Source organism: Chenopodium album, chromosome 13 (genome assembly GCF_948465745.1).
Source record: "Chenopodium album chromosome 13, dcCheAlbu1.1, whole genome shotgun sequence".
Classification (NCBI taxonomy): Eukaryota; Viridiplantae; Streptophyta; class Magnoliopsida; order Caryophyllales; family Amaranthaceae; genus Chenopodium; species Chenopodium album.
The window spans coordinates 10,407,732-10,551,910 of NC_137846.1; the positions used below are offsets into that span (position 1 = coordinate 10,407,732).

Consider the following 144,179-nt stretch of genomic DNA (forward strand, 5'->3'; position numbering starts at 1 on the left):
GACATGTAAACATGTTGTTTTGAAACAGTGTATGTCAAACATATAAGAAGTAAAGTAGTATAGATGCTTGTATAAATTTTTTGTTTTTAGGTAATTATTTTATTTTATTTTTGGTTGTTAAAATAATATTTTTATATTACTCAACTACTCGTAGTAGTAGCCAAAAAAGGCAGAATGATGGTTAGAAGAATGAGCGGAATCAAATCAAAAGAATCAAATTAAAAGAAGGAACGAGTGAAAGGGTTTATATAATGCCAAAAATTTTGTTATTCATATTCTTAATCGGATAAGATTTAATTTGTTAATTAAGTCAAATTTGGTTGCTACTTTGCTTATTAATGATAATGGAGTGAAATTGATTTGCTTATTAATTTGCTAATTTGATTTGATATTAATCATTTGAAGAACTACCATTAATAAGCAAATTAACAACCAAATTTGACTCAATCATCATATCAAATTATTTTGATTAAGAATATAAATAGCAAAATTTTAACATCAATTATAAATATAACAAAAAATTAATTATATATTGAAAAAATTGTCAAAAATAATACAAACTTTGAGCGATCCGCCAAAAACAAGTCAATCTTTTAATTATTTCTAAATAATACAAACTTTGTGGATTATCCGCTGTAAACGAGATATTTTACCTGGAACCTTAATAATCAGGTAACATTTTTTATTTTTATTTTTTGATAACTTCTTTAATTAACTCCTAATTAAAGCTTTAATTATAGTTTAACTCAAAAAATATTAATTATAGTTCATTAACAATTAAATTATTAAAATCATTAAAAATAAAAAAACACACCTCCCTCCCTCACCACCGACCTCCTCTTCCCCCACCTACAGCTCCCCCCCCCCCCCCAAAACCCCCCCGACGGCGCCAGCCCAGTTACCTCGTCGGCCCGCCGGCCATCCCTACCTCCGTCGCTGTCGCCGTCGCCGTCGCCCCCTCCCTCGAACCACCATCACCGAAACCCCATTCCTCTCCCCTCAAACACCAACGAAATCTGAACGTTGGAGCAATGGTGATTAATGTGTCAACGGAGTTAGGGTTTTCACTCGCCGAAGTATCGGCGATTGGTTACCGTGATTTCATGGGGAAATCATCATCATCGCCGGAGAAATCATCATCATCCTAGCGCTTTTGATTTGAGTTTCGGCAGCGAGTCGTGCGGCGATGACTTGCGCGGTTGATTATTATGTGGTGGGTAGGAGTCGGAAATGGGAGAGGAGCAGTAGGGAGGCTGGATTGGTGTCGCCGGCGCAGGGGAGAGGGTTGAGGTGCTGACAGGGGGTCGCCGGAGGTTCCGGTGCGGGGAAAGGGGATGTTGGGCTGTTGGCAGGGAGGAGAAGGGCTGAAGAGGTGGCTGGTAGGGAAGGGGTTTCTTTTTCTTTTTATTTTTTTAAATAATTATATTAATAACATAATAAAAAAATAAATATTAAAGACATTAAATAAAATAAAAAAAAAATTTAAATTGTCAAACCAACAGAATAATGACACATGTTCCATATACCTACTAATCAAGTCACCAACATGTTATAACCTGTTTATAGTGGATACTCTCAAAAGTTTGTATTATTCAGAAATAATTAAAAGATTGACTTGTTTTGACGGACCGCTCAAATTTTGTATTATTTTTTATAATTTTTCCATATATATTTAACTGTGATCAAACTTTTACATTAATTATATATTTTTTGCAAATGTTTGCAGCGAACTAGCAGAAAATTCTTAACATACTTGAAGAATGATATCAAGTACTATAAAATGTTATGAACTATTAAATCGAGCGTAATATGCAGCAAAATCTAATGTAATTTGTATAAAAATCGACATAAAAATATCGCTTAAATTTGACAAGTTCTACTTGTTAAAGTATTACCTGATTTTGCAATTAATTTGTTTTTTCAAGTGAGGAATTGAACATTGCATAATAATTTGAATAACAGGAGTGGAAAAAAAAACGCATTTTTAAGATAAATTTGGGCATTTATATATTGAAAATACCTGATTTTGCAATTAATTTGTGAATACAAGTGAGGAATTGAGCATTTGCATAATAATTTAAAGAACAAGAGTGGAAAAATGCAACTTTGAGATAAAATTTGGGTAATTATATATATATATATATATATATATATATATATATTGAAAATAATCCAAGGACTATTGAGAGAAAGCATGCTTGCGCTAAGAGAAGAAATTTTATGTTTTGGGGAGGTAGAGAAAGAAAGGAAATGCATTTATTTTCAAGGTTTAATCACAATGCTTTTAGTTATGGATTTTTGGTTGATTTTATGTAACAAAGGGCTCGACTGGGGGACCTTTCATTGGGGTTATTTGGGGCCTGGCCTCCGGTAGATTAATTAGTTTATGAACTTAAAGAGCTAATTTCACTTTTAAAATATTAGAATATGGTGATTAGTTTTAAGTTAGAGGTAAAAGAGATTTAAATTGCGGTCCCTCTAATATTTTTGGTCAAGATCCGCCAATGGGCTCAAGGCCACGCTCGCCACTCGGGGCTTGAATAAACAAATTTAAAGGACACATCACATATCACAATCTAAGGGACTACTTGTCCGATCTTATTTTCACACAACTTTAAGACAGCTAGATACTCACTTAATCTTGTGAAGTAGATTCTCTATCCTGATATAATGACGAGAGTACAGCTACGCTCATGTCCAAGAGTCTTGCTTGATTAAGTCCTAAGGGAAAATAAATTAAAATTAGTTAAGAATTAAGATGCATGCACATGTCCGTTTCTTTTGGGCATAAATATAGCTTAACTCGCTCTTTGAGAAAATTCTAATACTCCCTACTACAAAGTGTCCCACTTTCACATCCTTAAAGTCCCAACTCTAAAGAAATCTTAAAAAAACACCAAGTCGTGCAATTTTTACGTAAAAAATTCACAAAACTACTCTACTTTCGTCCGTTGACACGACCCGGTCTATACTCGTTCTCCTATAAATCATGCAGTATTCGTTCTCCTTCTTATACTTCACTTTCATCTTAAATTTCCTATTCAACACTCCATTCATTTCCTCCACATCTCAGATTAATCTCTTTGTCCCTCTCTAGTAATCTAGTCTCTTCCCTTTTCTTCCACTCGTACGTAGGTGTTATCAAAAATATGCCAGAACCTCAAGTAAGTCTTCTTCAAATACATGATTATAATATTACATACATTGATATAGTACAATGTGATGTAAAGCTATTAGCATAGAGAATATGTTTGGAATTAATCAATTGTCGCGTGTAATAAGTTGATTGTATAATAATTGTTAATGTTGTATTGATATTTTGTGTTCATTTTTATTTATACTTCAGAAGGTGGTGTTGGCATTAGATGTACATGACGATAAGCAATGCAAGAAAAAGGTCTTGAAGATTGTCTCTTCAGTTCATGGTATTGATACTTTGACTTTTAATATTACTTTATAGATTTACGGAGCATTTAGCAAAGTAGCATCATATACACAAGTACATCTTAAGAAAAAAAACAAATTCACATACATACATAATTAGCTTTTAAAATTGTGCTATATAATCTAGTATCTTTCTAATAGTGTAACGATCATTTTAATCCATAGAAAACAATTGATACTTTGATAAGCAATGCAAGAAAAAGGTCTTGAAGATTGTCTCTTCATTTCATGGTATTGATACTTTGACTTTTAATATTACTTTATAGATTTACGAAATATTTAGCAAAGCTTGCTAGATACATCATATACATGAGTACATCTTAAGAAAAAAGAATTTCACAAACTTAAATAATTAGCATTTAAAATTAATTGTGTCATATAATCTAGTATCTTTCTGATAGTGTAACAATCATTTTAATCCATAGAAAACAATTTAGAAAATATTTTTGTTAATTTTAAATGTAATTCAATTTCGATCTCTTTTGGGATGTATTAACAATTGAGGTAACTAACTTTACTATTGCTTGAATTGTAGGAATTGATTCAATCTCATTGGACATGGAAAAGAAGAAGCTAACACTAATAGGAAACATGGATCCATTGGAAGTGGTGAACAAATTAAGGAAGTCGTATTATACAACCATAGACACAATTGGACCTGCAAAAGAACCCAAAGAAGAAAAAAAGGATCCTGAAATTGTCCCTATCGTTTACGATCCATTTTATTACCCTAGGTGTTACTGTATTTACTAGCTATCATACTTGTGTGTTACATGTACTAGCTAGGATATAATGAACGAGGTTATAGTAATTTTGTTATTAATTATGTTTTTTGGTGTTTAGAGAACCACAGGATGGGGTGAGAATCGATCCCAGCATCTCCTGAAATCGAAAAGGAAGCTTTAACCACTTGAACTATCCTTCACTCTCTGTTATTATTTATGTATGTGGCCTTCAAATTTTAGAAAATATAGAGTTATTGTGATACTCATATTATAATACTATAATAATATTGATAGTTTATATGAAGGTTGTGTTATTATTAGAGGATTTAAAGTTTATTAGTACTTCCTCCGTTTTTTTTTAGTTGACACTATTTGACTTTTACACTATTCACACAATATACTTTGACTCGTTTTTGTGGCTTATAGATACGATAAAACATATTCATGGGGGATTTTATTTAAATTGTTTTAATGTATATTTTATTAATATCCACTTTTATTATTTTACAATGTTGATAATTAGAGATATTAGTCAATAAAAACATGTGTTGCCAAGCGTAATAATAAAAAGGGTCAACTAAAAAAACAGAAGAAGTATTAAAGATGGTTGCATTTTGAAAACAAAAATTATTTATGTTTTTTTGTTCTTATTATGATCGAGGGGCAAGACGTGTACGTAGGAGCTACCGAGCTAAGGTCACATGCCCCACATGCCCAAATCCCCAAAACTTACGGATCATAATGTTGATATGAGTTCTGGAAGAGACTATTTCCAAAATGGTAATAATCTTGTTGACTTAATTGACTTTGAATTACTGATGAATTTGCATCAAACCCCCCCCCCCCCCCCCCAAAAAAAAAAAAATAAAAAAAAAAATTCATAATGCAAATGGGAAGAAGTTCAAGAATGAAGGGAGTATGCATCAAATTAGTATAAGCAATATTAAGCATGTGTGTCACATGTTATTTTAAGTATCTGAGTTAAATAATACGGAGTAATGAGTACTTTATATTTTCATAGCAAGCTAAGATAAATGTCACAAAAATTTCAAAATAAAAAATTGTAGCTACAAGAATAGATGTATATCATCCCTATGTTAAATAAATGAGATCAAATAAATCAAATTAAGTTTTGAACTAAATGTCTGTTGAGTTTAACAATTGGGTTATTGTTGTTGATTTTTCTTAATTTTTTGTTGGATCGTTATTACATGATTTAATATTCACATTTTGTAGACTCTAGTAGACTAGTATGAGTCTATGAGGCTATGACCATTTTGATGTGTGGGTAATGTTTGATGTGTCTCAATCTATCTATACAAATCAAGTCGTCATATGCCACTTTTCAAAGCATTTCGAATCAAGTCTACATATATGTCACATGGCACTCTCCCAACTTTCGAATCAAGTCTTTGGCTATTATTCCATGTTATTATACATGAACTAGTGCTTAGTGCGGACGATGCCTCGAGTCATACGCTATATATTATTGTATTATAGTTTTCATGTATTATACTTATATAGATGAATTTAACAGACCTTTTGTCCCCAAGAGGTATGAGTTAATGGTTACCTTGAATATTTATTGAGTTTATTCTTTTCAGTATTTTAATTTTTTGGGAAATTCCTATTAGTACACCCGTAGTTTTGACTTTTCCCATTGATACACTCTTAAATTTTTGCCTTCCCATCGGTACACTCGTGGCTTGGTCTTTTTCCCAACCGTCACTAACACCGTTAAAAAACTATTTCACTAAGTTAAACTAATTAAGGAAAAGACTATAATACCCCTTTGAAACATTTAATGTTTCGATTTGCGTGTCGAAAATTATTTGGTTAAAGTTTTGGGAGTCATGTTAGTCCATAATGATCCAAATTAACCTCAAAGTAGTAAAAAAAAAATAACGCAAATGTCTCATATGCGTGTAAAAAATGTCTCGGTTTGCGTGTCGTTACTTTTTTGTGATATTAATTGTTCGGTTAAGGTTTTAGGGGTCATTTTGACCCTTTATGGGTCTAAATCGAACTCGAAATTGTCAAAATATTAACGAAAATCTCTCATTTTGCATGTCATAATATTTCTTATTTTTTTGTCATGACACGCAAAACGAGACATTTTCGTAATTTTTTGACAATTTCTAGTTCGATTTAGACCCATAAAGAGTCAAAATGACCCGTAAAACCTTACCCGAACAATAATTATCACAAAAAAGTAATGACACGCAAATCAAGACATTTTTTGACACACATATGAGACATTTGTGTTTTTTTTGCTAATTTCGAGGTTAATTTGGTTCCTTAAGGTCTAACATGACTCCCAAAACTTTAACCGAACAATTTTCAACATGCAAATCGAGACATTAGATGTTTAAAAGGGGTATTATAGTCTTTTCCTTAATAATTTTAACTTAATGAAATACTTTTTAATGGTGTTAGTCACGGTTAGGAAAAAGACCAAACCACGAGTATACCGATGGGAAGGTAAAAATTTAGGAGTGTATCAATGGGAAAAGTCAAAACCACGGGTGCACCAATGGGAGTTTCCCTAATTTTTTTACAAAAATTGAACCTTTTGCTTTTCAGTTACATACTTTTTTTTTTTTTTTTTTTTTTTTTTACCATATTAATAATGTGGTTGGTGATTGACTTAGACAGTTAAATAGTCATCATCTTTATTATAAGGGGTTGGGTGTTCGAATCTCCTTAACCTTATATTTTTATAGGGAGCAATGCTGGTTTTTTCGGTAACGTGGCGTAATAGTTAATATTGTTATAGGTGACGTGGCTTCATGAGATGTTGTGAAGCTAACGTAGCGTAATAAAATAAGGATCTACGTGGCACATTGATGTTCTTAGGTACGCCTTTTAATATAATATAACTAGTGAGTAGCCCAGGCGTTGCCCCGGGATACTACTTTTGTAGTTGTGCAAGTGCTAATTTTTAAGAGCATTTAATAGTGTGTATGTAGTATGTATATTCAATACTTTTATGGTATAATACTATTTAGTGTGAAACATTAAAGCATAACCAACAATTTGCCTAGATGGTTAAACAATAACATTTCTTCAAAGAGGTCAAGGGTTCGAACCTTTTCATCCATATATTTTATTTTAATATAGTTGAGGCCACATGAAGTATTTTTGGTAGTGCAGATGATGTTGCACATTGAGGAATTGAGTGGATGACGTGGCGTAATGAGGAGTTGAGTGAGTGACGTGGCGTAGTGAGGGGGTCTACGTGGCATAGAGACGTTTTTAGGAACGCCTTTTAATATATTAATAATATAGATATAATATATAGTATAGATAAAAAAAAAATAAGAAACATGATTTATGTAAAGATTTGAACCCTTGATCTCAATGCCAATTAATAAATACTTAACTCGGGGCATTGCCCAAACCTAAAAACTAGTTGTCCATTAAAAAATCGATTTTTTGTATTTTTTACCTTATTGGAATTAATTATTCGTGGTGGCAAATTAACTAAATTGGTACGATATAAAACTTAACGCTTCTTTCCCAAATTGGTTGGAAAGTTGTTACTATTAAACACAAGTAACTTAAATTCATGTGGTGACAAATGAGCATAAATTTTAAATTCATTAGGATCATGAGTACTCTCTCTTAAAAAAACATCTCAAAAAAAAAAAAAAAAGGATCACGAGTACTCGTATAAAACTTTGATTCATGCAACATTTGGCTGATTATTACAAAGTCTACCACGACAAAATAGAGCTAGTAAAGGTTGACACGATATGAACCAAACACGAAAAAATTGGATTAGTGTAAAGGATTTACATCACATTTAATTAAATGGGTCAACATAATACAATACGTTTAGTTAAACAAATCAAGTTAGTGTTGAAAGTTCCAACACGGAACAGAACACTTAAGAAAAATAACTAATAATTTATGAAATTTATGATTGATATTTTGAATTGGACATATTTACTTACAACATGACAACACGACACAAACCAAATTCGAAAAAAATGAATTAGTGTCAAGGGTTTTCGATATAGTTAGAACAACGGGTCAACACAATACGACACATTTATTATTAAACGGGTCAGAATAGTGTTGAGCTTCTCCAACCCATTTACCAGTAACTTTAAATACAAACATAAGAATGACATGACACATTTGCAAGCTCTACGACCAAGCAAGGACTTGAAACTATTAGAGCCCCAAGGGGTATGGCCCAATACTTAATCACTTATTTAACTTTTATAATAGAGTGGCAAATTGACCCATTTTGCTGAATGACACATTGGGTTATACCTTCATTTTAATTATAAGTCCAACAAAGCCAAGATTTAACTACCTCGTACATAAAATCAATACATGACTAGCCTGGCCTACTAATAACTAAATTCTACCCTGGTGTATTTTGTTTGGCATTGTCAAGGATACAAGGGTTCGTTTGGTTGAATATAGGAATTGCAAATTGCTTGGAAAATTGATTTCTCATGAAATTGAACTTCATAGGAAATTCTAAAAAGTGTTTGGTTAACTAAGAGAAGTGGAAATTACCATGGAAAGTTCCACTTACCTAGGTCCCCCTAGGTAATTAACTTCCCCCATTATGTGGGAAATGGAAATTCATGGGAATTTCTACTTCCCATGAATTTGTTAACCAAACAACTTCAAAGAATTTCAATTCCTAGGATTTTCAACTTTCCATGTTTTTTTTGGCAACCAAATAACCCCTAAGTAAAACAAGACAAACTGACCCAACTCAAAGTCTCAAACAAATCATGACCCAAATGATTTGACCCAAACTCAATTACTACCAATTTACCATAAGCGGATGACCCGATATTTACCCTAATCTGAACTAGTTTGACAAAAAATTAACTCAGCCGTTAAATTTAACATACTTTATGCCTAAACAATCATATATTGTCCAAATTATACTCTAATATTTATTATACAAGTATTCTTGATGATCCAAAACCTATTAGACTCTAAGTAATCCAAATTTGAGCCTAATCAAGTCACGATTGTGAGGAAAACTCTCCCAACTGGTGTTGTTGCATTCCCAATTCTCGACCTCAAAAGCTTGTTTAAGGGTCTGTTCTGATTTACTGAACTGAGCTTAGTTGAATTGAACTGAACCGAATTGTTTATGAGAGAAGGAAATTAGGAACTGAACTAAACTAAATTGAAATTAAGCTGAAGAGAACAGATTAAGTTAGAACAACTCCCTAAATAGTTGATCCAAACATTTATAAATTTCGTACTCTAGTATCACCTGACCTAGTTTATCTACAATCCAAACCAAAAGACTCATCAACGACATACAATTGGAATGGAATGAATCCAAACAACACAACCCATTTACCAAAATTTGACATAAAAGTCATTAATTGTAAGCATATAAAATGATGGTGTAAAGGATTAATTTAAGGAAAGAAGAAAGAGAGAGAAGATTGAATAATATTTTTTTTTGCAAAACCCATAATGTCTCCATACAAAGTTGCTGCTGGATCGGTAGCCTTGGAGGAACCAATTTGTCACGTGGACCGGCCCAAACTCACCATTAACCACCCTACAATTTTGCATGCTTTCATCCCATAAAACACGGCCACTCTGATTTATGCTCTTCTTATTTTACTACTCTATTTATATATTTGGATTGTTAATGCATTTTTTAATATTTGGATGGCAATAGTGTAGTTTATATTCTACCCCATATTCGACTTATTTTGTTTTTTTAAGCTTACAGAAATCCATGAAATGCAGATAGAATATTCTCAAGTCTTAGATATTACTTATTAGAATTAACTAGCTAAATTAGTTGTCATCCATATATTCGACTAATTATGTCAAAATATATCATATTTTATCTTTTTCTTAATTTAATGTGTATTTTATTTAGTAGAATTTCACTTATATATTAACAGTGCATTTTCTATATTGGCTGGTCACACCGTATGGTCAGCTGACACACGAGTAACCCCTGACTGGTCGAATAACTCCTGACCGGCCGAGTAACCCCTTACCGACTTAGTAATTCCTGACCAGGGAACCCCTGATGATGTGGTCAGCTACATATGAAATTTTGTGATATACTAAACTTATTAAGAAATTTGATTTTATATGTTTAATTATTGTATAAATATGAAGATTAGAGAAATAAAGCAAGCCTTACTATACCTAGATTTAGTATAAGCAAGTTATATGATGAATTTGATTCCAAATCAAATAAAATAACTCAAACTAATAATAAGTAATAATAGATCGAGTGTTATGGAGTAGCTGCTATGAGTGCTATCGAGTACATTTAAGTATTTAACAAGTGACATTGTACTGTACTTTTAAATGGTAAAAAATCATACATCTTAAGTGACTAATTATGTGGAATAAAATAAGAGCTAGCTGAACACAGAGAAGTTCATGCTTGATAAGTTCATAATCTCGAAAGATTTAGCAGACTACAAGATTTAAATGCATGCGATATAAATATACGTAGTATAATGATATATGTATGGTTTACGTGTTTCACAATTCAAAAGATAAGTATAAGTCCATGATCATAGTATATATGTTAATGTTGATTGAGAATAATTACAGAGCATAAGTATTTTAGGTGAACATTAAACTTCTCATGAGTTGATTTATACAGCATAACAAAGATAAGAAATGATTACGTAATACTATCTTTAATTAGGATATAAAAGATCGAATGATTGTTAATTACTTTTTAAAGATAAAAAAATGTATGATGAGGTGTGAGAGTAATTAATAATATTTGTAAAGAATACTAGGGGCTTTTGTGTGCTTTCTTTATGCAAGTCACATCAAAAGGTGAGTGTTTTCAGCTAGTGAAACCATATGAATATAAGTATATAACACAACGAATTAAAGATAAGATTTTACGCAAGTTTTTGTTATTGTTTTTGTTGTTTACGCAATTTGGTCGTGCGCCCAAATAATTGTTTGCAAGATTTAAAATACTACTACACGTCTAGGTCAGCGAGAAGACATGTAAATATTCAGTTACCTTCTTAAACAAACCACGTAATATGGAATATAAATGTCATCCCAAAACTAATTCTAGTATATATATCATCATCACTAAGAATTAAGAAATCCGATTGTCCTAGTTTATGACATGTAACCCTAAAATGCGGAATTATATTAGCTTTTGAATGAACGTTAATGAGTCTAGTTGTTTCATAATCTAAAGTTTTTAGCCTAAGTATAATTATACTCAAATTGAATTGAAATATATAAAATTTAAACGTATTAAACTTAAAATATTGCACAATATAAATGTAGGTAAAAAGATATTAACTTGGTTATAATTTTATTAAATCGTGCATAGATTCAATTGAGGTTTAGACTAAATTAAATCATGTATATTCGATTGAAATTTAGACTAAATTATAGCATGCATATTCGATTGAGGTTTAGACTAAATTAAACCTAAAAGATCAACTTGTATTTTCTCTCGTTTTAGTATGCACTTTATTTATGGTACTCTAATAAGAATAATATTTTTTTTTAATTTTTTTTGAAAACAATAAGAATAATAATTTTAGTTTTGAAGAAACACTACATGACAGTTGCGGTTTATAGGTACTATAAACTTGTAAATATCAAACAGTCAAAGTTTGTAAAAAGTTGCCGCAAAAATCAAATCAACAAAGATAAAGAAGAATATATGATTATATGGACTTAGAAGAATCGTGTATTCATGAATATGATCATGATGGATTGATGGTTTGGCATTAGACTTGCCATATATAATGAAGCGTGACCCAAACTTTGAAATTAATTTGAGTATCTGTTTTATTCATCTTATTTTGACTTTTTTCAACAATATTAATTCATACAACTAGTTAATAAAAATAAAGTAAAAATAAAATATTAGTTAAATATGTACAGTTTCAAAAAAATGATTTTTTTTTAGACAACCTCACATGCAAAGTAAACGATTTAATTTTAGACAAAAATCATATACTATCCAATTAAATATTTGCTTAGATAAAATCTATTTGATCAAGACTAGGTTCAAATTGTGAGTTTATAACATTTTTTTTAATAACAGATGACATTATACTAGACTTTAATTAACCAAAAGTGAAAAATGATGCACGAATAATTAAAAAAATCAACAAATAAAAACTCAAAATTTATTAAATATAGTTCACCGGTGATGAATTAATTATGTTTACAGACAGACAAGATTAGTGGATGAGAGATTATTAATTTTGAAAATAGTCCTTTTATTAGCCGATCCAAATAGAATAAACGATTCAAGATATATTCTACCACCATTTAATTCAATAATATCCGACCCTAAACCCGGCCAAACCGAAGTTATCCAATACGACAAGTCGAAGTGAATTAAGGAGACGTCAAAGAGTAATCAACCTTGATCGAATAGTGACCAAGAAAAGGGAATCTAATGTAAGAAATATACAATGATAGCACTGTCACAAGTCAACTACTCGAACATGGTAAAACAGTTCCCTTAAATCAAACGAGTTACCTAAATTAAAGTAGTGATGATTAGCTCAAAAATATTAAAATTTAATATAACATAGCCATCATCATTGTTGCGATAGCGTATTACTAAGCTTATTGGCAATTTTTTTTTTTTCTAAGTAATTTTAAAGGATTGAATTTACATCTTCCAATTATGACACTAGTCAACTTACTTTGCGTAACAAATATTATCTGGTTCTTAATATTTTGGCGTTTTTTTTTTTTTTTTTTTTATAAAAAGAAATATATATAATTTGTTACAACATAATAACAACATCAAAGGTATCTATGATACCTTAGATCATTGATAGAATCCCTTAGTTTCCTTCTTTTTCTTTTGTATAAAATGGGTATTTCATGAGCTTTATTTCCACTATTTTCTTGATTGTGAGTGATGTTCTTTTAAGAATTCCTATTTTTCTTGACACCAATTAAGTTATCTTTAAGAAAAAAGGTAGGGTGGATTCTATTCTAAATAAAAGGTAATATGGTCAAGATTGATTCAATGAGGTGATAACTCATAGGGCAATAAAGCATTGATAATTGAGTATTAAGGGAAATTACCTTTATAGTTTGATTTTCTATGGATGTTTATGGCTATTGACACTAAATATGTAATATAATAAAATAATATAATAGACTGAAAGCTTGACTTGTGTTTTTTTTAGCAGTGTAAAGAACAAGACTATTAAACATTTAGACTGAAACCGGCTTCTCACAAAGACTTTATCCTACGTACATAGGTCAGATGTACTCTAAAAAAACAGACTTTTGTTTGTTGTTATTATTTCTACCTCCTTTAAATATTAATTGCAACTTCGAAATGTTTTATATCTCACAAATAATACCCCAAAGTTGCAATTAATATTTACGAAGGTAGTATTAGTTTTATTTTTTTGCTTATTCACTTATGTCTTATTATGTATATTATTTATAAAATATCATAAACTAATTTTTACTAATTAAAATGAATTTTACGCAATAGGAAAAGTTACTCCATATGTTAAAAGTGAATAGAACCTTACATTACAATGAAGTGTGAACATGCTAACAAATTTAAAGCCAAATTTGCTAACTTAAATTAAAAGCAAAAAAAAAAAAAAAGAATATGTTTCACGTGAGACAAGCAAGAAAGAATGGCGAAGCATAGATAAACAAGATAGGTCTCGCAATACGTACACGAGTGAAACGTCAAAGTGATTGAAACGACGGCACGTTTGATTATGAGCCGCATCCCTTTTTCTTTCTTTCTTTATTCACAAATGCAACAAAAGTCCCAATTTTTGCGGTTGCTTGTAAGATTCGTGCCCTTTCAATTTTATTTATTTATTTATTTTTTTTATTTTTTTTTATTTTTTTTTTGGTTCAAAAATTTGTACTCTTATCACTTCATCTTTTGTATTGATGCCAATTGGCAATGCTTGTGTAAATTTATGATCTATTTGTTTTCAAATAATTAACCTTGTGTTTGGATGATTAAATAACTAAAGTCACATGATTTAAAGTAAGCATTAAGGGTTGAATCACGACTTACTTTGAAACTCAATCGGAAATTTGAACACAATTTAGTTTATAGGATTGAAGAATGCAAGGCAATAAATAAGTTTTAGGTCTCATCTAACTAGTCTAAGACCTTTGACTAAGGCTAAAGGTTTAAAGCTCTTAAGTCGTTCTGTCAAGACATTTATGACTACTATAAATACCAATTAATTTAAGGGAAAATTCTCAAAATATGTTCAATTCACGCACCTATTTGCTCATAATTCATAAGAAATATTGCATCTTATTTCTTTCTCAAAGTATTATTGACTCAAGCATCAAAATGAATATTCTTGAAAATTAAACCTCCCGAGCTCATGTCTTTGTGTTGCAAGTAAAGCATTATCTTGCGCGACTTATAATAAAAAACACTCATAGATGATCATACTATATATCAAGGTAAAATCCTTTTGTTATATAAAACGAACAATTTTCTCTCAAACCGTCTCAGAATAATTGTCACAATTCTTATTTATTTATAACCTACCACCAATATAAATTATAATATTTTATTACCCCACCTACCATGACTCACTTACTTCCTCCACCCTCACATGTCACACTATAAAATGAATCCATTTATATTAATTTATATTAAACAACTCAGGGTTATGATTCCCACTCAACGCTTTCTTAAACTATGTGTCTAAGGAAGCGTGTCAATATATTTGAAACAGACTCAACCTATGCATCTGCGCCCTTTTCACTTGCTGCATATTTAGCATTAGTTTGTTTGTTAAATATCACTTCTTCTATTTTTGAACTTGATCCTCGCCATTAAAATAAAATCAAAACATGTTTAACAATTGAAAAGAATCAACTAATTTATTGCATTGAGGACATGTTCTCTTCAACTTATTTTGGATACTGATTTCAGATTTTTGTTCAGATCAGATCAAAACGATTCAAAAAAGATAAGATTAATTCAGATCAGACCAGAAAAGTTCATACCCAGATCAAAACACATACTTTATTATTATTTTATTATTATTAATATTTGGAGGATTATTATAATTATTATTTGGCGGATTATTATTATTTGGAGGGAAAAAAAGATGGGGTGAAAACATGAAAATATGAATTAATGTACTTGTATGTCATTTTGTATGCCGAAATTAGTGACTTTTGATTTCCTTTTGTATTTTAAACAAGAGTATTTAAATTAGAGAACATTTTTTTTTGTCATAAATATTGTTATTATTATTATTATAATGAAAATAATAAAATAGTATAAAATAAATATATATATTTCAAATAAGTTATAATTATAAAAATAAAAATAAAGTTGTTAAACAATGACAAGAAAATTGACGTCAGAACAGATAGATTTAGATCAGATCAGAAACATTTAATTCAAACCAGAAATATTCAGATTCGAATAGAAAGATTCAGCTCAAATCAGACCTATATTACAAAATTCAGATAAGATCTCTTTATTTCAGGTGAAGAGAACAAGTCCGGACTCTCTCTAATACACTCTCTCTTTTTCTTCATGGCCACAATAACTTTTCCTCTCTTGCTTCTTCCTCCTCTGGTCCTCTACCCACAACGACCACCCACGACTTTCACTTGATATCACCTTTATTCAATTCTATTTACTATAACTCAATTCGTTGCCTCTTCTTATTACCCTTCTATCTCCTTAATATTTATAACTATCACATTAAAATACATAAAAGTCAACTTTATAAGAGTTATGTACTTTGTATTTGAAATTATTAAACATTGTATATGCGTTCTAAGATCTATCCTTTTTTTCCATCTCAAAAGCTAAAAAAGCTATCCTCATTGAATTATTTTCCTTTACAAAAATAACCATAATAACTAGTCTCTTGCGATCTTGAATCATGTACATCCAAAATAATGGTGGATGATATCGTCAATAGTGCATGTGATTAGATGTTATAAAGATGGTCGTTCAGCAAAGGCTGTGTTGCTAAAATAAAGTGTTGTGTACTCAATATTTTTGGTCCAACAAATGAGTGGGAGTGATGTCCATTCTTATGAAATCAACCATTCGCTATTATTATTATTGTTATCTAATTTGGCTCTTTACTTTTTATTAACAATAGTATACTGTACCACGTTCGGGCCAAAAATATTTGTGCATTATCTACAATTCTAAATGGATTATATTTTAAAATTACTATGCATAAACGGAGTACATGATTAGTTACATGATGGGAGTTAATTAATATTGTTATACCTATCAAATATAAAAATGGTTTGTTAATTATATACACTATCATCGGTGTAAGTATATTGTTAAAAAAACATAAACAAAAATCAAATGAATCAATGTGTAATAGCAAGTGTAAACAAAAAAAAAAAAAAAAAAAAAAAAAAATTAAAAAAAAGTAATAATAACGAACTATTTATTATATTCTGTATTTTTTTTTTTTAAAAAAAATATGCTTAATAGACGAAAAATTAAGAATCTCTAATATTACAAACACTACAAATAAAACACCAGTACAATTTCCTTACAATAAACAGTCGGTTTAAAAACATATAATTGAGTCATCTTTAATTGTGGATACCTTTGGTTTTTTATTTATTTTTTTTTTTTATTATTTTTTTTTTTTAAGAAATTGACCATTACCAAATTGAAACACCATATTATTATTATTATTATTATTATTATTATTATTATTATTATTATTATATATTTTGAGAGCCACAAAGGCGGGTGGTGAAATTGATTTCAATATCATCTGAAATTAAAAGAGAAACTCTAATCGCCTAAGTTATCATGTTAAAGTATATCATACCAAATAACACATATAAGCATCCCACATTGATAAAAATTGAGAGAGTCAAACACTTTATAAGGCTAAGAGGCTAAACCTCTTATTGCCAATTGGGTTTGGGATGGAATTTTCTTTGGTCTTTTGAATGGACTCTTTCTCTCTTGGTTTGCGGGTGCGGTCTAGACCCGTATTTAACATGGTATAGAGTCAAACCCACGGTTTGGGACCTCTTTAATGGCATGAAGTATTTTAGGCCAAATTGAATTGGCTTATGTGATCCTTGCATGAGTTAAAGGGACCTTATATGTGAGGGGGGAGTGTTGAAGTATATCATACCAAATAACACATATAAGCGTCTGACATTGATAAAAGTTGAGAGAGTCAAACACTTTATAAGGCTAAGGGACAAGTTCTCCATGACTCTCTCTCTCGGCTTGCAGGTGCGGCCCAGACCCGTATTTAATATGGTATTAGAGTCAGACCCATTGTTTGCGACCTTTAATGGCTTGAGTGTATTGTCAGGCCCATGGTCTGGGACCTTTAATGGCATTAAGTATTCTTGACGGATGGATCGTTAGCGGACGAGCATCGCCCAAACCGCCTCCGATCCGTTGCCACCCCTGGTTAATGTAATAGAGACCATGCATGGAGTCTTAATAAATACAACCAAAGAAGTTTATATTATAATGCTTCCAATTAAGATAAACTTATAGTTATATTTATGAATTTTATAAGCAACAATGTAAAATATGAAACCTCGTATAAGTAGATGATGTTTTTCCCCTCGCCTTATTATTTACTTATTTCAAGTCTAAATTTCCCTGTAATTGACATAGGCCCCTTATGTGCATCCCCAAAAAGGCATGGGACAAGCTAAGTAGGATAAATGGAGTAGCAAGCTAAGGTATATCTTAAGCTACTAGTATATATTTAGTACGAAAAATGAAGATTTAAAAAGAAAAGAATATGCACACTTTATTTGTAATTTATATGTTAAAGAAAAAATATTCGGGTGATATTATAATAAATCACTAAGGGCATGTTCACATTTACTGAACTGAACTGATTGGAGCTGAATTGAACTGAACTGATTGGAGCTGAACTGAACTGAACTGAGCTGAGCTGAAATGAATATTTTATGAGAGAGGGAAATTAGGAGTTGAATTGAACTGAACTGATTGGAGTTGAACTGATCTGAACTGAAATTAAGTAAATGTGAATAGACCCTAAGTACTTAGAATTTTTATTAGTATATAAAAAATATTAATTAATAGTATAAATATACATTGGTAAGCACGAAACTTCAAACATTGCAAATAAAAAAGAATTGATGATGTACATATGTATATTGTTTTTTTTTTTTTAGAGCTAACTAGTTGTTAGAGCCCACGCAACCCTCCGTTGCCCAAGTTTGACAGAAATTAAATGTGATAAATCGTAATTAAATAAAACGAACAATCCTCAACAGTGTGAGTTCTATCCACTTTTTCATCCATTCCTTTTCTTTTCTATTTTTTTTTTGAATTTTACTCTTTCATATTATTCCCCTTCATGATAATACATACCGTACTATATGTTTTGTGCTAAAAAAAAAAATTTAATAATTTCAAAAAAAAAAAAAAAAATCAGAACAATAATGCAAATTACATACAATTACTATCACAGTAAAGCAGGGAACACCAAAAAAAAAAAAAAAATCAATCAAACACAACTTATTAACTTATGCAAATTTAAACATCTAGCACAGACAATAACTTTGCAATAATCCCTAATAATCTCTGTTGCAGAATTCTTCACATTTTGATACCTTCTTTATCTTAAAATTAGATAAGCAATGGTGACAGTCATCTTGAAAAAGCTAACTTTTAGTATTAGAAATTTAGAATGATATTGAGTAATTAGAATTCACAACCCTAAGTCCTAGTCACTAGGTCACTAGGTAATTGTTAAGTTCTTATCCATTGCAGAATACTTGATCAAATAGCAGAAGAGAATTCACATTGAAAGAACAAATGCTTGATGCTTTCAGCCTCTTTCTCGTAAAGAATACACAATTAGTCATGTTGAACACCAATCTTAGGAATAAAGATTATCACAGGCCAAGAATAATAAACCAAATTATAAATTTATAATACTTTAATAAATTAAAAGTACTTGTTGTAATCTAGTTATTCATTGTAGTATAAGAAATAAATAATTGATAATATTTGAATTATGAATCGTGCTACCTTAAATATTATATAAATGGAATTTTAAAAGCCCTAAATTTTTCAAAAAGGTGAAAAATTATTGTCATTCCCACAAAACAAACATAATTGTTTAGTGTACCAAATCTAATCATTTTATGAAAGATAATATACAAATAATCCCCCCATTTATTTTTAGTTGCTACATTTTGGATTTGAATACTATTCACATGAATTACCTTGAGCTCCTTTTGTGATTTATGCTTAAGAAAAATACAAAATCATATGAGTTCATGTTACTATGTTAGGTTTGTTGATATATATTTTCAAAATATAAATTTTTTCATAATTTTTTTTTTTAATTTTTTTTTTATTAATAATGAAAGATATGGAGTTTTGTGATTTTAAATCATAAAATACTCAAGCACACTTAAAAAATGTGTCAACTAATAGAGGTAACAAAGGAATTATAATCACATAATTTTTTTTCTTATGACATTATATTTATGCAATAAAATCATGAACATATCAAATGCATATACACCATCATATTAAAGTTAGTTATTGTAAAAAATTATAAAAAAAAAAAAAAGACCTTCATATTAAAGTTAGGTAGAGAACAAGATATGAGGAGTAGAATACTTCCACAAAGCTATCAACTAATTTGACTTTTAACATAAAACTTTACTACACAATTGTGCATAAATTGAAAACACTATATTTGGCAACAAAAAAGAAACTAACTAAATTATCAAAACTCTAATCATTATTTGACCCCTCTAAACCCCATAAAACCAAATCTCATTCCATAAGCAATAATAATAATCAATACCATAAGATACCAAATCAAAGTGAAAAAAAAAAGGAAAAAGTTGATATTATAATCTAATTGTACTACAACCCCTAAATCATTCATTACATTACATTTCATTACACAAAACCATAAAAAAATAAAAATAAAAAAATTTCTTTTTTTTTTTTCCTTTTTTGTGAGTGGGTGAAGAAAAAAAAAAAAAAAAAGAAAAAATCCACCCAATAAATAGTGAAAAATATTGACCCACTCACTCCTCACCCAATCATCTTTCCCCGTTATCTTCTCTCTCTAAAACTTTCTCTCTCTAAAATTCAACCTCTTTCTCTTCATCTTCTTCTTCCTCCTCCTAATCTTTTGACTCAGATCCCATCTTTCTCTCTCCTCCATTTTCACTCTCGTCTTCTTCAGATCTTCATTCTTCTGCAACTTTTTCTCAGATCTAACAATGGAGCAAGAATCCCCAGCAAAAACCCACCTCAAATCCACCTCAAAAACCACCCCATTTACCACCCTTTGCTCCTCTTCCTTCCCAGAAGAAGTTCTCGAACATGTTCTCTCCTTCATCGAGTCACACTCCGACCTTAACTCAGTCTCACTCGTTTGCAAAGCTTGGTATGAGATCGAACGATGGTGTCGTCGTCGGATCTTCATCGGAAATTGCTACGCTGTTAGCCCTTCGATTGTAATCCGACGGTTCAGAGACATCCGATCTGTTACTATTAAAGGAAAGCCTCATTTTGCTGACTTTAATCTTGTTCCTGATGGATGGGGTGGCCACGCTTTGCCGTGGATCGCTGCGTTTTCCGACGCTTTTCCGGCGTTGGAGGAGCTTAGGATGAAGAGGATGGTTGTTACTGATGAAGCTCTTGAGTTGATTGGGAAAAAATGGCGGAATTTTAAGGTTTTGGTTTTGTGCTCTTGTGAAGGGTTTTCTACTGATGGTTTAGCTTCTATTGCTGCTAATTGCAGGTGGGTTTCTGTTAGATCTTTCTGGGTTTTTCTAATTTTTGCTGATTTGTTTGAAGTTTTCTGCATTTTTAATGGTCATTTCTGGGTTTGACTGTTAATTTTACTTTAATTGGTTGATTAATAGAATTAATTGTGTGATTTTAGTTTGTGGGTTTTGTTTAATTTTATCTGGGTGTTTATTTTGGTGGAATTTTTTGATGATTTAGTTTTAATTTGCAGTACTTTAGTTCAGTTGAGTATACTTTTGGTATTTGTTTACTTTATATTTTTTCATCATTTCAAGTAATTGACTATTGCTGTTGAATTGGGTGCTTTTGTGTATTGTATATGGATTTAAGATTTGACTTTGAGCTTTTTTTAATGTCAACTTTAGCTGCTAGATTTGTTGCTTCTGTTGAAATTCATGGTTGGTTTGGTGATTATCTTCAGACTTCAAATGAGATTATGCTATTTTGTTTATATTTGGACTTTATTGTATTGGATTATTCAGAGGGTAGCTGTTGATGTAATTACATAGCTTCTGTTTCAGACTTTGATTATCGAAATCGCAGTCTCCTTGATTATGCAGGAAATAAATCAGTTTTTGTTCCTTAATTTTCACTTAAGATCTGATTTTGTTGTCGATTGCAATTATAGCTTCCTGGTCCAACCCCTGGCTTTGTTTTTCGGCGAAATTTGTGGAAATGAAGCATTTTTGGATCTTAAATGCTGATTAGGAGACTTGATATTTTGGCTATTGGTATAAATTAAGCTTCTGGGTTCTGTTTAATTAATTGTTAATTATAATTATACTTAATTATTTAAGAGTACATATAACTTGAATTTCACTGCTTTGTCTGCTGAATTTTGTGCGGCTTTCAGAAGCTCTATAATTATCTTTATAAAAGATTTTGTGGTTCTGTACTAGTACCACTGATCTAAGGCTGAAAAAAGAAAAAGGTGAGTCATCATCCGTTGGTATCATTGTCTAATGTGGTACCTTCAATAATGGCGTGAAGAAAGATTTGGATGTTTATGGGGTTGGACCACACAGTATATCTCTTTCTCTATCTCTCTGGGCAAGCATAGTTGCTTTCTATTTTGGATGAGGGTGATTGCTATGTTTGATCAATGCACGATTTCATGCGTGTTAATTACTATGTGTATTATTTCTCTATGCTACAATGCCTACAATACTTGTGTTTGTTAAGAGGAAGTCTCATGCTCCTTTTCAGATTTCCGAAATTGCTACACCTTCTGTCCGATTTAACTGTCACATCAGTTGTTCATGTTATTACATTATTATCACGACTAATAAATTTGTTACATGGTGGGATTATTTTTCTTCTAAATTTTTTGTGGGATCTTTTGGTATCTGATAAACTATTTTTTATTTTGGTTGCTTTCTTATGTCTAAATGCAATAAGAGTATAGAATATCTATGCATGGGTGGTTCTTAAGATTTTGAATTTATATTTAAGCTTTGGGTTATCTGAGTTGGGTCTGCATGGAAAGTCACTATCTGATATTGCCTTTACTTTGGCTTCTTTTTCTTTGTTTTATGGTCCACTATATTATGTGGTTTGTTTTCAGTTTTGGATGGTTGTATTTTGGACACTGCAGGTCCCCTTTGAGATGCTAGGTTTATTTTTATTTATTTGTTTTTGCCTTTGGGTTCCTTTATCTTTTCTATGGATTCTAAAGAATAATATGTAATTGCTTGAACTTTGTGGAGTTGCTTTTCTTGCTGATGTATCACAACATCTGCCCATGAAGTTGATCGGATTCTGCTGTTGATTCCTCGGCTGTGTGAATATCTCCTTTCTTCATTCTTGATGATGATATAATATCCAATAATTATGATACGCTTCTTTTAACTGCAAGCTTAAGCTTGCAGATTGTTTTGTTTCCTCTTATTCTAACTTTATATAAGCAATAAGCTTGAATATTGAGATCTAATGCCTGTTTTTGTGACTTGTCTAATATTTACAGGAATTTGAAAACTCTGGACTTATGCGAAAGTGAAGTTGATGATTCAAGTGGGAATTGGATAAGCCATTTTCCGGATACTTATACCTCATTAGAATCTCTGAATGTCGCCTGCCTCATCTCAGAGCTGCGATTCTCTTCTCTTGAGCGTTTGGTGAGCAGATGCCCGAACCTCAAATCGCTCAGGCTCAATCGTGCAGTGCCTCTGGACAAGCTCTCAATTCTTTTGGAGAAGGCTCCTCAGTTGGTTGACTTTGGCTCTGGTTCATTTTTGACTGAGCTCAACACTGAAGGCCATGATAAAATTACAAGGGCTTTTGCAGGATGTAAAGGGCTCAAGGGGTTATCTGGGCTCTTTGATGTCGTCCCTGCTTATCTTCCCGCCCTATATCCTGTCTGCTCGGGGCTCACTTCTTTGAATCTGAGTTACGCTACTATTCACTCCCCTGATCTGATCAAACTTCTCAGTCACTGTCAGAGTCTTCAACGTCTTTGGGTATATTTTAACTTGATAACATCTTTTATGTATTTTAGAATCATTGTTGTGACTTATTGGCTGATTGCAACTCATGTTTTCAAAGCTGAACTAAAATGGATTTGAATCCGCCCTTCACTTTAGTTTTCTTAAAAATTAAGAGGTAGAATATTGCAAGTGGTTGCAAATATGGGGTGGGTTTAGGCTAGATCGATAGTAATATATAAAGTGAAAGGTGGTTTTGGGTGATAAATTTTTCTTTCGCAAAATACTCCTCTCATTTGTTATTTTCTTTATAAAATAAAAAACTACCTTCATTTATTTTAAAAATAACTACCATCAATAAAAAAAAAACTACCATCCTTTATTAAAAAAATTAAAAGCTTCCTATTTTTTTTTAAAAAAAAGGGAAAAAAAAAAACCTACAATCTCATCTATATCTATAGTACTTTGTAGTACCCTTTTTTTTTTTTTTTTTTTTTTTTTTTTTTTTTTTTTTTTTTTAAAAAAAAAATAAAAAACTACCTTCATTTTTTTTAAAAAATAACTACCATCAATAAAAAGAACTACCATCCTTTATTAAAAAAATTAAAAGGTCCTAATTTTTTTTTAAAAAAAGGAAAAAAAAACCCACAATCTCATCTATATCTATAGTACTTTTTTTTATATATTTTTTTAATTTTAAATAGGGAAGTCATATCCTTCCATTGCCTCTATAATTTCATCAATTTTTAAACATACTAATACTTTTTTAATTAATTTTTTTAAAAGATTTTTTAATTAGAATAAAGTAGATAACATTTCATGAAAAAAAATCGAGCCATATAAATTTTTTATAATGCATCATGATCTTTTTAACATCAGGAACATAAAGGAAATTGTGTGGATACTCTCTAATCTATGATCAATGCAGGTACTTGATTACATTGAAGATAGTGGCCTTGAAGTGCTTGCAGAATCATGCAAGGATCTGCGGGAGCTACGTGTCTTCCCTTCCGAGCCTTATGTTCAAGAACCAAATGTTTGCCTAACAGAGCAAGGCCTGGTATCAGTCGCCATGGGTTGTCCTCAACTGCAATCTGTTCTTTATTTTTGCCGTCAAATGTCCAACGAAGCATTATTCACCATTGCAAAAAATCGCCCCAACCTTACCCGCTTTCGTCTATGCATCATTGAGCCCCAGTGCCCAGACTACTTAACAAATCAACCACTAGACGAGGGTTTTGGGGCCATTGTCGAGCACTGCAAGGACCTCCGTCGCCTTTCATTGTCTGGTCTCCTCACTGATCGTGTTTTTGAGCTCATGGGGACCCATGCCAAGAAACTCGAGATGCTTTCCTTGGCATTTGCCGGAGACAGTGATGTGGGTTTACATCATGTTTTATCAGGGTGCAAGAACCTTAGGAAGCTCGAGATTAGGGATTGCCCATTTGGTGGAAGAGCGCTTGTGGCGAATGCAGCCAAGTTGGAGACAATGCGATCCCTTTGGATGTCTTCGTGCCTAGTGAGCTACGGGGATTGTAAACTGCTTGGCCAGAAGATGCCGAGGTTGAATGTGGAGGTTATGGATGAAAGGGGGCACCCTGAATCAAGGCCTGATGAATCCCCTGTTGAGAAGCTTTACATCTACCGGTCAGTTGTTGGACCCAGATTGGACTCTCCGGAATTTGTTTGGACAATGGGTGAAGAAGAAGACTCAGTGTCAGCAATGAGGGCCTCTTGAGAGCAGCTTCTGTTCGTTATGAATAACAGCAGCCAATGGAGGTCTCGGCCCCTGTTGAATCAGGTTTAGAGTGGTTGCACGCCACTTCAAAGGCTGGCTAATCGGATGTTTTAGTGCCGATTGGAAAGAGATATCTGGGAGGTAGGGATGTATGTTTATTGATTGTTTGTGTACTAGTATGGTGTAGCTAGGATTAGAGGAGGACGCGGTTTCATCTTGTTGATCTGTGAAACCTTTGAAATTTGTATGTATACTAGGGCTCATGGTGATCACATTCATTTCATTTCATTATTATTTAATGTAACTGAATAATTCAATCTTCAATAACTTTTAAGCAATATTTTTGCTAAATCTTGAACAGAAGATGCCATTTTTTTCTTCATATAAGAACAGTATCCGCAAATCGAGCATTAATAATTTTGATCCCAGGATACATGATTAAGCATATCATAAACTTTAGGAAATCGTGTGGGAAACTACCTTATAAAGTTGGTTTTTGTAAAAAAACGTTATACGAAGTAATAAACGATGGGGAAAAATTAGAAAAAAATAATTCCAACTTTCACTAATTTACGTAGAATAATCCCAACTTTCGTTAATACTGGAATAATCCGAACTTTTGGGGGTCTTGAATTTCTTCAATCCCACTTGACTTGGTACTGGCTATGTAGGTAAACATTACCCATTGAACCGAGTAAGACCCTTTTGTTGACTTGAGCGCTTCATTTCCCTCTCAAAGTAAAAGCTGACGTGGAACACTCAACCACCCATCAACTTCAACATTAACCCGCCATTAATTCTCTGTAAAAGAGAGTTCAAAAACCGTACTCTCCACCATAATTGAACACAACCACCCTCAAATTGTCCTTGATTGCGAATCACCATTTCTGGAAAGCTTGGAACTTGACGAGAGGAAGGACCACACGAAGGACGCTTTGATTCACAGTTCAGGTAAACCTATAACCTTGCAAATTTCGATTTTTTGTTTATTTATTTATTTATTTTTTTTGTGATTTGTTCCTGGAAGATACGATTTTGATTGTTTATGTTGAGTATGTTTTCGATTTGTGTGTGTGTGTGGTTGGGATTTGTTCATGATTTACTGGGTTTAGCAATACTCCACTAATTGTGTTGAATTATGTTTGGATTTAATTGAATGTTAGATGTTTAGTAATTTTGTTTGGTTTTTGCTGGATGTTGGATTGTGATGAATTATTAGGTTGGAATGAGTTCGTTTTTCTAGAAAATCACTTTGAAATTCTGGCATGGAGGGTTATTTAAGACCCTTCACAATGGTCAACTGGTATATGAGGGTGGTAGAGGTAGGACAAAGTCAGTGGACCCTGATGAATTATTTTATTTTGACCTTATGGAGTTGGGGACAGAATGTTGTAAGGGTAAGGTTGTTGGGGGTCTGTTTTATTTGATTCCTGGACTTAGTATGAGTGATGGATTGAGGAGAATTAATACTTATGATGATGCAGTTGAGTTGGCAGCATTAGGGAAGAAGTGTAGGGGTGTTGAGTTGTATATCTCTCATGCTGAAGAGGAGCTAGATGATGACCCACAAGAACCAGAAATTGAGCCAACCCATATTGAACCCTTGTAAGTAACACAAACTTCACAAAGTACACCTCAGTCTTCTAAACCTGAGAAATTGAAACCAAAAAGAGGCCCACAAAAAAAAAAGTATTTTGACTAAAGTAAGGTCAAGTCCTAGGAAGATACAAACCACTCAACCACAGTTAATATCAAAATGAGATTCCCCACCAAAAAAGAGAGCATCTTCCACCTCACTCCAAATAAAAGAGCCAGATATTAATGCGACACCCACTTCTTATCTTAGATCTAAAATCATTGCATCCTGCTACTTCACATAAATCCTCACTGAACCCCACTTCTTCCCCTGCTAAAAAGAAACTCTCCCCACACCAAGAACCAGTTGAGGAACCTGCTTTTGAGTGGTATGATGACAGGCCTGATAGTCCAATCCCATTAAATGACCTTATTCCAGATTACACTGATGACAGTGATGAGCAAGACCCATCTTATGATCCTAGGGTAGACAAAGGAAAGGAGTAGCTGTTGGGAGTTCAAAATTAGGTGCAGGAGTATTTGGTGAAGTTTATAGTGATGTTGAAATTGAGAATGATGAGTTTGAAGCTGATGTAGGTGAAGAGGTGGTTTTGGAGAAGTCAGATCTAGAAATAGAGGATGATTTGATGAAGCTTTGTTTTAAGAGGATTTGCAAAGTGATTCTGATGTCAGTGATGAGGAGTTTGCAACAGCTAAGGAGAGAGTGAAGGCTTGTAAAAGTCATTTGGTGGAACTAGCTCAACAAAAGCAAAGAGAAGCTGCTAAGGGGAAGGCTGCAGATGAAGAAGTAGCAGGTCTTGTCAATGATGAAGGGGGTCCAAGTCTGATTGAGTAAAAGGAAGGTGAAGATGAAGCTTTATCACCAAATGTTAGTGAAGATGAGGGTGATGATGTTAGGAGGAAGAGGAGAGCATCTTTGTTAGTGAGTCCAGATTCCGATTTCTCTCAGTTTCAATGGAAAGTTAGACACAAGTTTGCAAAAAGGGAAGATTTCATAGAGTCAGTTGCCAAGTATGTTGTTGTACAGGGGAAAAATTTGACCTTCACTATTAGGAACAAGAATAGGCAGCAAAGGTTGGGAGTGAAGTGCATTAGTGAGTGTCCTTTTTACATATATGCATCATGGCATTCTAGAAAGGCATCATACATAGTGAAGAGGGTTTGTGGATAGCATATGTGTTTAAAATCAGACCCCACTGGCCTGCCAAGGAAATAGTTGATTGCATTAGAAGAGCACACAAGATCTTAGTTCCTAGAGAGTTTGCATATAGGGTGTAATATGCAGCTCACAAGCTATTACATGGCTCAATGTTTGAGCACTACCAGAAAGTAAGGGGGTATTTAGCTGCTTTGGAGAGTTGCATCCCTGATTCCCACTCTGCATTAGTGATTGTCATACCTAAGCAACCCCCCTCCTAGTATTTCAGAGGTTGTTTATTTGCTTTGAGGGGTTGGCTAAAGGGTGGATTGAGGGATGCAGAAGGGTGTTGGCTGTTGATGCTTGTTTCCTTAAAAACTTTTTTTTGGAGGGGGGAGGGGGGGGCAGCTCCTAGTTGCTGTTGGGAGGGACTCTAATGATTAGATGTACCCTGTGGCATGGGCTGTAATTGAAGGGGAGAACCTCTTAAGTTGGGAATGGTTTTTGAAGCATTTGCAATCAGCCCTAGAGCTTGGTGATGGTGATGGACTAGCAATCATTAGTGATGAACATCAGATAAGCATCTTGTAATGCAGTCGCTATTTTTTGTTTGTATGAGTATAAGTTTACGGTTTTGTTGTTGTAATGCAGGCTATCTTAAATGGTGTGTCATCTGTTCTGCCTAAAATAGAACATAGACATTGTGCTAGGCATATCTATGCAAACTGGTCCAAAACCTACAGGGGAGATGAATTTAAACTCCAATTTTGGAAGATGGCAAAGTCCTACAATCAGGCTGACTATGAGGATGCACTTGTTGAGTTGACTGAGATCAATGATGAAGCTGCATTAACTTTCAAAGCTTACAACCCGAGTGTATTTTGTAGAGCATTCCTGAGCACATGCATCAAAACAAATGCAATTACAAGTAATATAGCTGAAACCTTCAACGCCTATATTATAAATGCAAGGACAAAACACCTTCTATACATGCTTGAGGATATCAGAACAAGCTTGATGCAAAGATTGGTTCAGAAAAGGCAACTAATGGAGAAGTGCACATCTGTTCTCTGCCCAAGGATCCAGAGCAAGCTAAATCAAGAGAAAGACAAAGCTTCAAAGTGTGAGGTGCTTCATCATCAATGTAGTTATTTAATGTCATATGTGGACAAAATCAAGTTGTTGTGGATTTGGAGGCAATGAGCTGTACTTGCAAGAACTGGGATATGCTAGGCATTCCCTGCAGGCATGCAATTACCTGTATCTTCTTCCAAAACAGAGAAGCAGAAGAATTTGTGCACCAATGTTACACCAAGGAAAGCTACATAAAAGCCTATGCAGGTAATGTCTGACTAAATCATTTAACTTTACAGTTTTGGAGTTGCTTAAGTTATACAACTATCTAATGATTGTTTAATGCCATTTAAACCAGGTTCAATTCCACCTTTAGTTGGTGAAAGGTATTGGCCTAAGGTTAGCTGCCCTTTGCAGCCACCAGCCATTAAAATTGGGCCAGGAAGACCAAGAAAGAAAAGGGTTAAGGACCCCTATAAGAACCCAAAGAAGCCTGGTGTGTTGACCAAAACAGGTGTAGAAATGACCTGCTCACTGTGTAAAGTGAAAGGTCATAATAAAAGAAGATGTCTTGAGAAGGGGAACGTTGTGCTACCTGAACCTCCAGCTAAAAGGTCTAGGGGAAGGCCTAGGGCTGATGGTCAGCCATCTCACCAACATCAGACTTCTGAGACTACACACCTTTTAATGTCTGCACAACCTACTCAGCTAGGGAAAGGTGGGAGAGCTATAAGAAGAGGAAGAGGGTCCAAATGTGCTCACTCTGCTGCTGGGAGAGGCTAATCTGCTGCAGGTGCTCAATCTGCTGCTGGGAGAGGCTAATCACACCAAGCAGGTGCTGCAGGTGGGGAGTCTACTAGTGGTAGAGGCCAGGGAAGAGGTGTGAGTGGCAGGGGAAGCAGAGGTGGGGGAAGCAGAGTTAGGGAAAGATCACATCTTCCACAGGGAGTTGGAGTGCTCTTTGCAGAAGATGGTTCTGTATTGACACTGGCGGATCTAGGATTTTCGAGCTTGTGAGTCACCCTAAATTATTGATTCAATGCCACCGATGTAGCCTAACACACTACAAGAAATGAGCCGTAAACCAATGGTCAAACATACCAAAAAACCATACTAACCCCCTACCCCATACGACCATAGCCCATACGGCCATACCCCATACTAACCCCCTTCCCCCTGCCACCACTACTAAAAACCTTACTCCTGCCCCGACCACCTCCCTTTTCACCTCTAATAACCGTGAGCCACCATCTACCACCACCAGCCACCGTTAACCACCCAGTCACCCACCACCACCAACCAAAAATCACCAAAGTTTCGAAAAAAAGAAAAAAAACATAAAAATTCCAGATCTAAATACAAAAAAACATGAAAAACACAAACATACGTACCATATATGCAAACCCACAAAAATCACACCAAAAACCCACAAAAATTAAACATCAATCACCGAAATCAACCAAAATAAACTGAAATTAAACAACAAAATCAAAATTAAACCACCCTAAAGCGAAATCAACCCTAAAAAATCAACATACCTTGAAATATTTCACCTTTTTTGAGTTTAAATGGTAAAATTTGACCATGAAAATTCCAGATCGGTCGAGATTGACAAAAAAAAACCGTAAACTTTGAAGAGAAAAAATGAATAATAAAAAAAAAAGGTAAGTGGTGAAGAATTTCATAGATTCGTAGGTATCTCAATTCTCATGTCCTAGTGTTGAGGAGAGGACAAAGGGCACAAACGTGAGAAGGGTGAAGGAGAGAGAAGGGAGGAGAGAGAAATGAGTGAGAAAGGAGGAAGGAGTGAGAAGGGAGGAGAGAGAATGTCAGTTTAGTGGCCTTAATGCTTCACGGATTCACCATTCACGCGTCTTTCTTTTTCTCTTTTTTTTTTTTTAATTAAACTTAATTTTTTTTTCACACTGCTGAGTCACACGACTCACCATGCACCTATGTAGATCCGCCCCTGTGTATTGGGTGATGTGTGATGACTGATTGAGTCATTTTTTGCAATTAGGTTTTGTGATTTGTAACTCTACTTTGCCTTTTCCATGTGACAGGTCAGAAGGGGGGCTCCAACCCATAGGACTAGTAGTAGAGGTGGTAGGAGTATGTCAGTGAATCAAGGAGCCTTGAATTACCTGATTATGGGAAGCCAATCAAGTCAGCAATCAACTTTGACCCAGCAGACTAATTGGAAGGGGGGCCGTGTTTGTGAATCTTTTGTTTTTTGTTGTTGCAAACAATTATGCCAGTATCTCAATAGCAATTAGCTTGCTTTGTATGCAGCTGCGTTCATTATTATGCCATTATGTGTGGCTCAATGATTTTGTGAACAACAATATTGCAGTCAGTATTATGCCATTATGTGTGGCTGTGGGAATTATGTGAACAAATATATGTAATTTTGGAATGATCATGGCAATGGCACTGTATGTCATGTGTTTATGAAGTGATGTTCTTTGCTATTTTTTTTCTGAGTTCAGTAGTCAACTAATTCCACACTTTTGCACATAAAGCTTAAATTGATTTCATTTCATAGGCTTAATTGGGTAAATGGTCTTCAATACAAACCAAACAACATCAGCATACTCATACTTCAAATACACAACCATAATGCCAACAAAAATCAGAGTCCTAGAGAAATTTGATTATGCCCTTGAACAATGCATGAGCTCAATCCTAAGCTGGCCAACTTCCCTTGTCAATTCTTTCACTTCTTCCTCTAGTTTCTCCTTCCGCCCTTGTAATTTCTTCACCTTTTCTTCCAACAATGTCTTCTGAAACTCCATCTCTGCTGAAACTCCATCTTTGCTATAGTAGTATCCTTCTCAAATATTTGAAATCGCAGCTCATCCTCATTGCTAGCTTCAATCCACTTCATGATATTGCAATTTGTATCCTGCACAAAACCCCAAATTAACAAATTTTCAGTGAAACCCTAGTTATGTATTCTACCAAAACTATAATTAAACTCAATTAAGAACAAATTACAACTCCAAATAATTAAAACTCCTTAATATTTATCAACATACCGGCCATTTAGGACAACCATAAAACTTCGAACCAATATAATGTTATGCCCCTTCTTGACGGTTCGCACCACCGCATCCAACCCGCAACTACTATTAGGGCTGTACACCGGTCCAAAACCGGACCGGACCTGACCCGGACCTGAATGGACTGGGACCGAAATCATTGAATTTTGAAGACCGGAGACCGGACCTGAATTAACAGGTCCGGTTCCGGGTCAGACCTGAACAATCAGGTCTGGTCCGGGTTTGGACCTGAACAGACCCGATTCTTGATTTGTGTTTTTTTTTTTCCCTAATAAAAAATCTGCTAGACCTATTATAAAATTAAATACAAAAAAAAGAAAAAGTGATTTCAAAAATAAAATAAATTTTTTTTTTTAAAAAAAAAAGCACCAGCAATCAACATTAAATTTTGAAAGGAAAAAGTAGTAATATTACTCCAGATCAAGGCATAGGAAATTGATACTTCGTAGCCCCTCACAATCTCTTTAACTTGATAAACCATTTAACAATCAAAGGTGGGCTATCAATATATTAAATAGATCTAAATTTCTCGCACAATTTCATACTCCTTGGCGTGAAACTAGCAGCGGGTATCTGCGAGGACGATGGTTGCTTGTGAATTCATCATACACGCTTGAAGGTGGTTGCTAGCAGGGGTAGGCGGCGGCGATCGTGACCTCTTGGTACTTGATTAGGGTGGTTGCTCGTGAGAATACGAGGGTGGTGTGGTAGATTGGGTGTTGGTGTGGTGGTCTGGTGTGCAGATCTGCTGCGTGAGGGGGTGGGTGTTGGTGTGGTGTCGGCTGAGAGAGAGAGTGAGTGAGTGAGGAGTGAGTTAGGGTTAGTGGGTTACAACTTACAAGAATGAAACTGACTTGTTTTCAAATTTTGGATTTTTTTTTTAATAAAAAAACGCATTTTTACCGGGTTTCAGGTCCAGACCTGAAAACCCCGGGTTTGGACCTGATCCGGACCGGGACCGGAAACCTTGATTTTCAAGGACCGGGACTGGACCTGAATCTACAGGTCCGGGTCAGGTCCGGATCAGGTCGGTTTTCAGGTCCGGTCCTGTTTATGTACACCCCTAACTACTATACACTTTGTTGTTGAATAACAACCTCCACCCCTTGAGTTTGCAGACGAACCGCATGAACCACCTTGAAACGACCTACCACTCGCCATGATTTGTAACACCACAGAATTTGCTTTGCAACTGGAAAAGGGGAACAGAAGAGAAGGAGAAGAGAAAGGGGAAATAAGATTTGTAACCGTTAAATAAAAGGGGGGAAGGGTCTTTAATAAAGGTAGAGAAAAGTGGGAAAGTAAAGTAAAGTAATAAAGAAATAAAGAAAAAAACAAAACCAATGCCACGTAGGACTTTTACTTGCATTTGAAGGTTAAGTGACCTGTAGGGATTGAAGAAATTCAAGACCCCCTAAAGTTCGGATTATTCCAGTATTAACGAAAGTTGGGATTATTCTACGTAAATTAATGAAAGTTGGGATTATTGTTTCTAAACTACAGAGTATATTTTAAAGCATAAAACGCTGCAAGGGTCTAATATGATCTGATTGTCAGATTTGACCAAACTTTGACATTAAGTGTACGATAATCAATAAAAAAAAATATATCAAGTGGGGTTTTAATTTGTTATAACGATGTATGGTTCTTTCAAAATTAATTATTATAAGACACACCATTTATTAATCTTGTAATACGAAGCATAAAATCAAATAAAAACTCTCGATCAATTGTTGTTTTTTAGAAGAGAAATTATGCTACTTAATGCTGAGATATTTTACAACTAAATCTCGATAACATGTGTTTATCAAAAATGAAGTTATGCTCCATAATATTTATATTAGATAATTGATTTGTAGACACTCAAATGTGTCTCCCCAAAACCAAACCCAGTGATCAATACCTTTCACGTCATTTGATTATCGAACGAAGTGAAAGTGTGGAAAGTCTAGTGATGAGGATGTTTTTATTAAAATATTTCTCTTTCTGTTTTCAAAAATATTTCTTTTCTTACTGTATTTACATTAAAATAGCGAATCCAATTTGGTTTGGTCCATGATAAGGGTCCAATAATAGTGTAGTTGGAATGAGCTTGAAAACAGCTTTCCAATGATATATTATAAGCCTAATTCCGATGAATTACGAGGAAGTTATGGATTAAATTAAATTAGGCCAATGATTTTAAATGTGGCCCAATGATCTAGAGGAAGGTCTATTAATTAGGATTGATTTTGAAGGTTCACTTTAATTCTAATAAGATTAGAATTGATAATTATATTTTTAAAAAGATGTTTTATTTTGAATAAAATATATTAAATCTGATTTTAAATCTGCTTGGATGCAGAATTACCTGTAATCGGTTTAAAAAGTGATTCCGCGTGTAAAAGCGCGTTGTACTTTTGAACCAGCGCGAGACGACAGAGTCGTCGCCTAGTGCTGACTTTCGTCGCCTGCTGACCTTCGTCGCTCGGTGACGAGCTTGTCGCCTGGCGCTGACTCCTGTCATTGGCGACATGAGGTATTTTATTCCGAATATGATTTTCTTTGATCCCGTGCTATTTTTCCTATGAATAGGGGTCGAATTTCCCTGTTTTCAGGCATCTACAATTCACAACCATCAATCTCTTTCTCTCTCTCTAAAAGCTAGAATCTTTCTCTCTCTCTTCTAAACCTTTCATCTCTCAAAATTCCTCACTCAAGTTCTAGACACACCTAGCCAAGTTCGAAGTTGCCTTCGCCCTAGACGTGAAGGGTTGAATATTTCTGAGGGTTTGCTCCTAAATCCCTATTTCGATTATTTAATTTAATTGTTTTAATTTTATTATTTTCCTTGAAGTTACTAACGTGTGTATTTTGTTATTCGAAAGAGGTACGAGGCATCGAAGTAAGTAATTTAGTTGCTTTATTGATATTTTGATATAGAAATCATGTTTAGTTTGTTTTGTTGATTCCTAGTGTCATGTTAGGATGTTTTAATCTTCCTAGTATCCTGTTTAGGGTTAACTAATATTTCTGATATTATTATGATGCTTTCTATTTCTTTCCTAATATCATGTTAGTGTCATGCTAGGAATAAAGCTTTGATCTTTAATGTTTAATGACATGCTAGGGTTTGTTATTAATCTTGTTAGTATCATGCCTAGGATCTTGCTAATATTATTATGCTTTGAGATTGAGAATATTATTATTATGATGATGATTGTTATTATATTGCTTAATATATATTATTATTATTATTATTATTATTATTATTATTATTATTATTGCTTGATCACGCCTTTTATGAATGTTTAAAGGGAATTTGTACTTGTAATCACGCTTAATAAGATAATTAATAATCTTGTTTAGGCTAATATGATTATAATTCAAGTGATTGCCAACAATAGGTTTGTTTGTGCATTAATATTCAACCAATATATATTAAACAGGTTTAGGGTTAACCTATTGATTGTATGTTAGTCAGAAAGCGCACATGAATACGAGAGGAATAAAGTAGAGGCCTATTTAGGGCAGGTTCAATCTCTTTTAGGTTGGATTTGTACCTTCATCCCCGAATTTCCAGTTATGGTTCAAGACCTATTGGAGTTAACGATCTCCTGGATCGTTAAGGGGTGACGACTCTTTTACTCTAGCTTCCTTCTCTTTGGACGTCATCATGCTTAAGTGTATGATCACAGTGGGGCTCAAGTGTGGGATGCTTGAAATATTCCCTACAATTATTATAAGGAAAAATAACACATCTCGATCAATTATTATTTTTTAAAAAGTGAAATTTTACTCCTTAATATTAATACTACTGCAAACATATTTTAAAACTTACAATTATTAATTGCATCAATAACCAATTGTGCGGGATATTCACCATGTTAACATATTCTTACTTTATATTTTTGTATAGTATACACCGCTATTATTTAAAATCTATAACATAGGTTTTGAATACTAATTAAATAATTGTTGTTATTGTAATATAGTTCATGAATACTATTTAAAAAAACTATTGTTACTAAATAAATTAAAACTTACAATCGTGACAACCCGTTTTATTTTTAAGAAACAAGATTTTTTTCTTCTTTATTTTAATTTCAATTTGAACTACTACCTCCATTTTATATTATTTGCAACAGTTTGACATAGAGTAGAGAGGAAAAATGTCTAATTGTTGCAAATTTGCAACGAAGGTAGTATCAATTTATTGACGCCAAACATTTCATGGATAGGAAAGCTTCATGTTTAGTGCTAAAAATGAATATTAATTTAAGAACATGAAGAATAGGTTGAACATATGAAGAATAGGTTGAACATTAGAAGAGAGTGAAGAGAGAAAACTGGACCAAAAAAAATGAGAGGAGAGAGAATTGAGTTGTTTAGAAAGTGGGTACATTAATTATGTCTAGAAAATATAGATCAGATTTTGAAATTTAATTTGAAATTTGGTTTAAATTTTGAATGAAATGTTAACATATAATATTTTTGGGCTTCAAAGCAAACAACCGCAAATTTTAAGATGCACCATGGTGCACCTAGAAATAGGTGCACCACGCTTATACTTTAGAACATTTAGTAAAAAATCTAAACAATTGCAAATTTTGAACATATAGTAAAAACATCCGAACATCGCAAATTTTGAATATTTAGTTAAAAAATCTGAACAATCGCAATGCATCACGCCCATACTTTTGAACATTTAGTAAAAAATTCTAAACAATCGCGAATTTTGAACATTTAGTAAAAAAATCTGAACATCGCAAATTTTGAACATTTAGTAATAAAATCTGAATGATCGCAATGCATCACGCCTATACTTTTGAACATTTAGTAAAAAAAAATATAAACAATTACAAATTTTGAACATTTAGTAAAAAAATCTTAACAATCGCAAATTTTGAATTATTACGAGTTTGACAATTTTGAAAGAAGTTTGTCTGACTCGTAATAATTCAATAGTTTTGTAATATAAACTGAACATTTACTATATACAAAATGAACATTTCTTTGTAAAATATGAACATAAAAATTGCATGTTTATGTTCAGTTTTTGTGACGTGTTCATGTTTTTTTACTAAATGTTCATTTTTTGTAAAATGTTCATTTTTTTTTACTAAATGTTCAAAAGTATAGACGTGGTACACCTACTTCTAGGTTGGCAAACAACTATCAAGCAATGCCATATCATCGATTTATACATGGCCCATTTGCATATGTCGTAATGTCCATACACTACATTAATTAAGGTTGACTCAAATAATCTTGGAATTAAACATGATATGAATAAGACTTGAAGCAGTCAACCCAAAATCTATATCACCCGAATATTTGGGATTTGAAATATACGAATTACACCCTCCGTGTTTTAATAAGTGTTATAGTTTGAGTTTTTCTACTATTCACATAATAGTTTTGACTTGATTAATTCACTAATATATAAAAATAAATGATATTATGTAATACATTGTTGGATTCGTTATAATGTATACTTTCATAACATGAATTTTTGTATAATTTTATTATCAGATGATTAGATAAATTAATGGTCAAAATCGTGTCTCGGCATGCGTGTTTGGTCAAACTATAACACTTATTAAAACATGGAGGAAATAATAAGACTAATAACTATCTTTTGCAAAGGCACTCCTTGGAGTTTAGATATGAGCCCTTAATAGTTACGGCCTTACGGTTAATCCTTAATTAGGAATGATAAACATTCCACATTGGCAAAGATTTCCCCTTTTTATGAAATAATTTGCCCATGAATACAACTCCATAGCATTTTTTTAGAACAAGTATAATTACTACTTAGGGCCTGTTCACTTCAGCTTAAATTAAGTTCAATTTAGTTCAGATTCAATAAGTTTAGTTCAGCTCCTAAGTTTCTTCTCTCATAAAATATTCATTTCAGCTCAATTCAGTTCAGTTCATCTCATATCAGTTCAGTTCAGCTCAATTCAGTAAATGTGAACAGACCCTTACTGTATTAAATGACCATAGATACGATAAACGCTCAAAGTTAGATTAAGTGTTTTTATTTTATGTGTTTTTAATGTTATTTAGAATAATTTTTAAGTATTCATTCCTTTCAAAAGATAAAAATAAAAAATCTGAGACAAATTAGCATTTTTAGTGTTTGACAACGATTTACGGCCTATTAAGCGATTACTAGGAGACTAACCTGGATTATTTTTGCTTCAAATAAAAAAAAACTTGGATTGATTTTTGTTGCATAATGTGCATGGGCAAGGGCAATTGGACAAACCCTTAAGACTAGACCTGTCAATCGGGTATGTCAGGTCGAGTTCAGGTCGGGTCACGGGTCGAGAAATACTCAACCCTAACCCAAAGTTTCGGGTTCGGGTAAACCCAACGGGTTTAGAATAATTTTTTATTTAACTTATTTTTAGCTAATTTTTTTTAAATATTTATGATTTTTCAAGCTTACGTTTCTATTTTTTTTTTTTCAATTTTATATCTCACCAATATTATTTTTAGTGATTACATGCCTACAACATAATTCAAATTGTCACCAAATCACACTTATTTCTAATTTCAAACATTACAAAATTAAAGAAAGAGGTCAGGCCAACGGTGATGAAATTTATGCAGATGTAAAGGTGTGGGTCGGGTTGGAGTCAGGTTTGACTCACAAATTTACGGGTTAAACACATTCGAGTTAGATCAGGTTACGAGTGTAAAAAATAGTGTTCAAAACCCACAAAAAAGTGTCGGGTTTTGACCAGGTTTACAAGTCGAGTTGGAAATTGGCAGGTCTACTTAGGACTCATTTGTGAAATACTCCTTTTTTCCCATAATACATGACACAGTCAAACATTGCATACATGGCAATGCACTAGTTTGATTTTATTTTTAAATAATTAAAAATTAATGAAAATTATTTTAGAAATTATATTATGAAACTTTATATTAAAACCTATCTAACAACATATTTATCACAAAATATATTTTTATTATGTTAGTAAAAAATGATGGTCAAACTTAATGCATGAATAGTGAAAAAAAGTCGACCGTCCCATGTATTATGGGTCGGAGGGAGTACAAAGGTTCAGGAAGTTGAAGTAGTTAATTAGTGAAATAAAATTATTCACTCTTTCACCTAAAAATCAAATCAAATTCACTATTTCTCTTAAAAATCAAATCAAATTCACTTTCTCACTAATTTTCTTTCTTTTCAATGGCAGATTATAAGTATTTTAAACGATTGTGATTTTTTGGATACCTTGCCTAATCTTCCCAAGAAAATTCCCATACTGTTTTGCTTTGATTACGATGCAAATAAGAATGAGACTGCTACTGTAAAATTGTATATCGTAAACTTCTCGGCGATGAAGGTATGCTACGCAAGATCTAAACCTAGTCTGATTGAAAAAGCGTTTTCTATGGGATACAATTTCCTTAATTTTGGTGATTGTAGACACCCAAATGTGTCTCCCCAAAATCAAACCCAGTGATGAATACCTTTTGCGTCGAATGATTATCGAACGAGGTGAAAGTGTGAAAGGTCTAGTGTTGCGGTTGGGTTTTATTAAAAATTCTTTCTTTCTGTTTTCGAAAAACAACTCTATTTTATGAAAACAGCCAATCCAGTTTAGTTTGGTCCACGACAAGGGTCCAATAATAGTGTAGTTGGATGGGGATTGCAAAGAGCTTTCCAACGATATATTATAAGCCCAATTCCGATGAATAATGAGGAAGTTATGGCCAAAATACTAAACTGGGCCCGGTTTGATCTTTACATGCGGCCCAATGATCTAGGGGAGGGCCCAATGTTAATTATTATTCCTAAAGTTATTGGAATTAATTGTAGTTTTCTAGAATTCTCTAGAAAGTTCTTTTAAGTCCTAATAAGATTAGAATTAATAATTATATTTTGATAAGTTTTATTTGGAATAAAATATTATTTTATGAAAAATACGATTTCAGTTTTCATACGGACTTATTCCAAATAAAACTTATCAAAATATAATATTTTGATTCATAAGTGGACTCCGTGTTTAAAAACGCATAGGAATCCAGGCTGTCGCCAAACGACATGCCTGTCGCCACACGACAAGCCTTGTCGCCACGCGACAGACCTTCTCGCTAAGCGACAACGTCAGTTTTGCAGCGACAGAGTGGAGTTTTATTCCTTATCAAATTCTACCTATTTCTGGACTATTTTCTTATAAATAGGGTCCTGAACCTCCGTTTTTAATCATTCACAATCATCCACAATCTACAACAATCATCAATTCTCATCTACAATCATCATCTCTCTAGCTTTTCACAAATACAATTCCGCATACACGAGATCTAAACACACCTAGCCAAGTTCGAAGTTGCCTTCGCCCTAGACGTGAAAGGTTATAATTTCTGAGGGTTTGGTCCCAAATCTCTTTATTTCAATTTATTTATTTTAATTCTTTGATTTTATTATTTTCCTTGAAGTTACTAACGCGTGTATTTTGTTATTAGAAAGAGGTACGAGGCATCAAAGTATGTATTCTTATTGCTCTATTCTTGTGGAAAGCATGTTTAAATTTGTTTAATTCCTAGCATCATGTTAGGATGTTATTATTGCTTTCTAGTATCATGTTTAGGGTGCTTCTTATTCTTTCTAATATCATGTTAGTATCATGTTAGGGCTAAAGCTTTGATTTTTATTGCTTAGTGACATGCTAGGGTTTGTTATTAATCTTGTTAGTATCATGCCTAGGATCTTGCTATTGTTATGCTTTAGCGTTGATATGATTATGATTATTATGATTATTATTATGATGATTATTATGTTGCTTGATATATTTATTGTTATTGCTTGATCACGCCTTTTATGCATGCCTAAAGGGAATTTGTACTTGTAATCATGCTTAATAAGATAATTAATAATCTTGTTTAGGGTTAATATGATTATAATTCAAGTGATCACCAATAATAGTTTTGCTTGTGCATTAAATTCAACCAACATAGATAAACAAGTTTAGGGTTAATCTATTGATTGTATGTTAGTCAGAAAGCGCACATGAATAAGAGAAGAATGAAGTAGAGGCCTATTTAGGGCAGGTTCAATCTCTTTTAGGTTGAATTTGTACCTTCATCCCCGAACCCTATTTGGTTCAAGACCTTTTGGAGTTGACGATCTCATGGATCGTTAAGTGGTGTAATCTTCACCTTGTGAACGGTTTACAAGTTCCTAAAACTTGTTGGCGACTCTTTTGCTCTAGCTTCCTTCCCTTTGGACGCCACCATGCTTAAGTGTATGATCACAGTGGGGTTCAAATTTGGGGTTAATGGCTTGAAATATTCCCTACAGTGATGCTTTGTTCCTCAGGTATAAGTTAATAATCGAAATCAAAATCAACAAATTCCCTTGTATAGCTAAGATCAATAATTTATTTATGTTGTTTAACTATTTCGGCACGCATAGCGAGAGAAAGAATAAAATAACTTACCATTATGGGAACTCTAAACTTAATCAAATAAATTACATTATAATTATTTATAAATTAACAAATTATATGAAACTACATATATATTATACTACTACGTGCCCCAGATGTTGTCCCGTGTATCTTTTTAAGAGAGTGGTTGTAGGTTTTTGTAATAATAATAATAATAATAGTGGTAGTAGTAGTAGTAGTAGTAGTAGTAGTAGTAGTAGAAGTAGTAATAGTAATAATGATTAGTAATTGTAATACTAATAATAACAATAATTAGTAATAGTAATAGTAATAGTAACAATAATACTAATAATAATAGTAGTAGTAGTAGTAGTAGTAATAGTAATAGTAATAATATCCAATATTTTTAAAGTTCTCTTAGTTTAGCGCGTTTAGGGTTGAGTAGGTCTAGCCTTTTCCGTCATCTTCCACGTCAATTTTCCGGTAGGTTCGCCAGCGAAGTGTTAGGTTTATCAAGGCGTCTATTTCAGGGAGTTTATTAGGCAATATCTGAGCGAAATTCCTTCGAAATTAAGGCAGTATCTTGGTGGTCCGTTTGGGTTCTACTTGTGTGCAGTTTTCTGGTCGATTTTCTGGTCATTATGGTGTAGTTTTGAGGTATTTTTGGTGCAGTTTTAGGTCAGTTAGTGCATTTTTGTTGTGGTCAGCGTTGGTGCAGTTTTAGTGTGTTTTTGGTGCTGTTTTTTGGTGTGAATTTGGATGTATTTTTGGTGTGGTTCTGGGCAGTTTTGGGTGCAATATTGGTGTGATATTGGTGCTGTTTAGTTGCATTTTTGGGTCGTTTCTGGTGTGTGCTGTACTAGATTGTGTGATCTTGTTGTGGTGGATGTTATGCCTCCTATTGTTCTCTTCCATTTCTCATTTATGGGTCTTAATGGGTGTCGTGATGGCCGGGGTAATGGGCTCACAAAAACTTCTTTTCTCGCTCATCTCCATAACCGTCATTGTTGTGCAGATGCGCGGGATATGGCCCGACACTCTCTTACTTTTGATTTGGCTATTTTCTTGGAGGCTGAGACGAACGTTCGTCGTATGGGCATTTGGCTTTGTGGGGAGTATTTCAAGACGCATACTCTTCGTATAAAGTGTCGACATGGTCTTGGTTTAGATGATTTTGTGGCCCCACCTGATTTGGGGGATGGTGTTGTTCGGTTTGTTCTTTACGGTTTTCCTAAACCGCAGGGTCCTTCTTTGGAGGTATCTGTTCTAGTTCCTAGTGTGCCTCGTGAGCCTCATTTTTCTTTCGATGTTGCTCTCCTTGATAGTTTACTCTCAAAGCGGTTTCGTTCGGTGAATTCTATTCCTCCTAAGTGTCGCTTGGGTTTTTCTATGGTTCTTAAAGGAGCGCTTGATAAGGTGATTTGCAAGCCTGATGACATCTCTTGTTGGATTCAATTGCTTGTGTTGCCTCTCTGTGTCCTTAAAACCTTTTCTCCGAGGAATAGTCGGGAGTGTTCTTCGAGTGTCAGGAGCCAGCAGCAGGAAGAGAGTATCACCGCTGCTATTCGTTCTTAGTGTGAGTTTGGTGGTTCTGTGCATCTTGTGCGGGACATGTTGGCTGATGTGTCTCCCCCTTTGTTAGATGCTGATGAGGACCATGATTTGTTCGAGCGTAATATTAAGCAATTTGTAAGAAAAAGATTTCTGGGACGGACATTACATTGTTGCGGTTAGGGTTCTTTCGTCTTCTGGTCTTGCCCTTTACAATGATGCTACTCTTGCAAACTTGCAAGCTAAGCACCCTTCCTTTCTGACTCCTATCTTACCGAATATTCCCGTTGATCAGCACCTTATTGTTAATCCTGCTGTTGTTTTGGATCAGATTAGGGGTTTTCCGTGAGGTACGTCATGTGGTAGAGACGGCTTGTGTGCTCAACACCTTATGGATTGCTTGAGTGGTGCTGTAGTTGCTATTTCGGATGATTTGGTGGACTCTATTGCGCATGTGGTTAATCTTTTTCTCATTGGGAAATGTCCTGCTGAGTTGGGAGAATACATTGCTAGTGCTCCTCTTACATCACTTGTTAAGCCTGGTGGTGGTATTCAGCCTATTGCAGTGGGTATCGTTTGGAGGCGTCTGGTTTCAAAGGTTGGGGCTGCTTTATTTGGTCCGCGTCTGGGAAGCTATCTAGGAGGTCTTCAGTTTGGTGTTGGGGTGCCGGCGGGTGGTGAGGCTATTCTTCATGCTGTTAATCATTTGGTTGAGGCTCGTGGTGGTGATGTTGGCCTCTTTATGTTACTGGTGGATTTCAAGAATGCCTTTAACTTGGTTGACCGTACGGCTTTGTTGCGTGAGGTTCGTCTCCGTTGTCCAGCTCTCTCGCGATGGGTTGAATTCTGTTACTCTACTTTAGCCAGGCTGTTCTATGGGGAGCATATCTTATGGTCATGTCAAGGTGTGCAGCAGGGTGATCCTCTTGGCCTTTTGCTTTTTTCTTTGGTGCTTCATCCATTGGTGTGCCGAATAAGGGATTCTTTTGACTTATGTTTGCAGGCTTGGTATTTGGATGATGGCACTATTATTGGTGACACATTGGTAGTAAGGAAGGTTATGGAGTTGATTTTGGTGGAGGGACCTCGTCTCAGCCTCCGTGTAAACGTTGAGAAAACGGAAGTTTTTTGGCCCACGGAGGACCCACGTAGCCGTCTCGTCGGTGTCTTTCCTCCAGATATTGCTCGTCCTGTGCATGATGTTAAGTTGCTTGGTGGTCCTATTAGTGCAGATTCTTCTTTCTGTGGTGAGCTTGTATCGCAGAGAGTGTCTAAGACCATTGTGCCAATGGATGTTGTTGATAAGCTTGATGATCCCAATGTGAGTTGTTACTACTTCGTGCGTGTACTGGGGTTTCAAAAATCTACTTTGCTATGCGCACTTGTCCCCCTCGTCTTTTTAAAGCGGCCTAGATTTCTTTTGATATAGCCCTTTGGGCATCTTTGGAGCGCATTGTTACCGCTTCGGGGCCTAGTTTTGGTTATTGGCATGACGTCTTTCCACCTTGCCTTTTGCTTATGGTAGATTGGGTGTTTATTCAACAGGTGATGTTCGACACTATGCTTTCCTTGTGTCACGTTTGTAGTCTACTAGTCTTTAGGCTACGCTTCTTCGCAATTCTGGTATTGTTGGTCCAGGACCAGCCTTCGATGATGCTCTTAGTCTTTTTCATAGGACTTTGGAGACTAACCTTTTACGTAACCCTAGTGAGATATGAAGAAATTGGCAGATATATATTTCATGAAGGTTACTGCTTCTGCAACATCCACTTTCTCCTTATCTCCGTGTCGGGTTGCTTTATGGAAATCTCAGCAGGGGGATCACTCTTCCGCCTGGTTGCGGGCAGTCCCAATATCGGGGTTGGGTCAGACTATGAATGGTAAGGCTTACCATTCTGTTTTGCTATAGATTGGTGTTCCATTATTCTTGGTTTCGGCACGTGTTCCGCTTTTGCTTAAGGATGGGGATATATTTGGAGATCATGCAGTGTCCTGTGCTAGGATGTTGGGTATTAAACATCGGCATAATGTTGTTCGCGACACCCTTGTTGATATCTGTTTTCGGCCCGGGATTTCTGCGAGAAAATAGGTTAACGTTGGGTTGACCAGAGGCAACGATGGGGCTTTTCGACTTGCAGATGTGTTGCTTTATTCTTGGGATGGAGGCCTTAATGTGTATGTTAACTTGACGGGGTCTTCTCCTTTTACACAATCAGGGTTGTCTGACTTTGTTCTTGGTCGTGTTGTGTTGGTGCTGCTCAGCGGAAATGGGACAAGTATGGGGCGCGTTGCAGGGCTATTGGTTATGGTTTTTTCCTTTCTCCTTTTCTTCATTGGAGAAATTAGAAAAGGATGTTGTTGCATTGCTGAAGTGGGTTCAGGATTTCGCAAGGACTCAGGATATAGGTGCTCATGCAGCTGCTCACATCTTCAGCAGGATCGGGTTCGCTATAGCTAGAGGAGTAGGGCCCAGATTGTATCTCGGCTCCCCACTAATTTCTTGTAGATCGATTGACTTTGTAGGTTTTTGTTAATATTTTATAATAAATAATAATAATAATTTATTATTATTATTATTATTATTTTTCAATTAAAAAAAAAGTATTTATATATATTTTTTAAAAATGTTAGATACAAAAAAAAGTGTAGGAACACTACCTATTGTTCTTTTTTCATGTTTGTTATTATTTTCTATTTTTGTAAGTTGCACTATATTCATTTGGACTACTATTACCAATGTTGGTAATTTTAACATAAAAAAATTAAGATATTGTTTATCAAAGTTTTTTGTCAACCTATGTACTAATTTTCTGGGACACTAAAATAATAGAGGGAATAAAGTTTTTGTGAAAATAAGAGTGTGTTAGTAAAAACAAATAATAAAATAAATAAAAAGTTAAAAGTATTTTTTTTTAACACGTAAAATCAACTGATTATCCTCTACAATAAAAGGAGTTAGTTATTCTTTACAATGAATTATTAACAATAAAAAGTTAGGTGCTATTGTTAGAGACTTAGTTCTTCATCAGTTAGGATCATGTCAGATCAATTTCCATAAAATGATTGGTATATTTGGGGATTAATACTTCCCACAATCTAGTACTTTCAAAATTCAGTCTTGTTTGTTAATTCAAGACGTACAACATTCATTTATAATAAATTTTCAATGAAAATTTTATAAAGAGTCATGTTGTTTGTTGTTATTGATTTTAAAATCCTTGATCAAATTATGATTTACTTGTTTATGTGATGTTTTATGCCTGTGTGAATGGTTAGAACATAATTTTGTAAACATAAATTGAGAAATTTGAGTTACCGTAAATCAAAAATTTTGTAAACAATCACCTAATAATCAAAAACCTAAACAAATAAAAATGTTAACTTTAACAATTAACAACATCAATCACACAAAAATAACCAATAACATCAACAACATTTCATATCCAACCCCACGAAACCAAAAAACAGAGCATAACAAAACGTTAAGCACAAACAATAACTTACCTGGCTTCAATTCAGACTCAGTGGTGGTATGTTTCCACAAAAATTCGAACTTTGATGTCGATCGTCAATCAAATTTCACCCAATCACGACTTCTATTACCCAGAATTCCCGATCGAATACCCTAAAACCGTCTTCAATTATCACTCAAACATTCTTCAATTAACACTCAACCAACTTCAAAGAGTATCCAAGATCAAAGATGTAAATAGCCCTAGATTTTTCACGCAAAAATTCGAAGGATGAAGGTATGCAGATGAACAATGTCAATGGATGAAGATTGAAGATGAATGAGAAGCCTTATCGTTTAAACCCTCCAATTTTAATGTCTGATTAGACATTTGTAGTTGGGCAAAATTAAATGAGGGTTCTTTCAAAAAAAATAAAATTAAATGAGGGTATTTTAGGAATCATAGTATTTTTTTTACTTAAAAATGTTAACCACGGTTAAGAATGTCTAATAACTATCATTAATGTTACCCGATGGCTTAATTTAATTAATTGGAGTTTACTGAGGATAATAATTTTTTTTGCAATTTACCACTGAGAATTTTAAGAACTAGAAGTTTACCAAAGAGAATTTTCCTATTAAATTTAATGGTACCTTTTTACAGTTTATTGCTTCCATTCTTTTAAAGGAAGCTGAAAATAATAATAATAATAATAATATGATTAGCATTAAAAAAAAAAAAAAATTATTGAAACGTTTATTAAGTGAAAAACCAGCAAATTCTAAGACCTTGTTACATTGATCTGAATTCACTTCAAGATCCATTGTATTGTATCATTTCTGTTGTGTCTTAATTTTAGTAGTTTTTTACTTCTTTAATTTCATTAACAAAATCAATAACCTACACAATAATATAATACTTACAACTGAATATAAAGAACACTTGATTTAAAAGCTTTGATGGTAAATTAATGGTAGACTTAAAATAATTAATGACATATGGCCATATTTTTTTTGTTTTGAAACAATACAGAGTCATTTTTATAAGGAAAAATTGTCCAGAATAATCTAACATTTGGGTCATTCGCTAAAAATAATCCCACCTTTACCCCCGATCTTTTTTAATGGTCCCAACCGGTCAAACACGTGTCGGCACCCGCTTAGTCCAAAAAATAAAATAAAATAAAAAAGATAAAAAAAAAACAATTAATTAATTTTAGAAAGCACCCACCAGCCAAACTACCTCCCTTGCCACTAATCTTGGCGCGCCGACCTCCCCTTAACCACCGTTGAACCCCCTCCGATCCCTCAGCTCCTTCACGAAACCTCCCCCTTGAACCCTCACGAAACCAGGATCGCCTCCCTTTGAACCACCTGCCTCCCTCACTATACCAGGTGCGCTTGAACCCCCCTCTCCTCAACCACCCTCGAACTCCTCCCTCCGTCACGAAACCTAGCGCCGCTGAACCTCCTCCCTCCATCACGAAACCACGATTTCGGCCTCCCGTCACTCTCCCTTGCCTCGATTTCCGCAGCTTAGACCACCTCTCTCCTCCCCCCGTCACGCGAGCTTCGATCTGATGGTCTGGTGGAGTATTGCGGTGGCTGGGGCTGGTGGTCTGGTGGATTGGAGGAGGTGGCTGGCTGCACCTTTTCTTTTTTATTTTTGTAAAATTCATTTTTTTTATTTTAAATTTTATACAAATTATATGGTTACATGTATACTTTAAACCAAAAAAAAAAAAAAAAACCTTTGTAACAGGTAACCGGTCACTTGGGACCATTAGAAGCAGATTTGGGGTAAAGGTGGGATTATTTAAAAATAACTCAAAGGTGAGATTATTTTTAGCGGACAGCTGAAGTATATTTGAATCTATCCAATCTAATCTAACGTGGCATTTAATCTAATCACAATAATATCTATTTGTCGCCTACGTGGCTCAACACTCGACGAAAAACTGAAATTTTATATCACTTTTCTCATATTTGATAATTTTATGTTAAATATTATTTTTTTTTCATCTTTCAAATATTTCTAATTACAATTTTTTTACAAAATAAATGGGGTAAATTAATCTCATTACCTTAACATAGATCCGCCCTTGTTTGCAAAGTTTTCAATTTTTATGAAAAAATTACCCATTATACAACTCGGTAGCATTATTCTGGAAAAGTGTGGGTGCACTTACTAGGATTAAATAACCCTTGATAACAAAGTTTGATTAAATGTGGTTATTTTAAACTTTTTTTTTTAAGAGTAATTTTAGGATTTTTTGACTTTTATCACCATAAAAAAGCAAGAAATTGTTTTTTAGCACCAAAACTTTTATTTTACCACAAAAAAAAAAAAAAAAAAAAAAAAAAAAAAAAAAAAAATAACCACCTACCGTCAAGAAAACCGTTAAATCTAACAGTTTAAAAAAAAATCTTTGATTTTCATGCGCAAAACATATTATTCATATATTTAGGGGAGCATTTTGGTCCTTTGGAACCAATTTGAGGTCAAAATTGACAAAAAAAATGATCAAAAATGCCTCGTTTTGTATTTTTAAACATGCAAAATAAGGCATTTTCGATCATTTTTTTATTTCAAATTTTAAAGGACTAAAGTGCCCCCCAAACCCCTAAAGACCATGTATTTGACACAAAAATCGAAAAAATTTAAAAATTCCGTTAGGTTTAACGGTTTTTTTGACGGCAGGTGGTAAAAAACAAATTTTAATTTTTTTTTTTTGGTGGTAAATTAAAAATTTAAAAGTTTTGTTTTTTTGTGGTAAAAGTAAAAAAATCCGTAATTTTAAGTATTTATTCTTGTCAAAAGATAAAAATAAAAATTCGAGAAAAATTAACATTTTTAGTGTTTAACAAAGATTTACGGCCTATTAAGTGATTATCAGGTCTTAGGAGACTAACCTGAATTAATTTTGCTTCAAAGAAACAAAAACTTGGATTGAATTTTTGTTGCGTGATGTGCATGGGCAATAGCAATTTGACAACCCTTAGGACCCATTTGTCAAATAGTTTTAAAAGCTGTAAATGATGAGAGGAACATACAAATGTGGCCATTGGCGGATCCAGGGGGTACATAGAGTTACAGCTGTACCCCCATTCCGCCAAAAAAAAAAATACTGTTAAGATTAGAGACCGCCTTTATGTAATAGGCGGTCTCTTAGGTACTGTTATGTACTACTCCGCATCACCGAATCAGCCCCGCCTTTTTATGTTTAATTTAGAGACCGCCTATGTAAAAATTTGGTCTCTTAGGTTATTTTTTTATACCTCCCATGCTAGAAGCCTAGGAGTTTCAGAATAGTACTTTTGATCAAAGAGAGCTACTGTTACAAAAACAGGTCTCTTAAGTGATATTGTTTATTTTTCCAAAGATTTGTACTTTTTATCAAAGAGACCTACTGTTACAAATAACAGGTCTCTTAGATAAAACCAATTTTATTACTTAATTTTAAGCCTTAGTGTCGGAAGATAGGGTGTATAGTACAAACAAATATTAATACAAATATACAATAGTAAAATTATTTATTAACTCAAAATTTATTAGTTAGGAAAAAATTATTACGCTCCACATATTACTTTTTATTTTGTAATTTGTTTTTTTATTAAACGTACTTTCGTACCCCCATTCCCCAAATCCTGGATCCGCCATTGAATGTGGCTATAATAAGTGTTCATTAATGAGTATCTACAATAATTATAGTATTGTTGTCCAATTGTCGCTTTTTTTGGTGTTGTGTAAACTTTGTTGTACTTGCACAGTTGCACTACTGATTAAGAATCTACTCGTAACAACTATAGAGATGTACAATGATTAATTGTTGATGTAAATAGATTGGAAGTCGGCACTCATGACTCATGTAGGTTGATAAAAATGTCAAGCAAAGCTCATAAATGCAAAGAAAATCAGTTTATTACCCTATAATAAAGTGAGTATTAATAGCCGACTCATGGTATCATAAAAAAATACAAAAATTATATCATATTGTAAATTCGGGGTAGTTTTATGATGTCATAGAATGACAATCATTGATAGGGTACGATACATCTGGTGGAAGCATAAGTGCGCATATGCTTAGGTTATCCCTTAAAAACTATCTATAAATAGACTGTGGAACATCTACTTAGCACTTTTAACACACATAAACATATAGATTATTATCACAATTCATTAGGAAAACAAATGCCATCAAATTTAGTTGGTAATGTTAAAAGGAGAAGTTAAGATACAACTTTCATAATTATGTTATCACAATTTGTGATGTAGAATTTCTAAGAGAACATATTAATATCTTTCTTTTAATCATTGAATTAATAGAATGATAACACCAATATGTAATTACTAATTTGGATTTCTATGATTGGTGTTATCAGAAAGTCTTGGTTTCATTATTGTTGTTGTTGTTAATCAATAGATAAAAGTTATATCTAAATTTATAACAAAAAAAGTAAAAAGAAATAAGTAAAGGGTATGATTCTTTTGAATATGGATAGTTTGGTGGTAAATCCCCCACCCTAGACCCATTGATGTTGATTTGGAGCCATCTTGGCAGACCTTGGTTCATGTTCATGAATTTTATGGCCTTAGTCCCTTACTTTTTCCAAATCTCTATATTTCATGTTTATCGAAAATCGGTAGATTCGTCAATTGGATTGAGACATTTAATTAATCACATTTATGACATTTATGCGTCAGACAAATTTATTTTCTGCGATACACTCGAATACATAGATAAAACATATTCAAATAGTTTTATTTTAAAAAAAAAAAATTTGGGGGTGCAATCCAATTAGAAACTCTTTTGATTGTGCTATTGATTATTTTATACATATCATAAATTATTTAAAAAGGTACTTTACTTTCTTGCCAAAAAGAAAAGTAATTCAAGAAAAAAGATATGGATGTAAACGTGTTCAATCTTACTCCTTTCGAATAAATAATTTAGGAAGCCTACAGCCTACTAACAAGTTAGGATAGACTTTGTTGGGTTTCAGCTTATTCAATTTAGTATATACCCTTTTTTTTTTCATTGTAACTTTTGTAAGTGTAATGGTTAGCAAGATTTTTGTAGACACATCCAATCTTCATTCATATAAGAAACTAGTTTTTTCTGCACGATATTTTTTTTTTAATTGATGTGACAATGAATTATGACTTACCACCATATGACAAAGAAATACATGCTAGTGTGTTAGAATTCAAATAAATTGTTTTGGAGGTCGGTTTTATGAGCCGAATTTTGAATTTTTTTAGATGTTTCTTGGTTTTCATGTACTTTATAATACTCTTTTGGTTCATATAGCCGACTTTCACTTATGGGATAAAAACTTTGATTGGTTGTTTATTTTATTGTAATTATTATGATGTATGGTGGGAGGCAATGTGCCAAGTAATGAGCAAATTCATAACAGTGATATTAGGCAGAGTCACTATTATTGAAAGGGATGTAATTGAAAGATATGTTTATGAAGTCAAATTATTGTATGGATAACAATCTCAAGATTGTAACCTCACTCAATTACCATTTGTATATTACAATGTAATTATAGACAAAAAAATATCATCACATAATCAATTGGGGGATCATCAGTACATAATTCCATTTTGTGAGGGTGACGCGTGGCAAATTAATGTTAAATGAAGAGAGGTTCCTAGTACTTACTCTTCTTACCCTAAAAAATTTTAGACGACATATATTATAAATATAGATTTCATAAATTAGATTGCCTAAACCTCTAAAAGTTAAGAAATTCGTAATTTTTAGAATTTCTAACACTCTAAAAATACAATCTTCTGTCCTCAATTCAAATTGACAAGTAGTATTTTATTTACTAGTATATCTAAGTATCTAACCTATCCAATTTCCATCCTAAAAATCTTCGCACCAAACATACTCTCTCTAATAACAGGCCTTCCCTCCACATATTTTCATCGATAATGACTACGACCGTAAAACAGACCACACCATGAAGGTTAAATACTCGAGATAATGCAAACTTATCAACTTTACATATGATAAAATAAACAAAATAAGGCCCTGCAATTACATTACGCTAGAACAGTTCTAAGCTCAGATGCTGATTATCCAATCCCTTGTTCAAAAACCTAAAATAAGTTAGCCTACACTTTTTCTAAGGAATAAGCTCAAAAGAATTTATGTACTATGAAATTACAACATATATCAAAACTCTGCTGTGAGGTAAAGAATGTGATAACAAGGTCCGTTTAAAACTGATCATCAAGATCAACAGATATAGAAGATCACACAAGCAGGGTTTAGATGTCGCAAGAATTCACATCAGAGCCTACAGTATCTGCCTTCTGATGTCAAAAAAGATGATATATGATGCCCCAACACGTGCTCAAAACTCGACTTCTCTATACTGTATTCTGTAAATTCTGACTTAAACGGATGAAGTTCTTCTGTACAGGGATAATAATTTATAACTAGCACTCACATGATTGCGGCCAGCCCTATAGCATCCCCATCTTCAGTTCTGGTATCTAAAGTGCTACTGGCGGCCCGAGATCTCACTGAAAAATAGTTTTAAGCAGATAATCACTTCAACTGACAATCTGGGTTTGTCAGAGAAAACAAGTTCTTTGCAATACAAATTAAAATTTATAATAGCACTTACGCACAAAGATTATTCTGAAAACCACACCAAGTGAAAAGTCTATTCTGAAAACCCATCACTATATCATATAAATCCACCCTTCAATTTACTTTGTATCCAGTCAACCAAACAAGCCCCTAAGTTTCACATTACACACCCCCCCCCCCCCCCCCCCCCCCCCCTTCTCTCTCTTAGTTCTGATCTCCCCTTGGTTGTTTAATTCAAATAATTCCCCTAAGTGAAGATATAACTTATGATAATTGTTTTCATGCTAGGAGGTGGATTTCAATCAATTTTCCTATGTATAAACCCCAAGTGCACCTAAACAAAGATGCAGGCTAAAACTACGAATTATACCCCACATTTGTAATAAAGAATCTGCTATGTTTGACCTTGTCATCTTGAAAAATAGGCACATCTGTGCAAAATCACAAGGTTACTCCGTGGATCCTTTCTTCCCCTTCTTTTCTATTTTGCTAACTTCAACGAGATGGTCCAATTGAATATGAATAAAGGCGAGCACAAAGCCGGGGGTGGGGGATAAGAGGAGAGGGAGCGGGAAGCACCGAATTACCTGTCACGTTTGTGATAACATTGACACTCTTTTGAGCACCAAGTGCTTTTAACTTGTTTCCAGTTCCCAGTAAAAGCAAGCTTTTCATATGCTGCTTTTGCTCCTTGGGGCTTGCTGTCTTGGCCAAAGCTTCCTCAAAAGCAGCTAAATCTTGAGGGTTAATGCAAGGAAGCGTCGACAAAATCTGAATAAAGCCAAAAAAAAAAGAGAGAGAGAGATCAACAAAAGTTAGTTGGTATTAAGGCAGGTGTAAATCAAATTACTTCACCAAAGCACCACAGAATTACTTATGATCTCAACTCACCTGCCTAGGCGCAGGGTTTCTATCTGCTAGATAGAAATAAATCTCACGACATAGACTAACCAGATCCGAGCTTACGAAAGCATTTGATTCAAGGGCCAAACCTTGGATAGCTGCATAGAACAAGTCATTGGAAACAAAATCTCGAAGTTCCCCATTATTTGTTGAAATACCCAAAACAACAATAACACCACAGAATGAACAAAGTTTTGCCATAGCTTCACTATCTGTCCATTTAAAAGCATCCAGACATAAATGCAGGGCTGGGACGGCTAAGGTTTTGTGCTTCAATAGAAAACTGCATGTAACAAAAGATGAGAGGCAAGTCAAAATAATAAGAAGTAAAGAGCCTTATGTTGTGGACTCTGTGGAGCTGAGAACAATTATAACATTTAATTAGGTGCCCAATAACGCTTCCAATTATTGACTAGAAGCATTGAGACAAATACAAATATTGCATATATAGCTATGGTTCCATTTCGTTGAACAATATATTACTGATATTGTAAAAAAAATTAAAATATTGCATACCTAACAGCGGAAGAGGAGGCTAATACATCTAAATCCTTCAAAGAGGAAGCATCAAAACGAGTAATATGGCCTGAATGATCCAAAGAAGGAAGACCAACATTAAGTGCAGGAGAAGCCAATGCTGACAATATCCCACATACTTCACGAGTTACATCACGAAGCAGCTTCTCCTCCATTACTTCTACTTTCAGATCTGATCCTCCAAGTGCATTGCAAACATCTGGAACCTTTGCCCTACCTTCATTTAAAAGACTTGACCATGAGGAGCTCAGAGATAGCTGAGCATGATGAAGTATTGGGTGTAGAAGTTTTTCCAGCCATGTCCCCCATAACTCCGGAGGGCAAGACCTGATTAAAGGGATGATGACCAAATGAATGAGCTGCTTCAAATGCCTGTATTCCATTGACTGCAGATTCTCCATCAGAGCTTGAACCACGGAATCGACATCCAAACTTCTGAAAAAAGCATCTCCTACAGTAGTAGATAAGCCCACGACATCATACCTAAAGATGGCAAGGGTTATAGGTTAGGAATAACTTCAAAATCATGAAATGTATGCATGTGAAAGTTGATAACATTGGAAGAATATTGATTGGGTATATCAAATAGACAAATATGTATGCAGTCTATGCACATTGAACTCCAAGTAAACTACTACAATTTATACCCAATAATAATAGTTTCCCTGGCTTTAAGTTTAAACAAAAGTTCACTTTCTCCACAATGTCAAATGACTATATAGCATGGTTAGTGATAACAACATCAAAGTCTCCTGAAAATGACAGCAGAGAGTATATAGACACCCTTTCCTTATATAATACTCCCTCCGTCCCTTATAGTTTGCCAAGTTTCCTTTTTATCCCTTTGAGTGTGCCACATACTATGAATAGCTGTGAGGGACCACAACTTCATTCTCACATTCATCCACTACATTAAGTCCCACCATTTTTATCTCTCATCAACTCCACGTCTCCACCCAGCCAAAAATAAAATAACTAACAAAATCTCGATGGGACAAACAAAAACGGACAGAGAGTTATATGAGTGGGCATTTTCTGTTTCGATTAAGTCAAAAACGCCTCTATCACTGATTAGTAAAAAATGAGGACAATGCTTAGAAAATGCAGTAACAAAACAGGGTCACCTAGGAAAAACCCCAAAATCATTGATTATGCATAAACTTCAGTGTGCAAACATACCCACTGTCTCTGATACCTCTTAACCAATTACGAATGTCTTTTTCATTTGGCTCTCCATAGGAATCCTTGCTCATATCTGTCAATGATCCGTCAGCAAAGCCCAAAGGAGCTTTTTGAGCTTTTGTGTTCACTTCTCCAAGAAGACTAATACGTTCTATATCACTCATGGTAAGTGCAGCTTTCACTTCTCCTGGTAATGATTGGACCACGGCAGGAGACCAAAGTGAATGCATAGCACGGAGAAGCTGCAGCAAGACAAAATTTCCATGCATTAATTAGATCATGTAGATTATTATTATTATTTTAAAAAAAATAAAAAAAAATAAAAAAAATAAAAAAAAAACTTGCAGATGCAATACATGAATAACTATAGTTCTCAAGCCCTGAATTAGATTCTTAAGAACTAGACACAACTTACAACAATACTGTTGCACAGTAACTGTCTGCAATTACTATTTCAAATATTTTTACATCTTTTTTTTTTTTTTTTTTTTTTTTTTTTGAAGAAACTTTTTACATCTTTTTCTAAAGCCCCCAAAATAGCAATGGATAATTATTGTGAAAGGGAGCAGTTTTTTTTTATTTTTTTATGAGGCCACAATTCCTTTTTTTTTTTTTTTTTTTTTTTTTTTTACAGAAAAATGAATACATGAAGAGTCACTTGAGTTCAAATCTTGTGGGAGAACATACTTTTAGAAGAGGTGGCAACATCCATGTCAAATGAGGAGCCATTGGTTGCACAGGTGTTCCTGCTGAGATATTCTGTAAATTATTCTTCCGGATTCCAGATCTCTTAAGTGCCCTCTCAAAGAAAGTTACCGTATGGAAAATGGACCACATTAATGGTGCATCCGCACACAAACGAACAAAACCAGATGGATCAGACAAATAAGCATTTTGCCAATCTTGCTGGATCCACTGTTTACTCAAAGGTTCAAGTAACCAAGCTAAAACTTCTTGCTGCTGCTGAACACTGTAGCAAATATAATACGTTACACATCAATACAGAAAATTACACAACAAATTCATTTATTAAGTTAAATGCAGATGAAGTAATTACCCAGCAGCAGAAGCCATAATAAGAAATGCTTCACCAAGAAGATTATGTTCTCCACGAAGCAGACGTCCCTCATTTTGCAACTGTCCCATCATGTCTGCTATCCCCTGTAAGAAAGCAATGTCTATCTTGTTTAAATACAGCATGTATTATCTAAGACTTCCAAAGATATTTTCCTCTCGATTGACAAATGATTATTAACTATAATACACTTAAAAAAATCACTGGGAAAAGCATGCTTGAAGAGTTATAGTTACTGCCAAAAAAAAAAAAAAAAAATGTAGGAAAAATGTAATTACAAAATCCATTAGGAAATACGAAGAATACACATGTATTTTAGCAGTAACCTAAACAAAATCTGAACAAAAAGGTGGGTTCTTACAAAGAATGCAGTGTCATCAAAACCCAACACGATCAAGGCTTTGTTCTCTCAGCCTGAAATAAGGAGTTCTGGTCTGAATTTTCTAAAGTCTGGCCTGGTCTGAATTTTCTAAAGTCTGGTCTGGTCTTATTGTTTCTGATTTGATCTGGTCTGATCTAACTAAACTTTGACCTTGATTGTACATCAATGTATAAGAAAAAACATTATGAAGTGGAATCTTGTTAGATTGGTCTCAACGTGTATTTTTCCAAATATATAAATTTCATAAATTTTACAATTACAAAAACAAAACAGTATTAAGAAGATATAATCTGATCTTGTCTGAAATTTTCTGATATGGTCTGATTTAGAATAAGTAATAAGGAGTAAGTAATAAGAATAAGGAGAAGTGAACACAGCCTAATTTTCTTGGGAGGTTCACTTCCAATCCAAATTTCCTCTTTCCCTAATTTGAAAAGGAGAGCAGGCCGAGAATCACCTTCATGTGAGGCAGCAAACTTTTGTCAGCAACTTTGGCAATTCGGATAAAAGATGTACAGATCTGCAGCCTAGCATGTCGGGAACTGTTTGTAGAAGGATCCTGCAAAATTTATAAAACACTTACCAGATTAAAAAAAATCCAAACATACAATAATCCAGCACAATAGTTGGAGCCAAAAGATAAAGGAAAAACCTTAACAATAACAGGAAGGGAAGTCAAAAGCTCAAAAAGCTTATTAATTACAGCACCAGCTGCATTAGGGTATACTTTCAAAAATGGACCCAATGAGTGCATATAGTGGCCAAGGACTTCCACAAACGAAGGTTCAGTCCACTGTAAGGTAAGCAGCTGCTGCAGGAGACCTTAAATTCACAAAAATTAGATAATTTTAGGGGGAAAAAAAATTGCAGGAATAAAATTGCATTAACTGTAAATATTTGAAGAGTTGAAGTATAACCTTCAAATATCCTACACAATGCAAGTTGAATTTCCGAGCTACCACTAGCAAATTCATCTGACCCATCAAAAACCGCGACAACAACATTTTCTAAGGCCAATTGCATGCTCTCCAGTATGGCTAAATCCTGAAATAAGAAATATCAGCTAAATATTTTTAAATATACTTATTGTAAAGACACTATGACACGTGTTCTACAATGCTCCTCCAAGTTTTCTTTCTATAGAAGATGCATTTTGTCAGAAAGAGAAGAATTTTTTTTTGAAGAAAAGAAAGAGAAGAATACTATACAAGGATATTGTCCGCGAGTAAAATCAACTAAAAAATGAAATTTTGGAGAATGTTGTATATATAAACATATCAACCTACCTGAGTTGGCACGGAAGAGGATACTAAGCTCTGAATAATCATGATTGTTCTCTCAGACACCCTTGTAGCAGCAACTATAGGTTTGTGGTTAGAAACAAACCGAATAAGCTCCATCTGACAAATGGTAAGGTGTCAATCAGATGAAAGGAAATTGCAAAAATTGCAAAAAGAATGAATGGGCAAAATGAACCACAGACAAGAAACATAGATTATAAGAGAACCGCTCAATCAACTTGCATGTTGCAAACTTAATACAACAGAAGGCCCATGTTAACTTTAATTTATTCAGATCACAGTCTCCAGAAAGTAGTGGTCCTAGTGTATACATATTTTGGTCATGAGTGTGTCATAGCTCAAAATGCTACTAGGATGTACGGAGTAATTGAGTAAGTAAAATGCTTCTATTATTTTACATTTGCTTAAATATGTAAAGATAAAGCTCTTAATAATACTGTAAAGGACACCTATATGACAGTTGAGGGACATCTCAACAAGATATAGCTAAAAGATAGCAATGTCATTCAGTCTCAGATTTTTTAATCCACCACTGTTTCCAGCTTTATTTCACTCTCTCGTATGCCACAATGTCGATGTGAGTGTAGACAGCAAACAGTGAGACATGCCCACCCATCAAACTTGACCGCTTCTTTTATTAGGCTGAAGATTCCGTACATACTTCAGATTTGTAAAGACAACCCATGGAGAATAAAAATTTCTTGATTATCAATAGTGATGAAGTGGCTCAGGTTACATGCAAGTATAAGGAGCTACATGGGCAATCTGCTCCGACCGGACGATTTCATAGATGCCACTAGCTACAAGGATTATGTTACGGTCAACAAAATTGGGATTAAAAGAGAGAAACTCAAGAGACAATTTTTCTTCTGCTTGCCTATATATTATAGAATAGCTTACATTAAGAAATCCCATTACGTGCTGATATAGATGTACAACAATGCTCATCAACTGCTCTTTGGTTTTTTTTTGCTCTGAAACAGTAAGTTATTCAGAGATTTTGGGAGTTTCTTCCCATAAAAATCTGTTAGCTATCCCTAGGCCCTGTGGTGAGGTGTGATATTTTATTCATCAATGATTTCTGTTTTTACAGCCACTGCTCCTTGTTACAGCCTTATGGATTAGAAATATCTATCTAGCATAATTTTCCGATAATAACTAGTTTTATGGATTAGATTTCACAGTATTGTTTTTTAGAATGTGTATTTTGTAATCTATTCACCAAGGCTAAACACACAGACAAGAGATGACACAACTTTGTTAAAGATAGAGCATATGATTGGAACGAAATGCTTTCAAATTACTCACAGTATTGTCTCAAGAATTTGTGTTTCTGTTACAATTACTTTAATACCCCTAAGCTCAGACCTTGATCCAGGGATATATGACATCAACTTTTGTGAAGATATAATTCAAAAGCAAAACTAAAGCAGTTCTGCCTGCCAGATAACTAGTGAACCCGTTTCCTCTACATGCTACGAGTAAAAATAAAAAATAAAAAGGCACTCATTAATTTTCAACAAAAAAAGATATAAGGCACTTATCATAAAGGAAAAAGATGAAGCTTCATATTACATACCAGCTTAGAACGATACTGTCCAAATTCTCCTTTGCCCTCAAAATCATCACTCCACATTTCCAAAGGTCCAAAAGAATGTGCTGTCTTGGGATGAACCTTTTCTTTTCTAAGAAGACGTGGGAAGGATGTGTCTAGAATTGCACCACAACAATCATCATTGATAAAATTTAAGATATTACTCTTCTCGCTTTCAGCCTGTCCAGAGCCAGCAGAACTGTTTACTGCACCATCTCCAGTTGCATGAACTTTTGGCTTTGACAGTAGATCTCTCATTAATGTCTAGAAGGAAGCATGAGTTCTTGGTGAGTGAAGATCTAAAATAAAAATTACACGATGAGGTCGAGTTTTAAGCATACCAGCCAGAAAGGCAGTGACTGGCAATGGAGGGCCAGCTTATAATGTTGGAAGTACCCCAGCATCTGCAGAGATAAAAATGTCTGAAGTAAGCATCAACTATTAAACAGTAGAAGTATCAAGTGTATAAAATACACGACTACAAAAGATCATGATGCTCTGCTCTATGATGGATAAGCAACAATATATTATGTACAAATCAAATTTTGTTCTTTTCTTACGCATTTTTTAAATTCCCCTTGTTTATCATCCTTTTTGGAGAACATCAACTTCTAAAACATGATTTCTTTTTTATTGACATACTTTAAAAATATTGCAACAAATTGAAAATTCATATAACAAAAATTATTAGATAAAATAATAGAGATCGTGAAAAATGGAACCTATTCTCTGCAATATAAAATAGATAATCGGAGTATTAGATTTTTTATTAAAAAAAAAAAAAAAAAAAAAAATCAAAGAGCTGGCTCAAGGTTTATTGTGCCTATAGAGAGCAGGATGAAGTCTCAATATATACAGATTAAAAAGGCAATACATAATAATTATATTGGGGACACTTTTCAATTCAAGTAACTGCTTTTACAAATTGAATAAGGCACCAGCAAAATAGTACTATCATTTTTTTTCTTTCTAGTGTGGTTTTTTGCTGGGTATCATGGATTTTTACCCTTCATACCGATAATCATACTTGTGATACTGATACATTTTACTAACACAGTCTGATTGTTTGACTAAAAAAAGTCTAGCTACACAAATGTAGCTGCTGAGCCCCTGAATACTCTTAAAGTCAAAGGAGAATTGACTATATTTGTCCATTATAAATTTTATTTCCCAAAAATAAATACGGAGCTTATAACTTAGGCAAGCAGGAGAGCAGCTCACCTGTTCAAGATAAAAAAAAAGTATGTTAGTCTTAGTATCGCTAGAGATGCACATCAGATTTGTTGAACCCAGAGAAACCATGCACTCGCATATTAACTCTGCAAACTCAAATTCACTGTCATGAACGGCCCCACTACCCAAGCTTGATTTGTGAAGGAAATCTTTGGAAACATTCATCATAGTCTCAAAGATACTGCGCACTGCAGAATCGAAAGCCGGAGACGCATCAGCTGGTCTCTTCCTGCAATTCACAGGCTTATTAACATTCAATTGATACCCTAGTGACATTATAGATTAGCCCTAAAAGCGATTAAGGAGCTCACTGCATACCTTGCAGAGACAAGTTTGAAGAACTCACAAGCATGAAGGCGAAAATCTGGAGAAGTAAGCAAGCAGCCACACCTGTAGTACACAATTCGTAAGAAGAAAAAGGTATCAATCTCAGCCCACAACTAGTTAAGAAAAACTTCATTACAGTTACTTTACCCATAGATTATGGCATATTTGCCAAGATCAGGCAACGGAGCCCACTCAGCATAAGCATTTATTGCATTCAAAGTTGCTGTAACTGTAGCTGCATGCTGTTTTGCAATGTCTAGATGCTGCTGATTAGCCTCATTCACTGCAGCTCCAAAGTGCCTCTCTAGCAACTGCATAAGTATCATAAAAATGAGGCACTTGCTAAGTGATGCTTATGAACTTTGACCCTAGAAAAAAGTTGTATACTTCTTAATTCTTTTTATAAAACTTACTGTGTATAGCAAAGGTAAGATGTCTGGCAGAGATTCAGTCAATCCACGTAACAAGAGCCTACGCCGGTCACCTATCGATTTTTGGTCCAAAAACAAGTGGAAAAAAAAAGTACAAGTTAAATTTACATTCTGCAAAAATATTCCAATGTATGAGAAGAATTAAGCATGTTTAATACCCAATACTTCAAATAAAGAAAAAACTATACTATATGACATGATTTTGGTAGCTCTAATACCAAAAGTAACAGAACATATTGCTTAATCATTTAATGCACAAAAAAATTCAATTTGCTTATGCGACAGAATTCATGAATCTAACTTCAGAGCAACCAACCCCCCCCCCCCCCCCAACCCAACTTAACCCATAAGCAATATTAACATTTGACAAAGCAGTAGTTCCCCGGTGAAGTGAATGAATGGAAAGAAATTGAGCTTCTCCCTCATTACCTTCCAAATCTTCATTATGAACAGTAATATCTTCAGGAAGCCACCTTAGCATCATTGACACCAATTCGGCCTATAAACACATAAATAAATTAATAACTAATGCATACCCCTAATTTTATTCACAAAGGAAAGAGTGAGGAACATAAAAACAAATTTAAAACAAGGAGCTAAAAACGACAAAAGTTATCAGGAGAATCACTTGAGAAGGGCCATTGTTAGAGAGGGCTGCAACCGAGGCGAATAACTCCTGCAACATATTCGGGCCTTCTCTCCTTACTATCTGTAAATGGAAAATGGGATGAGTAACTACACTCAAATCAGACTGCACCAAATACAAATCAAAGAAAGTTCAGTTGATACCTCTGCCACAAGAGCAGCTGTCTGACTTTTTAAAGCCCACTCCTCGCATGGATCCGCAACCTGAGACATCAGGTCAACAGCAATGCTTGCAAAGTTGCGACATTCCATTGTATTCAATTCTTCCCAACGTAGCCTTACCAGATGCTACAGATCATCAAACAAAATCAGATCAAGTTCATATACACGTTGGTATCTGGAAACTTGATTTATAGAAGATTATTAGATTAGGCAGTCAAATCTTTCGGAAGGTCAAGAATCACATATAAGATGAACAAAAGTGAAAGCCCCTTAGCAACAGAAGTACGACAACAAATCAACTTCTATTTAAAACTTGCAGCTGATAAGCCCTTGCACCAGATTATAGCATCAACAACTTCTAACTTAAGCATGTTAAGTTGCATACAATCTTCAAAATACAAATGATCAAATTTCCTACTGCTGAAAGCACACCAATACAGTATCCCCCCAATGCTATTAGTCCTATACTCCTATGTAATAAATAAAAACAAAAAGGAAAAAATTTCCAATATCCATTTACTAAATCTGGCTTATCAAGAGAGCCAGTCTACAAAAACTTGAAAAAGCACAAAGGGGCATTCAAAAATAAGGAACTTTGAGAGCTATTAGAGGATAGAGGAGTAGTAAGCTGTAACCATTGTAATCCCATGACCGCATCCTACTCACTGACAGATTCTTTTGTATGGTGCCAGTAGGAACAAGCAAAATAATATAGGCTATTGAAATCTCAACTTATCTTAATACCATTCAATCAATCACAATACCAGATTCATGTTAGAACCTTTATATGACAGATTAGGAGGTTTAATTATAAGCTTCATATTTCAACCAATGCAACAACATAAAGTTGAATAGCCAGATTGGTTTCCCGTTAGGTAAATACAGAAATGAATATTGGAAAACCTGTTAATTCATTTGTTATATCTTTAGGCCAAGTTTCAGGATCATTGGATGTTATCCTAGACATGTCTTGCTAGGCCATGACTTCTAATAGGATGTTACAGAGTAACTAGTTTACTACAAAAAAGGTATAAATATAAAAGTCTTACTTTATTTCTAGACTAAGTAATGAATTGCATTTCATTAATGAAGCTCAATCAGGTTCTACTCCAGCCTTTTTTTTAATCCCATGTCTGACCAGCTAGATTACAAACCCAATGAGCTGAAAACCTTTGACATCAGAACAAGCTATTCCTTATTTATGCCATATTATGAATAATATCTTTATCCAATGTTGTACATGATATTGCAAAGATGTCTTCTTTTCCTTGAACAGAGAAAGACCAAAAGGTTCAAAACTATGGCCACGTCGCTAATATCTTTAACAGGGTACCTTAATTTGCTTTATATATTTATAGTTGTCTAATCCAAATAAAAGAAAAACTTCTTATTGAGTTAGCTACACAAAGTAATCACAAATTTGTGAAGCCAGTAGCAATATTCCAAATATGTAAGTATGACGACTTTTGTTCTTGAAGACAAGCTGATAATATATAGGTGAGGTGCTTTCCACAATCCTGCATATATTTCTGATATTCATGAGGAAGAAACTATCATCATGATAAATAGATGTAAGCATATCATTTGGACTTATTATTTCCCAAGATCAATATTCAAAACTCAATGCTCCCCGTTCTGCTGAAGATGCCAATACCAGCGTATAGGTTAAGCTTGAGTAGTATTACCAATTTTAGCATAGGGTTGAATTACCATTTGGTACATACAACAACTTTTGAAAAAAAATCAATTGACAAACTTTGGTTTTGTATTCATCTACAATCAATGTCACTACAGTATTGATCTTAAAGGAGGTAAGCATTGTACAATGACTTCCATCTACTGCAAAGTTGACGTAACTGAAGGAGATAATTAAAATTAAATAAACTAGACAAAAACAGGTGGAAAAGAATCTAACAACAACCTGAAGCATTTTGAACGCCTGCAGCCGTATTTCAGAAGACCACTCCTTCTTAACTAAAATGATGGACGTACTAGCCAAGATACGTACATCCCCGGCTTTAAACTGCAAAAATTGAAACAGTTCATGGCTATTATACAACCAAGGAAAGAATTTCAAAAATAGCAAGCAGCACAGACTAAAAAGAGGCCAATTGAGGACAGACATTCAGTCTTATCCTTAAAAAAGAGTAAATCCACAGTTCAAAGAAATTGTCATATAATTATAGTATACGCAAAATTTTCCACGAAAAAGGACAAGGAACATTACAGAGATTTTCAATAACAACATACTCAGTCCACCAATGCAGATAGAAGTTTGATCCAAGCAATATACATAATACATGCATCACATATATCATCAGTTTGAAGGTTTAAACCAAAATTTAAGCATCAAAGAAGGATTGTAACAACAACTAGAAAATATACCACCCACAACTTTGTTTCAATATCTCTGAATTCATATTAAGTGAAATCATTAAATCATTTATAGAATGCATACTCCAAAATTCTATTTTTTTTAAAGTATGCTTAAATTATCAATCAGCTACCATAATTTCAACCATCAAAGTCTCAAATTAGGGCTAGAATGATCCTTACATACCCATAAAATGCACAAAAGGGGTTCCACAAATTTGATCAAATAACCAAACTTTAATCAATTTCATCAACACACTCAAACACACCAAGAAAACTGAAATGGGTAATTAGAATATACAATAATGGGCATCAAAATTAACAGTTAATACATTCAAAATTCAACAATTTGATCATAATAAAAAAATAAATAATAAATAAAAAATAAAAAACAAATTTTACAACTCAAAAGGCAAAGTTAAGAGATAATACAGATTCTAAGTAAGCAAAGGCAGCCCTGCGAGTATCTGGGGTAGAGCTCCAATCAAGAGCAGCGGTTATGGCTTGAGCTACATTGTTTGCTATGTTACCACTTTCTTCCATTTTTTTTTTTTTTAATAATTTTTGTAATTTTTTGGGTTATTTTTGAGAGAATCAAATAGGGTTTTTTTGGGTACCCAAATTAAAATTTATATAGAAAATAAAAAAGGGTTAGATTGAAGAAGAGTTTGCTTTGATTTGGCGCAAAAGAAAGCACAAATACCCTTAAAACACAGAAGAGAGAAAACAGAAAAGAGTGTGTATGAATTTTGGAGTAGAACAAGGGAGGAGAGAGAAAGTGAAGCAAAGTGGTTTATTTTTGGTATTTATAATTAACGATGTTTTTGAAGTGAATAAAGCATTCATAATTATCATTATTTTCAGGAAACGGCACATTATTATTTTATTAATTATGGCCTAAATACAACTCAATATGTTTCCATAATGCACCATTAGATTAGTACTAATATTATACACTTGACCTCCTCTAATTTTTCTCGGCCGAAGAAATATATATATATATATAATTTATTATTGAACGGATTACTCTATGGTCATAAATAAGTAAATCATCTTACATCTCCATAATTGTAATTAGGCAATTATTGTGAGAGATGTTTGTGTAATTACAAGAATTATGAATTAAATGGATTAAATTTATTAAATGTGAACAAGATACTCCATAGGGAAAGATATCATTTTTATTTTATTTTTTTGTGAAGGATAAGGAAAGATATCGCGATAACATGAGAACTTTAATCTTTTTTAATTATAATAATAGAGTTCGCACTTACCACACATCTAATAACCCTACTCTTGTTAAAAATAAATAAAAAATAAATAAAAAAAAAACCTACTCTACGAGTAAAGTATAAATTGGGAAAGATAAATAAATTATATAAATTCCAAATATCATAGATTCGCATCCAATTACAAAAAAAAAAATTGATATCAAATACGATACCAATGCAATATAGATATTAATTATAAATCTTCGGATATCCGAAATATGAGAAATCCAATACGATTTGGATATCCAGTTCGATGTGAAAAATATCTGAAATTCTATAGGATTTGGATATCCATATTGGATATCTAATTCGATGTCCATATCTGATATTGGAAACAATCATAAAATAATTTGAACTTTGATTTAAGGTTTATCTACGATATTCAGATATCAAATATTGGATATCTAATTTGATGTTCAAATCCAATATTCAAGTGAATTGCTATTCGTCGCTCCCATTTTACATACTAACGCTCTCATTTTAACTTGAATGGACAAATATGGCCTTTTATGCAAGTTGTAATATAAAAAAGGACTTTGTTCCCTACATGGACATATTCTATCAAACGGTCCCCTCAAAGTAGTACGACGTGAATATCCTGAGTCCATCACATCAGTCCCCACGACCTTCAAACCAAATCGGTCCCCACGACCACCTTAAATTGTTTTTTTTTTTTTTTTTGAAAAAATTAATCATCAAGTTTTTCCGATGGGTCTTGGATCATGGACGACTGGAACATTCGTACGTCGGAGAATGCGTCGGAATATTCTGTAAGAAAATTGGTTTTTTTTTATTTTCTGGAAAAGGGACATCTGCCTGAAATTTCCGGATGTTCCAGGGTGGATCCGCCTGAAATTTCCGGATCCACCTTGGAACATCCGGAAAATTTGAGCAGAAGTATGGATCCGCCCAAAATTTCTGGATGCTCCAAGGTGGATCCGGAAATTTCAGGCGGATCCACCCTGGGACATCCGAAAATTTTGGGCGGATGTCCCTTTTCCAGATTTTTTTTTTAATATTAATTAAATTACTTTTTTATTATTTTTTATTGTTGTTGTGATTAAGTTTTTGATAATTAATGTTATTATTATTTTGTAATTGTTGTTGTTATTATTGTTATTGTTATTAGTAGTAATATAATTATTTTTTGAAACCTTATTATTATTATTATTATTATTATTATTATTATTATTACTATTATTATTATATTAATTAGTAATTATGTTAGGGTATTATTGTTTTGTAATAATTGTTGTTATTATTGTTATTAGTAGTAATATAATTATTTGTATAGGATTTGGAATCTGAAGACGGCGGTGACGGTGTGAATTATAGTGGAAATTTCGTCACGGATACGTTATTTCCAACATTTGAGGATGTACTTAAATGGGCGGATGCTATTTCTATATCCATGGTAACCGAGCACGCGTCCCGTTAGACGTCCATGCTAGGCATAGTGGTAACCATCTGACCATCGACCCGCAGCCCAAGAATGTTGTACACATCGTGCAACATGATCGTGATCTCACCAAATGGCAAATGAAAGGTGTTTTGTATCTGGCTGCCATCTCTCAACAAAAGCAGAAATCAACGGCCAATCAAGTTTTTTAAACATCAGCCCGGGTAAGTGAGACAACCAACTGCGATCAATCAATTCAAGATTCTCCACCGATTGACGACCTCGCCACTGAACCAATTCTAAACACAATTTTGACCTGCTCAAACGCCGCAAAACATTTCGCTCCTGCTGGACCCAAATATATGACGCCACGTGACCACCAAAACTAGGGATAACAATCCCATCCTCGGGACCACATGACATCGGCTGCTGCACTAACCATGTCTCTGCAGAGCTGGTAGTAGGCTGACTCGACTGACCACCAATAAATCTCCCATGTTGACCCCTATATACCATATGATAATCCTGAGGGTCCGATTCTTCATCCCGATCACCAGCATGACTAACCTAGTCATCGTCCTCCTAGTCAGATTTAGATAGTCCACCTGGCGAATACATGGGCCAAATACTGCCTGAGTGATGGTCTCCCGACCAACCACTATAAGACCCATATTGTTGCTCGTGCTCAAGCGGTGACCTAGTCCTTATTGAACGAGATGTTTGTCTCCTAACAGACGCATTCAAACGTCATGATATTGCATGACGAGCACCAGAACCCTCGATCTACATTAAATAAGTACAAAATCAAATATTAGTAATATTCATACAAACACCATCACCAAAAATAATTATAATAATAAACCACATATTTTCCAATATACTAATATCAACTAATAATAACAATAACATTAATAATAATAATAATAACAACAACAACGATATCCAAAAAAAAAAGAACCAACAATAATCATACTAATCATGTTTTTTAACAATAATAATAAAAACAACAATAAAAATAATCACAATAACAACAACAATAACCATAAACACAAAAATCATACTAACACATTAGCAATAACATACTACTACTACTACTACTACTACTACTAATAATAATAATAATAATAATAATAACAACACTAATATAAAGTAGTAGTAATAATAATAATAATAACAACAACAACAAAAAAAAAATTAACAACAACAACAACAATAACCATAATAACAATAATAATAATAATAACACTAATATCAACAGTAATAATAATACTAATCATAATAAAAATAAAAATAAAAATAGTACTACTAATAACAATAACCTAATAACAACAACAACAACAAAATCCAAAAAAAAAAAAAAAATAAACAACAACAACAACAATCATCAAAATAACAATAATAATAATAACACTAATATCAACTAATAATAACAATAATAAAAATAATACTAAACATAAATTTTTAACCAAATCATAATTTCAAATAATATTATTCACGAAAAAAATAAAACAAAAAAAAACGGAAATCCAGGCTTCCGCCCAGAATTTCCGGAAATTTCAGGCGGACCCTCCCAAGTCCTTCCGGAAATTCTGGGCGGAAGCCTGGATTTCCAAATTTCTTTCTTTTTTAAAAAATTGTACCTGCTCGCCACCAACGCCTCCGCCGCCGGCCAAGTTCCTTCCTCCGTATGTCACCCTTATGCGACTCAGATCAGCCATCCGTTTGTGTAGGTGGTTGTAGGTGGTCGTAGATTGTTGTTGATGAAGGTTGATTTTTTTTTTTTTTAAACAAAATAATTTTCAGATTTTGATTTTCAAAATTTTTAGAGAGTTAGAGAGATAGTGAATGAGGTTAGAGAGTGAGAATGTGAGTCGTAGAGTGAAAATACCGTATTTGTATGCTAGAGGTAAAAATGGAATTTCATAAAAAAAATGCGAGCGTTCCCTTGTAAAATGGGAGCGACGCTTAACAATACCCATATTCAAACTACTAAAATATAGGCTAATTTTACCTTTATTTTAAGTTTTTTTTTTCTCTATTTTTGTATTGACGTGCATGTCATGGTGTTGAATTAAAAATGTAGTGTTTGATAATGAAAGTTTTAGTCACAACTTAGTCCAAAAGATTGCGTGTTACATATGAAGAAATAAATTAACAATTTTCACGTCCAAAATATTAAACACGTAGGATATTAAGCATCCGTGAATATTTGATCAGAAAATTTTATTGAGATTTTGAAAATTTTCTAATTAGATAGTGAATAATTCATTCTAATTATAAACAAACAAAATAATACGGAGTAATCCATTATTATTAATAAAATGGGTGTGGTTAAGCTAAGCCTTGAATACTTGCCTAGTGCCAGAATAAACTTGTTAAGCCTTCACATAATTAGATGAATAAAATTTATTAAGAATTTGAGATTGGTTTCCAAACCTAAAAATTAAATCCAATAAGATTTGGTAACTATGTGAACGATTAATTACAATTCTAGTTGCCATAAATCCATAAGTTATTGCATTGGCGGATGCAACTAACATTAAGGCACAAATGGTGATTCTAAGTTTCTAACATAATCCTTTCATTATTACTAGGAATTTTTTTTTTTATTGGATTAATCACATGCTTAGTCATATGAACTTCCTCTTTGATCCCTTATTTTTGTTCAAGCCATGATCAAAGAATTTTTGAATAATTCATTGTGTAGTGCTAAGCGTTAGTGAAAATCTTGGATCTGCCAAGGTTATTGTCTTGCATTAAAAAAGGGTTTGTTTGCATATATAAATTTGTTTTCTGAGTTTACCCTTAAGTTTTTTTTTTTTTTTTTTTTTTTTTTTTTTGGTTGCAATGTTTTAGAAAAGTGTTTGTTATTTTTCGATCAATTGGCAAGAAAGTATAGTTGTTGGTGATTTATTTCGAAGTGAGTTATCTTTCGATCTTTAGTTTAGTATGTCGACCTATTGCTACTGTATGTTAGGGCTTTGGAAGTTTGTGGATGACATTTTTTATGTCATAATTCGTCCATCGTAATCGTAATAATAAGAATTCTCCATTTCTCCTAGTTTGTTTTCATAAGCATGGAAAGGTAGAGGGAAATTGGAATGTCAATTCCTAAGGTTATTTGTTAAAAGAAATGTCAATTTCTTATGTTGTTTGTTAAAGGGTAGATTGGTAGGAATATAGTTTGACTTGTGTTACTTGGGTGCAAGGACTTGTGCTTGGGGTGCAAGGATTGAATACTACAACCCTTTTCATAAAAAAACAAAAGTAAACCACTTTCATCAAAGAGATTCCAACTAAACTTTTCAAAAGAAGATGGATGTAGGTGTCATCAACAAAAAATCAATAATATTATTTTAGAACAAGAAGTTGGAGAGACACTTGTCCTCATCCTATTTTTCATGTGTTTATAATAATTTTTTTTTATTGTAAAAAAAAAAAAAAAAAAAAAAAAAAAAAACTCTTCCATCCAGCCCATCCCTTAAACATGCCTATTCAAGAAAAAAAAAATTCAAGGCGAAAAAAATTATTAAAACAAAAATTAAATCAGAGGTGAACAAACACAAATGAAATTGGACAATTTTTAGGAGATTGAAAATATTTGTGAGGGTTTTCTTTAAATTTTTTTTTAAAAAAAAAAAAATCAAGTAAACATCTCTTATGACCAAATTTACATATTTACTAATCATGTTTGTTCTAAATACATTTATAGGATTATTATTAAATTTTTATTGTATCTTAAAACAAAAACCAAAAAAAAAAAAAAAAAAACCCACCAATACTATTATTTTAAAACGGGATGTTGGAAGGACACTTGTCCCTCATCCTGTTTTTCCTGTGTTTAAAATAATTTTTTTTAATTATTAAAAAAAAAAAATATATATATATATATATATAAAATAAAAATAGAAAAAACATACATCTCTTTCATTGAAAAATAATTTTTTTTTAAAAAAACATACATCTCTTCTATCCCAATCCCCTAAAAAAAATTAAAAAAAATCATTTTTCTTCTCCATTTCAATCCCCTAATCATGCCTATTCAGATTGTAATTTTTTTCATCAAAAAAATAATTATTAAAACAAATTTAGTGTTTTATGTCAAAGGAAGTTAATCTTATTCCAATTCACTATGCATTCATATTTAAAGTTTCGCTTACGTATGATCAAAATTTATTTTCCACATTTAAAAGAATTGCTATGTTTGATTTGCAGAAAGGTCATTGTGGACCAAATGACTAATAATGACAGAAGTTCAAATTGGGCTACAAATTCTCTTTTGGTAAGCATGTTTCTTCTATTTTATGTATATTGCAGAATAATGAATTAGAAAAATAAATTTGTAGCCCTTATATGTATATATATTGTATTGTGGAGTACAAGATTTCTTTATAAATTGTCGAACAATATTTATAAATTGTAACTATAAAAGATGACAAATTGTTTAAATTTGACAGAATTTTAAGTGTATTGTACATTAAAAATGCTAACATAACACTATTGTTATAATATTGCCTATTATTACTGATATAAGATTCGATAGTAATATATATATATATATAATGTAAAATGTTGAGAGGCCATATTATTTTATTGATGTTTATGTTTAAAAATAAAAAATTACAAAACAATCATGCATCGCACGGATTTAAGATTAGTTTATTTCAAAAGAAGATGGATATAGGTTATATAATCCAAGGAAATTCAAAAACACACATTTAAAGTGTACTCTTCTCAAGGCTATCTCACAAGCACACAAAATTAATTTATTGTTACAACATCAACGTGCATGCATTACAAAAGTGCTCAACTAGAGTTGACAAATGTGAACCAACACCAGTCAAACACATTGATTTTTATTTTTTTTATTTTTTATTTGGTATGTTACAAATGTGAGTTTTTCAGTTATATGATTAAGCCACGTACAATGAAAACTAGGGGTGGCAAACAGGTCGGGTTGGGTTGGGTTCAGGTCGACCTGTTTATATAAACAGGTCAACACCCTAAACCTGAACCCGACCTGTTTAGATAAACAGTTCAGAAATTCGAACCTGACCCGACCTGTTTATAAACGGGTTGACCTGAACCTGACCTATTTAACCTGAATTTTTAAGATTTTTTACACAATTTATTAAGTTATTACTATATAAAACAAATTAATTGATGTTTAACTAATCCAAATTAATGCTTACACAAGTTGAAAATACATCCAGTAAACATTATACTATTACAAATTATATATTAATAAGTACATTTTTGCAACAAAATTTACATCTATTCTTCTCCATTTTTCCAAAAAACTTTTTCTAGTAGTCTTTTTCATTAATTCCTTCTTTCATGGTTGATTTCCTGCAAGTGAAAACAAATTCGAACGCATAAGAAATTAACAAAGCAATTAAACTGCAGAAAATAAACTTGAAAAAATACAAAAATTAAATATGTAGAAAAGTAAAAACAAACGCATGCATAAATGTTAAGAAATAACATATCAACATTATTAGATTAAAATTTAAAAGGCCGAAAAAAGAGAAGAAAAAAAACCCGAAAACACAACAAATAGAATACTTAAACAAAATCAGGCTAATTATTCAATCTGATAAACTTAAAAGGAACATAAATAAATAATCTTGACATTTAATAGAGCAATATAAACTCATAAACAATCTAAAACAAACACATGCATTGAATTGAAGATATAGTAGAGCATTATAAATACATAATCAAACTAAAAAAACAAAAAAGTAAAGATAATGAAATTCACAAGTAAATTACCTTAAGATGAAGATTAACGAGTTTGAATCAGCAATTTTTATGGAAAAAAAAATTGAAAATAAGAAAGAGGAGAGAGAAAGAGAATGGATGAGAAAATTCATAAAATGAGAAATGAGAGGTTGAAAACGGCATGTGATCCATAAGGTAGGTAAGAGGAATTTTAGCAGTTAGATTTAGATACTTTGGACTTGGCTCATATTTAAAAATAAATCAAGGTTTAAATTAATCAACTTACATGGGTTAGGTTCGGGTTAACCCGACCTGAAACCGACCCAATTAATTAAACGGGTTTAGACGGGTTGGGATTTCCAACCTGAACCTGACCTGTTTAACTTCAGGTCGGGTTCGGGTTGACCCAATTACATAAACGGGTTGAAAATCTCACTCAAAACCCATTTATTTCGGGTTGGGTTCGAGTCGGATTGTCGTGTCCGATCAGCTTTTGCCAGCCCTAATGAAAACCCCTACAAATTCTCAATACAAATGCCTGGAGATAAATGTCCATCGCTGTTGGCTGTCGCCATAGAGATTATAGAGTAGTCCATGTATAATTCAGTCATTTATACAATTTCACCTTAGCTAGAGGAGGAACAAGAAACCCGACAATAAGAAACTTGGAAAAATAACATGGCTAACAGAGGGTGGCAAAAATTGTAGTACTGTAATATCCAAAACAATCAACGCACATCACTTTCTCAAAGAATAGAGATCTCTCTATAATAAAAGGAGGGTAAAATTACACATGAGGGAACTTCCCCGCAATCCAGCACATAGTACACGGAAAATTTCTTTTAACATTGGGGAAGTTTTTTTTTTCTTCTTTTAACGAAAAAACTTCAAAAAAAGAAATAAAAATCAATTATACCTCTAAATACACTTCACCAGCCTTCTCATGATGAACATATATGTTGGCACCTTAAAAAAGCTTCGCCACTGAAAAACCTCAGAATAAAGGGTCCAGTTTCAAGCTTCAAGAACTAGGGCTGAATGTCTTCTCACTATCCTGGACTCATTTTCCTCGAACTCGAGAACTACTGATATCTCTTCGGCCTGTTGACTTGGGTTCATTACCCTCAACAACATTCTTTTTCTTTCGCCTGGGGCCTCCAGCAGAAGCAGGGTCCACCAATGGACCGGACCAATGTTGCCCAGCCCCTTTAGAGTATGTAAATGATGTGGAACTGTAAGGAATATCAGCTGGGATGTTTGCAGGATCAATGTGCTGCGAAGCACCCAAGGGGTATCCAAGCCCTCCATCCTGGTGTGGTGGAGGGAACTTCTCACTCTTACTCTTTGCATTTGCGTGCGTAATTATGCGCCGCCGCTGCTTCAAGACATAAATACATTAAAAAAACAATAGTAGAAAGAACAATTCAAAACAGAAATGTTTATCAGTTGAAAGAGCCAGAACAGTTTCAAATCCTCTTTCTTTTGCCTCTATGCAAACCATAAACATTACAACGTAGTATCTTACTTAGAGCTTCACACTAGTTTCATTTCAGGGGAAAAAAAAAAATTTGACATAACTTTAATACCAATTCACCATAAGAGCATGATGCTTCCCCTCTTTTTTTTTAACATCACTTCCTTTGTTAGAAGTTGCAGACCATAAGAAAGAATTGCATATTAACTGCAACATTATTAAATTTGGCTATGGAGTCTCTCTCTCTCCTTATCATATGTATATATATATATATAGAAAATTTATTCATCTCTTAGATGTTGCAATCATAAAAATAGTTACTACATATTTAAAAAAGGAGATATTATGTAAAAGGTATAAGCGTCCATGTAACAAGTTTAAGATTGCAAATGCCAAGCAATTATACCTTTTTTTTTAAAGGTAAGAATAAAGTAAACTTAAAAATTTTCACAGCGTCGTCATCCATTTACAATTGAGCTAAAGAGCTACTTTGCCTGCTTTCTTACTTAAATCCAGAATACAGAGCTATCAACACATTTCTCAGTCCAAAATTATAACAGCCGAAAATATTTTTTGAGCTGCAGATGGATGCTAGAAAGGTCATTGATAACAAAGATTTCTGAACTCTACTCAATTCTGTTTCCTTCCATCTGATTTAACTAGTTCTGCTGTTCTGCAATAATCTGCAAGCTAAAATTTTGACTGTATATATAGTTCAACCATTTCACAGAAACACGCTCATAACCTTAGATAAATTTGGCTATCCGTGTAGACCTAGGTCTGTTCCACACTAGAGTGAACACCCAATCCACCAAGTTTAGGATTCAGAAAAGAAGAGTGATGTGGAGTTGAAATGGGATATGGCAGGATGGCATTCCTTTGGCAGAAAGTTCATATACACCTTCCATCCTATATGAATTTTTAGCTAGCCAATTTGGGATGTCCCAAAACAAAACTTCACAATTCACACTTCCTTTTCAAGTTTAGTAAACAATCTAATTATTACTTTTCCCTATCTTTACTCCATCAATCTTCTTTTCTCGTTCCCAATACTTCTTTAACTACCTTTAAATTTATATAAATTCATTCCCAACCCAGACGTGAAAATCTTAGATAGAATAGAGGGGGTACGATATAAGATGACAGAAAAAGCAACATAACATACATCAAGATTGGCCTGAAGCTCTGCATTAGCTTCAGGGGCTGGCATAGCCCGTTGACGATCACGTGTTCGACTTTTCTTTGTCGCGTCACCTTGTGCTTTACTAGCAGCTCTTAGCCTACATACAGAAAGGTAAAGCATCATTAATCTAAAATTACAAAAGAGAGAGATTCTAGGCTATGATTTAATATGAAAAGCAGTATAAAATAAGGTGAATTGATAGCTAGCTGGAAGAGACTGGAAAGGATATATAAAAAGGTATACAGGGCACAAGCACAAAATATAAACTCCAATTTGATTCTAGGCATAGCATTTGTTAAATTGCACTAATGGATGCATTTTTGTGCAAACTGAATTTTGCAAGCATTAGATGAATAAATTCTGCAAGGTCGCCATGATATACCCTCTCTCTTTCAGTCAAAGTAAGCCATGTATCCAAACTCCTCCCAATACCCTACCAAGAGACTCACAATCTTTGCTGCCCTACCTCATGATCCAATAATGCCTTCGCTAAGGTCAGAATTTATCAAATCACAAAGAAAATCTAGAGTAAATTTTTACTGTTCTATGTCAATATTCCCGTTCACATGAACTCTTCCCTCAAATAATCAAATGTAAACAGCTTTACCCCCATGGATCAAGGTGTACCATGAACCTTATTAACAAATTCATGCCTCTAAAATAAATAATCAATAGGGGGAAGGGGGTGAAAAGCAAGTGATTCCACTTCAAATAGATGTTCATTGTGGAGTTTGATGTCCAGTCACTCTAAAGAAAGCATTATCCTTTCCTAAAACATATCAGTGGGAATATGAGTCTTGCGACAGTGAAATAATGATGTGGTATTGTGGTTACAAGAAAAAGATCTTGTGAAATGAGAAAGTATAGGACAGACAGTTTATACACAGGCATATGCACTAATGCCCAAGAAATTAAGGAATGAAGTTAACAATAAAGGTTGAGTTATAATATCTGAATGAATTCACAAAACACACTTGATGTAGTAGTATTCGTGGACAGGAATCTATCTGATCATCTGATGACCCAACATTTCATAAGCTATACCCATTTGGTGCCAGAAATAACATGAGTAGGGCCAGAAGTAGTAACACTAATGTAACTTTTTGAGTGGGGAAAGTAGTCTATGATAATTTTGGCCAAGAAAAAATAAAACAAACCCCTTTTCCAGGAACTTTAAGGAAAAGAAAGGTACTTAACAGAAGAATTTTTTACCACTCTTTCCAATAAAAAGTGAAAAGATAAGGTACAAAGATTGCCATGCAAAATTCTTCAGACATTCGGGCCAATAATAAGAAAAACTATAAACTACACTGACTACTTACCTTCGCGCTTCGTCATCACGCCGTTTGGCATCCATCTCCTTGGTTGGTGGATATTTTGGAAGCGTTGATGGATCACAAGCAAGAGGTTCAGTACTGAAGAACTGCAGAGAACAAATAAGAACCAACATCAATTCAAAGAAAACAAACCATGTGTTTAGTAGTTTAAGACCATAAATTAAAAATCTTCCAACAATGGTTGTACATATTTGTAAAATAATGTGGAGCTTCAATGCTTTAGTTCCCAACACAGAGAAATTTTCAATCGAGAAAGCTTGCCTAAGATGTTTCATAAATGATAAACAAAGTTTCACATGGATGATGTCAGCAATAAAAAAAAGGACACAGGCAAATCAAACATCACCTTAACACAAGGAAAAGAAAGGATCTTATGCTCAACTATAAACCAGCATGTGCAAATAATCGGAGAACAAAAGCATGAAGTTAAATTTATAATATATTAGGGCGCAAATAACATATTGAAAGAATACACAAGAATAGTATAATCTTATGAGACTGAACCCAGAAGTCCAACTATCAAGAAATAAATAAGCATAAAAGGAATCAAAAGTTGAGAAAATTAGAAAAAGAAAACCTAAGAGCACAGGAAAAGGAGACTATCAACTCAAAACTAAAAGTAGCTCATGCAGATTGTAGAATAATAAATTTAAAAGATGCTCCCATTGGTTGACATACATCAAACTAAATTCAGATACATAAGAAATCATGTTTCAAAAGAGATTATAATAAGCCATAAGAAAGGAAGATTAGACCAAGAGAAATTAAAATAAAGAAGAGTTTATGCCTTGAAGACTCTCATACTATGAAATTGTACTCTCTCTATTCCAAATAATAGGCCACTTTCTAAGATGGGTTTGCAATAATCTAGGCTTGCCCATAGTGCCCTTAATGATAGTCATAGGAAAGAAATTTATATGTAGACTACATTGGTTGGGTGGAGATGTAAAATATATAAAATTGAAGAATAGACATTGTATATTAGCTTAATTCCTTTAAAACAACCCCAAATAAAATGTAGACCACTATTTAGGGGCAGGGGGAGTAGTAAGAACTAAGAAGATTCACATACAAAAGGTTTAAAGGTAACATTAATCTTCTTTCAGAGTAATGAAAAAAGATTACTTGTGCACACAACATACCAGTAAAGGAAGAGTTTAACATGATTCAAATTTCGGATGCTGCCACTGCAATGGTTGCAGAACCAGTTTTGCAGGCAATGCAGATAGTTGCAGCTTTTGCTGCCTAAAGTATCGGTCGCAGTAAGTTCAAAAACCTTTGCAATTTGGTGAATGGTGATACAACCGAGATACAATACTAAGGTGTTAAAGATTCAGTCATACTTGGTGAAAAACTACAAATTTTCCAGTAAGTGCAGAACATAGAGATAAACTGTGACACCAAAGACAACAGCCAATCGCAATATGAATAGTAAAATAAGACAGCTCACTTCAAAATAAGGCATACACCAAAAGAAAACAACACTCAAAGTGAAAGAAGGGGGGAACTAGGGAATATAACTCGTGTGAACCATGCCTTGTAATCCATTTTTTCTAAGATGGGCATCAATCCAAACCTTTGCAATTTAACATCCGCAAAGATTTTAAAAAAATAATATAAATTTCCACTCCACCTAAGGCAGTGATACAGAAATTGGAAATACACTGCTACGTAAGACAGTGACAAACTTACATCACTATTTAAAGCATCTGTGGCAGTTTTGCGTTCGGCTGGATCAATCGCAAGAAGCGTATCAATTAACAACAATGCTGAGGGCGGGAAATCTCTAAAGGTCTCTCTTATACATCTTTTGTACGGCTCTCGTGGCTTGAATATTGTTGCATTTGGCAACTTTGATTTTTTCCAGTATTCGTCAGAAGGTGAACCACATAACTTGTATATCTTATGTAATTGCTCCACCTAAGAAAGCAAAGAAGATTAACAGATATGCGTAGCAGTAGATAACAGACCAGGCCCAACAACAGTTTGCCAAAAAAAAAATGAACAATACAAACATGGTTCACATATAGCTGAAGTACCATGACAACACGATTCAATTAATACAACGAAAAGAGCTCCATAATAAATGAAAACAATAGTCAACAAGTTACTAAGTTACACTAAACATTGAAGTGAGTACAGGTGACATAATTGTCAGCAATGCTGACCAGGATTGACATTATAAGGCTATCGGCTATTCGACTACAGAAATATTTAAAACAAGATAAAAAGGACTGACTTATATGATCTTCTTAAGACATATGCACAAGAAATATACAAAGTTGGTGTGTCAATTCAAAGTTCATAGTATGGGTCAGTGAAGTTAGCAGACTAGAAAATCAGATTAGTACCTCAGTGCGACCAGGCATAATAGGCCTCCCAGCCAATAACTCAGCCAAAATGCAGCCAGCACTCCACAAATCAATGCCAACACTATAATCAGTAGCCCCAAGAAGAAGTTCTGGGGCTCGGTACCATAGAGTGACAACACGACTGGTCATAGGATGCTTCTTGTTTGGATCAAAAAAGGTAGCCAATCCAAAATCAGCTATCTTAAGTATTCCTCCATTGTCAAGCAGAAGATTTGATCCCTTGATATCACGGTGAAGAACACCGCGATTATGACAGTGCTCTAGTCCAGAAATCAGCTGGTGCATATAACATTTTACCTGCAATTATGAATACTGCTAATTACTAAACAAAGAGCTGGAATGAAACAACAAGCTCAGCAGGTTTTACACCAGATGAATAGCATACTTATGTACAAAGATGGATTGTCACAAACCTGTGGCTCCGTAAACTTAATATCTGGACTGGCAGCAAGTCCAGCTAGATCATGCTCCATGTACTCAAACACCAAATACAAACTACAGGACATCCTTGAAGTAACCAACCCTTCAAGTTTCACAACATTGGGATGGTCTAATCTGCGTAAGATCAAAATCTCTCTAGCCATGAACTTAACACTCTCAGGCTCCAAATTATCAAACCGGACCTTCTTAAGTGCTACTATCTTCCCGGTTAACGAATCTCTGGCTTTATATACATTACTATATGTTCCTTGCCCAATCTATCATTAACAAAGAAAACACAATAAGCAGCAATCACAAACAACTTCGACAAATTACAAAAGGTTCAAGCCAAACTCCAACCAGCAAACAAAAGTGAAGCATAACACCCTCACCTTATCAATCTTTTCGAAAGTATCAGCTCGCCTCGGAACCCATCCGTCAATAGCTTCACCAGCAACAGCAGAAAGCCAAGAAGGCCATCCAGCAGCCACCTGCTCACCATGTACATTCTTAGGAGGATTGCTCAACCTAGGATTCGGCTTCGATCGCCGCCTCTCGCCCCTCGGCTTCTGACTTCTACCTTTCCCTTCCCCATCCTCTTCCCCCTTCTTCTCTTCCTCCTTCCTTCCACCATCATTCAACTCAACACCCCCATTTTCCCCCTCTTTCCCAGCATCCCAACCAGACACAACATCTGCAACAGGCAAATCAACCTTCCTACCAGATTCAACCCCCAAATTCTCTTTCTCTCTCCTCCCACCTCTCTCCCTCCCCTCAGGTGCTGCTATCTCTTTCCCAAAAACACAACCCATCTTCTATTAACCCTAAAAACCCTCATATCTCACCATAATCCAACGATCTACTCCAATTAACCCCTAATTAATCACTACCCAGAAACCCTAATCCCCTAAAATCTTCAAAAATCAACAACTGAAACAACCAAACAATGCCAAATCATTAAACCCCACTAACATACAATCAAACCCCACATACAAAAACATGGATTCATCAAACAATCAAGAAAAAAAATGACTTACTTTAGCAAAAATTGGGCAGTAAAGAGACAATTAATTGACCATTTTTCTCGGAGATTTTGTTTGATTGATACAAAACAATGGGCCCCTCTGTACAACTAGCAAAAGGGGTTGTCAAAGACTAATAAGGAGCTGTTTTTCTTTATTCAAATTCTCCCTAACTTATCTCGAAAACCGGCGAAATTCAAGGGGGTTTTCCGGCGCCGGAGAAGAAGATTTGCCGGAGAAAATTGGTGGGATTATTGGGGTTGTTGAAGGATGAAATGGGTTGTTGTTTGTTCTTCGAACAGCAGCTAAGTCAAAAACAAATTTGTTTGTTTTCTCTCTCCTTTTTTGATTTTCGCTTTTGCTTTGCTTTGCTTTGTTTTGTTTCTCTCTCCTCCTGGGTTGAACACAGTGGTTGTAGTAGCCCACACTTGAATGATCCCACAGCTTGTGGGGTACCCTTTTGGCTAATGGTTTGGTTGCTCCTTTTTACCAATCCCAACTCTTCAATTGTGGACATTTTCGTGGGATGGTAAGATTATTATACTAGGGGACTTTTCTGTTACTGAAACATGTAAAATGAAAATAAGTACTAAGGGTTTGTTCTGATTTAATAGGGACTTTTCTTTTCAGCTTATTTTCATTTTAATTTATTTTAATTTTTAATTTTCTTTTTGTATAAAATATTCAATTCAGCTCTAATTAATTTAATTCAATTCAGTTCGGTAAATTAGAATAGGTCCTACATCGACTCTTTGTGGTAAAGTTTCAAGGGTGGTATCATGACTATAGTCTAGTATATGCATTTTTTTTATGAGATGGTCTTGCTTGTTAGAGAGATTTTTGATGATTTGTTAACCGATTGTCTAGTATATGTTGATTTGATGAGTTCATTGCATCATTGTATGCATTCATTGTATATATGAGGTTTTTTTTTAAAAAAAAAATATTAGGTAATTGTATTGTTAAATGTTGGTTTTGAATTTTTGATTTTGTTAATGAAACATCTAAAATTTATAACCTCCATTTAGGGTATGTTCTCTTCACCTTAATTTCAGTTCAGTTCAGTTCAGTTCAGTTCAGTTCAGCTCCAATCAGTTCAGTTCAGCTCTTAATTTGTTTCTCTCATAAACAATTCAGTTCTACTTACTTCAGTTCAGTTCAGTTCAACTTCAATCAGTTCAGTTCTGTTCTGTTCATCTAAGTTCAATAAATCAGAACAAACCCTTAGTACTTATTTTCATTTTACATGTTTCAGTAACAAAATAGATACAACATATACTAATGATAAAAAAAATTATAATTTTGATTGAATTAGTGAGTTTGTCTAAATATATTATAACTTCATTAACTTATTAAGTAAGAACTCTTAAGTATAAATGAGAAGAACACTCCCTAAAATTGAAGTCCAAGGAATTTGGCTCCCGTTTTGTCACTTTCATATTCCAATTACCCCTTCACCCCCAATTTATCTATTATAGTAGTAAGAATTATGAAAACATTCTTCCAAAAAAATATTGAAAATCTAGAGGAAAAAAAAAAAAGTTTTATTCGTTTTATAGACACATACCAAATTACCAATATACCATGTCATCCTCACGAAGTATTCTACAAATATTTGCTTTGGACTTTTGTTGTCAGGCAGGCAACTGATGCAAGATTGGTCAATTGGTCATCATCTTCAACGAATTAGGAGGTATGGAGTAACATTTTTCAACTTATATTAACCTATTTTTCCAAAACATGTGATTATATACTTGTATGAAATTATTGGAACCTATTTGAATTTATTTTATACGTATAAATATATATAGATGAAAAAAGGACATATCTTAATTAAATAATAGATCTCACTTGGATCAAGATTTGAATGTAGGTGTGCAAGCAAATTGAGTGTGGTTTTGGTTAACTTAAACTTGATAAATTATTAGTGTTCGAACAATATCTATCATTAATGATTTTTTTTAGATTAATGTTGATTAGATAATAAAGTGTTTGACTTGTTTGAGTTTAGCTTGGGAATGAGCTAGTTTACATATTGAGTTCAAGGCTCTATTTGGTTCATCTAATTTTGTCTGAAATTATTTTATATGAACTTATTTTATTTTATTTGTGTTTTTTTTAGTTGAAATTAGTTTATTTTACATGTACTTATTCATTGAATTGTTTGAACTTATTTTGTCGAAATATTTTGTCTAAACTTATCTGGGTTTATTATATATGAATTTGTTTTTATTATTACACTTATTTTATCTAAGCATATATAGATGAAAGTTTAAAAGGACATATCCTAATTAAATGATAGATCTCACTTTGATCAAGATTTGAATGCAGGTTTGCAAACAAGTTGATAAAAATAATATTAATGTTCGAACTATCTCTATCTTTAATGATTTTTTAAAGAGTATTGTTTGATTGGATATAATAAAGTGTTTGACTTGTTCGAGTTTAGCCCATGAATGAACTAGTTTGCATATTGAAATTAAGTCTCTGTTTGGTAGTTCATCTAATTTTGTCAAAACTTATTTATATGAAATTAATTTATTTTAGGAAAATTTGATTTAAATAATTCAACCTTTGCTCGATTTATTTCTAATAATCCAACCTTTTGATTATTCTAACCTTTACTCGGCAACTTGGTGTAGGTTGGTGACCGGTTTGGTCTAATAGAATATAATGGGAAATAAAACTTGGATTATGGCGGAATAATAAAAAGGTTGAATAATAATCCGAATTTTTATTTTTATTATACAAAATAGTCTTAAAAGAGATCAACAAAAGCAACAAAAATGACACTTCCAATTATTTTAGGAAGATACATATATAAGTTGAGACTGTTCTAGAATAATTAAAAGTTGAGATTTTTTTAAAGAAAATCAGTCAAAGTTGAGATTATTAAAATCAATTTTTCCTTAAAAATTAATAGGCTAAAGGTCGAATCATTAAAAATAATCAAAATATGCTTTTTTTTTAGCTCAACTTAATTTATTTTATATGTACTTATTTCATTGAATTGTTTGACTTATTTTGTCAAAATATTTTGTCTAAACTTATTTGATTTTATTTTATATAAATTTATATTTTCTGAACTATTTTATATCAAAATATTTTTCTGACTTTGTTTTATCTAAAATTATTTTCAAAACTTATTTATCTGAAATTATCTAAAATTATTATTTGAAATATCTTGAAATAAGATGAAACAAACAAATCTTTGGGCTTGTTATGTTCAGCTTAATTTCAGTTCAGTTTAGTTTCTAATTTCCTTCTCCCATACACAATTCATTTCAGCTCTATTCAGTTCACTTCAGTTTAATTTAGTTCAACTCCAATCAGTTTAGTTCAACTCAATTTAGTTGTTTTCAGTAAATCGGAATAGGCCTTTAGTTTGACTTATCTTTATAAAATGATAGAAAGTACAAACTATGTTTTAAAAAAACCTATGCATGCATTCATTCAATCTGATATGGAGTACAAGTTTTTGTCAATTAGTCTTTCATTATTATTTGTACATTATTTAATGAAATAAGGGTTTTTTTTTTTTTTTTTTTTTTTTGTAAAATTTTTATTCGCTGGTATAAGATAGTCTAGGTACTTAAGTGCTACATGTAGTGCAAGAGATTTTTATATAGTTCGAACAAGCTAAGTTTTGAATGAGTTATACAAAACAATATACAAATCAAATATATGTGAACGAGTTGGTCACAAACATTTACAAGTGACAAGTAAATATGAAGTTGCTTGAGTTTGACACATATATTTAGCAAGCTTAATCATTTTTTTGTTCCCGTTTGTTTTTTGTTTTTTTCTTTTTTTTTTTTTTGTTTTTTTCTTTCTTTTTTATGAATAAACGAGCTGGGTATTGACATGTTTTAAATAATGAGAAGAGAAGAAATGTGTGATTAATTATTAAAACTCAAAGGCTCATTTTTTTGTCCCAAAGTATTTATATGAACCAATATTTTATTTACTTAATTATTTCTTCCCTTTGCCAACATTCTTCACAATTATTTTTACTATCTCAAATTTTTTAATTTTTCTTTTTGGGGGAAAATAGAAGTTGTGATAATACCAAAGAGTTTAATTAAAGCACGTACAATATGGTCAACAGACAAGCGCAGCTTAAAATACTCAAGCTACACAAAACCAAAAAGAAGCAGCAGCCTCAAAAACAAAACATTAAAGGCACTAAACCCTTAATTTTCTTATGTTGTAATTCTTGAAAACAATAGAGAAAATTTGCAAATTGCAACCATTTAAAGTTCGTATTTTACAAATTATAGTCATTTAAAAAAAATTGCAAATTGCAGCCTAAAGTTCGTATAAATTGTAAATTGCAGTCCAATTCAACTTTTTCATCGGTTTACATGTCGAAAAATCTTCGGTTAAGGTTTTAGGGGTCATTTTTGCCTTTAGAGATCCGAATTGAGCTCGGAATTAGCAAAAAAATAATGTAAGTGCCTCATTTTGCGTAACAAAAATGTATCGATTTGTGAGAAACTGTAGAAATGAGACACTTACATTATTTTTTTGCTAATTCCGAGCTCAATTCGGTCCCCTAAGAACTAAAATATTTCCTAAAACCTTAACCGAAGATTTTTCGACATGTAAACCGATGAAAAAGTTGAATCGGGCTGCAATTTACAATTTATACGAACTTTTGGGCTGCAATTTGCAATTTTTTTTTTAAATGGCTGCAATTTGCAAAATACGAATATTAAATGACTGCAATTTGTAAATTTACAATAATATAAACAAGAGAATAAAGAATTAATTTGTGCGTGCACGATTTTATTAGGCGCTTGTTTGTTGTTCTGGAATAAATCTTCGTGTGCATTAGATTCATTTCTTGAATTTAGAAACAATATGCATGCTTTATCAAATGCAATAATACACTCAAATCTTAAGCAAGTTAATGAGATAATATAAATATAGTCGATCTATCAATTGGTTGTTGGTGTAGTGGTGACTGGACTACACACTTAATAGGGAAGACCGCGTGTTCGATTCCTGCAACAACAATTAGGAGGACTGGAACCTAATCATCCAGAATTGTTCCAAGAATCTGGATTAGCTCAAAGGGTGAATTGTTTGGAACACCCAAAACATAAAAATAAAAATTAAAAAAAAAAAAAAATTAAAAAAAAAGAGTAGATGTTAAGATATCAACAAACTAACAAAGGGTGAATGTCTATGTATTAAGGGCGTGATATGCCTATTCTGTTCAGCTTAATTTTAGTTCAGTTTCTAATTTTCATCTCTCATAAATAATTTATTTCAGCTCAGTTCAGTTCAGTTTCTAATTTCCCTCTCTCATAAACAATTCATTTCAGCTCTATTCAGTTAAGTTAAGTTCAGTTCAGTTCCTAATTTTCTTCTCTCATAAACAATAAACAATTCATTTCAGCTCTATTCAGTTCAGTTCAGTTCAATTTAGCTCCAATCAGTTCAATTCAATTCAGTTGTTTTTAATAAATCGGAACAGATCCTTAGTAATAAGGCGCTAATGAAAAAAATATTCAACGAATACTCTTTGTAAAATCTTTTTTTATTTTATTTTTATTTTTTTATATCATCTAAAATTCATTTTATATATGGTTAAAAAAGATATAAGAATGATGAAATTGCAAAGAGAACAACAATAAAAATCTCATATATGTTTTAGCTAGGTTAATTATTGCGATTTACTTTATGATTTTTCAACTGTATAAATTGGAGTATTTTATGAACCATTTTAACTTTTAGTTTGTCATGTGTCATGCATGGTAATGACCGGTATAAATTGACTAATTGCTACCTCAAACTCAAAATTTTGGCCTCACTATTTTAGTTTTAGCTTCCATTCTCAAATGCATTGCATGTACTCTCGGGTGTACAATGGTCAATGTTAATTGATGTGTTAAGTAAAATGTTAATCAATCATATAACTTGGCTGCTCACAATATTTTTCTAGTATTTATATGAAGTTTTTTTACAAAGTGACATGTAATTAAAGCTTTAAACAAGACCTAAGATTAAAGCATTGATCGTTTTCGACAATAATTTGCTACTAACACACTCCTTATTACTATTGTTCAAATCATTAATTTTATTTTCTCTGTTAAGCAAGGTGATGTACAAGCACAAACACAGTATTGTATTTGCATCCAAAAAATTAAAAAAAAAAAAGTATAGTAGTATAAAATTTACAACAGTATGTAGACTCATCCTTTATTACTTGTACTTGGTATTAGAATTATATAACAACATAATAAGAGTATTACTATAGGGTTTGAATTCCGCTAAGTAAGGGTGTTTGGATTGGAGATTTCTTCACCTTAATAACCCCCTACACCCAAAGTCCCAAATATTTAGCCCGTAAATTAAATATTCGTAGATTAAGAATGTAATGGTTAAAAAAAATAAACATATTTTGATGTAAATTTGCTTTTGATGAACTGTGGTCATTAAATTATCTCATTTTTGTCAAGGACTTGTTGCTTCTTATAGAACAATATAATCAAACTTAGGGCCTGTTCACTTCAGCTTAATTTTAATTCAGTTCATTTCAGCTTCAATCAGTTCAGTTCAGTTCAGCTTCTAATTTCCTTCTCTCATAAAATATTCATTTCAGCTCAGTTCAGTTCAGCTCCAATTAGTTCAATTCAGCTCATTTTAGTAAATGTGAACAAGCTCTTAAACAACCCCAATTTTATCGAGTAATATCTCTAATATACTTTGTATAAGCTAAATTGTAATCTTTAAATTTGTACTCGTATTAGACTGAAACAAACTTCATACAAGTACTAGAATTTGTTATATACACCCGGATGTACCTTACATCTAACTTACCTAAGGTTAGTTTTTGCTCTTCATTTAATGATAAAATGAAAAACAATCATCAAAATAAGAACAAATACTTATGAATGTACGGTACACCCGGATATATATAACATACTCTCCAAGTATTTTTTTTTTTTTATTTATTTTGGTGAGAAGTATTATTTAATAATGTAACGAAATTATTCATCTTGATATCGTATTGATGACTAAAGTTGGCCGTTTCGTGTATGATGTCGTATGATGTCAACGATTTCTAATGGTTGTTTCATGCTTGATCGTCAATTTAATAGCACCATCAATCATGATAATGATTAGGCTGAGGATCAGAGTGTCATATTTTAGATTTTTATTTAGATATTCAATAATTTCTGTAAACTGAGCATCATTTTGTTTTATATAGGTTGGTGACTTGGTAGATGATTGTAATAAATTGTATTTCCCCTATTTTGGGTTAACATAAGTTTGATGGCAATTTTTTTTTTTTTAGTTTGCCCCGTCTGATTCACCGGAGCTTAGTGATGAAAATATCTGAATCCGACTCAGGTTTTACACCTAGTTTATAGTGGGTGACATCTGACTTATGATGGGTGAGTCTTTCAACAAAAATATTCTTCATTCGGTAAGCTTCGAACTCGATACCTCCTTTAAGTGACATCAAACTAATTACTCTTATTGGTTGATCACAAATTCACTGTAAGAATTACATATTTTATTATTAGCACTCTAGAGTTAATTTACTCTGTAATTATTATAGCTTGCCTTTCGTGACAAACTTCACTAGCTAGTTATTGATAAGGATGATATATGCTTGTATGGATGATTTAGAGATGTTCTTAGGTTTGGCCGGAAATTGTTGGGAAGCACTAGCAAGGTAAGGCAAACTTTTCGATGTAATTTTCTCATGTTAACTAAGTCGCGATTACTTGTTGTTATGTCTAATATTTCGAAATAACATTGTTGTACATATGAGCAACCTTTGAAGTTTGATTGGATTGTGATTGTGACGAACATGCAACAATTTGTCTTTTACCTAGTTTTTCTCTGTCATTCGTACGAACTCAGTGAAACGAAAGCAACGTAGTTGCAAACCATGAAAGGAAGAAAGTGGCTTCAACCATACTTTTCTTGAAAATGAAGAGTGCTAACCCAACCTAAAGAGCTCACCATCTCTATTCACCCTGAGAGACTACTTTGCTACTTGCTAGCTTATGAGTTTCTAAAGGAATGATTTCTAAAACCTTGAAGAAAACTAGAGTTAAGCATAAGAGAAGTAATTGACTTTTTGATTTTTTTTCATCTTTAAGAACCTTTCATTTTTTTTTTCACCTTTGAAGACTTGTGGTTAACTTTCCGACAATTTAACTCAACTTTAACTCACCAGAGTAAATAAAATAAATAAAAAATAAAAACTTTGGTCCTTACTTAATTTATGTCAACATTATTTTATCAATTCTTTTTTTTTTTTTTTTGAATGGATTTTATCAATTCTTTATGGGAAATTCTACATGGTGGCCTCCTACTTTTAAGTTTTCCACGTGGGAGACACACTTTTTTCCAACTCTCTCAAGTGGCACTATGGTTTTGCAAAATTATGTATAGTGTCCTTTTTTTTAGTTTATGGCTAACTTTTATAATTAAAATGGTTAACCTTAGGTTTTTTGGTTTAAAAATTAATTAAATTATATTTTAAAATAATAAAATAAAAAAAAAGAATTTTTTTTTTAAAAAAAACAACCTAAACCCACGACCACCCTCCCACCACCACGTCCACCCTCCCACCACCACGTCCACCATCCACAACCCCAACCCCCATACACCACCGGCGCCCAGAATCCCTTTTTACCGCGCCGGCGGCCCCGTCCCCCTACCCACTGAACCCACCACGACACCACCTGAACCCTATATCCCAAACCCGAAACCCCCAAATACCCAACTCGAAACCCCTTAAAAACCCTATCCCACCAATTTAAACCCCGAATTAGACCCTCCCCCACCCTTGAAACTCTGACGCCCAAGGTTTTGAGGGTGGGAAAGGTCCTTATTTTGGGGTTTAACGTGGCGGGGGTGGTTTATTCGGGTTTTGGGTCGGATATTTGGGGGTTTCAGGTGGTGGGTTTAGTGGGTAGGTGGACGAGCTGGGTTGTCGGAATGGTGAAGGTTGTCTGGGTGGCGGCGAAGGGTGGGGGAGGGCTGGGTTGTCGGAATGGTGAAGGTCGCCGCCTTCCAGGATGGTGGTGGTGGGGAGGGTGGTCGTAGGTTGGGGGAATGGGGGCTGCGAATTTTCTTTCTTTTTTTTTTTTTTTTTAAAGAATTTGATTTTTTTTTAAAAAAAAATAATTGTGGTTAACCAAAAAATCAAAAGGTTAGCCATAAAACCTAAAAAAGGGCACTGTACGTAATTTTTCAAAACTTGGATGCCACTTGAGAGAATTGGAAAAAAGTGTGTCTCCCACGTGGAAAACTTAAAAGTAGGAGGCCAACATGTAGAATTTCCCATTCTTTATACATCATGAAGTGCAAACATATATCATAATTAATTCATTATCATGCATAAATGTTAGTTTCTCAATCAGAAGTATTTCTTTCTCATTCTCTTAGGCAGTTGCTCCACCGACGGATAATTGAATTTTTTTATTTTTACTAATGTTTTGGTTGATCGGTTTTTTATGGTGTATTATTTGATAAGGTTGATGATAATTTTGTTTTTTATGGGTTGGATTTGATTGTTTTTGGGTTTATGTGGTATCATATTTAATGAAAGTTTTATTTTACTACTTCCGTTTCTTATTATTTGTAATAAAAGGTTATTATGTTTGAGATATATATAAATAATTCATTTTTTGTAAATAATAAGAAACTTAAGTAATATATTTTTTTCATTTTTTTTTCTCATTTTATTTTTGGACAAAGAGACTTGATGAAAGATGGTAATTTGTGACATCTGTTTCGGGTTAGTATTGGATTTTGATTTGATGAATCTAGTTCAAAGTTGATTAAATTAAATGATCTGGTGTTTATTATTAAATTGGTAAATTAATAGAAATGGTTGCAATGGAGGAAGAGGAATTGTTCACACTTAAACTACTTAATTAAAAGTGAAAAAAAAATAATAAAAAAATGAGAGGCCTTTAAAGGTGAAAAAAAAGGAATGTTAGGTCCTAGAGTTTTGTTAACTTACTTATTAGTGATGTCAGAACTTTATGCTTAACTCACCTTGAGTTAACTTAACTCCATTTTGGCTGGAAATCAAAATTTAGGTCCTCAAAAGTGAAAAAAAAGTGAGAGGTTCTTAAAGGTGAAAAAATCGAAAAGTAAAGTCCTTCACTCCTTCCATTATACTTAACTCAAGAAAACTACTCCCTCCGTTTTTTTCAAAATGATGCTTGAGAATTTGCAATATTTATGTTATATTTGACTTAATTTTTTCACTACTATATAATTTATAAACATGGTCATGTAATATATTGTTGGATTTGTTACAATGTCTATTATCATAATATAATTTTGTTATAATTTTTACTAATATCTAATTAAAGATATTAATGATAAAAATTGTGTCTCGATAAGTGTGAAAACTCAAGTGATGCATTTAAAAAAAAAACGGAGGGAGTATGTTAAATCTTATGCAATTGGCACCAACGTTAGCTTAGGATCTACCAGTATCAAACTACCAACGTAAAAATATTAATGTGCTTGGTCTTAAGCTGATTCACTAAATAATATAGCAAATCACATATTCTAACTAATTGATAACTACTTGGACTGCTTTATTTACTAATTGTTGACTGCTCTACTGTGGATTAGTGGGCCATTCAGCTGCTCTCATATTTGGACTAACTTGAACACCTATATGACTATGAAGTCAATGATCATCGTCATATTGGGCTTGGAAAAAAAAAATTCAATATATGTACGTAATTTTTTCTTCTTCTAACTAACATCAATAATCAATAACTATATATTAAAGGCGAATAAAAAAATAATACGTGTCAAAATCAAATTAAATAATTTTTCGCCAATTTTTTTACTTGTATTTACTTTTTTGCCAAATTATCTTAGGAAATTTTTAATTCAATATAATATTTTCTTTCCTACTTTACCAATATATATTTACATTCAAGTTAGTTACTATTCTAGAGAGAGAGAGGGGGGCTCATGCAAGAACCCTCCTTTATATAAGAACTCAATCTTATATAAGAACCAATCTCAACTCTTTATTAGTTTTGATCTAACCATCTAAACTAATCCTTTAGTAATGACATTTCTGTAATTATGAGGAGTTCATATTTATAGAAAAAAATTTAGAACATAAGCTGAAAAAATTTAGAACATAGCAAAAATTTAGAACATAAGCCAACAAAAATTTAGAACATAAGTTGAAAAAAAATACAATTTATAGCACAGGAAAAAATTTATAACATAAGCTAAAAAAATAATTTAGAACATAAGCTGAAAAAATAATTTAGAACATATGAAAAAATTTAGAACATAAGCTGAAAAAATAATTTAGAACATAGGAACAAATTTAGAGCATAAGCTAAAATAAAAATTAGAACATAGGAAAAATTTTAGAACATAAGTAGAAAAAAAATTTAGAACATAGGATAAACTTTAGAACATAAGCTGAAAAAAATTTAGAACATAGGAAAAAGTTTAGAAAATAAAGTATTCTTATATAAGAAAGAGTTCTTATATAAGGATGGGTTCTTACCGGATCCCTCTCTCTAGCTTATGAGTTCTTAGTATTCTTATGTTCAATATAAGGATGGGTCTTAGAACATAGCTTTATATATATATATATATATATATATATATATATATATATATATATATATATATATATATATATATGATTACATTGTTGCATGTGCAACAATATTAACTAAGTATTGGCATATTGCCATCAATTAATTATATTCATAAACATTCTGATTACATTGTTGACCCTCAAACACTTTGTATTGTGAGAGGGGTTTAATTCTCATTCCAAGCAAGTAGGATTTCCAATTTTCCCCCTACTTGAAAAGACATTCTCCTTAACTATCAAAAAAGTTCAAGCTTGATGTTCTTGTGGGAAATATCAAATTATTAGGGTAACATGGCTATGTACAAGCATTAAATATACTTCCCAAAATGGAATTAAGTTGAGAATTTATGACAAAGTCACGCGCGAATCGGTGTAATTAATGTCAAATTTTCCTAAATCTTTCCTTTTTGAGATTCGTATACATATCATTTTCCTTAAAAAAAATCGTCTCACCATTAAGTACCCGAGTTTGGTGAAGAATTATATATACATATATCTATGTGTGTGTGTGTGTGTCTATATATATAGATTAAGGGTCAAATGAGAAGTTCATTAAAATGAGAAGAATTTTTTGTGCAAAATTTTTATACTAAATGTGCATATTTTTCAAATTGAATGTGCAAATATTATTTGGCTTAGATTCGATGTGCATAAATTTTAAACAAAATGAGCATAATTTTACTTCTAAATGTGCATATTGTTTACTCCTCTTATTCATTCACCCGAGAACAAGGATTTAGGTAGAGAGGACACGACATTGTCAATTCAAGTAGACACTCCAGGTTATTCTTTGGATAGATTTAATTTAATTGCTTAATTTTCTTGTGGTTTTGTAGTTGTAAAAAAGAAAAAAAAAACACCCTACTTCTCTTTCTCCTTGCTCATTCTATGTTTCCATTAATGAGTTGTGGAACAATCAGCATTCATTGGCGTTGCCGAGAGCTTCAAAATGAAAATCGATGATCTAAAATGGTGAAGATGATCAAAGTGCTTCTACTAGAGGGAAGAATTGAAGGCAAGGAGATAAATAATCATGATTAATGTGGCGGAGAAGAAGATGACAAATAAAAGAAGCCATTGCATTGTAACGATCTGATTAGGGGGTAAAATTGAAAAAACAAAGGGTCTTGTTTTTTCTTTTATTATAACTTTTATATGATCCGTTAGATGAAATATTTTGCAAGGTTAGGATTCCTTCTCATCCTTCTTATTTTAAGATTACCTTATATATATATATATATATATATATATATATATATATATATATATATATATATATATATATATATATATATATATATATATATATATATATATATATATATCAATAAACCTATACTAAAGGCGAAATCAGGAATGACACTTGTCATTTCCTGGTTAAAAATTTTCCCGCCTTTTTTTTCCTTTTCTTTTTAGTTTTTTGAAAACATATTTAATTTAATCCAATTACATTCAAAATTTTTTTTTACATATATTCTATATACTAGGAAACTTTTAGTTACAAAAATACTAACATTGATTTAAAATAATGTATTGAAATATATTCTTTTCCGAAATTGTTATAATATTATCAATATCAATTTTTTTTCTCCAACTTTTATCATTTGATAATAAAATTTATTTTAATTAAAAAAAGAAAAATTATTTTGGTAGCATACTTTGTATTAATCTTAAAATTATACATAACATTTATAAGAACCAAATAAGTTTGTTATAGTATACTTTGTATACAACATATATTGAAAAATTATTGAATTATTGTAAACATTTATGTGATTATTTAAAAAATAAAAATCCCTCCTACTCACTAAAGATATATTTAAAAAGTTGATTATTGAATACTAATAATCCTAAAGTAAAATGAACTCAGCTAAATTTTCATATTATGTCGATCAAAGTGTGTCAACAATTTAAGGACAAATGTATATGAGTTCGTATATGGGTACTAACCTAAGCTAATATTTTAATTTTCTTATATAAAATCTTATAGCTTCTAAGTTTCTATTACTATATTTATTTATTTAAACAATCCAATTCAATAACCTTTACGTATTTAGTATTGTATAAACTAATTAAAATTCAAGTTATTTTATTACAAATAATTTTTTTGGATAAATTATCGTTGAATTAACACCATTATTTATTGTTTACTTGTTGTAAAATTTAATTATGACCGTGCATGACACGAGACTTAACCTAGTATATATATAAAAGGTAGCCTTTCCCTCCCAAATTTTAAATTATTTTTGCAAATCTTATAGAAAATTTAAGAATATTATTATTAAAAAAATATGCATAATTTTATATATGAATGTATATGGAGTATATACATCATACGGGGGGTGCATACAACCTAAAATTTACTATGAAGTATTTTTAAAGAATTTTAACCTTTGTCATACTTTTATAAAAAAAAAATAATTAAAAAAAAGTTATAGAAATCCGTGCATTGCACGAGACCATAAGCTAGTAATGGAAATAATTGAATATTCTAACTTTGATCGGTTTACTTTTAATAATATAAAGTTGAAATTATCAAAATAAACCAGACAAAATTGTGGCTACTAAAACAATTTTTTCCAACATAATTACCATGGTTGTTATTCACGATTGTATGAGAATTAAAGTTGGTCTAATTGTTTAGAAACCCTCCTTCCACCCATGTGAGAGGGGTTCGATTGTCACCCTATGCAAAGTGAGAATTGCAAATTTCCAAGCAAGGGATTTCATTATTCCATGTATTCAATATAAGTGGTCACATTGTACACCTCAAAACTAATAGATTTTGTGATTAGCTTAGTTTTAGATCGAGTAATGTGAGTGAAACTTCATATTCAATACGGAGTATTATTTTTAACTTTCTTGGTAAATCTAATTTTATTGACTTTTATTCCAACACATACAAGGTAACTGTGTAACTCTTTAGCTAATTTCTTGTTGTAGAATGTAATTATGTAGATACACTTTACTTGAAAAGACAAACTAGCAAGTAAAGATGGGCAACGGGCTGTGCCGTGCCGGCTCTGCGGCGGGCCGTGCCATGTCGTGCCAAAATTTGGCACACCCCAGCCCATGGCACGGCACAGCCCACGTGCCTGGCGGGCTGTGTCGTGCCGAGCCGCGGGCCAACTCGTGTCACTTTTTTTTTAAATATATATATATAAAAAAAAATGATTTATTGTGTTATAATAATTAAATAAGTTTATATAAATTAATGGATTTATATAAACTTATTTAATTAAGTTTATTTATATAAACTTAATTAAATAAGTTAATATAAATAAACTTAATTAAATAAGTTTATATAAATAAACTTATTTATTTATTAATTAATTAAGTTTTATTTGGGCATGAGCCGTGCCACGGGCCGTGTCGGCGTGCCGACGACCGTGTCCGTGCCGAATTTTAATTTTTTGTTCACGACACAGCCCACGGCCCACAAGTGGGCTGCTGGGCCGGGCCGGGCCGGGCCGGGCTCGCGTGCCGGTACGGCCCGTGCCCATCTTTACTGGCAAGCATTTAAGAAGTTTTTGGTAGTTGAACAATATATTGAGTATTTTGACCAAATAACATTATTTCAGCCATGAAATCTCCAACTATATTTGTTCAGCACAGGTGAAAGACTAAAGAACAGAGTGAAAGCAACACATATCATCAAATTTAAAAGTGATGTTGATGGTCTCTTTCTACCATTTGAATTTAGTTACCACGGAGTAATTCGGGTGTTACTGTGCTTGAACAATAATCAAATATGGGCCTTGCGAGCGGCCCAGGCCCATATTGCAAAATATAAAAAAGAAAAGGAATTACGTAGTACTATTCTTTCGTTATTTTGGACCTATAGATTCAAATTAATTCTCCGAAGTAAGCTTGTTTCATCTTTAAAAAAACTAGACGAGTATCTGCCTGTTGAATAGATTATCCACTATAAAGTACGGAGTAGAAAAAAGATTCATTCTATGAAAGATGTGTAAAAACTTTATACAGTACTATGTATGTATAATCCAAATGAGATGATTTTGTATATTTTTATAGATCAAATTGATTAAATTCATGTCGAAAAAGGTTTTGAATTGATATGAGAGTGCAGAGAGGAGAGACAAAAACTTGGGTTATAAAATTGTTTCATTGTTTATCATTTAGACTACGGGCCTATTCTGATTTACTGAATTGAACTAAACTGATTGGAGTTGAATTAAAGTAAACCGATTGGAGTTGAATTGAACTGACCTAAATTATTTTTGAGAGAAGGAAATTAGAAACTGAAATAAATTGAATTAATTAGAGATACACTAAACTGAACTGAAATTAAGATGAAAAATACAGACACTATAAGTCTACAACTCATCATCTTGCAATTCTTGCATGAAGAAGCTAGGAACAAAGGAAACTAATTTCAATTTAAATTTACAATATTAGCAAAAGGTACCTTGTGAGTTTGTGACCTAACATTCAAATATAATGCTATAATGGGACAACCTCAATATCCACTACAATTTGTTTTATGCTCTTATACATTTCAAATATTCAAATATTCAAATACTACGGATTATAAAAGACTATTTTCAACATTTAAACAGCTTTTAAACTTTTGGAGTAGTGTTTTACAAAAGCTAGCATTGCATTTTTTTTTTAAATCAATGTTTATGAATTAAGCCATTATTTAGCTAAATATGGAGTATACAAAAGCATTGTGCATAACATTGAAGGTTTTTGGGTAACTTTTAAAAAGTTAAATCTACAATTTATAATCAATATGAGAATAAGACGGTTAGAGTTTATCGATTCTCATCAACAATGTACAATACTACATAGGGTAAACCAGCAAAGATGCATGATTATAACAAGATCGGTTCATGTTCGTACAAAAACTATCAGGATGATTTTCAAGCTAAGCTTAGAATTATATTAGTCTGTGACCCTCTTTTACGCCTAAAAAGCCCACCCTTTAATATCTTAATTCAGATTGGATTCCAGCCTGGCCCATAATAACATTTTCCACTTTAGTCCGTTTCTAAAAATTATTAACGGACTCGTTTAGTCGTTTTATAATGCTCCTTACGTCTCAGAATAATTGAAATGAATGTTTTAAATTAGTGCATTGAATTTTTAATGCAGCATTTGTTGTTTGCTGTACTCTCGGGCGTTCTTTGATTGCCTAGATGAGCATTCACGGAAAACTAAAGAATTATCTGACCAACTCTCTCTATTCCGTTTTACTTGACTCATTTAACCATTAGCTCAACTATGTTATCATAACTAACATACTTCTTCCTCCAAAATTTCATAAAATTCTAACCACCGTTAGTCCTTTACTGTAATAGAATACTTCTGACAAAAAAAGTTAAATCCACCAGATTCAACTAACTATGGTTAAGTCATTAAAGTGGTCCAATTCTTGATAAAGAAAAAGATGAAGAGACAGAGACACAGATGAAGAGACAGAGACACGGATTACCTATAGACAGCTCACCCATTTACTACCTCTATTTCATTTTATTTGCAACGATTAAACATTTATTGTTGCAAATAATATAAAACGTAAAACAAAACAGAGGTGATATATTTTTCCAACTCTTTTCAAGAATATCTAACAAAAATAAACTATAACAAGTAAACTTGTCAGAATTACGGAGTATTATATTTCTTAGATCTACCTACATGCTCAAGACTCATACTGATAACTTTTGCATCATTCCAAACTAAATTACATACGGAGTACACATGAAAAAAAAACATTTCATATTATTCCCAATTGTAATACGGATACAAATTAGACTATAACTAATCTGGATTTAATTTAAAACACATGCTATGTATTCTTACATAGTACTAGAAAATCAGCAGAATCTCATAATTACAAGAATAAGCTTACAATTTTATTTTATTTTTTTTGAAGGGAAATAAGCTTACAATTAAAGCTAAAAGAAAAAAGAATATTTTTCATTCCTGAACTCATGGAATCATGTTATAGAGCTTCATCCTGACAAAAAAACAAAACACCAAACATGATCTCATAAGAAACAAGTTGTACAAAGATAGATCTATTACATAATTTTCAATTGACCTCTTACACTGTATAGAAAAAATAATTTAAAAAGCACAAAAATGACAAGAAAAAAAAAATGTTTAGATCGATCTAAATCCCAAGTTAGTCAAAGTCATTAAATTTTAAAACCAGATGGCTTTTCCCAAGGATCATGTAATAAAAAATATAAAATGTAACAAATATTATGAAAAATAAACAAGTTTAGAATAAGAGGAGGAACTTTTGAAGAATTAAAATCATGTTTAAAACCACCCAATATTTTGCTACAATAATAATAAATAAATAAATAAATAGAGTTAACAAAAAAAATTACAAAAAATGCCAAATAATAAATTCTATAAAAATGATTTTCAGAACATTAATTAAGAAAAAAATTAGAGGAGAGAGAAAGAAAGGAGGAGGGGGTTGTAGAGCTCCCTTCAATCCAAAAAATGACCAAACCTTGAAGGGCAAATGACAGCTCCTGAGATATGCAAAACCAAAGGCCTATCATCAATAAAAAAGAAATGGATAGGACTATGGATAACCATATATCAGCAGCTGTATTGTGCCCTAGTTAGGCCTTCTTTTGGACTTCAAGGAGCTCTACTTTTAACCATCTCCGCTTTAACATCGACACGAACACGAACACGACTCGATTAGTCACCATCTTATTATTATCATAATAGGATTTGCTTTGTTCATCTTTGTATCACCTTACAATAAATTTTTTTTGTTTATTTGTATGAAGAAATGAAACCCTAAAAAACCAAGAACAGAATTATTACAGCATGAAAGAGAATGGTGGTGGGTATATATATATAGGGAATGAATGAATGTATGTATGTGTTAGTAACCCTAATTTCCTAAAGTTATGTTATACTCTGAACATAACCCTAAAGTTATACCGTGTCAAGTCAAGAGATAAAAGAGAGGGGGGTTGATTAGTCTACCTTGGTTAATTGTGTAATTAATGGAATTAAAGTGGATCACAAATGAGTGGTTCATACCAATCCTTGGGTTTCCTTACTATCAATACCAAATACGAATTACATTGTATTACTCCATCCATTTCGTAATAATCGCAACACTTTTCTTTTATATCAGTTTATACAAAGTAATAATTAAGGCCTATTCTCTTCAGCTTATTTTCAATTCAGTTCAGCTCCAATAAGTTCACTTCAATTCAGTTTAGTTCAGCTCCAATCAGTTCAGTTCAGTTCTGTTCCTAATTTCATTCTCTCATAAAATATTCAGTTCAATTCGATTTACTTCACTTCAGCTCATTTCATTAAATCAGAACAAGTTCTTACAACATGAATTCCTAATTTCAAACTACTCCGTAATACTTTTTGTTACTCCCTATTTCTCCCTACCACTAACTTCCATTTTACTTTTGATTAGGTATTTAGGTAGGAATGATTTATGATGAATCTTGTACACGTAATCAAATTTATTCAGGAATAATATTATTTAGGAATCAAATATGTTGATGTCTTGTACTCGTAATCAAATTTATTCGGGAGTACTTTGTATTCAAATTTGAATTAACACATTCAAATCATTTAATACTCTCTTTATCTTTATTTATTTATTTTATTTGACTATTTACCTTATTTAAGATATATATATCTTAAAACATAAATAACTTCAATTTTATTGGTGCAAACAGAGGTGTTAATTTGGATTTTAAAGTCAAATCTAGTTAAGGTTGAACTTTTTTGAAAGACTATTAAGGATGAATTTAGGGCCTGTTCTCTTCAGCTTATTTTCAGTTCATTTCCTAATTTTCTTCTCTCATAAAATATTCAGTTTAGCTCAATTCAGTCAATGAGAACAGACCCTTAGAGCTTAGACTCGGTCAAGTCGTGTAAATATAACATTCTGATCATGTTTAGGTTTGTATTTGATCAAGTTTGATCTAAGTTATAATGTTATATTATATCAAGCCATTTACCCTTTCGACTAACTTTAAAGTTTAGTTGGTATCAAGTTATCTTTGGAGCGGGTTACTTTTCAATTCGGGTTGTATCAAGCTGCGTTGATATGCTATTGAACGTAAATAATTACATACAAGAGGTGCGAGTATATCAGTTTGAAAATAGTATGGTAGAAGTGCAGGGTACACCCGAAAGTACATTAGATATAAATAAATGAATATTAAGACAAATTTAATATTTTATTTACGTGTAATATTTTTCAAAAAAAATAATTATATGTAATATTCTTTGTTTTATATGTAATGTTCTTTTTAATGTACTCTATGTTCGTTTGTAATGTATAATAAATAATAATAACCACGATATTATTATTTATAGGTAATGTTATTTCGGATGTACCATAACGTGTAATACACCCACCTGTACTAAATAGTTATTGTATCAGTACATACTCCCTTCGTTTTTAAATATTTGTCCCACTTTTCATTTTTGGTCGTTTTTAAATACTTACTCCATTTTTTTATTTGGAAATCTTATACAATAATTAATTCATTACTCTCAAATAGTGGACCCACCATAAATCATATTTTATTGATTTCATATTCTCTCTCATCCAATTCTCTTAATTACTTTTGCTTTTTATAATTTTTTATTCTTCCATCCACCCCACTATATCCATATTTTATTACTTTGTCCAAAATCTCTTAAAACTTGGGGCATGAACAAATGAAGCAAATATTAAAAATAAAAGGAGTATATTTTAAAACTAAGATTAAAAGCTTTACGGAGTACCGGAAATATAGTCCGTAATTAAAATACAAAGTTGCTTTCCAAAAAAAAAAAAAAAAAAAAAAAAAAGAAATACAAAGTTCGAAAAATCTATAGAAGCTGGTTGGCACTAGATTGTGGGTTTACTTTAATTTACCGTGTCTGTGTAATTTACTTTTCCATCTGAAACGTCACATGTTATGCTGCTTTTTTGACCCCTTCTCTCTTATTTTTTTTTTTTAAAAAAAAAAAATTTAGTCCATTTAATTGACCCGCTCCATTTGACGAGCGCGGCACAGTCTTCTGGACGGGGTCCCGACTTCCGAATCCCGATGCTCTTGCCTAACTTGCCAGATGCTAACACGTGTAAGCTTTTCAAAATCATGTAATTTTACTTTCTTAATTTTTCTACTGTCGACATGGGTCTGCCTGAATTTCCATCGTTGTTGATGGTTACCGGCGAGGTGACATAATTTCAACTTTAGTGTCTTCTTAAACAAAAATATCATTTCAATGCTTAAGGGCCTGTTCTCTTCCGTTGAAATTCAGTTCAGTTCAGTTCAGTTCAATTCAGTTCAGCTCTTATGTCTAATGATATTGCTAATGATATAAAGCCAAATTTCATTCTTTTAAGCTCTTATTATAACGACGCAACAAATAATAATAATAATTATTATTATTATTATCAATAAATAATAATAATAATCATGAATAAATAATAATAATAATAATAACAATAATACTAATAATAATAATCAATAATTAATTATAATAATAATAATAACAATAATTAATATTAATATTAATAATAATAATAATAATAATAATATCGATACAATTAATTGTTCAAATGGTTCTATTTTTTTGATACACATTTCTATTGTTAATCTTATTGAGAAAATTAGAGTACTACACAACTTAAACTAATTTTCATAGTCAGTTAGTTCTTCGTCTTCTTCTTGTCCACCAAGCTCCTCCATTACCTCGGCATTCCTCTGAACTGACTCCCATATCTGATCAGTTATTTCTTGCCGGACAATATCCATAGCTGCTTTTCTGCTACATGTAAGTGTTTTGTGTTCTTTTGTCATAATACTATTTTATTTTAAAATTAAATAGTACATGTGTTTAAAATATTTAGAGGTTTCAAGTTTTTAATATATTTTCCATAAATTTATAATTATATTATAAATTTTATAATTATGTCATATGAAATAGTACATTTGTATATACACATAGGTATAGTAATATATAATCAAAGACCACTAATCCGTAGTTAAAAATCACTAATTAATAAGTTCAGTTCAGTTCAGTTCAGTTCAGCTCAGCTCAGTTCAGTTCAATTCAGTTCAGTTCAGTTCAGTTCAGTTAAGTTGATTTCAGTCAATCAGAACATGCCCTAAGTTTTAAATTTATTTTTTATTTGGTGTTTTGTGGTAAGAATTAATATAAAATGTACTGGTACTAAGTACATGTTCTCTTCAATTAATTTTTATTTCATTTTAGTTCAGTTTCAATCAGTTTAGTACTTAATTTCCTTCTCTCTTAAAATATTCAGTTCAGTTTCAATCAATTCAATTCAGCTCAATTCAGTAAATCATAACAGTTCCTAAACTTTCACAAATGTTGCCAATTACTCCCTCCGTTTTTTTTATTTGCATCACTTTCCTTTTTGGGGTGTTTTTTTTAAATGCATCACTTTTATATTTGGTAATTTCACAAATTCTTAAATGAACCTAATTCACACTAATTTATTGTGGACCAATAATATTAGAGAAACTATGATTGTTTTATTAGTAAAAAAAATAAAAATAAAGGTCACTATGTTGAAATGAAAGTCATTTTGGTAATATATAGGCTATAAGAAGTTAAATTTTTTTAATGAAATATTTTATATACTGGTCAATATGAAAAATAAAGGTTACTATGTTAAAATTAGGGTTATAACGTTGTATTCAAGTTCACAATAATATTAAATGTTATACAAGTGTTAATAAAGATTACTATGTTAAAAATAAGGTTAATATATTAAAAATAAGGGTCACTATGTTCAATATAATGTCAGTTGCGTGTGTATAAATATCGGGTCCACAATAATATTATTTTATCATTATATTTTATTGTTTCTCTTACTTTTAATCGCACTCAACTTATTTTATCATTTGTCTCTCTTCTATGGTCCCCACTAAAATAATAAAAATATATATACTCTCTCACATACATTCTCTTTCATGGTCCCCATCTTTCTTTTTACTATAATAATTTATTCATACACTCACAATATTATATTAATATCCTAAAACTTTGTAAAATCCAAAGTGATGCAAATAAAAAAAATATAATAATAAAAAAAAAAACGAAGGTATATAAATAAAGCATTACGAGTAATAACTTTCATAATCATCAAAGAATGATTTAAAACTAGATAAAATTCAATATATAAATAAGGGTAATGCTATAAGCATTTAATGTACTTCCTTTTTAATATTAAATTGGAAATTTATTGATAATTCACGGGTAAATAAGTGTAATAAATGTTTACTTATTATTAATTTTTTCCACTTTTAGCTTCTTATATGCAGCACTTAGACTGTATATATTTTTTTCCTATAAATAAAGGGAAAAAAAAATCAAACTATGTCAACTATTGCCTCTATTTCATGGAGTAGTTGACACCTTTCTTTTATCACGTTTTATCAACGCACTATCTTTAACTCTTGACATTATAATTATAAAAGCTAGATTTTGATAAAATATACTCCTCTCGTCCCTAAATTACATTCCTATTTTCCTTTTTGAGGGTTTTAAAATTAGATTTTTACTTTCCTTTTTTAGTAATTGATTTTTGTACCAAATTATCCTTATTCTCCAAATTTATTCCCCAAAATGTCCCCAACTTATTTTTAAATCAACGTGATGTGACATTACTTTAATTACTTTTCCGTTTGACGATTAATAGTTGCACAGAAACCATAATTTGATTGGTCCATGTGAACAATTACAATCCATGTGCAGCACAATAAATGAATTTGATTGGTCCTTTTATTTTTCATAAACAAATGTGATTGATCCTTTTTCTTTTCAAAGGATTGATGACATGTGCAAGCATTTAATATCATTCTATTTTGTTTTATTCAAAGAGAACAATAAATGTCTTGTAATTCTCATTGTACTTTCTAATCATGGGTTTTAAGGTTACTCCAAATTTCTTAATTTCCGTGTAAATTTAGAAATAGGAATGTAATTTAGGGACGGAGGATTTACATTGAGACGATTCAAAGAAAATCCCACTTGACTAGTTTTATCATAGCTATAAATCACAAAACTAGTGAAAGTGTTATTTGTGAATAATATAAAAGACAAATGATGTCATGTTGTCAACTAAATAAAATAGATGAAGTATTATGTAAAGGAGGGAGCAAGTCGAACCATAAGACCAGGGTTGTATCAACTATTTAATACTGGACCGAAATTTAAATTTGAAGAATCGGAGACTAAATCGACAAAAGCTATGACAATATCAAAAAGACAAATCGATCTAAAACCAGGCTGAATTGATTTGGATTGGTTTTAGATATTTTATTATGAGAATTGAATGAATTAAAGAAAAAATAATTTTTTTAATGACATTTTTCAAGTCTGAAAAATATTAATTTCTCATTTCTCAACCCGAATACCGGACTGGTTACCCATTTAGAACCCTAAACCTGATACTTACAATAACTTAGGTGTGGGTCGAAATTTCAAAGACAGCATATACGGTTTAAATCTAGGTCCACTTCCGAAATAGCTGGACTGGGTATGGGCCTGTTAGGCTTGGGCCAAGTCCAGCCCATTTCCATATCAACTTAAAAGCAATTGGGTAAATTTTCCTTATGAATCTCCGACTATGTCCAACTCTTAAATCTCAAGACTTTGGTTGACACATACATAATTTGTACGGGTTTTCCGTAAGGCAAAATCTTGCATGAAACAATCATACGAGAACTTATAGCAAGACTATGAGGTCTATGACTACACGCAAGTGAACACGAGAATGTTTCATCCAACTCGCTTAAGCATGTGTATACAGGATACTATTAGCTTCAGCAAGTGAACTTTCAATCTGTAATCAGGACTCAATAAAACATCAGAACCAACATATAAATAACTTCTTTCAAAAGTAAGTCAGCCAGTACCCAGCCATGTAATTCATCACAATGGCTAAAATCAAAGATAAAATATCTTGAACAAGATTTGCAGCTATAATCCTTGAACAAACATTCAGTCACATACATGAGGCATAAGATTACTAGACTAACTCTAACAAGAAATACTCCTATAACAAAACCCCAGAAAAAGAGCAAATTATACAGAAACGAAAAATATTATCCATTGTCGAAGATGGCCAAAATTGTTTGATTTGCCCGAATTACCACAAATACCTCAATCAATCCTCGCTGCTCTTCTTCTTCTTTTTCTTTTCTTTCTTCTCGCTTACAGGTTCAGCTTCCTCACTAGCATCAGCATGCTTTCTCTTCTTTTTCTTATCCTTCTCTCCCGCCTCAACAGTTTCCTCATCCTCTGCCTGCTTCTTTTTCTTCTTCTTTTCCTTTTTCGTTGTCTCTTCATCATCTGCTTCTTTGTCTCCATTCTCAGCCTGCTGCTTCTTTTTCTTCTTCTCTTTCTTGGATTTTATTTCAACTTCAGGTTCCACATTTTCATCTTCACCATTAGCAACACTGTCTTCCAAAACGGCATCCTTCTTTTTCTTCTTTTCTTTCTTTGCCTTCTTTGTTTCCTCAACAACATGAACATCCTTTTCCATTGCCATCAAATTATCATCCTTCTTACCAAGGATAGCATCTGCTGCAGGATTATACGTCTGCAAAAGATAAAAGATAGAATGCAGTGTTAAAACGAAGGCAAATAAAAAGACTGCCAAATTGGCAAGGCAAGACTTGCAAGAGAAGCAGGGAGTGAAATATACCTTTGCAGGGGTAATTAGTGCTCCTGCTCCCTTCTTACGATCTTTGTCATAAACTTCTATTTGTGGTTTTCCCTTGGCTGATCCCGCAGATTTGCCCAACTCTTTACCTTCAAGATTTCTTAGACGGGCTTCAAGCTGTTTCAGAAATGAAGCAGGCTATATGAGAACAGGTCCGGAGTTTTTTCATATTAAAAATTAAATGGAAGAAAAAAATTATGCAGAAAATTGATTATGAAGTTGTTACCTTGGCACGATTTTCAAGACCCATAGTGTTATCAGGGTTATCTCCAAGAGCATCATAACGAATAGCCAATGCAGTTTTTGCTGCAAGGGAACGAGATATTTTACCCTTGTGTTTAGGAGCAGCCTGCCCAATCAAGGAAGCATGGTAGATAAGCCCATATTTAGGGGTTGCATGTTTTGTTTTCAAAGCTCTGAAAAGAGCCTTTTCTGCCCCAAGAATTTGTACTGTGCTCCCAGGCTGCTTTGCAAGATTTATCAAGCTTCCACCATGGGCAATAAGACGGGCACCAACAAGCTCACCAACAAGAGCAGTTAAATTTGGAGCAATTGTGTTCATTCTGCTTTTCAAATAGTCATATAATTGAGCTCTGTATTCAGCTAGAGACAAAACTTGGTCACAGAGTTCACTGATATTTATCAAATCAAGATCACTGACTTCAGTTCCCATAGAAATCATGGCAGCCTCTTTGAGCGCTGTCTCAACCTCCTCGTCCAAGATCTGTAACAAAAGGAAGGAAGGTTTAATTCCACAATGTTACCTACTTGATAATAGGACTGTCAAGATTTTATTTCATGACCATTTCCTAATGACTTCACCAACTTTCATTCTCTCAAATGTCCAAACCAAGATTTACATGAAGCAACAATATATTACCAGTGTTGATGCAAGTCCTTGACCCTTAAATTCAGTCCATAAAGTCCCCAGAGGCATACGCACCATTTAAACACAAAAAGGACGCAACATACATAAAGAAGATTATAAAGTACATTGAAGTGGTGTTTACCTCAGAGAAGTCAAGCTTTGCAGCATTAACACGATTCATCATGAACTTCACGGTCTTGGCATATAGAATATTGTCTTGCACAATTTTTGCAAGCTCAGGAAAATGCCATCCATACCATTCTCGGACCCTCATAGCATATGTATTAAGCTCTTTGTCAAGATCATCCAACAAACCAATAGCTTGAATGATCATAGTGTCTACCTGTACATACATCAGGTGCAGGTTAAGATAGGTGATCTTTCACTCAAGCAAGTCCAATATCATTTAAGTTAAACTTCAATTTCATGAAGTTATGGACCAAAGTAAGCAGCTCCCAACAGTGATTTATGGATTTTAACTAACCTTATCAGGACTGAACTTTAACTTGTATCTAGATAAGCTGTGAGATAAACCCAAGCTCATTGGAGCCAAATCTTGAGCTCCAAGACCTGAGATGAGTTCAGTCAGCTGACTTCTTACCCCTCTCATTAGCTCCATCACTGAATTATTGTGAACACACTCAATTTGCTGCAATACAAGGCCATATCCAGCTTTAAATTAGATAGGTGAAAACCAACAAGCATTACAGAGTGCAGGACATCAAATTGAAATCTACACTAACCAATTTCTCCTTGATTGCATTTCCAAGTTTAGAATCGGCAACACCTAATGTGCTACCCGTGCAGTGTGCTTTCAAAAATTTTCTCAATCCCTTGCTAGGTTTGCCGTCAATCAATAAAGTAGTAGCTGCTAAAGCTTCTGATGTATTTTCAAACTTGTCAAATGCTTTCAGCTTCACTACCTGAAGAATTGTAAAAAGTCAAGCACACCGGTTAACAAATTAAAAACAGTAGCATTATTAGTTGACTACAAAACTCAATAATTGGTGTAGAAAGTATTGAGAGCTATGGATGAATCGCTATACTGAATTTCTATCCATTAATAGAAACAGATTAAGTATATTTATAACTTCCAGCATCATACAACTTTGACGTTCAATAAGGTAGTAAGATATCACTTGGAAAACAGAATAAGAGCGTGTGAATAACATTAAACAATTTTGCAGATTGCAGGTCCTAAAGCATAGCATCTTTAGATGAGCTTTCTTCCTTGAAACAAACACAAGTCAATTAGCATGAAACAGTCCTCACCCTAACTCTATGATGGACTTGAAGCACATCTACAAAATAATCTTTCTCATGGACAAGTGATTGTTTGGTTGTTCAATAATGCCCTCCATGTCGTTACTAGAGATTTAAAAACATATAGTTGTCCAATCGTACATTTTTTACTTCCGCATAGGGTAAAGGCAGTTTTCAATGACAAACCCAAAATTTAATATAGTTCATTTTCGAGCACTGTTTAAAATTGTCAATATCAGAATCAACAAATCCATCTCACTTTCTAAATACCGAACAAACTTGCTTGACCTAGAACCAACTAATTCTTCCGCCCTCCTCACTGCACTAAGACACACTACAAGCTTAAAACCTCTTACTCATCTTAACTAATCAGCCTTAAACAAATAAACAGCATTTAAGCTTTAAATTTCTGAAATTCCTAACCCAAAAGAAACATATAAGAATGTCTAACTTCTTAATTAGGGCATTCAGTTTCTACATATCTACCATCACCAAATACCACCTTCAACTAAAACCAAATGCAATTTACTTCAAGAAAATTTAAAATTTTCTAACACCCGTTTTCACACATACAAAAGTTAATGATTTCGAACATGAGAAAAGTAGCAGTCATAATTATCATCTTCATCAAACCAAATGTCAAACCGACTGTCCCGAACATAAACCATTAAACCAATTGCACCCTCCACAAACAAAATAATCACCCTAAAACCTCTATTTCAAACCTAAACCTCGAATTTTCGTCGTCCACAGCACAAACAAAACCTCGATGTAATCTAAACATAAACCAACACAGCTTTCCAACAACAATATACAATTTTCTACGTTACCAACTTCAATAACACTTCTATATCCATCATACTTCTATGCTCAATACCACTCTTAACATAAGACTATGCATCATACTTCTATAAACATCAACAAATTTCATAACCCATTTCCACACTTTAACAAAAACCCTTAACAATCATTCATCAAAATCATGCAATCATAAACATTATAAATAAAAAAAATTAAAAGGCAGAAGTCTAAACCTTTCTAGCAGAATCAGCAGTAGAAAACTCTTTCCACAAATCCTGCAAAAAAAAAAAAAAAAAAAAAAAAAAACCCACATTCATACTTACAAAATCAACAAAAATAAAGAAACAAAATTACCCAGAAAAATAAAAGGAAAATTATCATACCTCAACTTGAGAAAGCTTTCCTTCATCAATAACTTTGAATAGGGCAAAACCCGCAGGAGTTTCGAACAACACCAACATTTTTCTGCCCTCAAATTTTCGCCCTTTTTTTCACTATACCAAAAATCAACAATAAACCCAGAACAAATTAATACTTAGCAATTGCTTAATCAAAGAAAATAGAAGCATACGTATGAAAATTGAAGAGGGTGGAGAAGGAGGCTTACCCTAGAAGAGAGGAGAGAGAAAATGGCGAGAAGCAGAGTGAGGACGATGAAATTGGAATTAGGGTCTTGTGAGGGTTTTAGAGAGGCGACTATCTTTTTAAATAGCCTACCTCTTTTCTCTTTGGGTCGGGTTACCCGTTTTTAGGTCAAATCTAGTGTCTCCATTTTTAATTTTCACTCACTCTCTCTCTCACTCACACACACACACACAACAAAAAAAAAAAAAAAAAGGTCAAAAATGGTTAATAGGAATGTGTTAGACAAAATTACTTGATTTATATTAAGAAAAAAATTAGACATAAATTAAGGAAAGTCGATATACATTTTAGTTATTAGTCATGTAAATTACTAAATTTGAAATAAAAGAATGAAAAATTATTTTTATTTGAAGATAACACTCTAGTTATGTAAAACCCCTTTCCTTTCTTTTTGGATAATGATATAAGACATCATTTGTTTCATTTGTGAATGTATAACACATGATTGTAACTGTAACTCTTTCTACCTTTTTCAATTTCGGATCTTGTTGAACATACTAATATGTATTTCACATTTGATTTGTATTTATATACTTAGGGTTATTTTGTCTACTTTGAATACAATTTAGAATCTCATAGTCGTCTACAAAAATAGAGGTAGAGTAAAGAGGGGTGACACATGTCGTAGTGAGTACATGTTGGTTTAATTTTGCAATTTTGTTTTGGTGTCTCATTGTGCCTTTAATTTATAACGTATGATTCTCATTTATTGTGACAATTCGAATGTTAATTAATTCTATAACAACCTCGTTTAACATTAATGCAACAAACGACATTAATAACCTCGTCAAGGAAATGTTCCTCTTAAACATTTTTTAGATGTTGTAAATTCCTTGACTAGCTATTATATATGATTTTCGATCCCATCTAAAGGTTTGCCTTTCTCTTACACCTCACTAGGACTGTTCATGGAATAATAGTATTGGCAGAATTACGAGAATGGACTTCTACATAATGTAAAGTCACAGTCCAATTCCCCCGACTAAATAATCTTCCTCCGTTCTTTTAGCATTTTTGTAGGAGTGATCATTATGTAATTGTCACCAATTGAATTTGCAATATTTGGAAATTTAATAAAATTTTAGAATTTTGGGTCTTTTAAATTTTACCACTTAATTGTAGTCCATTATATTTTTTAAAAAATGATTTTATATTGATCCCACTAAATAATGCGAAGTACCTAGTATTTGGAAACAACCATTGAATGGTAATCATGCATCATATGAAGCCTTTGGCCACCTTACTTATCTATTCAATTGTCCATAATATGGAGCATTTTTTAATGACACTATATTGGAACTAAATGACTAAACTATTAGGACTTAGGAGTTAGAGCAAAACATAACATTGCAACCCCCAACATATAAGCCAAACTAAAGAGAATACATCAATAAAATTAGATTAGTGTAGGTGTTAACTAATTTAGGTAGTTAAAATACCGGGGTTAGTGGTGCAGGTAGAGTTTAATGAAGTAAAAAGAATCTCTTAAGTTAAGTTACTTCATCAATAAAAAAAACAAAAAATAATATTTTCCCGCACGAATAAGATATAGTTTTGTGCTACTTTACTACACTTGCACTTGGTACATCGGGTGCATAGCACAATTGACACCTTAGTTTGAAGGTGTTTTCTCGATAAATAAACACCATATATTACGCATGCATTCAAAGAAATATGGACCTTTTTTAAAAGCTCGTGCTTAATTAAAAATCAATATATTACATTACTCTTTTTAAAATTATCTTAAATAACACACATTATCATTTTTTGATGAGCAAAATGGTAATCTGTGTTATTTAACACAATATTTCAGAGAGTGAGAGATACCTCAAGTGGTTAGAGCTTTCTTCCCGATTCTAGAAGATTCTGGGATCAATCTCACTCCTGTCCTTGTGGCTCTCTAAACACCAAAAAAAAAAAGATAATATTTTATTAGGAAAGATTATATTGTGAAAAGATATCTTAGAATATCTTATATGGCCGTTTATGTTGAATGAGAAATACAGAGGATTATTATTGAGAGAATATTTAACATGGTATCAAGAGCTTAGGTTTGATCCAAAATTTTTTCGACGAATTGATCGCACGTGATTTACATAATTTCGTGAAATTGGGAGGAGTGTGAGAGTTCACATAAATTAATTTTTTTATTTTCGGTCGGAACAGTATTTGCGGCATCCTACTGTTTGTGGGATCATATATTGGAGTGACAATTTTTTTATAATTGTGAGAGTTCACACTTATAAATATTGGGAGTGGTGATTGAGATTGTGGGAATACAAATTACAATTGTGGGAATTTGAGTTCTCACGTATTTGTTTGTGAGTCTGTGAGATTCACAAATTTAATTATTTATTAAATTCCTTTGCTTGTGAGGAATTGTGAGGCTTTTATTGACAGTGAGGTTTACTGTGTGACGATTTGTGTGATTTTTATCAATTAGAGGAAAATTGTGAGAAGTTGTGTGATGGCTACTCCTCTCGTTCAAGCTAACAACACAAGCGGACAGCCTGCTTCTCGGCTCTTGTAAGGGGCTGCTGTTACCGCCTCAGATGGGGCTGCCCTTGTAGGGGTCATGAAGGCTCAAATACAGCAACTACTTGATCATTTAAACTCTATTCCGCCCAAGCTTCCCAGTAAGCACGATTTGGGTTGGATTGTAGACACCGGTGCCTCAAACCATGCGACTTGTGATCTTTCTCTTTTGAGAAATGTGACAAATGTGAGCCATTATCCGGTAGGATTGCCGGATGGGAATTATGCCAATGCTTCCAAAATTGGATCGGTTATATTGCAAGGGGGCTTGACTATTAATAATGTTCTTTATGTGCCTCAATTGAATTGCAATTTAATTTCGACGACTCAATTATGTGATGAATCAAATTGTGTCATGCAATTTACTAATAAACTTTGTGTTATACAGGACCTAACGACGAGGAAGGTGATTGGAGCAGGTGAACGAGTAGATGGACTTTATTATTTCCGGGGCGTTCCCATGGTGAAGACCTTGAAGACAGATGGGGATCGATCCACAGAGTTGTGGCATCAACGGTTGGGGCATCCTTCGAGAAAGGTTCTACAACATCTTCCTTTTGTGAGTCGTAGTACTAGTAAACTAAAATCCTGTGATATATGCCCTCGTGCAAAACAACATAGGAGTAGTTTCCCTTTGAGTCAAAATAAAGCTACTCGAATTTTTGAACTTGTTCACATAGATTTATGGGGGCCTTACAAGATTCCATCGTCTTGTGGTGCTCATTATTTTTTGACTATAGTAGATGATTACTCTAGAGGTGTGTGGACTTATTTATTAAGAAATAAAACGGAAGTTGAGTATATGTTTCTTAATTTTGTTGCTATTGTTTGACGTCAATTTTCTCAAGAAATTAAAATGGTTCGTAGTGATAATGGAACGGAATTTAATTCCTTGAAAGAATATTTTTTGGCAAATGGGATATATTTTGAGATCTTATGTGTGGGCACGCCTCAACAAAATGGGCGTGTTGAGAGAAAACATAAACATATCTTGAATGTGGCTAGAGGTTTAAGGTTTCAAGCAAATTTGCCTTTGAAATTTTGGGGGGAGTGTGTGCAAGCGGCATGTCATTTAATTAATAGAATTCCTTATCGATTGCTTGATTATAAAACCCCTTGTGACATGTTATTTGGGAAACCCCCTTCATATGAGTATATTAGGGTGTTTGGGTGCTTGTGTTATGCTTATAACTTAAAGAGTAAGGGTGATAAATTTGCTAGTCGTAGTCAGAAATGTGTGTTCCTAGGATACCCTTTCGGGAAAAAAGGATGGAAGGTGTATGACTTGGAAACCTGAGAAATATTTGTGTCAAGGGATGTGAAATTTTGTGAGACCGAATTTCCATTTTTTGAGCCTAGTGAGGATGCCAAAATGGTGAATGTGCCTTGTGGAGATGAGGGGGTAAGTGATGATGAATGGTGCATGGAGATGGAAGGGGAGTGTGTGAGTGAAGGGCATTGTGATGCAGGGGTGGAGAGGGAGGCAGAGAGCTCCGCGACCCACCTGCGGCAAGCACACACAAACCACAGCCAGGCCGCGGAGGAGTCTGCCAGGCCCTCTGATCAGGCCGCTGACTCTCCTGCGGGCGCTGGTGCTTGAGGCGGCTTGCAAGAGGGAGGCAGAGAGCTCCATACAGACGCCCAGACTGGGCAGAGTGAGCTAAGCAGCAACCCAGCAAGAGACAGCAACACAGCAGTGGCAACAGAGGCCTTGGGTAAAGGCATGAGACCAAAAATTCCGTCTGTGAAACTCCGTGACTATGTGACACACATGATCCGAAATATAAGTCCATCTACATCATCTTTGAGTTCACATGCGACATTGCTTTCCTCAGGTATTGTTTACCCTATAACACATTTTATTGATTATCACCGATTTTATGTGAAACATAGAACATATATTGCAGCTATTATAGGAGGAAATGAACCCAAAAGTTTCAGGGAGGCCATGAAACATGAGGGTTGGAGGAAGGCAATGGAAGATGAGATACAGGCACTAGAAGAGCAGGGTACTTGGGTGCTAGAGAAATTACCACCCGGTAAAAAGGCACTCGGGAGTAAGTGGGTGTACAAAGAAAAATATGATGAGCATGGGAACTTGCAGAGATTGAAAGCGGGATTAGTCATCTTTGGCCATTATTAGGTTGAAGGATTGGACTACAATGAGACATTTGCTCCGGTAACAAAAATGGAGACAGTTCGAACATTTCTTGCAGTAGCGGCGGTGAAAAATTGGGAAGTCCATCAAATGGACGTTCATAATGCGTTTCTTCATGGTGATTTGGAAGTAGAGGTATTTTTGAAAATTCCCCCTGGTTTTGAGAAAAATATTTTTGACAGAGTTTGCAAGATGAAGAAATCGTTGTACGGGCTTAAACAAGCTCCAAGATGTTGGTTTGCAAAGTTTGCTACAGTTTTGAAAGATTATGGCTTTAAACAGTCATATTATGATTATTCTTTATTTACTCTGACAAAGGGTAAAATGCAGCTCAATGTGTTAGTATATATCGATGATTTAATTCTTGCAGACAACGATAAAAATGCTATGCTCAATTTTAAATCATATCTAGGAAATTGTTTCAAGATGAAAGATCTTGGAGTTTTGAAATATTTTTTGGGGCTAGAGGTAGCCCGGAATAAACAGAGAATTTTTATTTGTCAGAGGAAGTATGCATTGGATATCATTACTAAGGCTGGTTTACTAGATGCTAAACCTGCAGAGTTCCCTATGGAACAAAATCACAGGTTGGCTTTGGCTCAGGGAGAGTATTTTCATGATATTGAGAAATATCGTCGCCTCATAGGCCGACTGATTTATTTGTCTGTTACGAGACTAGATTTAGCATATTCTGTGCACATTTTATCACAGTTTATGCAAAATCCCAGGATTGATCATTGGGAAGCAGCTCTGCGAGTTGTTAGATATTTGAAGAAGAGCCCGGGACAGGGGATCTTATTGAGATTCGACAGTGCTTTACAGTTGGAAGGATGGTGTGATTCATATTGGGCAGGTTGTCCTCTTTCCAGGCGATCCTTGAGTGGTTGGTTTGTGCTTCTTGGTTTGTCCCCAGTGTCATGGAAAATCAAGAAGCAACCTACTGTTTCTCTTTCTTCAGCAGAAGCAAAATATCGTTCGATGACTGGAGCAACTTGTGAATTGAAGTGGTTGAAACGACTTCTTGGTGACTTAGGTGTTAAACATGAGAATGGGATGCACCTTTATTGTGATAGTCAGTCCGCGTTATACATTGTGCAGAATCTAGTGTTTCATGAACGAACAAAACATATCAAATCAGATTTTCATTTTGTTCGGGATGCGATTACAGATGGGACGATTATACCTTCGTATGTTCCTACGACGGTTCAGTTGGATGACATTTTTACAAAGGTTTTGGGAAAAGCTAAATTCGAGTTTCTTCTTCGCAAGTTGGGTGTCCGAGATCCATACTCTCCAAGTTCAGGGGGGGTATTAGGAAAGATAATATTGTGAATATTGTGAAAAGATATTTAAGAATATCTTGTGATTATCTTTAGGTATATTTGGTCTTGCCCTCCAAGTATCCTAGTGATATATATTTGTATATGGCCGTTTATGTTGAATGAGAAATACAGAGGATTATTATCGAGAATATCAATACTATATACTAAAGTAATTACCAGAACTATCCCAAAAATACACATGTCGCGCCCACAATTAAAATTTTCCCGCCAAAACTTTTTTTTTTCTTTTATTTTTTTCCCTTAAAAAATAATAAGATAATTGATTTTTTTTTTTTAAAAAAAAAAATTAAGAGAATATGCCGCCTAAAAATTAGAACAATAAAAACTATTTCAAATAAATAAAATATTTTTTGAATCGTATACACAATCTATATACAAATACAAACTTATAGTAATTTATAAAAATAATTTTTCCTTGTGGATATCCGAGCGTTGCTCGGGCAAAGAACTAGTTTAACATATTTCAAGCAAGAACTAAAAAAATAAAATGATGAATATTTTTTATTATTTTTTAAATAAAAAGTGAAATCAGGAAAATTAAGTTGAAACGCAGGCTACGTCAAGTCCTCAAAGGCCCCAAATATCAGCCATCTAACCTTTACAATTTTTTACTTACACTCCCTAATAAGTATCTTTACCTACACCCCCACTTCATACGACACCGTTTTTATTATCAGAAAGGAAAAAAAAAAAAAAAGGAAAAAAAAGGGTCTTTCCTGTTGAAGGGAAATGATGAAATAATTAAGAACCTCCCTATCTATATCATGGAAACCACCACTGATAATAGAGCTTTGTACTCAACAGCTTTCTTTTTCTTTTTTCCTTTAATTTCTCCTTTTTTTTTTTTACAAAATTTTTTCCTATTTTCTAGTTAACTGGTTAATGTATGCATGTGTTATTAGACCGATATAGGTATTAAAATAAACATACAAATTTTAAAAAGCATTTCCAAATTAATTTGAGAAAAATTTGAAATTTCTATCCCACAAATTTAAAAATCATTGAATAGGTAAACATGTATAATATTGATAGGAACTTTTAATATTTTTTATTTTTATTTTTTTTTTAAAAAAAAAAAACTCGTCTTTAATTCAGTAATTATGGTGAAGCTGAACATTTTACTTTCTACAAATGTATATAAAGTTTATTCAAAATGAACATAAATTATATGATACTATTGAGATATTATCGTATATTAGGAGATTTGATAGAATATTTCCTTATATTTATCTTTTATATTTTAGTTAATTCCTGATATCTTTGTAACTCTATATATTCCCAATTATTTTCAATGAGAAGGCGAGCAATTCTACTCTAATTATTTTCTACTTCTCTCTAATTTATCATGGTATCAAGAGCAGGTTAATTTTTTTTTGAGCAATGTCAGATTTGGAGCTTTGGCATAGAAGAATGGGGCATCCTTCGGAGAAAATAGTTAAGTTACTTCCGCACATTAGCAATAAAAGTAGTTTAAATAAAGGTTGTGAAGTATGTTTTCGTGCTAAGCATCCTAGAGACAAATTTCCCTTGAGTGAAAATAAAACATCTAGAATTTTTGAGAAAGTGCATTGTGATTTATGGGGTCCATATCGACATGTTTCTTCGTGTGGGGCTCGTTATTTTTTAACTATTGTTGATGATTATTCAAGAGCTGTGTGGATTTATTTGTTGATTGATAAAACAGAAGTTTTTCAGATGTTTATGGCGTTTGTTGCTATGGTTGAAAGGCAATTTAATCAGACAATTAAAATTGTTCAGAGTGATAATGGAACCGAATTTAATTGCTTGATTGATTTTTTTATTGCTACTGGAATTATTTTCCAAACTTCTTGTGTGGGAACCCCTCAACAGAATGGGAGAGTTGAACGAAAACATAAACACATTCTTAATGTTGGGAGAGCCTTGAGATTTCAAGCAAAATTGCCTATTTATTTTTGGGGTGAATGTGTTTTGGCCGCCGCTCACTTAATAAACCGAACTCCAACCCCTATTCTTCAAAACAAAACCCCATTCGAAATTCTCTTTAATAAAACCCCTTCCTTTGATGCTATTCGTACCTTTGGATGCTTGTGTTTTGCTCATAATCAAAAGACTAAGGGGGATAAGTTTGCTAGTCGGAGTCGAAAGTGTGTATTTTTGGGGTATCCGTTTGGGAAGAAGGGATGGAGGTTATATGATCTTGAAACTAAAGAGTTCTTTGTGTCTCGTGATGTCAAATTTGTGGAAGAAATTTTTCCGTTTGGTTGTCCGGATGACATTAATATTGATGTGAGTATGCATGATATGTCGGTTGATGTTCATAGCGATTTTTCGGAAATTTTTGAGGATGTCGAAGCCTATGAATACAATGAGGCAGCCCACTCCGCAACCCCCTTGCGGCAAAATGTTGCTGGCCACAGGGGGGCCGCGGAGTCCACTGCCCAGCACAATGAACAGCAGCAGCAAGCCACTGCCGAGGCTGCTCAACAGCAGCAGCAAGCTGCTACTGCCGAGGTTGCTCAACAGCAGCAGCAAGCTGCTACTGCCGAGGCTCAACAGCAGCAGCAAGCTGCTACTGCCGAGGCTGCAGCACAACAGCAAGCTGCTACTGCCGAGGCTGCAGCACAGCAGCAAGCTGCCACTGCCGAGGTTGCCCAGCAGCAGCACCATGCTGTGTCACAGCAGCAGCAGCTTGCTGGGGCACCGCAGCACACTCCAGCCACACAGCAGCCTGATATGGGTCGCGGTTTTCGAGAAAAATACCGGTCAGTTAAGCTTCGTGATTTTGTCACTCACTCGGTCTTTGCCAATAGTCCATCTCCGTCTTCCAATCAGTCTTCAGGTACTCCTTATCCTTTAGCACACTATATACATTGTGACAAATTTTCTGTGAATTATCGGAAGTTTATTTCAGCCGTTGTTCAAACTAAAGATCCGACAACTTTCAAAGAAGCTATGCAATATGAAGGATGGCGTAAGTCAATGAATGAAGAAATTCGAGCTTTAGAGAACAATGGTACTTGGACTTTGGAGCCTCTTCCCCCGGGTAAAAAGGCTCTAGGAAGTCAATGGGTCTATAAAACCAAGTTTCTTGCTAATGGTGAAGTTGAGCGTCTAACATCTCGTTTGGTGGTATATGGGAACCATCAGAAAGAAGGTGTAGATTATGATGAGACATTTGCTCCGGTTGCTAAGATGACCACGGTTCGTACTGTTCTTGCTATTGCGGCCGCCAAGAATTGGGAAATTCACCAAATGGACGTTCATAATGCGTTTCTTCATGGTGACTTGGATGAAGAAGTTTACATGAAATTACCACCCGGTTTTCAGAGTTCGGATCCTTCTTTGGTTTGCAGATTGAAAAAGTCTCTCTATGGTTTGAAGCAAGCACCTCGATGTTGGTTTGCTAAATTCACCAAAGCCTTAAAACAGTATGGTTTCAAACAATCTTACTCTGATTATTCTTTATTCACTCATACTACTCGTGATACTCAGATTACAGTTTTAGTGTATGTTGATGATTTGATTATTTCTGGGAACGATTCCGCTGCATTGACTGTTTTTAAGGCCTACTTATGTGACTGTTTCAAGATGAAGGATCTAGGTCCTTTGAAATATTTTTTGGGGATTGAAGTGGCTCGTAGCTCTGCAGGTTTATTCTTGTGTCAGCGAAAATATACTCTGGATATTATTTCTGAGACAGGCTTGTTAGGAGCAAAGCCTAGTGGTTTTCCCATGGAGCAAAATCACAAATTGGGATTGGCCACCGGCGAATTTCTTTCTGATCCAGAGTCCTATAGACGGCTTGTTGGTCGATTGATTTATCTTACTGTCACACGCCCTGACTTGGCGTATTCAGTTCATATTTTGACTCAGTTTATGCAGCAACCTCGTAGTGAACACTGGGATGCTGCAATGAGGGTAGTTCGATACTTGAAAGGGACTCCTGGACAGGGTATTTTATTAAGCTCTGATTGTGATTTAACTCTGCAGGGTTGGTGTGATTCAGATTGGGCTGCTTGTCCTCTTACTCGACGTTCTTTATCTGGTTGGCTAGTTTTTCTTGGAAAATCTCCTATTTCATGGAAAACTAAGAAGCAACCAACAATTTCTTTCTCTTCTTCGGAGGCCGAGTATAGGTCCATGTCTTCGTGCTCTAAAGAGCTAAAATGGGTGAAGGCTTTGTTATTGAGTCTTGGCGTGCAACATCCAAAGGCAATTAAGTTATTTTGTGATAATGAGGCAGCTCTGCACATTGCAAAGAATCCGGTTTTTCATGAACGTACAAAGCACATTGAGATCGATTGTCACTTTGTTCGTGATGCTATTACTGAGGGATGGCTATCTACTTCTCATGTCTCGACATCTTCACAGCTTGCTGACATTTTTACAAAGGCACTTGGGAAAGCACAATTTGATTATCTTCTCTCCAAGTTGGGCATTTTTGATCCCCATGCTCCAACTTGAGGGGGGGTATTGAGATATTATCGTATATTAGGAGATTTGATAGAATATTTCCTTATATTTATCTTTTATATTTTAGTTAATTCCTGATATCTTTGTAACTCTATATATTCCCAATTATTTTCAATGAGAAGGCGAGCAATTCTACTCTAATTATTTTCTACTTCTCTCTAATTTATCAGATACTTATGAACAACAATTATGCATGACAAAAAAATCGCTTTTAATAATTAATTTTAAACTATCTGAACACTCAAGATAATAAAATGTACATAAGGTTGGTCTATAATTAATTTTAAGAGTTTGGACTTGGAGCTGGACAGTTGGTGGCAGAGCTGTAGATAAGGGCAGCATAATTGCCATACTCCTCAGCTTGCCACCAGAATCAGCAGCTCACCATTAAGTCATTTGCTCGCAATTACTGTCCACCCAAAGTTCCCTCACACGAATACAGCCCAGAAGAGCATGTTCAGCAGTTTCGACCTCTGTTCCACACCATGGGCAGGTTGCATCTGCTATTATATGCCTATGAAACAGGAGGCTGCGGGTTGGTAAAGTACCTGTGCAAAGCCTCCAGAAGAAATGCCCAACCTTGGGGATTACTTCAGCTTTCCGAATCTCCACCCATACACGATTTTGATACATCAAATTGATAAACAAAATTTGTCTTTTGTTATATATTTAATTTGTATCTTGTAATTTCTAAAGTGAACATAATATCTAGACGAACACACATTGTCTTAATATGAACGTTTATTAAAAAAATATAGTGTGTTTAATTAAATAATTTTGATAAAATTCAACATCTTACTTCAAGAGCATACTTTCTTTTAAAGCTACTTTGTGGTGTTTATTTGCTTGTTTTTGGTGCCAAGTGTTTCTTATAAACATGTAGTTTATTTATATTATGAACATTTAATGTTTTACTTATGAACATTCTATTTTTTGTAAATGAACAAAATATAATATGTACGACTTGTTGAAGGATTTTTCTCTTTGAACTCAAGGACAAGTTGTTGAAAGATTTTATTTGGTGGAAACTTGCGATTTACAATTGACGTTTTCCTGTCATCATTGATGAAAAATGTATAACGTTTTTTTGTATTTTATTCAAGAAATTAGAAGGTAATGAACTAAAGATAATGTTTTATTGTGAAACTATGTATCAAAAATGAACATCTATCAATAAAAAACAAACATATGTTAATATGTGATAACTTTTTATCAATATCGCAATGGATAACTAATAAAATGAAAGGATTATGTTTACTCAAAATAAAAATGAAAGGATTATGTATGTATGTGTGTATTCGATTGAAAACGGACATTTATTAGTATTAAGATGAACATTTTGTAAAAGTAAGATTGAATTCTATTAGAAAAAAGCTAACATGACTCTAAGCTACTTTACTCTTTTTTTCTCTAAAGATATCTTTTTGCTCGGTTGTATGGAAGATAATTGTGAAAAATTGACATATAAAACACTATCTTCAAATATTAAATTAAATAATTTAGGATGCAGGTTAATTTAATGCTCAAAGATAGTTCATGTGCAAATGTGCAATTATAAATGAACATTTAATTATTTGAAAATGATCATCACATTTTAAAATTAAGACACAATATTAAATATGAATGTTAGTTTAAGTTGGGTGTTGCGCGAGAAATTTATTTATTTTTTCTCTCCCACCAACTCTTTTAACACTACTTTTTTTATTAATACGAGAATGAACATGATTTAATATTAGAATGAACATTTCTTAATATGAGAATGAACATTTATTGAAATATAAATTCAAATTCAAATGAATAAATACCATAACAGGGAATCTAATTTATTTGAATAACGGGATTGAACAACATTCGAATAATGTTGGTAAACATCAAATTCAAATAAACATCTATCGATCATGACCACGCTTTTAAATAGGAATGAACATGTACTTATTTCAAAATGAACATTTATTAACATACAAAACATTCAATCTATATAAGCGTCTCTAGTCTCTTCATAATATCTTGAACATGCATCTATAAGTGGATAAGCAAGACTTTAATTTGAACATCAAGTTTATGAAAATAATTGTCATTGTATTTAAATAAGCAGATTAATTTTAGTTAATTTATTTGTACATCGAATTACCTCAAAAAGAACGCTAATCTCAAGATGAACATTATACTTTTAAACTTCAAGTTGAATAATTATGTAAAAATATTTATAAAGTAAAGAAAAATATTTATAGAAAACCTTATGTTATGCTTGAACTGTTGAGCACCTCAAACAAAAATAAAAATAAAAAAGTAAAAAACTAATGCCATCCATTTATTGAATAAATCATAATGTAACCAAAACATTTTAGCTTTTCCCCCTCTAAAAGAATTTGACAACAACCCTTCATTTTCTCTATTCTCTAATTATTGCACCTTGAAATGTAACTAAGTATGGTTATAGAGATAAATTGCAAAAAACAAACACCAAAATCTAATTAAAATAAACTTTAAAAAAAAAATTAAAAGTAAAAATGAGTAACAAGGGAATGAGTACTAAAATTATTCAAAAGAAAACAAAGCAGTGACTACCGAAAACCTTAACCACCCTCTGCCAATACTAATTTTCTCTTATATTAACGTTATTGTTGATTATTGTAGAAAATTCGAGTATTTTTTTAGCAAATTTTATTAAGAGAGAAAATGGATAGAAATTTCTAATTTTAGGAGAGAGAAAATGAGATGTCTATTTTTTTTTGTTTCTGATTATAGCTTTTGTGGTAGTTACTACTTACTAGTTACTATGATTTAGTGGGGGTGTGAATATTTTATCTAAGCGTGTCGTTTTAGTGGGGGTGTAGGGAATTTTAACTGTTCCAGGGTGTAGGTATAAATAATTGTCAGATTGTTATGGGCCAAGCCTATAACACTCAACCACGTAAGTTGAATTCAAGGGAAAAGCTCATCAAGCTCTTCTTCTTGTTTATTTGAAACAAACTCTTCTCGTACTACTAAAGTATTTTGAAAACATTATTACTTAGTAATTTTAATCATCTATAATATTTATTTAAGAAGAATGAGCATGCAGTTTTGGCATCAATCAACCCAACCATACAAGTCAATGATTGAGATTGAGGGGGTAGAGTTAGATAAATTCCCCACCTTTAAACACAAATATTTCATTCGTTTATTTTAGATGCATCATTTTCTATAAATGGATGTTTTAATTTAGATACATCACTTTTCTTTTTAGTTGATAAATTATATTTATAGGGTGCTAATATAGCCAAGGCAAAAAAGTCACTTTCAAGACAAATTATCTACCTGCCCGTAATATTTGAGAATCTAAATATGTCAAATTTATCAATTCAATAATATACTACTTAGTAATATTTTATTGCCTATAATGTTGCCAATAACAATTAAATCACTTTATTCTGGCACATCCCAAATCAGCATATGATCTTCATCTCCACATATACTAAATCACTACACACACATGCATTATATTATATTATTCTAATAATCAATACTTCAAGAAGATTCAAAACAATCAAAAGTACGAATTGATTATTGCATTGGGTATAAACCATAACTTCCAACAGCTACAAAAATGGTCCAAGTTTTATTAAAATTAAAAAAAAAAAATAAAAAAAAATTGCATTGGATCATTGATAAAAAAAATAATAATAAAAAAAAAATTACAAATATTTAAAAATAGCAGACGATAAACATAACTACTCCGGAGAGAAGTTTAGCGTAAGTCAAATGTTAATGTTAAAGAAGATTAGTATATCATTGAGACTAATAATAACTAAAAGAGTATAAAAACCACCTACATGAAAGAAATGAAGAACAATCAGTCTAGCCAAACAACAGGTGCATTAAGATCAATTAAATTCAGTGCACTTTCACGATGGGTTGTATAAGAATTATAAGACTCGTCTTCGTGTAAGATATTAAGCGTTATTTGATTGAGATTGGAATTTACTTTATAACCTTGAAGCCACAAAGTCGAATTTTTTTAATTGCTGTACTTGGGGGTAAGATCTCTTACCCTTTACTTCCAAGTTTCAAAGTGACTGATATATAGGACCAAGGCTGGACGTAAGAAGTACGAAGATTAAAGAAGATGAGCTAGTGTGTATTGGACACGTTAATATCTCTGACCATATTTATCATCTCTATTTTCATTTCAACTTTTCAAGAAGGCAAAAGAAATTTATTTGGGACTCATTGGAGATAAAGTACAATTCCAAAACATGGGTCATATAAACTTCATTTAAAATACAAAGATCATGCTACAAAGGTATTAACTTTATTAAGTAGAACATCAAATTATTGACTACTAATATCAAATACATTAAACACCATAATATGACATCTCATATAACACCATTTAGAACAACATCAATGAGGATGACAATTTAGATAATGGTGAAACTATGTACTAATTCTCCTCAATAGTCAATATGACATATTTGGTGTCTATTTATGCTTCAATAATATTTTCAATTAATTACATTAACATTTTCTTAATCTTTTTATGATAGTCAAAATGGGGATGTTCTTTGTTGCTAATATGTGTAGTAGCCGGGTTTTGCTTTGCTCCATTTGTGCAATGTATTGCCAAAGATATCGAAGAACGCTATATCGACCTGAGTTCGAGTCACTTGCATTGACATAAAGCCTTGGCCATCATAATACAACTTCAACTCCTCCGGATTCCATTCCTTTTCATCACCCCTCCATGACTTCGAGCCACCCCCACTAGTCAAAAACTCAATTTCACTGCATATTGACCAATAGCATAATAAGTACTTCATTAAATTTCTCTTGTAAATTTTAATTCGTCGTATATGGTCCATATGGACAATGTGGTTGATGTAAAACAAAATTTGAACTCAAACCCGACCCAACAAGCTCAATAGCCCATTTTCGATCTAAATATTCACACCTCAAAAACTGAATCGGATATTCTAAATTTCGAATCGGATTGACTGGTTTTATATATTTTAACTCATTCATTGTCATCGTTACTGTATTAGGTTAAATCAATATCAAATTGTGGGACATAATATTGTATTGGGGGCCCACTATCTTCATAACAGATCAATTAGCATTTGATGCAAGAGAGAAGCCCAATAGTTGTCAAAATTATGGCCCTACATTTCATCATTATGTTTATATATATACCAACATGAAACAACGACGTAAAACAAAAGCACTAAGATAGGAAATTACCTGTCTGGGCTACTAATGTGCTCCAAGCAATGGTCATGCCCATTGATGTAAAGATCAACGTTGTTTTCCTGTGAATTCATTAAATTTTTAATTAGTGTGCTAAACTCTTACCCCACGAAAAAAAAGGTACGGTGAGATAGACGAGTAATAAGTTTAAGTTACTATAAGCTAAAGTGACATATGGAGTATTCATTTCACGGGTACAATTATAATTACCTAATTTATAGGTACTCGATTCACAACCTAATATGGTTAATTAGGTTAAAATGTACCGATTACACGTATTTATTTGCTTTATTTGAATTGTATAGGAATTTATAACAGTAGAGTAGTAGACATTTTTACCTCTAGTATTGGGAGAAGCTGAGCCACAAGCTCTTCGGTGTTACCATGATGTCCAGCACTCAATACTGGATGATGACCAATTACAAACTTCCACTTGGCACTCGACTTCTTCAATGCCTCGTCCACATCCTGTAACATTAGTAACAAACTAACAATGTAACATTACACATAATTCTATTAGTTATAGAGTTTCTTATACATAAGCAATAAATTGTTTTTTTGGTGTTTAGAGAAACACAAGGGCGGGGTTGAGAATTGATCCCAAAATCTCTGGGAATTGATAGAAAAGTTCTAACCACTTAAGTTATTCCTTACTCTCATAAGCAATACTTCGTATATTATAATATTATAGAGTTAAGTATAGAGTATATGATTTGTGTCAAAATTTCTCATTATTAATTTAGTTATTTGGGAGGATAAGGAAATTTAATTGCTTAAGGATGAGCTAGACTCGAACCCTTAATGATAACTAGACTATCACGAAGATCTCAAGCCCTTAACTTTAAGATCATTATGTAATGATTAAGGGTATGTAGTATCTCTAATTTGATTTAATTGTTACGTTACTAGTTTTTAGAATAAACTAGGTTAGGTCCCGTGCCATGCACGGTAATTTTCAATAACTTTTTATCAAATTAACATTATATTAAATTTTCGACTTTCATATGTTATTTATTCATATCAATTGAATGCTTAAGAACCAAAAAATAAAATAAAATAAATGCTAGGAAAAAATCATACTAAGAATAATCAACATGTGTATTTATGACAATTTAGGGCCTATTCTCTTTAGATTATTTTCAGTTCAGTTCAGTTCCAATAAGTTCAATTCAGTTCAGTTCTTAATTTCCTTCTCTCATAAAATATTCATTTCAGTTCAGCTCCAATAAGTTCATAGTTAATTATAGATTAGTAATTTGATTAAAATTTTAATCATAAATTATTCAAAGAAATAATAAAAATATCATTTGTTAATTTGATAATCGTATTTTATTATTAAAATTTGTAGCTTTTAATATATAATTTTAAAAAATAAATTCAAGAAAAAAAAATATATAAACTTGTTGTAATAAACGTAGTACATATTATGTCTTTCCAAAAAAAAAAAAAAAAAAAAAAAAAAAAAAAAAAAAAAACTCTATGTGTCACAAATTATTTTAAGAATATATTTTTTTTCTCAAGTTTACAATTGTTATATATTTTTTTTAAGGATACATCAAATCTTCTATTATACTTTATAAGTAATTATTATTATATATAAAGATTTGTTTCTTAAATTTTTTTCAAAAAAACAAAAAAAAAAAACTAAGGATATACTAGGAGATGATACATGTTATTATTGGTGTGTCTTTTAGTATATAGTTATTGATTGATTATTGATACCTGCAAAAGATTAGAAAGATATCGTTTTCGTGGCAATACACCTCTCCAATCATATGTATGTTTGTCTTCTACAAAGTATTTGTCTTGAAATGGAGTTGTATCCACAAAAAAGAAGTCCACAGTCTCTGCTCAACCAAAAACAACAAATTTAAGATAATGAATTTCTTAATTTAAGTTTCATAGTAAATTACATAAACAAAAAACTCATAGAATTAATAAATTCACCTGTTTTGACAACATAAGATCTTAAGGAAAACCATCTGCTGTCTCTTTTTCTAAGAATTGGGCTTAAATGTGCTAGAACATCTCCTCTGTAGTCATGGTTTCCAAGCACTACAATACCATCAACAATAAATATTTAGCATATGACATTTTATGTTAAACATATAATCCTATAAAAATTGTTAAGGGTTGTTTAGCCTAAAGAAAATACAATAATAGTCGATTTTATTCTATTTTTTCGTACTTTAAACTTATAGTTGGTGATAACTGATACTCGTAAGATACATTAGATCCTACCTCTGAGAGGGATAGTAATTGTACGAGTTTAATTAAAAAAAAAAAAATGTACCATTGTACCAACGCTTTTGTAAGCTAGGGGCAGTATAAATGTTTGAAAATGATTCTTCAAAATTAGGATCATGAACACCAGTCAGTCCATCGTCGTAGAAATTGTCTCCTGTTGATATGATGAAATCCACATCCAATTTCTCCCCAACTATGCCCATCTGTCAACAATAATAATTAATTTAATTGGTTTTTTCAATACTCCATAATAATATTATACGTCATTAAATTGGAGCATTTAGTTCAACTTTTAAAATAATACGAAGTAGATCATATGGAGTATGTTAAAGAATTATCTCAATCAAAAGGTTAAGCTAATGATTGAGACTTAAAAATATATTTTATAATATAATGATTGAGGCCCAAGAATATGTTTTATACTCTATCAGAGTATTTTTTTAAGAATTGGGTTACAAATCTTACAATATCGTGTAATAATGTTTGTTTAGGTTACTTACTAGTTACTACTTCTAATTTTTACTTGTATGCAATAAAAATTATCAGTGGTCAAATTTTAATTTTTTTCTTTTTTTTTTTTTTTTTTTTTTTTTTTTTTTTTTTGTGTATGTATGTGTGATTACTTTAAAGTAAGTGGTGTAAACAATTAGAGACGAAAAGAGTATTCCAAAGTATAATTGGAGGATGATCTATGAGAGACGAATACAACAAACAAAAGTTGATATCACAAAGATATAATGGGAGTACGTGAGCATAAGCGTGGAAACCAATTTGAAAACGTGAAAAACCAAGTCTGAATCCACGAGAGCTAGTAACCAAATAACACACACATGAAACATGAAATAAGGCAAGTTCAAAAACAACTTCAACTTACTTTTTTTGGCAGGTATTACTACAAATACAACTTTGACAACTGTAATAGTATATTGGCATGATTAGCTATTAATAACCCTTTGTTTTCTCTCTCTTAAATAAGATGTGTGTTGGACATAAGAGGATGATTCTAGGTTCTAATTTCAGATTTTAAAACTGTTTAATCAATTAGTTAGTTGATTAAGTAATGTCATTATCCTAAACTATGATCCGAATATGCTATGTGATGTGGACAATAAGTTAAGTTATGATTTTGAATTGTCCCTTACGCTTAAGCAATAGATAGCATCAAGGAATCTCATCCAATTATCCTCTATATTATTCCATTTTTCATCACTATTATGTTGGCAAACTCTAATTTATTTTAATAAACTAGAAATAAATAAATAAATAAATAAATGTACATATTACAACAACGTAAAAAAAGGGAAGATTCCTTAAAGGCTTATATTTAAACAAAAATTCACTTAACTCACCTTTTTAGAAATAAAATACTAAATCTATATGGCATATTATTTCCAACTTGTAAACCAAGGTTGCACATCTTCACTTTCTCTTACTTTATCACGATTACATGAATTATTACTGTATTTCGTATAGATTAAAAAATTTAAAGCTTTTAATGAATTTTTATTAGTAATGAGTTTATATACGTATCTAATTGGAATGTTAAACTACATTTAAGTAATGTAGAGTAACTTATTATGACATACATAGTTTTCAAAAAAAAAAAAAAAAAAAAAAAAAAAAAAAAAAAATATTATGACATACATACAAAGTACTTGTTTTAGATTAACTAAAGTAACACTCCATTTTATGAAGATTAAAATTGAAGATCAAGCTATTAATTTAAACTTAATTTGTCTACAAAATCCTTCTAATTTCTAGTTTGTACTTGTTGAACCCATGAGAAAACCCACATGTGAGTGAAAGTGTTGTCCCGCATTGAAAGAATATAAAAGTGAAGATATATATTGAGATGTGTATCCCACGTTGAAGAAATGAGAAAGTCGTGTTCACTTTATAAGGCTAAGGGGCTACTCCCCTCATTGTCAAATGGTTTTGAGGTGGAACCTCCTTGGTCGTATAAAGTGGACAGTTTGTGATGGGTGTGGCCCAGCCTCGTTTATCAGTACTACAAATTGAAACTAAAAAAAAATATAAATAAAAAATTGAAGTAATTAAAGAGTTAATTACCTGATTAGCAACAAGAGTTTGATTATAAGCACCTTTCCTTCCCCAATCACCAACAACCAACAAGCTAAGAGATCCATCTTGTTTGGTAGCATGTTTAAACTTGGGAAGCTTAGCATTAATTACTTGACCATTAAACACCATTAATATACTAAGTATAATTAGTATTGTGTTCATGAATTTGTAAGTGGCCATGGCTGGAAATGAAGCTAGTTTCTCTCTCTAAGAGGATAGGAGAGAGAAAAAAGCAGAAAAGTTAGGACAAAGAAGGGACCTTGATTCCTTCAGCTGGTTGGTTGAGATTAAAGGGCCATGTCTTTCCTTTTATAGTGAGGTTTTTGCATGTTTGTTTTTGTTTTTGTTTTTTTTTTGCATTCTTCATGTGTTGTAAAATCCCAATTTTATTTAATTAGGAAAGTTATTATTAATATTATTATTATTATTATTTGTGTGTGACTGATTATCCTGAACAATGTCTCGATTTCTTACTTTTCATATTTTTATATTTATCGAGGAAACATGGCATTACATATATATATATATATATATATATATATATATATATATATATATATATATATATATATATACACACACACACATAAGTATATTCTTTCAAAAAAAAAAAAAAAGAAATATATAATTGCTTGATATTTAAAATAAAAACCCTTAAAAGCATGTAAATGAAACATGACTTATATATTAACATAATACTTTATCTGTTCCACAAATATTGCAATATGGGAAGAGGACACGGATTTTAAAAAGAGTAGAGGGATAGAGAAGAATAAAGATAGGGACTTATGTGATAATTATATTAATCCATGTGAGATACATTTGTTGTTTGAGAAAAATGCATGTATGAGAGAGTGAGAGATCAAGTGGTTAAAGTTCCCCTCCCGTATCCAGGTAAACTTGGGATCGATTCTCATCACTTGCTCTCGTGACTCTAATCTCAACACCAAAAATACAAAAGAAAAGACAAGAAAATGCATGTATGGCTTCAATAGTTATTTACAAACTAATATTGCTAATTTTTTTTCTGAAAAAATATTGTTAGAATCTTAATGATCATGTTGAGCATTATGGGGAAAAAAAAAAAAAAATCAAGTTTTTATTTTTTATTTTTAATATATGATAGTAGTAAAAAAAGTCTCCGAGATTAGAAGTCTTGAAACAACAATTAACTAGTTGGATGTAACTATGAAAGAGTTACTTAATAAGGTGATTAGACGGATTACGTATGAATAATGTAGTGATGCGGATCTCATCATCAGATAATAAGACTAGAAATAATTTTGCAAAATTATTTTTGGTTTGCATTTATTTGGCATATAATTTCAAACGTCAAGCAAAAGCTAACTTGTTCTCTAGTTACTTGTATTTGACTCTCTTTCTCTGTATGGTTTCCTCTCTTCTAAATAAAGCTACTTAATTTATTTGTTGAAATTTTTATTTGTTTAGTTGTTCATGCTTATTATCATTTGAAAGGCTTAATAAGTTAATATGATCGAACGCAAGACAGTATATGAAAAAAAGTTACCTTTAGATGCACCTTTTCTTTTAAATTTAAAAGTATCTTTTTTTTTTGACAAAAAATTTAAAAGTATATTTGATACAACAAACTCTAATGAATTGTTGTACACCATATCATATAAATATTGAAAATAAATCTTACTTTAATTACATATATTGTCTAAACTTATTTTTAAATTACAATAATCGAATCTATTTATATACGTGTCACAATATGTTTCATATATGACTAAGATGCTAGAGGGAAAAAATCTTCTGTCCCACTTTTCATGTCCCACTTGTATTTTACTCATTTTGATTGGTTGTCATAATATTTTTTTTGTCTATAAAATTTTGAAAAGTGGATACTTTAATTATGACAACCAACCAAAGTGGGATAGAGTATTTAAGCCGGACTCATAGAGAGGAAGAGCATCCACGCATAACGCATGTATAACTTTGTTATCGAGTTTAGTTGAATATAGGAAGATTTTAATTTAATTTAATTAAATAAAATAATTATATTAATAATTAATCTTTTTATGTTAATAATGTGTATCCATAAGACCATAAGCACACGTCAAAGAAAAATCTCTTCAAAAATAGCAAACGAAGAGGAAGAGGAAGAGGAAGCATCCTACCATCACTAAATAAATTGTAAAATAGAAAGATATGATAATATTATTGTAAAAAACATAGCAAAAATAGTTGACTGGCTTCCTAAAAAAAATAAAAAAATAAAAAAATAAAATAGTAGATTGGCAATGCGTTGTCGACATATAATTGTAAGAAGCACATGGAGTTAGAAAGATACAAGTATGTTAGTATAGTTGGCTAGTTAAGTTGCCCATGTGAAATTATATTATTTGTTCCATTAATCATATGAACTCTTTTGAATGTTTTATACTTATAAAATCTTGTGAATATACTAATAATGGTAACTCATTCATCATCTTATTAGATTTGGATAAAATTGGTACACAAAGAGAATGCAATAATACTATATAATATTGTAATTTTGCTTGTTATTTTGACGTTTTTGAGTTATTGAGTATGGAGGATTTTTGGATATTTCTTATAAAGACGGTCATCATTCAACTGGTTTATCCAGAGATCCAGCAATCTTCTCATTTGTCAAGTAACGTGTAATAAGAGCATAAACGATTTGCTCATTTGTGTGATTGAGCAAAAGCCACAATTCACAAATGAGCAAATTTGAAAGAATATCGAGCTGTCTTATTTCGAGTAGGTTTTTGAGTAACCGAGTACAGAGAAGTTTAGCAAGGTCTCATAGCAAAGATTGCTCAAGGAACAGGGAATAAAAATAACTATTGAAATGGATGGTCACATTGAAACAAAACAGTGAGCAACAATTTTTGTTTTATTTATCTGAACCATTGCAGTCTCATCGTGAATCATCGACGTACCTACAATTTTGAAACTGCAAAATTTTATAGCAATTCTAACATGAATCTATACTGCCTAAGTTATATGCCACTATTCTATATTTCAAGGTTTCCCAACTTTGATTTAATAATGGAAACATCACCTGTACTATTATTCCTCGTGTCATCACTTGATTCTTCCTTCTGAGTGGAGCTTGTCGTTCTTCTAGGTGGGGCTGCAGAACACACTGGCACAACTGATCTGATTTGAACAGCAGGTGCAGTAAACTGTGATCGAAAATCCCCAGTTTGCATTCTTCCAAATCTAGGTCTCACAGATGAACCCACACCACTTTGCATTCGTGGAGCAGTAATCGGAGTTCTAACATTCCTGCGGGTAGGTCCCACTGGAACACCTTGTGAGGCTGTTGGCAAAGGCTTTCCTGTATATCCAGGGTGGTTTGAGGTTGCAGCGTGTCTAAATCTAATGTTAGGCGGCCTTGATGATTCAAACGTGGGTGGTTTGTTTTCTGGGACATCCACTGAAGCTGAGCTGATATTATTAGCTTGCGATAAACCGTCCTGTTTGGCTTCCTTTTGAAGCTTTTCATTCAACACATCAGCACTATTACTGTTGAAAACAGGAGCTTTTGAGGGCTCTGGTGGACTATGCTTAGAAGAATTTTCTGGTTTTTCCTCTTGTATCTCTTGAATAGCCACCATTGACCTAGCTTTCGTAGGATCTTGCACTATGTGGTTCGAGAAGTAGAAGGGTGACCTGACTGTACACATTGAGATTCCAGGGGAGAGAGGAATGGGTTGTTGTTCCCCAGTCAAGCAGTACGGATGATGACTTGGCTGCAACAAAGAATGCATCCATGGGACAACTTGGCTGGGTGGAGGAACTGGTTGGATAGGAATCGGAAGTGCCATAAGACGGCGCTGTTGCTCTGCTGCCTGTTCTTGCAGCCACATATGATGACTTGCCATATCAGGAGGGAGATTTGAAGATGTCCAGTTCTGAAAACGAATGCCAAAAGTTGGAGCTGATGGAAACGGATTTCTGAAGGAAGTAGATGCAGGTAACCTATGATGCCCTCTTTGCTGAATATTTTGAGAAGAATTACTTGGCTCTGCTGGGTTAAGGCTAGCAAGAAATCGAGCAACAACTACTTGTTCCTGCTCTTCATGACCTCCGGAAATAGTGGTAGAAGAAGTTGAGCCACATTGAGACACTGCATAAACAAATATCAATATACGTAAGATAAAGGTCGTGCAGACTAAAGATCATGGATCCACAATATGTTTTGTAAAATAAATGCATATCCAATTATTCAAATTTTTTCACACTTTCAAAGATCTATATAAGAATAAAACATAATAAAGGTGTAAGGATTGCCACCTTTTCCAAACAATAGAACGCCCGTCTAACTTTCCTTCAAAGTTCGAACTAAGGACAAAATTATAGGGTCTCAATTCCCCAAAAATATAATGAAACACCAGTGAATTCATGGTTGTGGACTTAGTTGTAATGCAGCAGATGATTATTACTGCAGGTTTAATTGTGGATGATAACTTGTTGATTAGCTATACTTCAAGTCAGAATATGACCCACTTTTGGACTGAAACAGTTATGTATTTATTTCTTAACTTGTTCTTCGATCACACTTTTTGCTGTTGAGGCTTCTCTTTACCTTACCAATGAATGACTCACAGAGTTACAATAAAAGAAAACTAGTGATGAATGCCTTCTCTTTACTTTACCAATGAATGACTATCACGATAAAAGAAAACTAGTAATGAAATTCTAGTAGTTTCAACTATGAGAAATAGGATATATCATTAAGCAAAAATATAGGGAAGAAGAATGTACTAAAGGTAGCTTGTGGACACATTTAACTTGCAGATCAAAGCATTTCTAGTCTACACCAATGCATTCCAGTCCCACAATAAAGTTTGAGGTCATTCCTCTCAGGTTGCCTAGTATCTTCTCTAACTCACATTTCTAGCTATAGACAGGGACAGTGAGAATCACATCGGTGTAAATCACATTAATCCATACACTGAATCACAGATACACATGCCTCAACAATTACTCCCAATTCTGGATACCTTAACATAGTCACAAACTCACAATTACTCCCCGTTCTTTACCTGTGCAGCTGTGCTTGGTAGAGATTCGTTACATTGGAATACAATGCACAGTTCCTAGAATATGTGCTATCCACCTAGCATGAAGCTGTTTACCCTGTTTAATACACCTTGTGCTTGTTGCATATTTCCTGTTTGTGGACACTTGGGCATGACTTAGTTTAACTTTAATTTTTTCACTAGTGTGAAAATGGAGTTGCTTTGCACATTTTTTTTTGTTTTGTTTTAGAAAATATAAAATCAGAAAAGCCTCTTTGTAGGATACTGAAAATTCAGTAGAATCTTTCATTAGCATGGGAGTCAGTAAAATCTTGATCTTATAATTGAGGTCATGAGTTCATTCAACATACATCTCTTTTAATAATAGCCTAGATGGATTCAGGAAATTCAATATACATGATACATCTCCTTAAATAGTTACCTAGAAGTTATCAAAATCAATTTCTGCTGTGAAAATCTCTTTCAAACGACCCTCTCATTTATGCATTTAGGCATCTTCAAAGTCACATTTCATGCACTAAGAGACGAGTGTGCCACATGTTCCTATCCTTAACAATGACAACATGGCAGAAAAAACTTAATAACAATGCTCTCAAAACAGAAAAGATTCCCTATAACAAACAAAATGCATTTCTTGTCCTCTTTTATATGGTGGCAAGCTGTGTTAACTAGGGTACAAAGATCAGAAATGTGTATGGATCAAAGGTCATAAGCCATTATTCTTGCAGCATTTTGTCTATAAATTTGAACTTTAATGCTTCCAACTTCTTTACCCTATCTCAGGGCACTAGTGGAGGAGATATGTATGTTGATTAAAGTGCGGATGGTAGCATAATTGCTAGTGATTCACATCTCAGCAAAAGTTATGAAAGAAAAGCATAGTTAGATGACTTAAACCATTAGAAATTTATGTAATGAGTGATTGAGTAATGACCAAATGAAAGGAGTTCAGAACAGGAAGGAATTCATACACACTTTGTTTCAAGGCAGACCAAGCAGCAATAGCTGCGTTTTTCTGAGCTTGTTTCTTGGTTTTAGCTGGCTCTCCTATGAAAGTCATTCCTGCCAACTCTACTGTGCACGAGAAAACAGGAACATGTCCTGGCCCCGAACGAATAGTGGTGTAGGCAGGGAGGTTTAGGCCGGCTCTATGAGCTGTTTCTTGAAGCAAATTCTTGTAAACTCCAGTTTCATCCTGCATTACAGAATAATGTGTCTTCAAGTCTACAACATATTTGCACAAATCACTGAGTGCAACTCAAAATAACTGTAAGCAGGAGCCATGATAATGTGCAGACAAGCAAGACCTTTAGAAAAAATTGCAGCTGACATGGTGCCCAAGGAATATGACATGCCATAGACTCTACCTTAAGATTTTACATTAATTTATATTAAAGCCTGTTCTTCAATGCTTAAAATCAGATGAAGTGCTGTCACAAAAGTTATAATAAAAGAAAATTATCCAGCGGCGAGCTACAAGGGAGACAATTTCTTAGAGCATCAGTATGTGTCATATTGCTCCAGGGTAACCAGCATTATTAGAGAAAATTATCTAGCAACAAACTACAAGAAAGATAATCTTATAAAAAAATACATATCTTACACGGGAGATTCTATTTCACAAGAATATTGATGTCAAGAATATATCACCGACGCAATATTTGGAGAAGAATAAATGAACAGATGAAAGGAGTCAAAGATCAAAGGGATCAGTTCTTTTTATAAACTGTTGAAGTCAATCAAGGTAAAAAGCTATAAATCATGGGTACTTACCAAAACTTTAGCGGCAAGTGTTTTTGATGGACCTCTATCTGCCAATGTGTTTAAAGCTACTTCTGCAGCTGCATGCTCAGCCTGCCTCAGAGTAGAGAAGAAGGCTGGGCTATCAAATATCTCTCCGTTGAAGTTAACAGAAGCCTTGAAACGTGGGGCGTGATCTGGTCCTTCACGGATACAGGCATAAGATGGAAGGTTGAAACAGCTACGCTGAGCTAACTCTTGCAATTGATTCTTATACATAACTAGATCTGGAGCTGTGGAAATACAAATGATCTCTATTCAATGAGCATGATGTCACACATTACAGGCATAAAAATCTCATATGGGCTATACTGATAGCTGAATTAAAGCAGAACAAAAATGGGGAAGGACTCAAAGGAGGTAATTGAAGGCCCATGACAGTAGCTCCAGACAACCAACTAAGAACTAAGCTAGACCAAAACAGGAATAGATGTAAACCTATGCCGTTTCCCCAATAATAATGGTCAACAAAACTTGGGGGCGAGGGAAATTAATACAGAATTTCATTTAAGAGAAACAAAATTCTTTATGATTTCCTCTGCATAATGTAATGGCATTTTCCCTATCAGAGAATCATTGACCAATCCTTATGATAGGAAACTCTCATCAGATTACATGATATAGATTTGATGATCTTTTCTCCCTCAATTTTTTCCCCCCTTAATGCAAGTTTATCTGTATCCCTCTCATGAGGTTGACAACTATAAGAGTTAACCAAACATCATTTCCTCATATAGAAGCCCCACTCACACACACACACACCTAATACAAAGCCATGAACAAACACCCCTGAGATAGATTTCATGTAAACATCTGGGAGTTTTTTCAACCAATAGCAATTTCTCCTAAAATTCTAATGAAACAGCAGCAGCTTATACTTTCTCCAATAGGATACTCCATAAACCCTACAAGTACCTGTCTTCTTTGTTCACTTTCTTTGACCAGCCATAGGAGGGTTACATTCAGTATCCAACCTCGCGAATTCCATGTACAATCGAACTCAGGACGAGCCACTAATATGGCATCAAGAATCATCAATCACCAGCGTTTCATTTGCACATTTCATTTCAGATATCCCAATAACACAAACAATAATCACCACCGCCCAAATTAATAACACAAACAGCTCCAGCCTCCAGCAAACAGCATAAGCAGTACATTCCATATGCAGCTCTCCATTTCTATCCCTTATTTCAATCTCATCATATTAGTATATCCAAGAAATCACATATACTTACAAAAATTAATCAAACAAGTAAAATCAGCAACATTTTAAAACCAAATTAAGACAATCAACTTACATAATATAAACACAGTACTTGAATGCTTCATAATCATAGACTAAAACCCACAAAAATAACCATCATTTAAACTCCTAATCAAACCAAACACATTACTAATCACCCATACTGTTCATATTAAGAAAAAAGACCAAACATTTATCAGATCAATCAATACAGAAATCAACAAAGAACTTTAAAACAAACCCAGAAACCAAATTAGCAAAAGAGAAGAAGGGTTACCTTCAAATTATTAAAATTCCTGAGAAGTAAGACTGAATTGGATTATAAAAAAGCCGGCAATATTAAGCTAAATAGAATAAAGAGGAGATTAACCCAGAAAACTAATAAAATTTCAGCTAGAGGTTGTTGAAAGTGTACGTCATTCTATTTGTAAGCCCATCACTCGTTCACTCTCACATTTTTCACTTTCGTATCAAATTTCACAAAGCAGCATACACTCACTCTTACTTTTGGAACTTGTGATAGCAACCTCTATTTTATTTTATTTTATTTATTTATTTTTTTTAAATAAAAATGATTCATAAATATGTCATATGACATTTACAAAGAGATTTGGATATAACAAATACATAATTATTAAATCAAATACAAACGTTTTGTAAGCAAAGCTACGATCGTTGTTGCAAATCGTATATTTTTCATACCCTCTTTCATATCGTTGAGATTTGCAGCCTTTTTCGGCGAGGGGGTCTATCGATCTGTTGTAACTGTGCGTAAATTTTCCGTCTGATTTGTTAGATTGTTGTTGAAATATTAACCTCTTTTTGAATCCCGTACAAAATTTTACCCATAAACCAATTCTATAGCAATCTATGAAATAAAAAGGCAAATCCTCCCTCAAAAGAGAGAAGAAAAACTCGGTCTTTCGAAGGAGCCAAATCCTCCTAATGAAGAAGAAAAACCCTGTCTTTCGAGGGAGAAATATTCCTCCTAGAAGAGGAAGAGTTATTATAAATCTAAAACAAGAGAAAAAGCACACAAAAACAACAATCGGGGCTTTCCACTGGTAAAAACCGATGGAAACCCCTTCAAAATTCAACAATGGGGGCTAGGGTTTAGAGAGACGAGAGGAGAGAGAGGCTAGGGTTTTTAACACTTACTCTACTGTTACTAGAAACAATACTCTTTGGGGCTTTTCTTTTATTTGCCCATTCTATTTTTCGAGGTCTTTCTCTTTTTTTTTCTCCCTTGAATTTCTACTCGCATTGTGCAAATTAGATTATACACTGGGGTGCACGGAACGAGGGAATTTATCATGCACATTTTCTAAAACAAAAAAAAAAAAAAAAAAAGGCAGTTATTTTTTTAGATTTAAATTCTAGGAAGAAAGAAAATGTAATTTTAAAGTAGGTAAGTATTTATTTATTTATTTATTTTTTGACAAGAAGAAATAAAAGGGTTAAAGTAGGTAAGTATAATACAGTAGAAAATAAATCTTTTATAAATTAATACGAAGTAGCAAATTATGAATTTCGAAACAATTGTGGAGGCGATTAGGTCGTTCCAATGGATCTAATAACAGAGTTTATAAAGAGATGAAATTGACAACAGAGAAAAGTATTTTTCCATTTATTTCTAATTTTGTATACTACGTATATTTTTCTTCTAATTTCGTGTTATAATTAGGTTAAGATGTTCATTTGATTATGATGAATGTTTTATACATTTATTTATCATAATCTGCATCATTTTTCTTTTTTAATTTTGAAATGAAATTGAACATATTCTTTGAGTTTAAATTTACTTTGTGTACCTTAGGCTCTGTATAGCTTGACATAAAATATTGTCTAAGTAAATTTTATTTGTTTGTTTTCTAAAAAGTTATAGTGAAATTGAAAAAAGGGATAAAAATGTGAGAATGAATGAGATGAACGTTAAAAGGAGGTAAGGAGGAGAGAGGAAATTTTAGTTTTCCTTGTTTTGTAAAGGGAAATGTTAATGTTATTGAGAATGTCATTTCAACCATTAGAAAAATCATTTTCCTTCCTTTCACAACAAACGAAACTATGGAAAATGATGAGAAAATATTTTACATAGTACATCAAACCACAACCTTAAGTTTGTCCTAATTTCTTTTTTTGTCTGTCCCTTAAAGTTTGTCTCATACTACTTTTAGTTATAAGGGACTACAACTTTACGCTCACAAGAGTCACAATTATTACGTTTAACTTTACCACTTTTAACCCTCGTCAATCCCTTTCAAATTTCAACTAAATATTAAAAAAAAATATACCCTTGTCAGGCCAGAGCAAACAAAGGGCAAAGAGCCAAAGAAGGATCAATGTTTAAGGTAATGGGGTCAAGTGACTCCACTTATTTTGTAAAAATAATTTTTATTACAAATATTTGAAAGATCAAGATATAATAAAGTTGTTTAACTTTATTAAATAAAAAAAAAGTTATTTAACATAAATTTATTTAATATGAGAAAAATGATATAAAGTTATGACCAATCTATTAATACCAATAATTATATGTGTATGTCTTGCAGGTAAAACCTTCAACTGCTTGTCTAACAAACCCAACTTCACCCCCTCAAATTACTAGATACAACAATATATTTTAAATAAATCAAAACCAACAAGAAAAATAGATGTCCAAACTAATACCTAAATCACAATTAACAAGGGTATCCTCCTAAATTTACGACAAGTATAAACAACCAAAGCAAAATCCATTCTCATTTATGGAAATAAGAGCATAAACATTAGTTAGCTTTGAGAATGATAGTCAGTGAGTGAGGGAGGCAGTGAGGTTGATTGAGTCAACCATTAGACTCGAGTGCCGGCAAATATGACGAAGAAGTTGTGTTGGTGAGAGTGGGTGAAGCGTCCGTGAGGTTGATTGAGAGATTCAGACTAGGCCCGGCTTTGGACCGGTTTTTAAACAAATCGTTGACTCATATATATTTTTTTTTAAAAAAAAATCATACTTTACTTATTCATCTTCTTCCCCGTAAAAACCTCCATTTCCAAACTAAAACCCATAAAATTTTCCTACCCAAAACTCAATCTTTGACTTTTGCTTTTTAATTTCCAAAACAAAATTAAATTCACTCACTAATTATCTATCCTAAACGGCTAATTTGCCTAATTATCTCCAATTCACTTAATTCTTTCTCTATTTTTAGGTAAATTTGAAGAATCAATTTATACTCTATCAATATCAATTATTATGAGGATTCAATTGATATTAACGGCTAGATTTTTATTTATTTATACCAATTTCAAGATCAAGCAATACCCACAAAAAATTACAATCTTCAGTTTTTACTTTTTTAATTTTAACTCAATTCAGAATGTGGAAAAAACGTTACTGGAAGCACTCAAAATTCTGGCGAATTGTTCTTGTTCGATGGATCTAGAATAGTAGAGTGCAAAGGTTGATTTTTTTATTTTTGAAATATAAATTGCTGTTTTTTGTTTGTTGTTTTATTGAATTATTATTAAACTTAGTAATATGAATATTTTGGCTCTATAATTTGTAGTACTGTACTAAAAAAAGTCATTTTATAATAATAATAATAATAATAATAATAATAATAATAATAATAATAATAATAATAATAATAATTTTAACCTTTTATAAACAGTCCTTTAAAAATTTAAGGGCCCAATTTTTATAATTAGAACAGGGCCACCGAATTGCCGAAGACGACCCTAATTTAGATCGCCATTGAACGGAGAGAGGGAGAGAAGTAGCGATCTTATCTCTTCAATGAGAGTGAGGAAAAACGGCTATACATATTTTCATGTAATTTGTTAATTTGTAAATAATTATAATGTAATTTATTTAACTTTGACTTCACTTTGTACTCGAAATTGGCCAAAAAAAAAAACAACGTAAGGAAATTGTTGATCTTAGCCACGCAAAAGGTGATTAATTTTTTATGATCGAGATGGATGAGGAGACCTGGTTCCGGAGAAGAAATCAAAGGGAAGACTTTATTCAACATTTTGTCGACCTCTTCATCGCTGCCTTGGTCATGTTCGCTTCTTTCTATTTTGCTAGATAATCAATCTTGTTATATAATTACATCATCTACTTGAGTACTAATTATCTAGATCAAGGGTTTTTCCACTTAATTTCAATTTTTTGATCAAAATGTTTGCAATTGGACAATCTGATGTTTGAATTGATACGTTAGTAATTGCAATGGTAATTTATTTGAACTTTTCGATCCTGTCTCATATTCCTAGTTAGTGTAGTGTAATTAGCCAATCGGTGAAATCATTAATTTAAAAGAGAGGAGTATATGACAGACGAGTGAGTGTTTTATGGAAGACGACAATGAACATAATATGGAGCTTATTAAGGCAGGAGCAAGTCCCTATTGGCAAATTACCTGATTACGATTAATAAATCTTTTTACCAATTTAATAAATTTGAGCATTTAGGAGTATTAACAACAAAAAAATGCTAGGTAAAGTCAAAAGCGTTAGGAGAATGATCGACTCTGTTATGTTAGAAGGTGCAAAAAATTGGATGATTTTTATCTTTATTTTTGTATTAATTGCCCTTTACTACTTTGTACCTTTTTCACTTTGTTTTCCAACCAACAGTATTCCCTTGGTCAAAGAAAGAAGGGTTGAAGTTTAGGCTGCTCACAGTCATTCAGAACCGGCCGAGAAGTGAATGAATTAGTCATTTATGAAACATAGCTGCCCTAGTCCATTCTTTCCTTCGTAGTTGTTTAGGTCTCATCGTTGTGTTTATAACATATGGTTTAGGATCAGTAAGGGCCTGTTCTGATTGACTGAACTGAACTGAATATTTTATGAGAGGAGAATATTAGGAATTGAACTGAATTGAAAATAATTTGAAGAGAACAAACCCTAAGTTAAAGTCTACGAGGGTAAATACTACTATCAGTTTTTGCCATTTTGTTTTCAGAAGACCAAAAAAAGAACATAATGAGTAGCCTCTTTTATCGTCCTACATTAGAAATTATTGAACCATCTGTAATCATCATCATCTTTGTACCAAATTGTCGAATAATACCTGAAAAAAAAATTACTAATAAGTTTAAATACTAGCTCTACTTTTTCGTTGCATGCACCAAACTATAAATTAAGTACTAGTCCATTAAACTCTTGACAAGCATATAAGGAATCTAATGACTATATTAAATTTGTACAAGACTTGAAAACTTAATTTCTTATGGAGTATAAATTTAATCATATGAACCAAGGAACAATAATTAGAAAAAAAAATATATATCTTTCGAATTTTATTAATAAATAAAGATTCAAAGGTAACAAAATTTGGTTTGATAAAGAACGCTCTTCAATACATTATAAAGATAACAAAGTAGTTTAAAGCAATTAATACTACTGCATAATTTTATCCGCAAATTGCTTACAAATTAGTACATTCATGTCATTCAAGATCATTGCAATGCTATTGAGTCAAGAAGATATCGATTCATAATAATTAAATAAAAAATAGAGTAATTTTGAAAGAATTAAAAGCTCTCTATCTTGCGAACATTGCATTGAAGGAAAATGCTATTGCATACTCCATATATGAAAATAAAAAAAAAAAAAAAAAAAAAAAAAAAAAAAACACAATATTTAATTAAAGGACCCTACATTGGTTTTTTATTGAAAAGAAAGAAAACAAGCTCAAATAAACATGAAGGAATTGTTTTTGAAAAAGATCAAAAATCATATAAAGAAGTATAAGATTTTACGCATAAATTCATAAGAAAAAATTTAGCAATTTCATAAATATTTGTCGAGTCAATTACCTCTGAAAAC

At 32.8% G+C, this 144,179-nt stretch overlaps 7 protein-coding genes and 2 long non-coding RNA genes across 14 annotated transcripts; 2 read left to right on the top strand and 7 right to left on the bottom strand.

Annotated features, from left to right (window-relative positions):
• The first annotated feature begins 2,922 nt into the window (after positions 1 to 2,922).
• LOC145576273 (heavy metal-associated isoprenylated plant protein 39-like) lies at positions 2,923 to 4,391 on the top strand. Its single transcript, XM_081634056.1, has 3 exons — positions 2,923 to 3,164; positions 3,347 to 3,425; positions 3,980 to 4,391. The coding sequence occupies exons 1-3, from the start codon at positions 3,150 to 3,152 to the stop codon at positions 4,195 to 4,197; spliced, it is 312 nt and encodes a 103-aa protein (XP_081490182.1). The 5' UTR covers positions 2,923 to 3,149; the 3' UTR covers positions 4,198 to 4,391.
• Positions 4,392 to 20,225: 15,834 nt separating this feature from the next.
• On the top strand, positions 20,226 to 25,440 carry LOC145574556 (protein TRANSPORT INHIBITOR RESPONSE 1-like). The gene is made up of 3 exons (XM_081632377.1): positions 20,226 to 20,923; positions 22,895 to 23,387; positions 24,280 to 25,440. The coding sequence occupies exons 1-3, from the start codon at positions 20,400 to 20,402 to the stop codon at positions 25,087 to 25,089; spliced, it is 1,827 nt and encodes a 608-aa protein (XP_081488503.1). The 5' UTR covers positions 20,226 to 20,399; the 3' UTR covers positions 25,090 to 25,440.
• A 5,965-nt stretch (positions 25,441 to 31,405) lies between these two features.
• Positions 31,406 to 46,746, bottom strand: LOC145574557 (uncharacterized). Its single transcript, XR_014098101.1, has 2 exons — positions 46,404 to 46,746; positions 31,406 to 31,802 (listed from the first exon to the last, which is right to left on the bottom strand). It is a non-coding gene; the product is annotated as an uncharacterized LOC145574557 (long non-coding RNA).
• Positions 46,747 to 52,327: 5,581 nt separating this feature from the next.
• On the bottom strand, positions 52,328 to 65,896 carry LOC145574558 (protein HASTY 1-like). The gene is made up of 22 exons (XM_081632378.1): positions 65,542 to 65,896; positions 64,658 to 64,759; positions 62,719 to 62,862; positions 62,558 to 62,638; positions 62,359 to 62,428; positions 61,912 to 61,982; positions 61,646 to 61,809; positions 61,490 to 61,561; positions 61,160 to 61,400; positions 60,280 to 60,342; positions 59,924 to 60,202; positions 58,330 to 58,443; positions 57,961 to 58,087; positions 57,696 to 57,865; positions 57,501 to 57,602; positions 56,644 to 56,747; positions 56,274 to 56,556; positions 55,584 to 55,828; positions 54,384 to 54,887; positions 53,856 to 54,150; positions 53,552 to 53,735; positions 52,328 to 52,894 (listed from the first exon to the last, which is right to left on the bottom strand). The coding sequence occupies exons 1-22, from the start codon at positions 65,650 to 65,652 to the stop codon at positions 52,815 to 52,817; spliced, it is 3,606 nt and encodes a 1,201-aa protein (XP_081488504.1). The 5' UTR covers positions 65,653 to 65,896; the 3' UTR covers positions 52,328 to 52,814.
• A 7,055-nt stretch (positions 65,897 to 72,951) lies between these two features.
• Positions 72,952 to 81,700, bottom strand: LOC145574560 (putative serine/threonine-protein kinase At1g54610). 3 transcript variants are annotated; one of them, XR_014098102.1, is made up of 9 exons: positions 81,324 to 81,700; positions 80,679 to 81,216; positions 80,280 to 80,564; positions 79,846 to 80,163; positions 79,187 to 79,414; positions 77,480 to 77,580; positions 76,140 to 76,254; positions 74,417 to 74,878; positions 72,952 to 73,128 (listed from the first exon to the last, which is right to left on the bottom strand). XR_014098102.1 is itself a non-coding variant. In XM_081632382.1 (8 exons), exons 2-8 carry the CDS (start codon positions 81,096 to 81,098, stop codon positions 74,561 to 74,563), a joined length of 1,782 nt encoding a protein of 593 aa, XP_081488508.1. In that variant the 5' UTR covers positions 81,099 to 81,216; positions 81,324 to 81,700; the 3' UTR covers positions 74,243 to 74,560. The 3 variants fall into 3 exon arrangements, 2 of the variants coding, with proteins under 2 accessions (XP_081488508.1, XP_081488507.1); XM_081632382.1 differs by lacking the exon at positions 72,952 to 73,128 and having other exon boundaries at positions 74,243 to 74,875; XM_081632381.1 differs by lacking the exon at positions 72,952 to 73,128 and having other exon boundaries at positions 74,243 to 74,878.
• A 16,953-nt stretch (positions 81,701 to 98,653) lies between these two features.
• On the bottom strand, positions 98,654 to 99,758 carry LOC145576274 (uncharacterized). The gene is made up of 2 exons (XR_014098347.1): positions 99,425 to 99,758; positions 98,654 to 98,917 (listed from the first exon to the last, which is right to left on the bottom strand). It is a non-coding gene; the product is annotated as an uncharacterized LOC145576274 (long non-coding RNA).
• A 6,133-nt stretch (positions 99,759 to 105,891) lies between these two features.
• On the bottom strand, positions 105,892 to 110,253 carry LOC145574561 (putative nucleolar protein 5-2). Of its 2 annotated transcripts, none has more exons than XM_081632383.1 (9): positions 110,197 to 110,253; positions 109,973 to 110,083; positions 109,823 to 109,864; positions 108,269 to 108,448; positions 108,010 to 108,174; positions 107,668 to 107,868; positions 106,884 to 107,381; positions 106,640 to 106,774; positions 105,892 to 106,534 (listed from the first exon to the last, which is right to left on the bottom strand). In XM_081632383.1, the coding sequence occupies exons 2-9, from the start codon at positions 110,048 to 110,050 to the stop codon at positions 106,100 to 106,102; spliced, it is 1,734 nt and encodes a 577-aa protein (XP_081488509.1). In that variant the 5' UTR covers positions 110,051 to 110,083; positions 110,197 to 110,253; the 3' UTR covers positions 105,892 to 106,099. The 2 variants fall into 2 exon arrangements, with proteins under 2 accessions (XP_081488509.1, XP_081488510.1); XM_081632384.1 differs by having other exon boundaries at positions 107,668 to 107,864; positions 108,006 to 108,174.
• Positions 110,254 to 124,909: 14,656 nt separating this feature from the next.
• Positions 124,910 to 130,511, bottom strand: LOC145574564 (purple acid phosphatase 3-like). The gene is made up of 7 exons (XM_081632389.1): positions 130,269 to 130,511; positions 128,245 to 128,401; positions 127,899 to 128,006; positions 127,674 to 127,798; positions 126,291 to 126,419; positions 125,946 to 126,013; positions 124,910 to 125,492 (listed from the first exon to the last, which is right to left on the bottom strand). Exons 1-7 carry the CDS (start codon positions 130,458 to 130,460, stop codon positions 125,279 to 125,281), a joined length of 993 nt encoding a protein of 330 aa, XP_081488515.1. The 5' UTR covers positions 130,461 to 130,511; the 3' UTR covers positions 124,910 to 125,278.
• Positions 130,512 to 133,150: 2,639 nt separating this feature from the next.
• On the bottom strand, positions 133,151 to 138,781 carry LOC145574563 (double-stranded RNA-binding protein 2-like). Of its 3 annotated transcripts, none has more exons than XM_081632386.1 (5): positions 138,640 to 138,781; positions 138,032 to 138,297; positions 137,090 to 137,349; positions 136,292 to 136,511; positions 133,151 to 134,400 (listed from the first exon to the last, which is right to left on the bottom strand). In XM_081632386.1, the coding sequence occupies exons 3-5, from the start codon at positions 137,333 to 137,335 to the stop codon at positions 133,283 to 133,285; spliced, it is 1,584 nt and encodes a 527-aa protein (XP_081488512.1). In that variant the 5' UTR covers positions 137,336 to 137,349; positions 138,032 to 138,297; positions 138,640 to 138,781; the 3' UTR covers positions 133,151 to 133,282. The 3 variants fall into 3 exon arrangements, with proteins under 3 accessions (XP_081488512.1, XP_081488511.1, XP_081488513.1); XM_081632385.1 differs by having other exon boundaries at positions 138,032 to 138,303; XM_081632387.1 differs by lacking the exon at positions 138,032 to 138,297 and having other exon boundaries at positions 138,640 to 138,769.
• Positions 138,782 to 144,179: the final 5,398 nt, after the last annotated feature.

Bases quoted from the DNA above. Each gene is read 5' to 3' on its own strand.
- LOC145576273 (XM_081634056.1), top strand. The intron at 3,426-3,979 runs GTATTGATACTT...CTTGAATTGTAG, and splicing joins GATTGTCTCTTCAGTTCATG to GAATTGATTCAATCTCATTG.
- LOC145574556 (XM_081632377.1), top strand. From the start codon at position 20,400: ATGGAGCAAGAATCCCCAGCAAAAACCCACCTCAAATCCACCTCAAAA. The intron at 20,924-22,894 runs GTGGGTTTCTGT...TAATATTTACAG, and splicing joins TCTATTGCTGCTAATTGCAG to GAATTTGAAAACTCTGGACT. The intron at 23,388-24,279 runs GTATATTTTAAC...TGATCAATGCAG, and splicing joins AGAGTCTTCAACGTCTTTGG to GTACTTGATTACATTGAAGA.
- LOC145574558 (XM_081632378.1), bottom strand. From the start codon at position 65,652: ATGGAAGAAAGTGGTAACATAGCAAACAATGTAGCTCAAGCCATAACC. The intron at 61,983-62,358 runs GTAATGAGGGAG...AAAAATCGATAG, and splicing joins TCATAATGAAGATTTGGAAG to GTGACCGGCGTAGGCTCTTG. The intron at 57,866-57,960 runs GTTATACTTCAA...TGTGAATTTAAG, and splicing joins ATTGTGTAGGATATTTGAAG to GTCTCCTGCAGCAGCTGCTT.
- LOC145574560 (XM_081632381.1), bottom strand. From the start codon at position 81,098: ATGGGTTGTGTTTTTGGGAAAGAGATAGCAGCACCTGAGGGGAGGGAG. The intron at 80,565-80,678 runs GTGAGGGTGTTA...TGTTAATGATAG, and splicing joins CTTTCGAAAAGATTGATAAG to ATTGGGCAAGGAACATATAG. The intron at 76,255-77,479 runs GTAAGTAGTCAG...TTCTGTATGTAG, and splicing joins CGTGATGACGAAGCGCGAAG to GCTAAGAGCTGCTAGTAAAG.
- LOC145574561 (XM_081632383.1), bottom strand. From the start codon at position 110,050: ATGTTGGTGTTGTTCGAAACTCCTGCGGGTTTTGCCCTATTCAAAGTT. The intron at 108,175-108,268 runs GTTAGTGTAGAT...CTTGTATTGCAG, and splicing joins ATGCAATCAAGGAGAAATTG to CAAATTGAGTGTGTTCACAA. The intron at 107,869-108,009 runs GTTAGTTAAAAT...ATGTATGTACAG, and splicing joins TAAAGTTCAGTCCTGATAAG to GTAGACACTATGATCATTCA.
- LOC145574564 (XM_081632389.1), bottom strand. From the start codon at position 130,460: ATGGCCACTTACAAATTCATGAACACAATACTAATTATACTTAGTATA. The intron at 127,799-127,898 runs GTGAATTTATTA...TTGGTTGAGCAG, and splicing joins ATCTTATGTTGTCAAAACAG to AGACTGTGGACTTCTTTTTT. The intron at 126,014-126,290 runs GTAAAAATGTCT...ATGAATTCACAG, and splicing joins AGCTTCTCCCAATACTAGAG to GAAAACAACGTTGATCTTTA.
- LOC145574563 (XM_081632386.1), bottom strand. From the start codon at position 137,335: ATGTATAAGAATCAATTGCAAGAGTTAGCTCAGCGTAGCTGTTTCAAC. The intron at 136,512-137,089 runs GTAAGTACCCAT...TCTGTAATGCAG, and splicing joins CACTTGCCGCTAAAGTTTTG to GATGAAACTGGAGTTTACAA. The intron at 134,401-136,291 runs GTGTGTATGAAT...TTGTTTATGCAG, and splicing joins TTGGTCTGCCTTGAAACAAA to TGTCTCAATGTGGCTCAACT.